This window comes from Lactuca sativa, chromosome 4, assembly GCF_002870075.4.
Source record: "Lactuca sativa cultivar Salinas chromosome 4, Lsat_Salinas_v11, whole genome shotgun sequence".
Lineage (NCBI taxonomy): Eukaryota > Viridiplantae > Streptophyta > Magnoliopsida > Asterales > Asteraceae > Lactuca > Lactuca sativa.
In genome coordinates, this window is record NC_056626.2 from 282,783,411 (window position 1) to 282,927,589 (window position 144,179).

Below are 144,179 nucleotides of genomic sequence, written 5' to 3' on the forward strand. Positions count from 1 at the left end.
CGTCTTAACCCAACCCCATACTAATCAAACAATCATGTGCACATAAATATCATACGCTAGCATGTATATAACATATAATCATACCGATCTAGCAGATCACTAACACAACAACCATCCTATAACCAGGATACCGACCTACCCGGTCACTAACATAATACCATCCTGTCTACCAGGATGTAGATATAACATATCACTAAACATATCAAACAAATACCCGGATACAAATCCGATAAAGGATCGTCCCTGGTGCCTTAGACCCTGTTGATATAGTGAGAATAACTCACCTTGCAATGTCGAACTGAACCAGGAAATCACGCTCCCGAAACACTGCCCCAAACTCCAAGACCTATAACCGTCAGTGATCCAATTGATAAATACCTGCTTACCAATTATCCTCAAAAGTCAAACTGGTCCACCCTTGGTCAAAGTCAAAGTTAACTGTCAAGGTCAACAGTCCATGTTGACCTCAACTCGTCGAGTACCCTTAGCTACTCGCTAAGTTCCTTGCATAACTCGCCAACTCGCCGAGTTACTAGAGTGACTCGTCGAGTTCCTAAGGTTTGTAGTCGTAAACTCCTTGGCCGACTCGTCTAGTCTCCCTTGCAACTCGCCTAGTTCATACATGTCCAAAGGTTGGGGAAAACCCTAGCCGACTCGCCAAGTCACTCATTTGACTCACCGAGTCCATAACCATCTTCATTGGACTCGCCGATTTCACCATGCAACTAGCCGAGTCCCTTTAGTCCTTCACCCATACAGAATCTTCTTCGTGAAACCAAGGCTCCAAACCATAGATCTAGGCTCCTAGGGTGTTGTTATCACGTAAAGTTGCTAACTTTACGTGCATGCAAGGCTCTATGGAACTAAAACACTCATAACTAGCATTAGGAGAAGGTTTTGGACATGAAGGTGGATCAAAGCTTCATAAAGCTTGAGGCTTTCTGTCCACAAAGCCTAAGGGAGTCAAGATCTGAAACTTTGCCCTTGTGACAAGCTCAAACTCGAAAATGACTCTATCTTGCCCTAGAAATGACCACTTTCTTCCACAAAGGGGAGATCTAAGCAATGAAATGTAAAGGTGGTAGCTTTATACCTTAATCTTAATGCCACAATACTGGAAAGGTTGGATCTACAAGCTTTTTCTTGTCCCGAGCTCTCAACTCTTCAAGAAATGCTCCAATACACTCTCTTTTGGTATCACACACTCAAGAATAGAGACTAGCTAGCTATTAGGGTTTCTCTGGACGTGAAGGTGACAAGGGAGGCTGGGAAGGAAATTCAAGGACCTTTAAATAGGGTGCAAAACCTCGGAATTAGGGTTTCATCCTCCAGCTCCTACTCGTCGAGTCCGTTCTTGGACTCGGTGAGTAGGTTACTTAAACATGTGGACCAACCCGCTGGTACTCGGCGAGTCAGGCAACCAACTCATCGAGTAGACCTTGAAATCATGAGAAATTATAAGCACAAATTGATACTCAAGAATCAGGGCGTTACATTACATCTTGGCAAACCTCGATGTTCAGCGGGCCATGTACACGGCAAGGCAAGGCAATTCAGTGAGAAGTTAACGAGGAGAGAGAAGGAATTAACATAAATTTCCATTTTTTTATTGTTTATGCCACTTTCTTATTTTCAGTAAATAACCCATTTTCAAAAAAAAACTTACTCACTTTTAAAAATACACCAGTTTTTTTTTTTTTAATTTTCAAAATTTAGACACTCTATGCTTCATTATAAATAGCAACATCAATCTTCTTTCTTCACTATATTCAAAAAAAATTTCTACTCTCCTAACCTTCTTATTCTGCATATTCTTCAAAGCATTCTTACTAAAAATTACTTGTGTTTGGTCACCTGAAAAAGAGATATTACTGAGTCGTTCATGGGTTGATGTAACAAAAGACCGGATCGACATTAACCTCCTAATGACTACTTTTGGAGGAGAGTCGCCGAAAATTACAACTGCCAAACCGCTATAGCTCGAAGTAAAGATAAAATATTATCCAAACGGAGACATGCAAATGCAGTTTCAATTCAGCTTAACAATGTATTTTGTAGAGTGATGCATGAAGCCGTGCATGGTGAAAATGAAAATAAATTACTACCTAATGCTCTTGAGGCTTATTGTGCAGAAACTGCAAAAATATTTCGGCTTGTTGAGTTTTAACAAATTTTGAGGATGTATGTAACGACCCATTTTCTATCTAGCTTTTACAAATTAAGGTTATAAAATAATTCGGATAATGATTTCATTCAAGGATAATTTATGAGGTGAGATAGCTGAGTTACTGAATAAAACACATTTATAGGCGAAGTGGACGAATTAGACTAATTAAAATGAGAGTTTTTAGTTAAATTATTGATAAGCTCATTGCAAAGGTTAATAATAATTATTATTATTGGAATGTGTTAGTCCAAGGTCCAAATAGTAATCATCGGAAATCAATTTTTCAGACATCATATTTAGGGTTTTAATTGTCAAGCTTGATGAACCACAGGGACTAAATCTATCAACTTCGAAAACATGTTTCACTCTTCCTGATTCGTCGATGGGCACTGAAGCTTGTCATTTTCCCTATTATGGTCCTGAAATTGTCGATGCCATTGAATGGAGTTGGTCCCCTTCCCTTACACATTCCATGTTGGCCATTTAACATAAGTGTTACTCTTCTTTATGACCCAAGCCCTCCCCTTTAATCTACAATTCTAAGAGAGAAAGAGAGAGAGAGAGAGATAGATAGAAATAGATAGAGGATCGTGTGGATCGTCGAGTGTGTATTTGTGTGAGCTCCGGTAATTTCTAGTGCTCCGGTGATGTTGGTGGTCCTTTACGGAGAGCGTAGATAGGTTCATCGGCAGAAGATAGGAGAAGTTGAGAAGTCGACAAATCAAAGAGGATAGAACCAGAAATAGGAGATGAATTAGGTAGCCCTAGTTTCTCTCTGAAGATGGCGATAGAGGTTGTTGAGTTCCTTCTGACAAGCAAATAATGTGTGCCAAAGATGGGAGCTTCGCCGAAGGTGATGATATCGATGGAGTGGAAGCATGAAATTCGCATAGGGATGAAGGTGTCTTCTTGGCATTGAAGCTGGAGACGCTGAAGGTAGCAGCTCCTTTAATTCTCATGTTTTGCATACTAGGTTTAATCAATAATGGGCTAACGAATCAATTTGGGTTGGTAAATCAAATTAGGATGAAAATGAGACCATCTGGTATTTGGACTTGGGAATTTGGGTTGTAATAGCAAAGCTTTATTTTGGGCTAATTTTATTTTGATCATGTGATTAATTAATATGTCAACTAGATGGACAATATTTATTTAGATATGGTTTGGTGTAATTATTTATATGAATATGGTTATCCAATGTCGATCGAATAATATTAGGTAACGACATTTAAATATGATTTATGTTGAGGAGATGGCCAATTATAAGTAATTGAGCTTATCTAAGACATATCCTATGACTAATAAGCGAGGGTGAAATAAGTCTACCAAGCAGTTGGGACATTGAATTGATCTAGGGTAGGGCACCATACTTTTCAACAAGATTTTTATAATATTTTATATTGGACATATAGGAACACCTCGTGATAGAGGATGAGTTTAGGAGTCATTCATTCGTGGCATGATAATAGCAAAGATATATTATTGTTGGCTCAATTTACTTTTAGGATGATCTAAGCATGGCTAATTTATGGGCTACATCTTGTAGAGATTTAAGTGTGCTTTTGATCAGGTGAGCCTTCCGTCGCAGTATCATTGGATCGAAGGAACCAATGTCGGCCCACTAGTTTGTGATGATTGTCTTTGTGCCAATTGTCAGTTATGCCTGCATTTTCTTGATGACTCTTTGATTCCTATTATGATATTATGTGGTAGTAGTACGGGGTGAAATAGACACGGTATCCGGTTGAAATAAATAAAAGAGGATTGAAGGAACCCATATATGCTTGACAATATCTGGTTGAAATAGACCAAAGGGGATTGCAAGTACCCAAATATGCTTGACAGTCCGGTTAAAATAGACCGAAAGGGATTGCAAGCACCCGGATATGCTTGATAGTATCTAGTAGAATTAGACCGTAGGGGGTATGCAAGCACCCATATATGCTTGATAGTATCCGGTTTAAATAAACCAAAGGGGGTTGCAAGCACCCATATATGCTTGACAGTATCCAGTTGAAATAGACCGAAGGGATTGCAAGCACCCAAGTATGCTTGATAGTATCCGGTTGAAATAGACCGAAGGGGGTAAGTAAGCACCCAAATATACTTGGCAGTGTGTTTGTTTAGTATGTGGTATTTTGGGGGAAACTAACTAAGCTTTGTGCTTATGATTTTCATTTTATGTTTCAGGTACTTCCAGCTCGAAAGGGAAGGGCGCGGCCTGATCGTACTGTGTCCACCTATGTTTTTCCGCATCACGTTATTTTGGGATTTTGTACTCTGATAATATTTTATTATGATATACTCTCGACTATGATCGAAGTGAATTTAAAAATGAATATCTTATCTGAATTTTGGGATGTTACAAGTTGATATCAGAGCCTAGTCTTTAGGGTTTCAGGCTTACTCTCGGGTGTGCCTGGACTCAAATCGAGAGTTTGGTAGATTTTCCATAAATAAAAATCTTAATCAAAGGATTTTAATAAAAGAACAAGGGGTGCGATGTGTGCAATTAGCCAAGCTCAAGTAAGTTTTCACAAAATACCTATACATGTTTTATGATATGATTTGGTTTGTGAATATGTAAATCGCATGCTAGTTAGGGATAAGGATTTGCTCAGGATTTGCATGATAGAAAGATGCCTTTATAATCCTACTATATGAGATTGTAAACTTTCATGCTAGTATTGATCAGTCAGTGATAATATGACCTGTTTAGGTTATGCTTGTTCCGATTACACGATGCTTGAATGTTGCCTTTGTGCTTCTAGGAGTTTCCATTAACCTCAACTAACTAGTAAGCAAGTAGATTACGTTACATATTGTTGAGACTAGATGATTTTAGAAGGTTAGGTTTTAACTCTATTGCGAAACAATTGTTTGAGTCCAACCGTTGTAATGTCAGACTTTTCACTAAAAGAATTATTTGGTGTCGACAGTATGTAATTGTATTCATGAGCTAGTTAGAGGATATTATGGTGTCACACCCCTGAACCAGATGACAAAAACGTCTGGGGGCTTGGGTGACTTCATTCTTGTAGTATCATCATAGTGTATATAATTGAAACAAAACATCATCATCATCACACATGCAATATTACAACTGGCATTGTTTACATCAAGTATTGTATTTCAAATTACATGCCAAAATATCTAAGGTATGGTGATAACAAAACACAACAAAATTCCAGGTATTCTTGCTGACCAACCTGCTCAACGATTTCCTGAGAATACAAGTTAATTTGAAAATGTCAACACATATAATGTTGGTGAGTTCATAAGTAAGTTTGAGTTAAACGTTTTGTATTACTTTGTAAATTCTAGAAAATCCGATATTTTTTGAAAAACAGTTTGAAATATTTGTGTCCGATCTTGTATTAATGCATGTGTGTTAATGTTTGTAAGTGCATGGAGTGAATGATCCCAGAAAACCCGATGTTGTCTGTTTATAAAACGTTGTGATCTTAACACCCTAAGGTTGAGTACCAGTGCATGTATGTTACCGTGTTAACAACAGAAATTGTATTCCGTAAATTTTATAATGGAGTTAATTCCTTTAAGTGAGTCATTATAACCATACTTGATAATGACTAATCCGCTTGCCATGACGTTTTCAGACGTTGACTTCTTTAAGGTAAGGTTTGTCACCATAGACTGGCCTAGTCTAACTGTAGCGAACAACTCAGGTGTGGGGTGTCACCCCCATATACATCTATACACAAACTCTCACTCTCCCTCCAGGAGACTCTGGTTATAACTACATGCTACGGTTGTACACTCGATAGGCGTCAAACGAAGTGTCTCACAAGATCCTTAACTGAATTTCCGCGAATATGAAATTGCACAGTGTATATTGTTTTCGGGTATGTTCTAAGTATACAAAGGCCCAAATGAGTATGTATGCGAATGCGTGAAGTCAACAAGTATGTAGATGAGCCACGAAGGCCCAATAATCATGGAAGGTATATTCCATGCCCAATAAACATGTAAGTGGACAACTAAGGTCAACTAAACATGTAAATTATTTTCCAGACCCAATAAGCATGTAAATGGACAACTAAGGCCCAATAAACATTTAAGGTTTATTCAAGGCCCAATAAACATGTAAGTGTACAACTAAGGCCCACTAAACATATAAATTATATTCCAAGCCCAATAAGAATGTAAATGGACGACGAAGGCCCAATAAACATGCACATGACGTAATTGATCTGTTTGTTATGACGTTGGTTGTTTAAACTTAGTTGTTTACCAAAATGATATAAAAGGCCCACTTTTTGTAAAAAGACATTTTTGGTCCTTGAAACCGAAAATTTACAATTTAGGCACCCTTTTGGTAAAAATGACACTTTAGGTCCTTTAAAACCAAAAGTTTACACTTAAGGGATTGATTCGAGTGAAATAACATTTATAACCTACTTTTGTCAAAAATATCATTTTCGGCCAAAAAGCATAGAATTTATTCCTTATTGTCCCAAGTTTGATGAAATTATCATTTTCAGCCCTTCTAACCGAAAACTAACATTTTTGGCTCAACTTTGTTTATAATGACACTTAAGCCCACAAAAGTCCAAAAACTTACAAATTTAGCCCAAAAACCGTGAAAGCCCAATATGAGGCCCATTTGCGAAAATTTACACTTTTAGCCCTTCTAAAATCATAAATACCATAAAGATCCATATTTATTGAAATAAATCTTTTCAAAACCGTGAGATATGTATAATAACTTCACTTTTTGGTTATTTTTTCATTGTTGGCCCTCTTATGCGATTTTTCTTAGTTTAAACAACCTTGAAATGTTTCAAACCTTTTCTTTGCATAATAAGTTGTATCAAGTTTTATGTTCTACAAAACTCATCATATTTTAGTGTATTTTTGAGTTTATGAGGGCTAGAGCACATAATCACAATGAAAAACACACATAATCATGCATATACACATAGATCTACACAAAACAACTTGTATTCTCTCCCAAACATAGTAAAAACCGAAAGGGTATGTACTCACATTAGGTTGATGGATCGGTTTTGATGAAGAGTTTGGAGGAGATTTTGGCTTAGATGCTTCCTTGAGATGAGTTTTCGAGATTAAGAAGTTCTAAGATCATAAATCACGACATGTAGTGTTAAGAGGAGTAAGTTTAACATAAACATGAAGTTAAACCTTTTAGATGGAAGTATCTTACCAAATGAGTAGATTTTTGGTGGAGTATCCTTGGATTTACACAAATACTCACAAAATTTTTAAAGGAATTAGTGGATATTTCTTGAGAGTGTATAGAGAATTTTGGTGTGTTTGAAGTTTGAATGGGGAATGAATGATGGTGAGTGGGCTGAGAATAGGATAAGAGGAAGAGAGGGATGTTTAGTTGGTTATTACATGAGGGATTAGTTCCAAATTTTCCTAGATATTTGGTGGTTATTGCATGGATTACCACCATGCAATAAAGAGGTGTCAAAGTTCAAATAAACTAATTTTTTTATATAAAATGGGCCGAGAATGAGAGGGAAGGAAAAAGAGGAAAGATTTGTTTGGGCAACTTTTTGTTATAATCGAAATTATGAGACCCAATATGGAAGTTTTCGGCCCACTGGGCCCATATGAGAGTTTACGGACCAACAATGATAAAGAAGTGGGTTTACGGCCCAAAAGGGTGAACATAATGGGTTTTCAACCCATTTAGGTTCAAGAAGATTATTCACGGCCCATTAAGGCCTATGAAAATGAAGTGAGACATTTTAGGCCCATCATGGCCCAAATACTATAGTTTAATGAATGTGGGTCCAATTATGGCCCAACTTAGGGTTCCTTGGCCCAAGATACCCAACTTGAAAGTTTATTGGCCTAATAGGCCCAATAAAAGGATCCTGGTCCATTCTAAGTTTGAACGGGGATATTAAGGTTTCAAAACCACAGTTGAGTATGTGAGATGTATTGAATTAGGTTTTGAACTTCACGAGTGAGTTTTGGTTCAAATAGTTGTTTTTGGAATGATCATTAGTACATAACATCAACTTAGATTACAAGTTACACAAAATTTGAGTACATAAGGACAAAATTTCCTAGCCAAAAATGCTAGTTGTGACATAGGGGGGGTTCCTTATGCAGCTGATGGTGGGGAGTAGTGTGGTGGTTGCCCCAAGTACATTGGTCCTTTTCAGGGTTTTAGCATGGGTAGGCCGGGTGGCTAATTGCATGGATCTTGCCGAGTTGTTTAGTTAGATCCATAGCGCGTTTCATGTCTCTCAGTTGTGGAAATGTTTGGTTGATGGGTTGGCCTAATATGCGATACCTTGTAGCCTAAGAGGAATTAGATGTTATGTTATATTTGAAATATTTCTTAGTAGGAAGTGAGATTGATATGTCCTCTGTTTGGCTGTGACTTGGAGTGTACTGCATGAATGTTGCTTCCTTTGTGCTTTGTGAGACCCTTGGTGATGTGAGTTAGCGATTAAGTGAATATGTTAAGTCAAATGTTGCATAGGATAAATAATATCAGAGTGACGAATTTGACCCTACTACACAACTATTGTTTGAGTCTAACCATTGTAAGGACGAGTCTTTTAATCGAAGGATTATCTAAGCTTTGTTGCATGTGATTGTATTCATGAAGTGGTTAGCTGACATTATTGGGAGTTCTTCAGCAACTGATGGTAGGGTGAGGACGGGAACCTAAGAGAGCCCAGGATGCATTGTAATGGGTTGGATTGTACTGTCTAGCGATGGGTATTCATTTGAAACGAGTGTATAATAACGGATAGGACGGATGTGGACATGGCTAGTTACTTAGAGGACCCGAGATGATTCTTGAGGAAAGTATGGTTAGGTATGGAGGTAGTATTGGGTCCGTACTACTAGAAGCACAAGATCCATACTCGACTCAAGGAAAGTTTAAGGGGCTTCTACAGAACTGGTTAAGGAAGATGGCATGGTTTGGCACCATGATTTGTTGCAGTGTATTTCCGTTTTTATCGGTTTATCGAGTAAGGTCATTCAGGCTGAGGATGGGTCTAGTGATTGTTTAGGGCTCAAAGGACATGTATATTGGGTTTCAATGGCACAGACCCATGAGAGGTAGTTGGTTTTTATGGTAAGGTTGCCTTGAGATGAGATTAGGTGTTTTCTTTCTTGAAATTAGCTAGGTGAGGTGTTAGTTGATTGTTTTAGGAACCAAGGGAAGTGGACCACTTAGAGCAATGTTTCTTGTCTCTGATGTATCTTGGCTAAGAGAATGATGTTTCTTAAATTTATGAGTAATACTCACGATGAATTGTTTGTAGGGGAATTAGGTGAGGTATGTGGTAGTTCATTTTTTCTAGATTGAGAATCGGTGTCATGAATGGACATAATTATTGTCAGTGCATTTGCATGGGATTCTGATGTTAGCGGTTATGATTGGGAGGTTTTCGATGTCTCCATTTGAGATACAGAATAACTTTAAGTTTGCTTGGTCCTTATCTGGAAGGCCAACTTATGTAGTGTGATATATTCTAAGATTCAGGGATGATATGCATTCGGTTGAACCTATTTGAGATGTGGTTTGTCTAGAACGTCATTTGGTCGTAATTTGAACCCTAAGTGGGGGGAGAGCTTGCTATTTTTCTTGAAGGATCATCGCTATGTTTAAGTTTATGATTTCGGAAGAATGGGTCTTAAGGATTTGCGGTTCAAGTATACGAAACTTTATTTCAGGATTTGGTCAGGACGAAGGTGCATAGCAAGTTATCATCAGATGTATGTGCTCAGGAATGAAAGAGTTGTCTTCATGGAAAGAATATGTTAGATAAGGAGCTTGTCTTAGCTAGTGTTTCCTGTCGGAATGTCGTTAAATAGATCAAGAGGCATTTGAGATGCTCGGGGTGAGAATCGAGTGCTGAGGGATTCCATAACTCGTCGTATATATTGTTATCTCTGTTCTAGGGTGGGCATTTTATTGATTGGTAAATCAGCTTCAGAGTTTGGTATGTCTAGTTTTACATGGGTTTTGTTTAGTAGCGTATTGGGTTATTGAGTTAGTTTTCAATGGATTCTTGATTTTTGGTCATTTTTTTCATCATCAAAAGTGGAAGTTATTTGAAAGTTTCAATTTGTGTCAGTTGAAGTTCACTATATGCGTCCACCTATCATCAACTTCTGTATCTTTTATATTTTCTTTGGTCTCTGGGTATGTTTACCCTCAATGGTGGCGTGTAATTTTGGTTCATAGCAGCCTCAATTTTGACAGTTGTCCTTGGTTTTTGGAAGATCAAATGTTAGGAAAACGTTGTTCAGTTTTCCAGGTGTGACTTTGATCTACGTAGAGTCTAATTATGTCATGTTGTGTTGATAGTATTTATAGTAGGAATGATCCGACTAAAGTTTTGACAACATTTATAGATCACCTTGGAAGTATTCTCGAGTTAGTTACGTATTGGTGCGATCTGGTTTCATTCGTTCACAAGGATGTTTCTAATAAAGGTTGAGGATTCTCATTCCATTAAATCTACTGACACTTCACCTTTAGGTAAGGTTGTGAGGAAGAAGGAATGCAGTATATCTAGAGATGGTTATGTGTTCCCGTTGGGGATGGATATTGAGGTAGCTCATCAAATATGGTCATGAGGAGGTGTATATGGACTAAGTAAGACAACATGGGAACACGTGGTCCAAATTTATTGGCGCGGTTCTTGATTGGTTTATAGCCTTTGAGTTGGAGCAACAATATAACCACCTATCCCATTCGTCTGTTGGGGTGCGACCATGTTTTCTTTTGATTTTGCATCGATAACAACCTATGTTGTGCAGGGAATTGTGCGTTATAAAAAGGTGTAGGCTCGTAATGTGTTTGGATAGTGATTAAGACTCTTAGGTCCTGAATCGTTAGTCTTAATAGCATGGTTGAGTGTTAACACATTTTTGAGGGTTAGGAGACTCAGTGGCCAGTTAGTTTGGATAATGTGGACCATAAGAGCTTGTTGGGAGTATTAGTGGCTGTATTATGAACCCCGTTTAGCGACGAGCTGTTTATTAGGAAATTTGGATATCAATGATGGGTATTGGTTCTGAACTTTGGGTCATAAAGTTCAAGGAAAAAGTTTTGAATGATTTAATAGGTGGATGTACACCCAAGCTGATGCGGAATTTGGATGTGACATGAGATTTTTGGATTAACCCTTATTATGCTCGTGGGAGAAATAGGTTAATGATGACTTGTCAGGAAGTCAAGTGCTTATTTGAGGACTCTAGGGCGGGATTTTTTCATATAAGAGACTGTTTATGTAATCAGGATTTTATGTTTCGAGTATTCGTATCTTCGTGAATGGTACTATTCCTATTTAAAGGGACTGGGGAATACGTATATCAGGAAAGGTGACCGTCGGTTTTAGAGTGTAGTTTCGGAAGAATTAGAGGAATGGATTCTCAAATTTGGAAATTTTCTAGGAGAGTGGGTTATATTGCTGGAGAGGGAGTCCATATATATGGTTACGAGTCGTTGAGCTAATCAGTTAATCAAGGATTGAATTTCAGGGACGAAATTCTTATAAGTGGGGGAGAGGTGTAACGTTCTGTTTTTTTATCTATTACAAATTAAGGTTATAAAATAATTCAGCTAATGATTTCATTCAAGGATAATTTATGAGGTGAGATAGCTGAGTTAGTAAATAAAACACATTTATAGGCGGATGAATTACACTAATTTAAATGAGAGTTTTAAGTTAAATAAATTATTGATAAGCTCATTGCGAAGGTTAATAATAATAATAATTATTGAAATGTGTTAGTCCAAGGTCCATATAGTAATTATCCGAAATCGATTTTTAAGACAATCACATTTAGGGTTTTAATTGTGAAACTTGATGAACCCTAAGGACCAAATCTATCAACTTCGAAAACATGTTTCACTTTTCCTGATTCGTCGATGGGCATTGCAACTTGTCGTTTTCGCTGTTATGGTCCTGCAATTGTTGATGCCATTGAAGGGAGCTGGTCCCCTTCCATTACACATTCCATCTTGGCCATTTAACACAAGTGTTACTCTCCTTTATGACCCGATCCTTCTCCTTCAATCTGTAATTCTGGGAGAGAGAGAGAGAGATAGAGAGAGAGAGATAGAGAAAAAGAGATAGAGAGAGAGAGAGAAAGAGAGAGAGAGAAAGAGAGTGAGAGAGAGAAAGAAAGAAAGAGAGAGAGAGAGAGAGAGAGAGAGAGAGAGAAAGAGAGACAGAGAGAGAGAGAGAGAGAGAGAGAGAAAATAGAGCATCGTGTGGATTGTCGAGTGTGTATATGTGTGAGCTCTGGCAATTTCTAGTCATCCGGTGATGTTCGTGGTCCCTTACGAAGAGCGTAGATAGGTTCATCAACAGAAGATGGGAGAAGTTGAGAAGTCGACAAATCGAAGAGGATAGAACCAGAAATAGGAGATGAATCAGGTAGCCCTTCTTTTTATCCGAAGACGGAGATGGAGGTTGCTGAGTTGCTTCCGAAAAGAGAATAATGTGTGCCGAAGATGGAAGCTTCGCCGCAGGTGATTATATCACTAGAGTGGAAGCATGAAATTCATGTAGGGATGAAGGTGCTTTCTTGGCATTCAAGATGGAGGCGCTAAAGGTACCGACTCCTTTAATTCTCATGTTTTAGATACTAGGTTTAATCACTAATAGGCTGGTAAATCAAATTGGGTTGAAAAAGAGACTATCTAGTATTTGGACTTGGAATTTAGGTTGTAATAGCAAAGCTTTATTTTGGGAAAATTATATTTTTATCATGTGACTAATTAATATGTCAATTAGAAGGACAATATTTATTTAGATATGGTTTAGTGCAATTATTTATATGAATATGGTTATTCAATGTCGATCGGGTAATATTAGGTAACGACATTTAAATATGATTTATGTTGAGGAGACAGCCAATTATAAGTAATTGAGATTATCTAAGACATATCCTATAACTAATGAGTGAGGGTGAAAAAAGTCTACCAAGTAGTTGGGACATTGAATTGATCTAGGGTAAGACACCATACTTACTTTTAAACAGGACATTTATAATATTTTATATTGGACGAATAGGAATACCTGGCGATCAAGGATAACTTTAGGAGTCATTCATTCATGACATGATAATAGCGAAGATATATTATTGTTGGCTCAATTTACTTTGAGGATGATCTGAGCGTAGTTAATTTATGGGCTACATCATGTAGAGGTTTAATTTTGCTTTTGATGAATTTAGTCTTCCTTAGCAGTATCCTTGGATCGAAGACACCAATATCGGCCCACTAGTTTGTGATGTAGTGTGATGATTGTCTTTGTGACAACTGTCAGTTATGCCTGTATTTGCTTGATGACTCTATGGTTCCTGTTATGATATTATATGGTAGTAGTAGTAGTAGGGTGAAATAGACACGATATCCGGTTGAAATAGACCAAAGGGGATTCCAAGAATCCATATATGCTTGACAATATTCAGTTGAAATAGACCGAAGGGGATTGCAAGTACCAAAATATGCTTGATAGTATCCAGTTGAAATAGACTGAAGGAGGTAGGCAAGCACCCCGATATGCTTGGTAGTATGTTTGTTTAGTATGCGATATTTTTGGGGAAACTCACTAAGCTTTGTGTTTACCGTTTTCAGTTTATGTTTCAGCTATTTCCACCTCGAAAAGGAAGGGCACAACCTGATCGCACTGCATCTAGTTATGTTTTCCGCAAGATGTGATTGTGGCATTTTTTACTTTGCTAATATTTTTTATGATATAATCTCGGTTGTTTTGATATGATCATCGTATGATCGGCTTGAATGTAAAATTGAAAATTTTATCTAGATTTTGGGATGTTACAATGTATGAAATGACATCCACTTTAATTTCTAGTTGCGTTGTATGCTTTAATTTCTAGTTGTCATGTGTGTTATTTAAATTTGAAATATGTTATGTTTTTTTAAGCTTATTGTCTACTATTTCAAGTTAACTAAATTTAAGTGTTTATTAATATATTATGTATATATTGTTTTTTTTATTTAAATGAATTTAAAAAAATTAAGAATGACAAACATGAAAACTCATGCCCTATAAATGACAAAATCCAATAGTATGACGAAGCTTACGTGACATCTATTCTCTCTAATTAATGAAAGTTTTTTTTTTTTTTTTTTTTTGCCAGTTGTCACGCTCTCATTCAATTTGTCAAATGTCTTTTTGTGGTTATTTTGAATTAATTCTTTTTTCCACATGTCATTTTATGAATTTTATTATTTTATTAAATTCAACATAATATTTTAATGCAATAATTGCAAAAAATATAGTAATACATGAATATTAATTTTACTAATAAACTTACTTTTTAATATCAAAATTTCAAAATTAAAGCTCATTAGTTTCATTTCTTTATTTAAATTATTGATTTAAATTTAAAACATAAAAAACATTTCCATTATAATAAATCATTATTTTTTTTATTTTCCTAAAAAATCAAAGTTTTCAAATATTTTAACCTATATTTTTAACCATTTTTTTAAATTAACCCATATAACATATGAGTCTCACAGCCGGTGGCGGACGCAGACTGTTTTAATAGGGGTGTCCCTCGTACTTCAAACGGGTGCACCTAATAGAAAAAACCAAAAAAAAAAAAAATTACATTGCGTGCCAGAAATTGAGTAGTGGCCCGGGACCCCAAATACCCTACATAGGTCCGCCACTACTCACAGCTAGTACAAACTAAGCATTTCCTCCCACTTTAACGGTTTACAAAAGGTCACGACTTTGTGATCATGCAATTAATGCACCGATTGAATTGTAGAGTTTGCATATGCCTCTACCAAACAATTTACAATTATGAACAAATGATATATATATATATATATATATATATATATATATATATATATATATATATATATATATATATATATATATATATATATATATATATATATATATATATATATATATATATATATATATAAAAGTTCAATAGAGAACCATAATTATTGATTCTTCAAGGAATCAAATCTTTTTTTTTTTTTTTTTAATTTCTAGAGCTTATTCTTTATCGAAAAATTTTTTTAAAAATATCTAAATTCATATATTAACATTGTGAATGTGAAAAATATTTTTCGGATTCACCGTGTGAATCCGGATTCACGTTGTGAATTTTCAAAGATTCATATTGTGAATTTGACGTAAAAAAAATCGAATTTTATATTATTGGAAAAAGAATAAAAATTTATGAATTTCTGTATTTTTAGTTTTTTTTTTTATAAAAAATAAGTTCTAAAAGTTGAAAAAAGATTGGTTCCTTGGTTTCTTGATTAATTATAGTTTTCTATTGAACCTGATATATTACTGCAAATCCATTAATGTTTCGACAAATATTTCCATTAAGTTTGAAAGAGCAACAATAATTGGAGGAACCGAACCATAGTTCATGTTTGTGAATGAGTAAACAGATGCCATGATTATTAATTCAAGGTCCACAAGATATTTAGTTTGAAAATGCGGTAAATTGATGCCGACATTGTTGTTTAATTGTTGAATCATTTATGGTTATATGATTAATGAAGATAGAGAAGTTTGGTGAGCTTGGAGACTAGTTCATGAGAGATGTTAATCATGTTATACCCCATATCAAGATTGTAGAAGAAAATGGGATTTACTCGATGAGTTGATTTGTTTATGTAATTTTTATGAAACAAAATTTTTAAATTATTATATTATAAAATCATTGAGTTATATATATATATATATATATATATATATATATATATATATATATATATATATATATATATATATATATATATATGGAAAAATTCAATAGAGAACCATAGTTATGAGTTATTCAAGGAACCAAATCTTTTTTTTTCAATTTGTAGAGCTTATTCTTTATTGAAAAAAAATCTAAAAATATCTAAATTCATATATTAACATTGTGAATGTGAAAAATATTTTTCGGATTCATAGTGTGAATCCGGATTCACGTTGTGAATTTTCGAATATTCACATTGTAAATTTGACGTAAAAAAAATCAAATACTATTGAACCTCACCCTATATATATATATATATATATATATATATATATATATATATATATATATATATATATATATATATATATATATATATACTATAGAAGAATGGTATCAGAGCCAAGAAAAGTTTTTGGGGTGGTTATGCATGGTATATTTATTTCAAATTTATTTAATTTTGGTTTAGTATCTTAAAAAAATTTATAAGTTTTAATAAGAATGATTCAGAGTCAAGACCAGCGATTTGTTGGATTAGCATAAAGCGCGCAGATAAGGACGTAAGTCGCGGTGCCAGACCACAATCATCGTTGGGACGATTCCCCTCTGTTTACCATTATTAAAACAAGTAAGTTTTCTTATAGAATTTTAAAGCAAAATTAATTAAATATGAGTAAATTTTCAGGCATACTATTCAAAAAATATATTCCTGGTAAAAATATCAACAACGAGCAAGATAATGATGATAATCAAATAAATTCTATTGAAGAAACCGTTAATAACATAGAACAAAGTTTGGATAATTGGACAATACCTAAAACTAATATTAATACAATATATAGAATATGAACTTTTGATTATTTTCAAGGTTATTCTATTAAAATGACAGATCAAACTTTGTTTATTGGTCAAAACCAACAAAATTTATATTTGTTATCATCACGATCTATTCTAGAGCATATAACGAAATATAAATTTTTACATGTCGGTTTAGTCCAAATTACTATCAAGCCTCTATTTAGAATTGGTATATATGCCCTTGTTCTCCTTATTTTAAGAGACAAGAGACATAAATATTTTCAAAATTCTATTTTAGCTATGGCAGAAACAAATATTGGTAACGGACCTATTTATTTCAATTGTTATCCAAATTTTTTTTGTAGGATTGTTTGATAAAAATATTTTAGATACTTTGGTGTTAACTATAGAAACAAAAAAATTAGAATTTAAAGATGATACAAAGCCTTTAGCAATAATTTATCATGTTTGTTACATAACTATGACAACTACACGTGAACCAAAAACGCATTTATCAAGTCCTAGAAATGAAACAATTATTTTTGAAGCAAATACTAACCATACCAAAGTTCACACACCAAAAAGATTAAAATGGTCTATTATAACTCAATCATGTAATTGGAACTTACAAAATGTTATCGATCCAAAACCACTAGACTCTTCAAAATAAATATAAAATATTATTGAATATAATGATGGTTCTGTAGATATAAATTTTCCTTCCTTAAATATTTAATCATCCAGATTATCAACTTCTTTTATCCCAGAAACAGGCTCTTCAAAATCTTCGTTATTAAAGTCGAGATCTTTAAAACTAAAAAACTGTTGACTATACTAATTTTATTCCCAAACCATTATATCAAGATGATCAAAATAGTGAAAATAGTCTTCCTAGTCCTACTAAATCAGATTTTATTGATGAACTTCAAAGTTTTAAACAACCATTATGAGTTCTAAAGTATAAATTAATTGTTCACAAAATAATAAGCTTTGGGATAATATGTTAAAAATGCATTGGAATATAAATTTTAATATATGCAAAACCATTCAACATTTAGAAGAAACTAGAACTCACGAAAATTATAATTTATACAAAATACCTCCATATACTAATAAATATAATAAACAAATAGAAAAAATTTCTAGGCTAAAGATAGGAATAATAAAATACGAAAAATCAAGAAGCCATAATTTAGAATCAATAAAACATATTTCTTCAATCCTAACAAAAACAACTTGTTAAAATGAATTTCTTGAATTTAAAATATCAAGTTGATTTTGATTACTTAAAAGATATTGAGTATTATAAAGATTATAACAATGAAAAAAGAGCTTAGCACGAAGAAAATTTTTCATACTACTTAAGATTTCTCCATTTAGGCATTTGGAAAGATTATGTTTTATCAAATAAAATTCATTCTCCTTTTTTTCAATGGTTTGAATTAATTTATGCCCCTAAACATACAATAAATTACTCATTCAAAAATGATTCTATCACTCCCATTTTAGAGAAAAAATATAAAGATATTATTTCTAACAAAGAAATTATTGCTAATTTCCCACCAAAAGGAGAAATTATTATTAACGATATGTTTATTGCAACTCCTTTAGTTCAAGCCCCAAATCAATTAACTACTGAAAATGGTCTTCAAAAAATTATTTACCAAAATAAATATGCAAATGAAACCTTATCTAGTATTACCGAGCATTTAGTTAAAATTGAAGAAAAAATTTTCAAAAATAAAAACGTTAATAAGCAAGATATGGCAAGCACTAGTAATTTAAGTTTTGTTCCTTGCCAAATCGATGGTAATTTTAATCTAGGAAATACATATTTAATTAACGAATCAAAAAAAAGATTTTCAAAACTTCATATCTCAAACACTAACAATATTAATACTCTTACAAATGACGAATCTGAAAATAGTGATATTAATAGTGAAACAAATTTTGAAATTCTTGCTCAACAATTTGTTAATATAAATGATGATATTAATCAACTCACTAATGACTTTTTAAATCTTAATAAAATTCATTAATCAAAGGAAAACACTTTTGGAAAAAATCCAAAACAAACCATAAGAAATTATTGGAATAGACCCTCTCTTCCAGATGTTCAACTTGAAGAACGAACTTTTCAATTTGATCGTTCTCAATATGATGGTAATTCTGTTTATGAATGGAATATCGATGGCCATTCTGAACATCAAATTATGAATATTGTACAAGAAATGACTATGGCTACTAATGCTTATAAAACTCATAATAATACTCAACTTCAAATTGTTAATATTATTACTTCTGGTTTTACTAGCAATCTTAAAGGCTGGTGAGATTTCTATATTTCACAAGAAGAAAAAGATTATATTTTATCTGCTAAGAAAACTATTATAAAACAAGAAAATAATCAACAAATACAAACGTTTGAAAATGATATGGTTAACACTTTAATTTTTGCTATTATCAAAAGCTTTGTAGGAGATCCTACTACTTTTCAAGAAAAAACTTCAGAAATTTTAATGAATTTACATTGCAGAAACTTACTGATTTTAGATGGTATAAAGATAATTATTTTGTTATAGTTTTTTCGAGACCTGATTGCAAAGAGTCTTATTGGAAAGAACGTTTTATTGCTGGCCTTCCAAAACTCTTTGTAGAAAGAGTTAGACAAAAATTAAGAGAAAATTTTAATAATACCATCCCTTATCAAAATTTAACTTATGGAGATTTAATAAACTATATTAATAAAGAGGGATTAGTAGTTTGTGCTGATCTTAGGTTTAAAGAAAAACTCAAAAAAGATAGAATTAACAGTAAAAATGAATTGAGAATTTTTTGCCAACAATATGATTATCAGCCCTTGAATGGTCCGTCTACTTCAAAATCTAAAACATATAAGAAAAGATCATCAAAATATTTTAGTAAAAAGAAATATAATCTTCCAGAAAATTATAAAAGGGCAAAGATTACGCTTCGAAATCTAAAAAACCTTATAAACCAAATTATAAAAAATCTATAAGAAAATCAAAAGATATTATTATTTGTCATAAATGTGGGCGTAATGGTCATACAGCTAATAATTGCTATGCTAAGACAAAAATAAATGAGTTAAATGTCTCTGAAGATTTGAAAGAACAAATAAGAAAAATTATTTTAAATACTGATTCAGATTCCGATGAAAGTATTTCTGATTTTCAAACAAATGATTTAAATATTCTCAAAAATACTACTTCAAGTTCAGAAGATTCTGATATTTGTGGGTGTATTGGTAAATCTCACTGTAATAATTTAATCAATGTAATTACTAGTAGTTCCATTAATGTTCTTTCACAAGATGATAAAGATCTTTTAAACTCTCTTGATTCTATAAAAGATAAAAATATCCAAAAATTATTAATAAAATAGATGCTTAATAAAACTAATAACATAACTCTTGCTAATACTGAAAATTTTAATTTAAAAAACATATATTAAAGATTTACTGAAGCAAAACCAATTTATGCAAGAACTTCAAGAAGAATTAAAAATAGTAAAACAAGAAATAAAAGAAATAAAAAATAAAATTTTAATTATAGAAAAAGAAAAACCTTCTACTTTTAAAAACAAAAATATAGAAATTAATAACGAAGAAGAAAATAAAATTGAAAATGTAACTATTGGTAAACTTATAAATAATCAAGTTTCTCAAAAATGGAACACTCAAATTACTTTAGTCAAGGATAATTTTAAAATCAACCTAACTATTTTAATTGATAGTGGTGTTGATATGAATTATATTCAAGAAGGAATTTTTCCTACACAATTTTATGAAAAAACTACATCTAGACTTACTGGTGCCGGAGGTACAAAATTAATTGTAAATTAAAAATTATCCGACGTTCATATTTGTAATGACCAAGATTACTACTATAAAACTCACCTAATTTTAGTAAAAGATATCTCTTCTCCTTTAATTCTAGGAACGCATTTCATTACAAAACTATATCATTTTATGGTTCAACGATTAATGTCCTTAATTATAAAAATGCAACAAGCCAAATATCTTATTAATGAAATAAATAATGTTCGAATAACTAACCAATTAAATGATAATAATATTCAAAATAAAATAATAGGTTAAAATTAAAATTCGAAATAAAAATGTTTGTTCTAATATTCCTAATGACTTTTGGAATAGAAAACAACGTATTGTAAAACTATCATATATAAATTTTTTTTAATGAAAAGGATATTCCTTCAAAATCTAGAGCCATTCACATGAAATATGAATTAGAAAGTCATTGTAAAAATGAAATTCAAGATTTAATAAATAAAATTCTCATAAGAACTTCTAAATCACTGTGGTCTTATTCAACATTTTATGTTATGAATGTTGCAGAATTAGAAAGAGGATCATCAAGATTAGTTATCAATTATAAACCTTTAAACAAATTTTTAGAATGGATTCGTTATCCTATTCCTAATAAACGAAATTTGCTAAAAAGGCATTATGATTCAAAAATATTTTCAAAGTTTGATATGAAATCAGGATTTTGGCAAATACAACTTCATGAGGAAGATAAATACAAAACTGGTTTTAATGTTCCCTTCGGGCATTTTGAATGGAATGTAATGCCTTTTGGATTAAAAGATGCTCTTTCTAAATTCCAAAATATTATGAATGATATCATAACTCCTATAAGTGGTTTTGCTATTGCTTATATTGACGATGTCCTAATTTTTCAAAATTAATTGATCAACATTTTAAACATTTAAATCAATTTCATGATTTAATTTATCAAAATGGTTTAGCTATCTCTGCAGCAAAAATGCATTTATTTAAAAATGAAATTCGTTTTTTAGGACATGATATTGTCAAAAACACTATTAGACCTATTACAAGAAGCTTGCAATTTTCTACTAAATTTCCTGATGAAATTAAAGATAAAAAACAACTTCAAAGATTTTTAGGATGCTTAAATTATATCCATGATTTTTTCAAAGATTTAGGGATTATATGTACACCGCTTTATAATAGATTAAAAGACAATCCTGAACCATGGACTCAAAAACATACAGATATAATTAAATATATAAAACAAAAGGTTCCTACTTTGTCATGTTTAAATTTACCTCATCCCGATGCCAAAATCATAGTTGAAACCGATGCTAGTCATATTGGATTCGGAGGAATTTTAAAACAAAAATTTGTTAACTTAACTGAAGAACAATTGGTTCAATATTACACTAGTGCATGGAATGATACACAGAAAAATTATTCAACTGTCAAAAAAGAAATTTTAAGCATTGTTTTATGTATTAAGAATTTTGAAGATGATTTATTTAGAAAAGTTTTTTATTAAGAATAGATTGTCAATCTGCAAAAACTATTTTAGAAAAAGATGTGAAAAATATTATTTCCAAGAAAATTTTTGCTCGTTGGCAAGCCGTCTTATGTAACTTTGATTTCGAAATAGAATTTATAAAGGGAGAAAATAATTCGCTTCCTGACTTTCTTTCTCGAGAATTTTTGTAGGGAAATTAAGTTCATCGTCCTCTTCCAAACATGTTTCCATTTCAAAATCAAAATTGTTTTTCTCCTTTAACTCCTACTTCTAAGAATTCACAACTTTATTCTAATATCCTTCAGTCAAAAATTGTTACTCCAAAAGTTACTTCAACCGACACAATAAGCCCTTTTGCAAAACATATCACCCCTCAAACTCAAAAATTTGTTACTCCTAGCATTTTTACAAAAACTCCTTATGTTCTTAATCCAAATTTCCTAAGAGTTCAAATTCTTGAAGATTTTCAAATCCATAAGTTACATCAAGGTTTTCATATTCTCACAAATCATCTATTTGGTCAAGGGAAAACCTTTTATGTTGATTCATATAAAACCCAAGAATATTATCAAGCTATTCTACAAGAATCTGGTTCAGTCAATTTTGTTCATCGTTCTAATTCAAAAGAAGGAAACATTGATTTTAGCAAAGCTCATATTATCAAAATCATTTTTCCAGAAAGTTGGGTTCCAAACCTTCACTCTGAAAAACCTCTTATAAGTTATCCTGCTTATCCCATATTTTCTTACTATGATTATCAAGATGCCTGGACTAAGGCATTCTTTATTCGGAATTATTCACACTCATGGTTTATCTTCTTTGATTTAAACTTCAATTGTGAATATCCAAGATGGTTTATCAATTGGTACAAATATATAGGAATTCTTCCAAATTGTTTACCAAAAGAAATTTACACTGAATATCTCAAATTTAAGGACTTGTTTATTCAACAAATTCTAGAATTTGAATATATGTTACAATTCACCATGATATTTAAAGTTTCATGGATAATTTCTTGGACTTTTCATTATCAAGAAGCAAATGATTCCTCTCTTCCCTGGCTTAATCGCCAATTTCGCTCAAAATGGTGGGATAAAATGAAGATTTCTCAAGCCAGTGAACAAGCAGTAATTAAACATTATCAAGAAATATATATTCAAAAACCAGAGGTTGAAGCCACTTTTATCAATAGTCTTACCAAAAATGATGTGGATCTAATTGCAAGAATTAAAGATGTTGCTACCTCTTCCCCTAAAGAACTTCAAAAATTACTTCAAGATATTCGCTAAACTCCATCGGTTTTTGATGATTCTCCAAAATCTATAAAGAATGATTTATTTGAAGACGCTCAAGACCCTTTTGATGATCCTTATAAAGAATAAGAAATCATTATCCTTAAATTTGATGTAATACCTTAAATGTAGGGAAAGTCGTTTCTTCTATTATCAAAATTTTGTTTTCAAATACGGATGCGTAAATACTGTGTATGTATTTATGTATTTATGATGTGTATAAACAATTATTATCAAATCTATCATCAATGATGATATGAAGACAAAAAAACTTTAGAAGATGCTCTATGATGGCTTGCTTTATCAAAAGAAGGTGGTCATTGATTACAAACGACAATTGCTTCAAAAGATGAATGACAACCACTTACAAGTAATTATTTCTATTGATTGGCCATGAGTTCTTACGGCAAATATCACTAGAAGATTTCAAGACTCCAAGATGATTATAAATAGAGACTATGTTTTAGTTGAAGAGGACACAAGAAAATATTCATTCTCTAAAAGATGTTCATCCCATGTCTAAAAAATCTCCAAGAGTCTCTCTTTCTACTAGTAGATGTTCAAAGTCTTTAGATTTTCAAATCATTCTTTCTCCAGAAGTATGTACTGATTGTAATTCAAGCTTAATCCAAGAAGGTACTATCTAAAATATTTTATCGTTGTATTGTTTTTATTTCTCCATGATAATTTCATTTCAAGTTATTCTAACTATTAATTCTACAAGATTTGAAATTTTTGTTAAAATAGTACTCGTTTTTAAGAATCAAATTAATCAAATTCATGCTTAAATCATTTAATTATGTCTAACAAAATCTTGATGAATTGTATTCCTAATAGAAATATTCTTTTAAAAATACAGCAAATCTAAGAATCTATAAATGACTCTGAGCAAAATCTTAAAGATTCTTATAAACCTACTAATCTAGGTACAATTTTAAACAATAATCATATTCATGATGCTAGATGGCTCATAAGAGCAAGTATTAAAATTCGTTACAAACAGATACGTTGTCTAAAAACAAAATTATTTGTTTTCTAAAAGTAATATTTTTAAAAATCATTGAAATGTTACACACACACACACTATAGAAGAATGGTATCAAGGCCAAGAAAAGTTTTTGGGGTGATTATGCATGATATATATATATATATATATATATATATATATATATATATATATATATATATATATATATATATATATATATATATATATAACAAATCATAAAATCGAGCATATATCTATGTCCGAGAGAAAAAAAAATTGGAAAAAAAAATTGCATCATTAAAATCGATCCATGATTCAATTTTAATGATCTAATTTTTTCTTTTGGATATAGATCTATACTCGATTTTATGATTTGTATTCTTTTAGATTTCTTTTCAATTTTTTTAAGGTATCCTCACGAGTTCTTCCTTTAAAATGAGTTATTACCCGATCTTATCTCTCTCTCTCTCTCTCCCCCCCCCCCTCTCTCTCTCTCTCTATATATATATATATATACACACACACACACACATACATACATACAACTTTTTGAGAACAAAAAAATTTGCGAGAACTTGAGAACAGAATTACAGTCGTTAGATTAGCTTCTCTTTAATTTTTCTCAATTAAGGTTAGGATTGCCTTTTTATCATTTTTATTTATAATAACATTTTGTTTATTTTTATTTCAATTATCCATTCTGAAAGATTTAGGTTATATTAATTTTTTTGTCAATATTCATCATACTTTCTGAAATTCATTCAGCGATTCAGCGATTCATTGATCCATTCGATGTTTCAATTTTCTTATTAAAATTTTTTTCTTTTCTTTTTCGAATTATCTACATTGTTTTTGAATCATTATCATTTGATTTCTTATTCAAGATTGTCGTTATTGATTTTGCGATTTAGTTCCGCGATTGTGTTCGAGGTTAGTGTTTTTTAATCGATACATTTGCTAAATGGATTTTCTTTCTTATAATCCTTTTCTTTTCCTTTTCAAATTATGTACATTGATACTTAACATTGAGGTTATTGATTTATTGATTTATTATGGCGATCTTGTTTTAGGTTAAGGTTTTTTTTAGGTTTATGGTTTAGGGTTCCATCGATCGTATTTATTGTTATTCTTTTCTAATCATTTGTTTTTTGTTTAAGTCCTTTATTTATTATTGTATTTTTCTTCCATTATTGTGTCGTCTTTTTATTTTTTTAAGGTTTATTGTTTATTTTATCATTGATTTGAATTGTTTTTGAATTTTTCAACAACTCATCAATGGAATCCATCTTTTCTATTTCTGGAAATCCTAATATTGAATGTATTATTGCATCTATAAATTTATTATCTATGTTATTGTTTGTTTTATTCACTATGTGTTCTATTACAAAAATTGATTATAGATGGTATTCCTTTCAATGATAATTAGCAGTTTTCCATAGTATAATGTTTTCAAAGGGTTGACCAATTCATAATTTTAAATTTATTGCGGATGGAAGGTTTGACTTGAAAATATTAAATAATTATACAAAATGCGGATATAAATAAATGATGGTATTTAATAATATTGATAACTGCTGATTGACCTTAATCAGTAAGCTGTAACGAATGCTATTTTGCACAATATAGAGTACTGCTTATAATTAAATAACAATCAACATTTGTGCATTTTAAAATGATTTCATAAAGTTGGATAAAGTCAGAAATTTTAACTGGAAGTTGGATACAGTTAGAAGTTTTAACTAATTGTGGATGTATTGTGTTAGTCTTTAAAATATTAAATAAGTATACAATCTTCATATAGAAAGAAATGATAACTTTTTGTAATATTTGATCATTATTGATTTGAACTTCTAGTAGTAGATGTATAATTTTTGCATAGATGAAGTTTTTGTTTTTATATAATTTTTGTTGATGTATAGTATTTAATCATTATGATTTGAACTTTCAGTAGTTGATGTTGGTGATTCTATATTTGTCCAAGATATGGGACAAGATGAGAATAGTTTAGCAAACAATTTAAGTCATTCTATAGAAGAAACTGACGTTGGTGGTCGTCTTATTTTTTCAACCTTCGGATTCTAATAAGAATATTGCAGCAACCACTGAATTGTAAGGTCATTAAAAAATTATTCCAATATTAATTAATTTTTTTATACTTTTATATTAATATATTTGTTATTTACTTTCTTCTGTCATCATTCTTGTATTGAAGTGACTTTCCTGGTGACATAACTACAATCTTTTGGATTCCCAAAGTTGATAATTTTTTTGAGCCTATTCTACTTTATGAATTTGATTCTTTGGATTTGGGAGTTTATATATATATATATATATATATATATATATATATATATATATATATATATATATATATATATATATATATATATATATATATATATCGAATATGCTGAAAAAGTAGGGTTTGATTGTAGACTACGAGGTGAGAAAGTTGAGAAATGAATTTTAACTTATAAGTATGTATATTCTAGTAGATCTGGTACTTCAAATAAACACAATGTTGACATATGGACAGGTGTTAAAGGCAAACATAAAACGCAAAAAAAGCGATCTAGCCAGAGGTTTAGTGTACCATATGCAAGTAGTTCATATTAATAACTTGTCAGGGACTACTCTCACACATTAATACGATTTTCTATAATTTATGATGATTTTTACAAAACTACATATAATTTCAGAACATTTCGAACCAGTCTGTAAAAATGTACATTTTCATCCTGGTTAGGATTCACATAAAGTCGGGGAAAAAATCATGGACACATTATACTCAATTTCTAAGCTTTAAGAGTTTACGGATCTTAATTCCGACTGACGATGATTATTCTAGATTTTTTCTAAAAACAGGGACATAATCGACATTTTTGATTAATCTTGTTGTTTAGTCTTTCAAATACATGTACAAAGACTTGTTGTAGATAAGAGAAACACACCTTATGAGATTTTTTAATTCACACACTTTTGGGTCATAAAGGTGTTAATTATAACAAGTTTTTCTAATATGATCATGTTGAAAGTCTTATGGTATAAATGATTTGAAATATGTTGGTTTTAGTCACCCACAGCCGGAGTGCTGTATAAACTTTGTAATAGTCACTTACAGCCGGAGTGTTGTCTAAACTTTGTTATGGTCACTTACAGCCGAAGTGTTGTCTAAACTTGTACATGGTCACTTACAGCCGACGTGTTGTTTAAACTCGTATAGGGACACATACAACCGTTGTCCTGTTTTCCTATTAAAACTTTGGCTGCTTTACATTATTAAAGCGTTACAACCAAAAGTTTTAGAACACAAACAATTGGGAATTATAACAAAATCCTGGATAGAAAAATATTAATACGAACTAGGATGATGTTGTATGTAGTATAAATATTGTTTGTAGATTGTTAAACCAATTGATAGTATTTATTTATATTACAAACTTTTAGCAATCTACGTTTTCTGCTGTAAGTGACCATAACAAAGTTAAGTGTTCAATATATGTGGTTGACTATGATCCAATTGTAAACGTCGCAACCCCAACGTTTTTTGCCGTCGGTCGGGGTGTGACACATGCCTACACAAAACACCATAAAGCTCAAATATCATGCAACTACATTTGAAATTTTCTTCATTTACATTCACATGAAAAAAAAAAGAATGAAATATATGTATAAAATTTAAAAAATTATTCAAATAAATGAAAAAAGTATAAATTAATGTTCGTATATTTCAAATTGTAATGAGAATCATGGAATTTAATTGGAGAACTTAGGTGTTAAAACTAGAGGTCTCAGGTGAATTGTAATTGATCTATAAGTATGTTCATTCAAGATTGTTTATTCTCAAAGTGTTGGTTGTGGGGGTAAATTTGTCATATTCACATCATAATCTTTTCTCAAGTTTCGTGAGTAACAATCTAAATTTTCTTTTTCGTTTTAGATTGACTACCTTCATTGGACTGGAAGATGTTCCCACTGATTTTACTAATAGGGAAGCTAATCGCAAGTGGGTCTTGGGGGTGGGGGGTGGGGGCAAACAAAAGGTCCCATGTTGGCTTTGATTAAGAGGAGGGAACCCGAGACCCGAATGCTATTCCCACTGATTTTACTTGTCGGGAAGCTAAGGTATGGGAGGCGAAATCTAAACCAACTGAAAGGAATTAGAAGAAATGAAAAGGAGAAGAAATAATTTGTAAAATATGTGGAGAATTCGGCCACTTTACTCAAGTATTCAAATCTCATGACTCTATCATCATCATCTTATAAAATGGTTGTTCTTAATTCTTTAAGAATTTTAAATACATATACAACAATCCATTGAGTTTTCTTCCCTGTGGAACTAAGGCGACATATACAGTGTGCACTGTGCACCAATCAAATAGATGAATAGGTCACCCATGTGGTTGCCATTTTTCTTGGGACTGATAAGGTAAGTACTCTCACAACTAGCATTTTAGCTAGGAAATTATATTATTGTGTAATCATTCAACTATTGTAAAACCTATACTCTAAGTAGATATCACTCAGTGCTCATTTAAATTCACCTTTTATGTTCAACAAAGAATCTGAAAACCCTAAGAATCCCGGATTGAGTCCATATTGGACTAGGATTTCCTTATTTGGCCTAATGGACCAATAAGCATCAAATTAAACCATTTTGGGCTTGGAAACCCTATTTGGATTCTAAATGGACCCAATTCACAAATCTATAACATTTTGGATCATTTGGGCCTAATGGGCCTTATTAGGCCATAACAACTCCAATTAACCTAAATGGACCTTAGAACCCATTCTTTTATACTATTGGGCCGTGAACTACCCTAAAGGACCAATGGGCCAAAAATTTTATGATTAGGTTCGAAAAATCCTAACTAAAGTTTAATGGGCTCAAACTATTCCATTGCTACCTTCTTGGCCCAAAATCTCGGCCCAACACCAATTAACAAAAAAAAAGAAATCAAATGGGGGGGGGGGGGGGTGACTTTGGAGATGCCACCTCCATATTGTTCACCATGTAACAATGCATGGTCTCCCATATCTCCATGTAAGTCACCTCATTCTTCTCTCCCCTTTCTTCTTCTACTCACGGCCGAGAGCTAAGAACACACACACGCACACACATTCTTCAAACACTTTGCAAACACTCTCAAAGAATCTCCTCCTTCTTCCAAGATCTCAAAATTGGCTAGAGTTCTAAGGATCTTCATCAATTCATTCCAATATTTGGTAAGTTATTGTCAAACACAAATATCTTCTTTCATCTTAACATGAAAACTCCTTCTTACATAGTTTTATTCCATGATCACACTTTATGTCACACCCCTGAACCAGACGGCGGAAACGTCCGAGGGCTATTGTGACTCAATTGAATACCATCACAATGAATATACATGAAACATAACATCATACATTACCAAGCATTGGAATATTACAACTGGTAGCGTTTACATTCAATACATTGATCCAAAATATTACATGCCCAAAAGTAAATTGTTTGATACTAATTAAAACAACAACAAGATGTTACTGAGTACATTTTCCTTTTTTGATTTACCTGTTACCTGAGAATACAAGTATTTTAAAAAAAACGTCAACATATGAAATGTTGGTGAGTTGATAAGTAATGTTTGAAATATAGTGGTTTGTATTGTTTTGAAAATCACCAGAAAACCCAATATTTTCTGAAAAGAGCGTAGTATAAAAAGGGTGAAGATCCGTAAGTATGCTTGTTTGTTTCTATAGATGTAAAAGTACAATTTGTAAAACTCGGTATGTAACTCGTAGGTGTATTAATTGAAAACCCTAGGAAAACCCGATGTTTTCCTAATACTTTGCATCAAATGGTTTATATTTTGTTATTTCGTTGCGACGGGTCTATTCGTTGAGTCCCGGTGACGTTGGATTAATTATGGATTGTGAATTGTTATAAACACACATTAATGAAAATGACTAGTTTACAACTATACAAACGATCCCTTAGGCGTCGCTCGCACTATTCACTTAATCCAATCACCCGGACTTCTCATAGCCCCACAACCGAGGAGGAAAAGAGGGTGCGAAGCCCCCGATATTTTCCATAAGTCGGTCAAGGCTATCGTGAATTCGAAGGGCCCTTAGCCCGACTCGCATTTGGTGAATTCTCGACTTTACTAGCAGCACCAGAGGGCCCTTGGGGTCCAACAGCACAAAGCCTGTAAAAGTTCTTTTACACAGAATTAGGTCATATAAGACCCAACTACATGTAAGCGAGTTTCCTTCGGGCCTAAAGATCATGTTATTGGGCTAGCTAGGCCCAACAAACACGATTTGAAACTTCGGGCCCAAAGACGGTGTATCGACGTCTGGTGTATTCCCACGTGTGTATTGACTTCCCGAAATTTCCACGTGTGTATTGAATTCCTGAGATTTCCGCGTGTGTATTGAAGTATCGTCGTGTTAGTAATTTCGGATTCATTATTGATTCGAGACCGAATCAATTCGTTTGATAACGATTTTTGGTGTTGAAGGTGTATTATATTTCGCTGATAGTCGTGGTACTAGTATTTCATCATGTCGGATTTATTGTTTAAAACATTAGAATTTTACATTTTTGCAGCCCCTTTCTTTTGGATAAATTTACACTTTTGACCCTTTGTATAAAAGAATTTCTATTTTAGTCCTTAAACCATTTTCTTGACACTTTAGTATCAAAACTTGTAGAAAAGGTATTTTTCAGCTCAAAGTTATCTGAAAAACAGTTTTAGTCCCTCAAATGAAATTTTTCTCGGCTAAAACCCTTATTTTCTCAATTTTTACACTTTTAGCCCAAAGTAGAAATTTTTTGCATCTTTGGTCCCTATTAAATATGAAAAGCAATTTTAACCCTTGAAATGGACTTGGAGCACTAGTAGTCCCCTGTTTTATAGAAAAATACAGTTTCAGCCCCTCTAATTTAAAAATCTCGCAATTTGGGCTTTATTGGGCCGAAAAGTTTATTTTTGGCCCATTATGCTTAAAAAATTTACATTTAATCCTTCAAAGAGAATATTTATAGAAAAATACATTGTTGAAACTGTTTTGACTCATATCATCCATCAAAATTTGTATTTTGTCATTTTGGGCCCTTTAACCTTATATTTTTAACATTTTGAGTCCAAAAATGGGATTTTTAGCCCAAGGAGTTCATATTAACCAACTTGGTTATTTTTCTAGAAATGATTTGTGTGTAATAATATGTTTTATACTTGTTTCATACATCCTATTGCAAATCTCGGTTTTAAGGACTTTTTGACTAGTTTCAACACCATAATCACATAAGAACATGTAAATAAACATAGAAATCATACAAAGCATACATATACTCATAGATCTACACATTTGCTTGTATTCCCCCCCCCCACAAAACTTATAAAAACCAAAAAATAGGGGGTATGAAGCTCACCTTTGGGTGTGGTTTCAGTTTTGGAGAAGAGATGGATAGAAATGAGGTGATTTTCGGCCTTAGCAACCTTTCCTTGGAAGATCTCGAGTTTAGGAGCTTCTTAGATGATGATTCTTGTGGAAAATCTCTTTGAAATGCCCTTAAGTCTCGAAATTTTGGTGAAGAGGGGTAAGAGTGTTCCTTGAGAGTGTTTGATAAACAAAAAGTGGGTGAAGTTTGTGTGTGTGGGAGCTCTCGGCCGAGAACCAAGAAGAAGAAGAAGAGAGAGAGAGTTGAGATGACAATCCTATATGTATGTTGGTCCATGCATGGAGGCTTGTGATGTATAAGTGAGGTGGCAAGGCCTAAGTCAACTCTTCACTTCCTTGGGTTTGGGCTTGGGCCGAGATTTGGAAACGAAGAAGAGATTTTTGGGCTTTATTGCCCCTAAGCCCATATAAGAGTTAGGTTGAATGATTGTTGGTCCTATAAAATATAAGTGTGATTTCTATGCTTTATTAGGCTAGATTAGGTTAATTATGGTCCATAATAGTTCATATAATTGATTTATTTCATTCTAGGCCCAATATGGCCCAAAAGGTTGAAATAAATGAAAGTGGGTTCAATTAGAGCCTATTTAAAGGTTCTAAGCCCAAGATAGTCAAATTGGAAGCTTATTGGCCCATTGGGCCCAATAAGGAAGTCCTAGTCCAAAGTGGACCTACACAAGAACTTCTAGGGTTTCCAATTACTTGTTGACTATTTGAAGTGCTTGTATGGTGTATTGGATTGAAATTTTTGTTGTCATAGAGTAAGCATCATACATGCTCTTAAGTTTTTGATTCTACATTTTACTTGAGTGTAGTGATTACAAGACATAAAATTTCTAGTTGTGACACTTTAGAAGCTTCATAAGCTCGAGATCGACTTTAAGGCGTTGCTAGGACCAAAATCCTTTCCACTCTTTCTTCAAAAACCGAAACATCAAGCAAAGGTGAGTTCATATCCCCTTGTTTTTGGTTTTTACATGATTTTTGCGGGAGAATACAAGTAAAATGTGTAGATCTATGTGTTATATGCATGTCTTGTGTGATTTCCTATTTTATGTTGTAAAAATATGTAAGTTCTTGGCAAATCATGACTTCTTAAGTAACATTGAGTTAAGATCCATGAACTAAGACACCTTATACATCAAACTATCAAGTTAAAAGTGTTATATTCTTAAGATACAAAAATTTAAGGCAAAAACTTTGTTAAGGGTAAAAATTGTTAAGAAAACAAAAGATAAGGGCAAAAAGTGACATTTATGATTTTATGTGACAACCCGAAATTTCTATCTTGTATAGTCAATCAATTCAATCAAAGTCAGACTTGTTTATGCTATCATTTAGCATTGTTTAGAGTCTGTTTGAGTGTTCTAAGCCTAGTATATTCAAGAATCGGGTGTGAGGAAGTATCTGCTTGAGTCCAGTGTGCCTTAATCATGCCTTAAACCCATTAAGAGGATTTTACGGCCAAACCTTCATGTTTGGGCTGTAAACTCATGAGTTTGGCCATGAAATCATGTTAGATACATGATTTTACATCATTTTCCTCATTTCTTATCCATTTCAAGGCTAGAAACCCCATTTATCTCTCAAGTATCATAAGATCTTCATCCCGATCTTCCAAAAATCTAAGAATTCTTTCTCTGGATTAGTTGTTACATCTCTTTATCTAGTGATTATACATGATTTTATCCATGAAATCTCTTCATTTTTATAGATCTTCAAGTGTTCTTCATTTCACCAAGAACACCAATAACACACACTAGTGTTCTTGGACCTTAAACACCCTTACAAGCTTCTTATAAGTAAGTACACTACTCTTAGATTGTTATATGCTTGAATCACTTGTTAAACACTTAGAAAACATCAATATAATCAAGAACATATGGTGTTTACTGCCAAGGCAATCACCTTGGGCCGTAAACACTAATAAGTGGTGCATTTGTGCCACCACTCCTTCCTAAGGCTTAGACTTGAACATAGAATACTTCCTAATGACTTGTAAGACCTTAAAACACAATTTGGTACAAAATACCATGAGTTTACAGCCGTAAACTCATGGGGGTTTACCCCTTGGCCGTAAACTCATGTGAGACTTCCATGTTGGCCGTAAACTCCTTTGTGAGGCCATACTTCCCTTAGATGCAACTCTTTGGTACTTCTAGCACTTGAATTAAAGTGTTTTCCATGCCCTAGGGTGTCTTTACTTGCTTAATTAGTTGTTAAATCACTAATTAGATACATATATATATATATATATATATATATATATATATATATATATCATTATATGATAAATAGGATCTGTGTGTGTGCTCAAGTCTTCACCTGACACTTAGCATCCTATACCACTCGTTCATCCAAACCACTCACTACAGGAGAGTTCATACCCCTTAATCTTCCTTTTAAATGATTTTATATACTTTTATGCGGGGGGGGGGGGGGGGGGGGGAATTCAAGTTGAAACATTATAGTTATTATATCAATCACATCTGATTAATAACTACCAAACAATGGATTTGCTATACTTTTAGATGTTTTGTCAATCAAACTACTTTTAAATGATTATCAAACTCTTTTACATGTTTAACTCTTTATCAAACTTGTTTTTACATGAAAAACCTTTTCCTTTAACTCTTTTACACTTATATATTGTCAAAACCATGTCTAATGCATATATAGTTATATAAGTAAGGTTTGAAGGACTTAGGACTGATAACACACTTTATTTCTTGTTCCTTGTTTGGTTGTGGACTTAGAGTAACCTGTTGTTTGTCCGAGTGTCGTTTGATCCTTTGTTATATATTATGTATATATGTATAGACATAAAGGCTTTTATCTCAGTTCATTATATTCAGTGTTACAAACAAATCTACTAGTAAACTATAATAGGTATAGTTTAGGAAGATACTACTCATTATTTCTAGTACAATGAAACATACAAAGAGTCAGTTAATACATGAGTCAATACTTACTATATGAGAAACAAAACATACTATATGAGAAACAGAATATACTATATGGGAAACAGAACATACTATATGAGAAACAAAGAGAACATAGTACACACTACACAGAGAGAACATACAATACTCTAGTACATACATTACATATACAAGTATACAATAACATAACTATGAACCATTGTTCGGGGCATGTCATCACTGCCATGGATCGATTTGTATCCAGAGTCTCCTGGAGGGAGAGCGTGAATTTGTGTATAGATCTATATTGGACTGACTATCCTACACCTTGTTGTTCCCTATAGTGGGACTTGCAAGTCTACGGGTGCCAAATCTCATTTCTTCCGACGTCTTTCATCGTTGTGTTATGAGTCGAAAGTATGGTGCAACCATTTCACATTATACCTTAAATAACAACTGGTTTGAGGTAGATAGTACAACAATAGTCACTATAATACAACACTACAGTACTATTATTATTTCCCTATTACATTAAAATTGTGATCTTATCACATAAACGGTAATGTAGAAACTATATTTTTGGTTAATGATAGTCACACTTGGGAAAATACACACTCATACAAGAAACAAACATATAGAACATTTGATGCCTTGGTAGAAGGCTACACTTAGTAGAAAATATAGGATTTTCTAGGAGATACAAACATTTACTACAACATTTACAAACTTATACATCAAACACTTACAAATATTTTCATACAAACAATGACACTAAAATTCTTATGAACTCACCAGTTTTAAAGTTGATAAACTCTTTCAAAATAACTTGTATTCTCAGGTCATCAGTAGACAGGTACCGATACCAGGTTTTGAGAAGATGGAGCTCGTTCAAGACTCATCTCTTATTTTGATTTACATTTTTGGTGTCTTATAAACTTCACAGAGCACACTTGTATTAAATTATATTATTAATGCAATGGATGATGTTGTTGCTTGTTTACTACTATGCTTTGTTGTGATACTGTACATGATATCCTCCATCCTCAAACGTTTCCGCAGTTCCGGTTTTGGGGCATGACATTTTATAGGGACCAAATAGGTCCTACATGTATAAAAAGGGATTTTTATGTTAAACATACTTGAAAAAGGACCAAAAATGCAAATTTGAGCTTACTGGGCCAAACATTTGGGCCTCACGGTTTTGGGCCCAAATTTGCGCAAAAATGAAGTTTTTGGGATTAAAAATGTTATTTGAGCAAAATTTGAGTCATAAATGTAAATAAACCAAATTTAGGGTTGAAAAAAACATTTGTTTTCAAATTGGACCAAAAATGTAACTTTTACCAAAATTGGGCCGAAAGTGTACATTTTTACAAACAAAGCGCTGAAAATGCACTTTTCTGCAAAACTAGATCTTAAATGTCAAAATATATATTTTTGGACTAAAACCATGAATTTCTAGACCATTGGGACAAAATTGCAAATTTTTACAAATTATGGACTAAAGTGTCATTTTTACAAAACTTTGGGCCTTAATTGAAAATTTGAGGCTTTTGACAAATAATGTTGTTTTATGAAAAAGGATACTTTTTATAAAAAATTTGGTAAACCACGAGCTAAAATAAACAACGAAACAATACGAATGGACATAATACATTGATAATAATTTTATTGGGCGTAATATTCATCTTATGTGGCCAATGGGCCTTAAAGGCCCATTCAAGTGTATATTGGGCCCAATATGTTTCCATGACATGTTTATTAGGCCTTGAGACCCATTCACATGTTATTTTGGGCCTGAGTTATGGGTCACATGTTTATTGGGCCTTTGTGGTCCATTTACATGCCTATTGGGCCCAAATTACCCACTTACATGTTAGTGGGCCTTTGTGATCCATTTACATGCTAATTGGGCTTGGACTGAAATTCACATGCTTAGTAAATCGTAACTCTACCTTTACATAACTATTGAAATTTGTATATTTATAAATGTACCTTTGGATGGATAACACATAACATACACGTAAACATTGAACATAGTGCGAAAGGTTGAGACTCTAATGAGACGTGTCGGCTGGCACTTTGAGTTTGCAGTCGTAACTTGTAGTTATTATCAGAGTCTCCTGGAGGGAGAGGGAGAGTTTGTGTATAGATCTTTACGGGGTGACCCCCCACGCCTTAGCTGTTCGCTATAGCTAGACTAGACCAGTCTAGGGCGAAACAAACTTGAGCAAATACCGATATTTTGAAAAATGTCAAGAGAGGCAACCTAGTCATCATCATGTTTGATTATAACGGTTCATATAGAGATTCAATACCAATTTAACATTTAGAAGATTAACCCTTCGATTGTGTCAATACAAAATAACTTATTTAACGATACAAGAACCTCGACATTATTATAAATTAGAAAATATCGGATTTTCTGAGAAAAATATTAATATACAATTATCACTTACTTACAATACAAAGAAATCTAAACTACATCCATGTATGTTACAACTATGAAATTTCACACATGCATTTATACTTGATTTTCATATCATTTTCATACATTTTCAGAAAATATCGGATTTTCTGGGTTTTTACGAAAGATACAAAGACTTTTACTCAAACATACTTATGAACTCACCAACATTATATATGTTGAACATTTTCAAAATAACTTGTATTCTCAGGTAATCGTTAAGTTGCAAGATTTTCAAGTGTGTATGGTTTTGTTTTATGTAACATCACTTATCGTACTTTTAATAATTTAAACATATGTATTTATAACAATTTACTTGATGTGAACAATATTGGTTGTAATATGAAATGTTGGTGATGAATGTGTTATGTTTCATGTGTATTCATTGTGATGATAATTCAATTATTAATCACACGAGCCCCCGGACGTTTCCGCCGTTTGGTTCAGGTGTGTGACAGGTTGGTATTAGAGCAATGTTTATAGTGAATTAACATATCTAACAATACATGATATGCAACTATAAACACAATAGGACTAAATAACTCTGAATAAAACAACAATTTCAGACTTATGTGCGTAAATTATAATAACAACCTAACAATATTCAATAAAAGTTTCTGGAGGAAATTAAACACTATGATTAAACCTAGGCAGTTATGTAGTCATATTAGGGATAAATATAGCCTGATCAACTATATTTATTCAAAATATGACCAACATGTGTTCGGGAGTAATCATAGCAGGAAATGAATCCAAAAGCCTACCTCATTCTCCAATAACTCTAGGGAACCCAAAACTCAAATAACTAAAAATGTATTATAGGGATAAGGAAAACGTGATTTATTTATGCACTCTCGTGCAGTCAGTATGGATGGTTTCCACCACCCCGGAGATCCCTTCTTTCACAATCCAGGAAATAATGGATGGCTAGAGGAATCCGAAGAGGAACCTAAAGAGGAACCTTAAGAGGACCCTAAGGAAGAAGAAATTGAAGAGGGACTTGCGGAACCCGTGGCAGACGATGGAGAAAAAGAGTCTGGTGACAACAGCGATGATGATTTGGACGCAGAGTCTATAGTCATCAACCCACAATACCCAGTGAGGGTGTCGGCCTATCGAATGGGCCCGAGTGGCCCTACACCTCCCTGGGGTATCAACATTTGGAAGTGGAGCAGACAACAGGTACATCGACCCCCGTTTGGCATGGCACGTGAGTTCTATGACTTGAGGCATGGAGGACCGGTTGATCGAGCACTTCCAGTTGTGGTGAGACGATTGAGGGATACTGGCGATCTGGCTCAAAGCACCGTCGACCAGATGCGAGCAAGAGTTGCACGGGCAGAGCAGGAAACATGAGAGGTTATCCGAGAATTCCATATGAGGCAAGTCAGGTGGGAGGCTCGACTTCGAGACGCGGAGCGACAGGTTGCTCGCCTTCAGGGAGCATCCACTTCCTCAGCACCACCCGCTGGCACATCCCACCATGACTAAGACCAGCCGTATCTATCGTTAGTATTATGTCTATGTGATCTATGCTATGTACTATCGACTTGATGTTTAAGTGATCACACTACTCATTGGGTCATCATGCTGCCGGATTTTATGTTACTCCATTGTACTGTATGCCTTCTGGAAAACTTTCATGTATCAAAACTATTAGTATTAATGAAAATGCTTTATGTTTTATCATGACGTTGTCATCTGCTATGTGTTTTATGTTCCTTGTTTTATGTTAATGCATGAAATTACTTAAATACACACGCTATACGCCTAGTCTATAGGATCCCAAACTTGCAAAACAATAGGCACTCAACATCTTTCCATTCCATGACAGAAAGATGCCTCAAAGACCTAACCGTGGAAACAACGCAACACCGACCCCACCTGAGATAAACTCGGTTGCATTCCAGGCAGCAGTGTCCACTGCAGTCACTGCAGCATTTGCGTAGATTCGCAACGGAAACAACGGAGAAGGCAACGGGCAGGGAAACCGGAAGCACAAATCAAGGGACAAACCACGGAGCCACACGAGCATGCACCTACAAGGACTTCACCAACGCCAAACCTCGGACGTTTAATGGTACAGGAGGCGTAATACCCTTGAAGCGATGGATCAAGAAAATAGAATCCATCATTGAAATCTACGGGTGTCCGGATGAGTGTAAGGTCAAGTTCATAGTCCGCACGTTCATTAATCAAGCCCTCTCCTAGTGGAATGGCCACGTAGAGGCCATGACACTCCCGGTGGCGAACGTGATGCCCTGGGAAGAGCTGAAGGAGATGATGTTGGCAAAATACTGTCCTAGAGGTAAGATTCAGAAGATGGAACAAGAGTTGTGGAACCTCACGATTCAAAAATCAAATATCGACGCGTACATATGCAGGTTTAGTGAGCTATCTCTTATGTGTCCCGAAATGATCACCTCAGAAGGGAAAAAGATTGAGAGGTTTATCTAGGGATTGTATGATCAAGAAACTGTATGATCATGGCAATAAGAAGGGTTCCAAAATAGTGGAAGCAGAGGTTAAGAAGGAAGAAGAGAGCAAGAAAGGGAAAAACAAAAAGAGAAAGGGAAAACAAAACTTGGAGTCATCCAAGAAGCAACAAACTGTGACTATCCATGTTGCAACTCAAGCTACCACCATACCACATGCTCCAACCTCATCCACGCCAAATACTCCAAAGCAGAATTCAGGAAATCTTCCCAAGTATGGCAAATGCAACTTCCACCATCACAGGGAGTGCAGAGAGATGAGTTGCACAAGGTGCAACCGGAAGGGCCACACAACAAAGTATTGTACGAATCAGCTTTAACAGAACCAGATGACAAACAACAACAACAATAATAACAAAAACAACAACAACACCAATGCTGGAGCCAACTATACCTGTTACGGATATGGAAAAACCGGGTATTTCAAGAGAAACTGCCCCAACGCGAACAATCAAGGGGCAGGAGGAGCAGGGAGAGTGCTGACAATGGGTCAGGGTGAAGCAGTGTAGGACACAGCCATTGTCACCGGTACGTTCCTACTTAACAACTCGTATGCATGCATCTTATTGTTGGATTAATGTCTAAGTCCATAACTATAATTGGTAAGACTTGACCCGACCCGACATGGTCCATTTGGGTTGCATGGCATCGAGATAATTGGATTGACAAGATGAGGAAAAAGGATACTAGTGATTTATATTAATATATTATAAGCTCCAATATATTAATATATAATCATCTTATTTAATTAGTATTGATCAAGAATTAATATGTAATTAATTAAGTGATCAAAAGGAACTAATTAAATATGGACTCTAAGATATATGTGTGTGATGGGCCAAGTTAGTTTAGGTTGGGCTAAGCTTTCATGGATAGTCCATGGAGTGTTTAACCCATGGATCATATGAAATGAAAGGTCATGGGTATTATGGTTTAACCCTAATCTCCACACTATATAAAGATGTCTGTGGTTGGTGAAATGGGCACTAGTGTGTGTACACAAAAGGGCAAGGCCAATTTCAATAGGGAGAACCAAAGTATCCTTATTCTCAAGGTTATTCCAACTGTTCATGGTGTTGTGTGAACCATTTCAGGTGTCACACTTGGGGCACTAGGCACTCAAGCTTCATGGAGTTAAGCAACAACAACAAGGTATGTATTCTATCTGTTTTATTACCCAAGTATCATAGATTGTATGCTAGATAGGGTAATACCTTGGAATATTCATATTTTCATGTATAATAGAGAAAACATAGATCCAAGGTATTTAGGGTTGCATGTACAATTAGGAGTGTTAGAATGCTTAAAACCCAACAGTGGTATCAGAGCCTAGGCTTGTTTTCTAGTTATATTTGCAAAATCTGCTTAAAAATTAAAGTTTTTTGCTGTCTGGACAACGGACTCGGCGAGTCCATCAGGTGACTCGACGAGTCCATGCCTTAAAAGTGTTCAAAACGATCCAACTCGCCGAGTTGGTTCATGCACTCGACGAGTTGGACTCCCAGACAGCATATCTTCGACTGTTTTGGCTGGAAATGGACTAGGAACATTACCCTAAGTTGTTTTTCAACTTATAAACCTGTTTTGATGTGGTAATGTTCATGCTAATCCAATTCCAAAGATAATTGTCAACAGATTCATGTATTGTATTAGTTTAAAGTTTAGACTAATTACATGAAAAAGTTTGATTTGAATTATCTTGTTGTTATAAGTTGCTTAGATTAATAGGAAAGTCATGTGAAATTGTAGTTTTCAATCCAAATTAATCTAAGAGTTGATTCTAAAATATTTTTTTTGTAACTTGTCCTCAAGTTATATGAAAAGTCACTTTTAAGTTTCATAAAACTCATAAGTTATGAATAAGGAAAAGTCACATTCTTTTAATAGTTTAAAGTCTTCCATAACTTGTCCTCAAGTTATGGAACTTGAAGAGTTTTTGGATTAAAACTACTTTAAACACATAAGTCATGGAAATTGAATAGTTTTGAATAGTTTCAAAACTTGCCCTCAAGTTTTGGAATTTGAAAAGTTTTCCCTTATGAATACTTTAATTCCAAATTAAGCCCTTACAATTTTAAAAGTTAAAATTCAACCTTTATACTTTATAATATTATAAGTTAATAATATTTATATATATGTATAAGAGCAAGTCATCTTACCATTATTAGGCCTCATTCACGAAGCTGGTCTATAGGGGGGTATAAGGTTACTGCCTATAAAATGGCAGTTTAATGAGTGTCTACTCTCACCCACCGCTTCCTTGACTGGTGGAGGGTCGTTAGCCGAACGGGTAGGACGAGGACTATAATTCTCCCTTCATTAAAAGTATTAATGATAAATATAAAGTAAATAAATGTTTTTATAATTCCCAATCTTAGTTACTTTAGGAAAATGTGAATAAGGTGCTAATCCATGAAACTACACTTTGCACTTTGTTTAAGTCGGTTAGTGGAGCATGTGTGGTTAACCGACACACTAACTCGTATTTAACAAGGTAGGAAAAGGGTAACTTAATGTTTATCATAGTATCAATGGAGCGTGTGTGGTTAACCGACACATCGATTAAGGGGTAAACACTTAAGAGTATCAAGTAATTTGCATGGTTACTTCTCACCTTGTTTTGTGATCCTCGGCATCCCAGTCACAAAACCTGAAGGGCACACTCGAGATTGAAACATGCCATTGAGCAGTTCAATGAATCTCAAAAGATTTAGGAGTTTCAAATAAAAACCTAATAATTTTATTACATGGTGGAAATTGGTGAATCGTCATTCACCTACCTTCAAATATTTTATAGCTTGGATTACGACATCTCTCTTCCAAGTTATAAAATATTGTGTTGGGTCCTAGCCTTAATATTTCATATCGGGTGTTATATTAAGGATTTTAAATCAACTATCTTCCTAAATCTCTTGGAACTTCGCTTCCTCCATCTCCTCCAATTATTCTCCCTAACCCACAAGTTCAATGTCACTCAAGCCCTATTGGCAAGCAAAGTCTATGTGTGCTCACATCTTGGAGATAAATTCACATATTGACAAGCCAGGAGAGTTGGGTGTCAAAGTCTTGAGAAAGTTGGATGTTCAATCACTTTCTATGTCACATAGTGAGTTCCTTTGGGACTACAATGGAACAGACTATGACATGACCCTTAATGATTTTATCTATTTGCTTGGTGCTTCTAAATCAGCAATGATTAGGAGGACTAGTAAAGCAAATTTGATTAGAAGATCAACTTCCTAAACTTCCATGGACATTGACAATGGTACATGGTAAGGGAGCATTGGTTACGAAGTTGCAAAATTTACCTGAAAGATCTTCAGGTAAAGTCCACTATCAAACTCTGTTAAGTTTCTATTCTGAGATTCTTATTACATGATGTGACTGGGTCACATATTGATGTTTTAAGAATCAAAGAAAAATTGAAGAAGGAAGTATATGCTGATTCTGATCGCGAAGATGGATTTTGATCGCATGGTTCGGTGATCAGAATTTTGAGCTATTACTTAGGAGTTATGTAATATTGCTTAGGAATAGATAACAACAAGTTTTTCATATGCTTTTGCGTTGTAAGGATAAGTTTTCCGCAAAGTTTTAAAATAAAATTTTTGGTTTTATTTATTCTAAGTATCCTTAGAATGGCATTTGTGAAAAATTGTTGTTTATATGATTCCATTGATAGCAATATTGGAAATTGGTTTTGATTCTTTCATTTATGGTAGTGTCTAAATTTACCAAATACGGAAATTTTCTCATCACCCAAGTTTAAATTCGATCGAAACTTGGAATCATGCAAGTTGTATAGTATGATGAATGAGAACATTCAAGCATTGGAAAATTAAGACTAATTACTTGTTCACATGGATATGCGAGTCAAGTGAAGGGCTAAGGGATCAAGTACACATTCTTGTGCACCGATCAAGTCCACTACAAAAGATCTATAAGACTATTTGTCATGATTTACTAAAGTTTAGTAAATATGGTTACACTTACAAGTTTATGTGTAATTCTGATACATTGGAAAATTTTCGATGTATGGCAGGACGAATGAGAAGAATCAAATTAGGTAGAAGGATAAAAGTTTCTCAAATCTGAAAAGATGGGAGAGTACTTTAGTATCATGATATATGATCATCTTAATGATCAAGAGACCTTATCACAATTCATCCTCCAAGTGCATTCTAATAGCTAAGAAGAGGAGTTATGAATTGTTGAAGTGGTTAAATCAAGAAGATGAGTCATACTTCATTCCAAAACAAGTCTTAGAGTCATACTCCAAGACAATAAGTTGAGTGACATATCTTAAAGAAAGGTTTTAAACACTTGTCAAATGTAAGAGTAAAAGTGTCCTACTCTTGTACATTTGGAATTGGTAAGTTGTGATGTTTTGGATAAAACAAAGATCGACTTAGGCCAATTGTGTGAAGTGTTTGTCTTGATAAAGAATCCGCACTATCTCTTGAATATTTGACAAGATAGTCTTATATGCCAAGAGGACAGTGGGAGTCTTAAAGACCCTGAAAAGTATTTCAAGATCTAATCAAGAATAAAAAAAACCTATAGTTTAACACTAGCACACGACATGAAGTTTATAACCTATCGTGTTGACATATTTTTATGTCTGTGCCCATTCCAGTTAAAGTTGGCTTTGCATATGAATTCTTAGAGTTCTGAATTGGTTGTATAACAACTTGGAAGTAGTGGCAGGCCCTTGTGCTGCTAGGTGGCAAGAAGTTAAGACTGCACAAGTTCAATCCATATGAGTTTGTGTTTGTGATTAATCGTGTCTTGTGATTATGGTTTTGAGAAATTCACATGGATAAGAACACATACACCATAAAATCTAAGTGTCATAAGGTTTCTCTCCGATTCATGAAAATGATGGTGAGGAAACACTTTCATTGAGTAGATTTTAACTAGATAGCAATTGTGATATTTGCATTCCCAAAGTCGTTAGTGAAGCATGTGTGGTTAACCAACACACTAACAAGGACTTGTGAGAAATGACAAAGGTCTAAACAATCGAAACTATGATTACGGCATCCCTTTTCATAGTTCTGAAATTGTTTAGACTCACATGTGGGCTATCTAAGGAAAGGTGTATAATTTTGATAAAGTTCTATCAAAGCATTTCGTATCAGAAGTCTGAACTTTGGTAAGAAGGTCAATAAAGTATTGATTTCTGGAAGTCCAACTGATTTTGAGTACATGTCAAAGTTAGTAGGAGCATGAGTGTATTGCTAATAATCATCATGTTAGTGGGAGCATGATAATTATGATAAAGTTTTCAAGTTAGCAATGTTAATTATAGAAAAACAAAAGTTTCAATTCGTGGAGTTGCGGGGGTTGAAAAGTTGTTTTGCTATAACTAAGGGAGAGGAAATTATACTTCACTTCAATTCTAAAAGCATAGATTGAGCTTTTAATCATATTTAGTCAAGGATATATATATATATATATATATATATATATATATATATATATATATATATATATATATATATATATATATATATATATATATAGATATATATATATATATATATATATATATATATATATATATATATATATATATATATAAGAATTTCATGTTGGAGTGGCTCAACATAAGGAAATTCTATATATAAGGGTCCATTATTTGCATTCTAAAATTCGATTATGATTACGGCATCCCTTTTTATAATCTAAATTATGAGGACTTGACAAATTGAAATGGAAATATTATAGCAAAGGACTGGTCTAGTATCATGCCTTTATGTGAGACATCATGAATCGTGTCCCATATGCTTCGGATATAGGATCGATTGCATATGCTATAATATTCGTCCTTTCTAAAATTTTCCAAATGCCTGGGGCATTAAGAAGGGAACACGTCTAGAATTAGCTATAAATAAAAGGATTAGGCAATTGTCGAGGACAATATAAGGTTTACCAAAGATTGGTTGCTCGAGGACAGTTGGAAGTCTAGTGTAAATTTTGGAAGGACCATATTGACATATTCTGAAAAGAGGCAATACTTGCTCAAGAGTAATAGTCAAAAGGGGAATATGGAAATGTTCCCATAGGTGGAAGTTATTCATCAAATTTGTGTAAGATTTAGGAAACTTAATGCATGAAGGATCTTCAAATCAATGTACTTTGAATTTGAGACTTCATTTCCATGGAATGATCTCCATTGGAATACTCTGTAATGTATGTTGACAAGTCTTTGTGACTTTGTGCATAATCATTACAAGAGGACCAATGCATATAAGTTTAGAATTTAACAGATTTAGGTAAATGGCAGGAATTTGGAATTCTTGCATTTGCGGTAATGATTTGGGAGTGTGAAAAGAGAATCATTGAAATTATGTTCAATCGATCTAGTTCACAAAGTAAGGATCATAGACAAACATAGAATGCATACTTGTTGTATAGCAAAACTATTGTTTAGAAGATCATAGTGTACATGCTTGGAACATGGGACAACTATTGTTTTAATTCAAGTATAAAGTTGTAGTTTGAAACAGTATGCAATGAATGATGGGTAATCAATATGGTGATAAATAAAAGATGTTTTTTTTATATTCATAAGTTCTGAGACCATATTGGATTCGATTATTCTTGTGATTCACTTTGCATGTTTTGACTTCCAGAATAATTAGGTCATTCTTCCTTATTGAATAAGTTATTCAAACCGTCCACAGTCGGTCATATGATGGAAGTAGATATGAATCAAGACTGTCATGGGTTGGCTTGTAGAGGTCTAAGATGTTGGACAAAGTGGTGCTACAACATTCATGAGTGCTCATAAGTTATTATTATTGGATTCAACCCATGCTCATTGGAATCACTTCATGTATTTTATCACGAGTGATCATGAGATGATAATATCTTATATTCTTCAAACCTAGAGATATGAGTTGTTACTATGAGTTGGTTATACATTGATTGCACGAAACCACATTGGTAACTCGATGTTATAAAACGTGCCTTTTTGTATGATTCAACAAGTAGTAGAACAAGCCATATGAGTCGAAGTTTATCCATTCCATTTACCTTCAGGATAAAAGCGATATCTATGGGCCCCTCGATTATATAATGATGATACATGTGAGTGCTTGGACAAGTAGGACTGATTTGATCTGTTCAATCAGTCAGTCATCATAAATCGGAAATCGGGAAAAAAATGGACAGAGAGAATGATTATAATCCATGTCTCAGTTCATATGATATCTAGAATGGAGGAATATACGATCCCTTATCTAATGGACAAGTCATTGACAAAGGTCAGAGTTCATCGGCAAGGTCAGAGTTCAACAGAAGCTTTTGATAGCTACGATTGCTATTCGGGTTATGAAGTCATACATGCAATAATAGTTTTAGACTTATCCAAGTGGGAGAATGTTGGATTAATGTCTAAGTCCATAACTATAATTGGTAAGACTTGACCCGACCCGACATGGTCAATTTGGGTTGCATGGCATCGGGACAATTGGATTGACAACATGAGGAAAAAGGATACTAGTGATTTATATTAATATATTATAATCTCTAATATATTAATATATAATCATATTATTTAATTAGTATTGATCAAAAATTAATTTGTAATTAATTAAGTGATCAAAATGAACTAATTAAATATGGGCTCTAAGATATATGTGTGTGATAGGCCAAGTTCATTTAGGTTGGGCTAAGCTTTCATGGATAGTCCATGGAGTGTTTAACCCATGGATCATATGAAATGAAAGGTCATGGGTATTATGGTTTAACCCTAATCTCCACACTATATAAAGATGTCATTGGTTGGTGAAATAGGCACTAGTGTGTGTACACAAAAGGGAAAGGCCAATTTCACTTGGGAGAACCAAAGTATCCTTATTCTAAAGGTTAGTCCAATTGTTCATGGTGTTGTGTGAACCATTTGAGGTGTCACTGTTGGGGCATTAGGCACTCAAGCTTCATGGAGTTAAGAAAAAACAACAAGGTATGTATTCTATCTGTTTTATTACCCAAGTATTGTAGATTGTATGCTAGATAGGGTAATACCTTGGAATATTCATACTTGCATGTATAATAGAGAAAACATAGATCCAAGGTATACGGGGTTGCATGTACACTTAGGAGTGTTAGAATGCTCAAAACCCAACACTTATTTCATAGTGGGGTGGAACTAAGTTTCGTTAGTAATAAATTCAAATACTTGCTAAATCAACAACCCCAGAAGCTCAACGAAGCCTTTACGGTGGAAATGACTAATGGGAAAACAGAAACAACCAAAGATATCTATGTAGGATGTACGTTAACACTAAACAACCACTCTTTCCAAATAAATTTGATGTTAGTAAATATTAGGAGTTTTAATGTGATCATCAGCATGGATTTGTTAAGCCCCCATCATGCCGATATTATGTGTCACGAGAAGGTCGTTCCCCTTCATCTTCCTAATCACGAAACCCTAATAATATACGGAGATAAACCTGACACAAACCTTTGCCTTATGTCGAGTATCTAGGCGCAAGAGTGTCTACAAAAGAAGAACCACACATTCCTTGCTCATGTGGTGGATAAAACCAAAGAGGAAGGGAGAATTCACAACATCCCAGTGGCGTGCGATTTCCCGGATGTGTTTCCAAAAGATCTTCTAGGAATACCCCCAGAACAACAAATCAAATTCCGAATCAACCTAGTGCCTGGAGCCACTCCAATCGTCAAATCACCATATATGTTGGCTCCTGCTGAAATGCAAGAATTATCAAGCCAACTAAGCGAACTCCATAACAAAGGATTCATCAGACCCAACTTCTCGCCATGGGGAGCTCCTGTTCTTTTCGTTAAAAAGAAAGATGGATCCTTCAGGATGTGGATTGACTATAGGTAATTAAATAAGCTCACCATCAAAAACCTATACCATATTACTCATAACATACATATCATATAACAACATACATCGCATTCTACTCGTAGCACATAAGACCATCCGGTCACACATAATTACCACTCTAGGTAAAGTATAGTGAGAAGACTGAACTCGTACAATGTCGGATAACCTCTCGTGCTCGATAACCCAACCTATCCTCCTCCTCTTAACATAATAACATATCTAATCTATACTTTCTCATGCCCTCGCTTCTAAAGGATGGGTAGAAGACCATTCTACCCCTCCGTGACCTCTCTTGAACCAGCTTGACCAAAACCCTAAGGTCAACTGAAGTCAACTCTAGTCAACGGTCAAACTTTGACCAGACTCGTCGAGTGCACTCGGGTGACTCGGCAAGTCCAAGCGTGTCCTCTGAATCCTTCTAAGGCCTCACTCGACTCATCGGGTGAACCTTCCACTCAATGGGTTACCACTGGCCATGAATCGCGAGGCAACCCCGACTCGACTCGTCGAGTTCTCTTATGGACTCGACGAGTTTCTTCCATAGCCACACTCAAATGACCTTTTGAGGCTAGATCTGTTTTTCTAACCTATAGATCTGACTTCCAAATGCTCAATAATCACGTAAAGGTCCAATCTTTGCACTCATGCAACGTCCATAATGCTTCTTTTGGTGAAATAGCTTCTAAAATGGCACCCTAGGTTCATACCTCTAATGGAACAACATAAAGCATAATGGTTGGGACTCTCTGGACCTCTTAAGGTCCAGATCTAAGAGTTATTCCACGTTGGGACCTCATAAGCTTCGAATCCAAGCTAAAGAAGGGATAAGAAAACCCTAGATTCAAGTAGATCACCATAAACACGAGATTTAGCATAGATCCATACCTCTAGTAGCCTCTTCTAATAAAATGGTAGCAGATCTAAGCTCCTTAATCCATCTAGCTTACCCTCCTTCCTTCTTCCTTGCAAAATCACACTAGAGATGATGAAAATGGCTTCCTTTCTCTCTCTCTCTCTCTATGCTTTCTGGTTCTCTGGTGCTCTCAAGGGTGAAGGTGGCCGAAAATGAGGGCCATAAGATCCCTTAAATAGGGCATAGGCCTGAGGATTTAGGGTTTCTACCCACAGCGCGGACTCGTCGAGTCCCTTCATTAAATCTAGTCAGCAAATCGTGATCCTACTCGATGAGTCTAGGTATCAACTCGTCGAGTCCCTCTTTTGACAAAAATAAATAATTAAAATATGATACCTGGAATTCCGGATGTTATGATTCTCCCCACTAGAATCAGACTTCGCCCTCGAAGTCTCGCTCTACAAACAACTCTAGAAGCTACTCCCGCATCTCAAACTCCGGCTCCCAAGTCAACTCGGACCCTCTCCGATGTGTCCACTGGACCTGAACCAGGGGCACCTTCTTGTTCCTCAGAACCTTGATCCTTCGATCCAGGATTGCAATTGGCCTCTCAAGATAATTCAGGCTCTGCATCCACCTGTATATCCTCTAGTGGCACTACCGCCAACTCGTCGGCTGTACACTTCCTCAACTGAAACACGTGGAAGGTATCATGTATCTGGCTCAACTTCGCTGGTAGCCCTAAACGATATGCTACCCTGCCCACCCTCGCGGTCACCCTGAAAGGACAAATGTACCGGGGCCCCAACATTCCCTTCTTTCTGAATCGAATCACTCCTTTCCAAGGAGATACCTTTAGGAATACGAAGTCACCAACGTGAAACTCGAGCTCGAATCGTCGCCTATCTGCATAGCTTTTCTGACGACTTTGAGTTGTCAGCAACCTTTGTATGACCTACTATATCTGCTCAGTTATTTGAGGCACTATCTCAGTGCTACCCATCACTCGATGCCCCACCTCTCCACAACAGATGGGAGTCCGGCACCTCCTCCCATACAACAACTTGAAGGGAGGCATACCATTACTCGAATGGTGGCTGTTTTTATGGGAAAACTCAACCAAAGGTAGGTACGTGTCCTAACTTCCTCTGAAGTCCAACACACATGCTTGAAGCATGTCCTCGAGCGTCTAAATCATCCGCTCACTTTGTCCGTCCGTCTGTGGGTGGTAAGCGGTGCTGAAATGCAACCTCGTACCCAACTCCTCATGGAATTTCTTCCAGAACCTGGAAGTGAAACGCACGTCTCAATCTGACACAATTGAGATTGGCACCCCGTGCCGCGACACCACCTCCCTCACGTATATCTCCGCTAACCTCTCCGCGGAAGAGCTCTCACTGATAGCAAGGAAGTGAGCGCTCTTTGTCAGCCGGTCAACGATCACCCAAATTGCATCGACACCCATCGCGGTCCTCGACAATTTGGTGATGAAATGCATGGAGATCTGTTCCCACTTCCACCGGGGAACCTCAAGTGGCTGCAACTTACCATGCGAACGTTGGTGCTCGGCCTTAACCCAGCGACAGGTCAAGCACCTCTCAACAAACCACGCCACATCCCTCTTCATATAGGGCCACCAATACTCTCTCTTCAGGTCCAAATACATCTTAGTGGCCCCGGGATGGATCGAGAACCTCGATCTGTGCACCTCCTCCATCAGGATGGTATGCGCCCCGCCCATAAACGGCACCCAAATCCGACCCTGAAAGGTCATAAGCCCTTGCCTATCGGTAACAAACTCAGATACTTGTCCAATCACCCTCTCTCTCCTGCAGTTCTCTGGTCTCATAGCCTCTTCCTGGGCCTCTTGGATGGTCTCCAACACCGGAGTCATCACCGTCATCCTCATATAAATATCTCGTATCGGGGCACTCTCCGCCCTACGACTCAGGGAATCGGCTACAACGTTAGCCTTGCCCGGGTGGTACAGGATCTCGTAGTCATAATCCTTTACCACATTCAACCATCTCCTTTGGCGCATGTTCAGGTTGGGCTGATCCATCACGTACTTCAAACTCTTGTGTTTCATTTATATGATACATCGAGCCCCATACAAATAATGACGCCATATCTTGAGGGCAGACACCACGACCCTCAACTCCAAATCGTGGGTGGGATACGTCACCTCGTGAGGCTTCAGCTGCCTCGAGGCGTACACTATCACATGTCCTCTCTGCATAAGCACCATACCCAACCCCAATATCAGTGCATCACAATACACCACAAAATCCTCCATTCCCTCTGGAAGGGTTAACACCGGGGCTTCGCACAGTCTCTGAGGAAGAGTCTTAAATGAGGGTTGCTGCTCTGGACTCCACGTAAAAGCAACGCCCTTCTGGGTCATCCTGGTGAGAGGCACGAAAATCTTGGAGAAATCCTTGATAAATCTCCGATAGTAGCCAGACAACCCTAGAAAACTCCTGATCTCGGTGAGGGATCTCGGCACCTCCCAGCTCAAAACCGCCTCAATCTTGGCCGGATCGACCAATATCCCATTCTGGTTGACGAGGTGTCCCAAGAATCGGACCTTTCGTAACCAGAAATCACACTTGGATAATTTGGCGTAAAGCCTCTCCGACCTCAATAATCTGAGAATCTCTCTCAGATGCTTATCATGCTGCTCTCTAGATCTCGAATACACCAGAATATCGTTGATGAACACAATCACTGATCTATCCAACATCGGTCTACATAATCTGTTCATGAGATCCATGAACGCTGCTGGTGCATTGGTGAGCCCGAAAGGCATCACCACGAACTCGCAGTGCCCATAACGAGTCATAAATGCCGTCTTTTGGATATCCTCATCACACACCCTCATGTGGTGATATCCAAACCTCAAGGCTATCTTGGAGAACCAAGATGCTCCTTGCAACTGATCGAACATATCATCGATCCTCGGTAATGGATAATGGTTCTTGACCGTCAACTTGTTCAACTCCCGGTAATCAATGCACATCCTGTGTGAACCATCCTTTTTGTTGACAAAAAGGATCGGCACACCCCACGGCGAGCTACTCGGTCGAATAAACCCCTTCCCCAGCAGCTCCTGTAGCTACGAGGATAACTCCTGCATCTCTGGCGGCGCAAGGCGATAAGGCGCCTTGGCGATAGGTGCTGCCCCAGAGCCAAATCGATGCGGAACTCCACCTACCTCTCGGGAGGCACACCCGACAACTCCTTGGGAAAAACATCTGGGAACTCACGCACTCTCGGAACATCATTAACTGAACTCGGCCTCTCAGCGGCCACTGGTGTATCCATCACATAAGCTACAAAACTGTAGCCCTGCTGTAAACTCTGTCTCACTCTGGCAGCCGAACAAAATGCTGACCCACATCGAGTACCCTCACCATATACAGTCAGCACTCCCCCACTAGGGTCTTGTATCGTCACCATCTGCTGCTCCCAGTCTATAATCGTCCCAAATCGGCTCAACCAATCCATGCCCACTATAACGCAAACGTCCCCCATCGCAATCGGGACCAGAACTATCGGGAACTCTACGCTGAAGATCTCGAGTACACATCCTCGAATCACGTCAGTAGCATACACCGCTCGCTCGTCAGCTATGGAAACTCGTAGAGGTCGAATCAACGCCTCTCGTCGAATACTGATGTGCTGACTAAACGCTAACGACACAAATGATCGACTCGCACCCGAGTCAAATAACACCAAACCAGGTACATAACTCACAAGAAAAGTACCTACGCATACCATAATATAAGCACAATATCTAAACTTAGCATAAATAAATGAAAGAATACATACCAGCCACGACATCGGGCGCTATGCGGACCTGCTTCGCTGTCAACTGGAAGGCTCTCCCGCGAGCCTTCGGTGCCTCGGCCTTCACTGGCCGACCCTCAGTAGCTCGTGCAGTAGCAGGGGCAGATCCCTGCATTGATCCCTGTAACAGGTGTGGGCACTCGACCCTCCGGTGACCCGTCTGGTTGCAATGAAAGCAAACCATAAATCCATTGGGGTAGTCCTTGGCTTTATGCCCCTCCTTGCCATATTTGAAGCAAGCACCCGCTCGGCACACTCCGTCATGTGCCTTGCCGCACTTCCCACAAGTGTGGCCCTTATGGCCTCCGGATCTTGTATCAGCGGAGTTAGCCCGCTTGGCTACCGGCTGAGACTGTACCGGCCGCCTATCCTTCCCCTGAGACTTGTCCTCCTCCCTGGCCCGAGTCTCTATCTCAATCTCCCTCTTCTGGGCATTTTCCTGGAGCTCAGCAAATGTCCGGTAAGTCGAGTTCGCCACGAACTCCCGAATGTCCCTCCTCAGAATGCTCAAATAACGGCTCATGCATGCCTGCTCAGACGACACGTGCTTAGGGGAAAAAAATACCCTCTCGTGAAACACCCGTGTAATCACAGTCACGGACTCCGTCTCCTGCTTGAGGGACAAGAACTCTTGTGTCAACCATTCCCTCTCCACCGAGGGAACATACTGGTCTCTGAACATGGTGGTGAACCTCTCCCAGCTCACCTCTAAGATCTCTTCAAGAATGAAGTTTGTGTCACATACTTCCACTAGTCCTTTGCTCCTAAGCGAAGCTGGTTCAGCGCAAACCGAACCCTCAGATGCTCCAAACACGAACAGGTGTAGAAGCATCCCTCGATATCAGAAATTCATCTCATCGCAGCAATCAGATCTTGTGTCCCATCATACTCTGGTGGCTTCGTGTGGCTGAACTCCTAGAACAACAACGAGTCACCCCCCCTGAGGTCTAGCAGCAGCCACTGCTGCAGTAGCCGCAGCCTCAGTAACCGCTGCGTATCTCTCGTCAAACGTCTCAATCAGGGTGGTCTTGAAAGAACCAAACATCTTCGGTATCTTTGCGCAGATAGCCACAGCCACCTCATCGTGGATCATCTGATGAAGCTCCTCTTCACTCACGCCACTGGTCTCTGGTCTATGGCGTGTCCCAACCATGATGTCTCTGAAATACAACATAAAAATATCAGAGACTTGCTCGAGTATACTCGCACTCGATAACTTAACCCTACTTGTTCCCTAGTACCCAAAGGATTCTTACTTGGACTGCGCACTGATCCGGTGTTTTCAATAGTACGGGCTCTATACTACCTTCCACACTGCATCAGCATTCATTCGAAGTCCTCCTCTTAGGATCCCAGATCACAAGTACTCTACATCTCGCTAAGCATAGGCTACCCTTCGGTAGACTTCTCATAAGCTCCTTACTGCTACCTACTCACTCTCGAAGCATCTCATAGCAGCAGTAATCTCCTAGGCTAAGGCATCACAAATCAGACCACTCTAGTCATAATATGAATACCTAGCCTACTCTAGCATGCATAACATATCATATCATATCTCATAACAAATAATGTAATGGTATTTTGGGAAATCACCGTTCGGGCGCTGGCTGATCGTACGCACTGCTTCTTTCTGCTTTCCTCAAATTCTTTTACTTTTTAGAAAAAAATGTTTCTTTTATGAAAAACTTTCTCAAATCCTCAGTTTGAGTACAAATACACCCGAAGGTGCATCCTAATCCCTCAAACCAATGCTCTGATACCAACTTGTAACAACGGGAATTTCCAAAACAATTTTTCATTTTTAAAACCTAATCTCATTCATAAGAAATGTTAAGATCCCATGTAACACATGTCATCCAAATAAAACAATCCCACGATCTCAAATACATAAAACTCCATCAATGTGTATAGATCATGCCAGCACCTTCCCGCGATTCTCGCTGGTACCTAAAACACATATCACACAAATGGTAAGGATAAATGCTTAGTGAGTTCCTCAAAATACCACATAAAACACATAAGCCACTCAAGGCCATAGCTCTATGGGACCTTCCGATCCATATGTCTAAGGGGACTTCCATCCCAACCATGGTAGACCTTCTGGCCCTACTCGTATGACCTTCTGGTCCTCATCACCTTGACCTTTCGGTCCATACACTGTTGACCTTCCGGTCCATATCATAATGACCTTCCGGTCCATACCATATTACTCATAACATACATATCATATAACAGCATACATCGCATTCTACTCATAGCACATAAGACCTTCCGGTCAAACATAATTACCACTCTAGGTAAAGTATAGTGAGAAGACTCACCTCGTACGATGTCGGATAACCTCTCATGCTCGATAACCCGACCTAGCCTCCTCTTATTAACATAATAACATCTCTAATCAATACTTTCTCATGCCCTCACTTCTAAAGGATGGGTAGAAGACCATTCTACCCCTCCCTAACTCTCTTGAACCAACTTGACCAAAACCCTAAGGTCAACTGAAGTCAACTCTAGTCAACGGTCAAACTTTGACCAGACTCGTCGAGTGCACTCGGGTGACTCAGCAAGTCCAAGCGTGTCCTCCGAATCCTTCTAAGGCCTCACTCGACTCATCGAGTGAACCTTCCACTCGACGGGTTACCACTGGTCATGAATCGCGAGGCAACCCCGAATCGACTCATCGAGTTCTCTTATGCACTCGACGAGTTTCTTCCATCGCCACACTCAAATGACCTTCTGAGGCTAGATCTATTTCTCTAACCTATAGATCTGACTTCCCAATGCTCAATAATCATGTAAAGGTCCAATCATTGCACTCATGCAACGTCCATAATGCTTCTTTTGGTGAAATAACTTCTAAAATGGCACCCTAGGTTCATACCTCTAATGGAACAACATAAAGCATAATGGTTGGGACTCTTTGGACCTCTTAAGGTCCAGATCTAAGAGTTATTCCACGTTGGGACCTCATAAGCTTCAAATCCAAGCTAAAGAAGGGATAAGAAAACCCTAGATTCAAATAGATCACCATAAATACGAGATTGAGCATAGATCCATATCTCTAGTAGCCTCTTCTAATAAAATGGTAGCAGATCTAAGCTCCTTAAGCCATCTAGCTTACCCTCCTTCCTTCTTCCTTTCAAAATCACACTAAAGATGATGAAAATGGCTTCCTCTCTCTCTCTTTCTCTCTCTCTCTCTCTCTCTCTCTCTCTCTCTCTCTCTCTCTCTTTCTCTCTACGCTCTCTTGTTCTTTGGTGCCCTCAAGGGTGAAGGTGGCTACAAATGAGGGCCATAAGATCCCTTAAATAGGGCACATGCCTGAGGATTTAGGGTTTCTGCCCACAGCGCGGACTCGTCGAGTCCCTTCATTAAATCTAGTCAACAAATTGCGATCCTACTCGACGAGTCTAGGCGTCAACTCGTCGAGTCCCTCATTTGAAAAAAATAAATAATTAAAATATGATACCTGGAATTTCGGATGTTACAAACGAATGCCTCCTCTGTATTTATGGACCTCATGAATCGAGTCTGTTGCCCATTCCTTGATAAATTTGTAATCGTTTTCATCGATGATATTCTCAGGTAATCTCGAAGTGAAGAAGATCAAAGACAACACCTCCGACAGATTTTAGAAACCCTGCGGGCCGAAAAGTTGTATGCGAAACTCTCCAAGTGCAAATTTTGGCTCTACGGCAAAAAATTTCTAGGCCATGTAATTAGTCAGGAAGGAATACATGTGGACCCTTCCAAGATCAAAGCAATCGAAAACTGGGCAATTCCAGCAATGCCAACATAAATTCGCTAATTCTTGGATCTCGCAGGCTACTACCGAAGATTCATTAAGAGCTTTTCTAAGATAGCCAAACCCCTTACCACATTGAAACAAAAAGGCGTACCTTTCAACTGGACCCAGAAGCAAGAAATTGCCTTCCAATCCTTGACGCAAGCCCTCTGTAGTGCTTCGGTGCTATCTTTACCGGAGGGAACCAAAGACTTTATAGTTTACTATGATGCTTCAAATAAGGGTTTAGGTTGTGTCCTTATACAACGTGGGAAGGTAATTGCTTATGCATCCAGACAACTGAAACCTCATGAAGTAAATTGTCACACCCCCAAACCTGAACGGCGTAAATGTTCGGGGGCGGATGACTTCATGTGGTAACGTAACAAATGAATACACAATAAAGAAAGCAATACAACCATCATATATATAATTGAAAGTTTACTTTTGTCAAAAGTTACATGTTCAAAACCAATTACAATATGATGTCAAAATATGAGATTAAACTGGCGCCGCAGCATCCCTTCTTCAAAAGCATATTGATACCTGAAATTACTGAACCCCTGGGACATACAAGTAATTTTGAAAGAGTAGATAAAAATTTAAGCTGGTGAGTTTCATAAGTATTAAATGAAAATGTTTGTATGAAATGAAATGTTTTGTCCTTGATTGTTTGTTTCTAGAAAATCCTATATTTTCTACTAGTATAAAAGTAAGACCAATGTTTGTTTCTAAAAATGTATGTAAGTGTAAAATAACCAACGTGTTTGAAAACCTCATAAATCAATGTATTTTTAATACCCATGTGAGTTTTATAACCATACTATTGACTCAGAATGCCTGTACACAACGTTCTTCAGGCGTTGGAATGTTATGACGTTTGTCACCCCAAATGGTGGACTGTAGCTAACATTCAAGGCGCGGGTTGTCAAGCCCGTATAGATCTATAAACAAACACCATGCTCCCCCTCCAAGGGATTTTGGTATATAATACAGGACTTGAAATGTGTACTCAAAGGTACATGAAGTTAATGTCTCACAAACCGTGGTCTAAAAACAGATTTACGTGTTAAAATCTTCGTTTGTTCTTGTATATGAAAGTGACTTCTTGAAAATCGTGTTTCTAGTATGTAAAAGTTAGCAATATCCTCATAAAACTATCCCTATTATAGTTTTCTAAAAGTGTGTCTCGTTTGTTTAGAAATACCTAGAAAAGGAATCACTTGTTTATGAAAGTATAGATTTTTGTAGAGCTTAAGATAGACAAATATACATATAATCTAAGAAAATGTTTAGTTTCTACATGCATTACAACAATTTATATTCCAAAAGATAGAATGCTATTGTAACATATTTTATATACGAGAGTTCCCTATAAAGTTTACAAATCACATATGATTTGGTTAAATAAAAGCATATAATAATTCTTTGTGTAACACACGATGATACTCGTGTGTTTTACTTGTATCCCCCCTTGAAAGCATATAAAAGCATTTATAGAACATTTAAAAGGTTAATTAAGGGGTATGAACTCACTTGAAAGTTTGAAGAAAGCGAGATGGAAACTGAGCAAAATTTCGTCTCGGGAAACGGATTTTTCTCGGGATTCTTCGAATCTCGGGAGTAAAAACGACCTTCGGGACTTGAGCAAAATGACTGGGGCTTCGGGTTAGAACGGGTACAAAAAATGAGGCAAGAATGCAAAAGAAAAGAGAGAAATGGAGCCCTTTCTTCGGAACCCTCGCATCCCTTTTATAGGGGCTGGAACCGCCTCGGTACGCGGGGCGTACGAGGGTACGCGGGGCGTACGCGTACGTCATGCATGACCGAGTCCTCGACTGCCTCGGACTTTGGATGGGACAAGGCTAGTTTCGCATAGACCGGGACGTGGACGATCCGAGGCCTTGGCTTTGAGTACGCGGGGAGTACGAGGGTACGCAGGGCGTACTTCGGCCCTATCTACTGACTCCTCTTCGGATATTACCAAGAGTTTATAATTAAATTTATATTTAATTTAATTAATAAACTTCTAAAATTCATATCTTCTTCATACGAATTCCATTTTCGATGGTCTTTATATCCTCGCGTAGGTGAGACTACGCTCTACAACTTTCGTTTAGACTCCGTCGGCAAATTTCGAAATGATTTTTATTATTTATTTTTAAAAAGTCGTGTTTAAGGAATTTCTTTAGAAATTCATAACTTCTTTATCTGACATCGGTTTTTGCCAGACTTTTTACCGCTGAATTACCATTGTCGAGACCTTCGATTCTCGTTTAGGTCATTCCGGCCAAAAGTCGCTCGATCTCCGATTCGAGTTTTTAGCTGTCTGTCGCTATGCCGAACTTGGAAAATCATAACTTCAATATACGAAGTCGGATTTGGGCATTCTTTTTACGTATGATCACGGTTTAATGACATTAAACACAGTAGGAATTTAAATAGAAACTTTTTGGACATTTTATTATCAAAGTTAATTTCATTAACTCAAAGGTGGTTACAATACTTGACTTTTTAGGTCATTACAAAGAGTTGAAATATCGGGTTGTCACATCATCTCCCCGTTAGAGGGAATTTCGTCCCGAAATTTAAAGTAGTAAAGATACTAGTGGATCAGAGAAAAAGATGAGGGTACTTTTGTTTCATCTGATCTTCGCGTTCCCATGTGAATTCCGGTCCCCGCTTGGCCTTCCAGCGAACCTTCATGATGGGTATGCGACTTTGTTTTTTGTTTGACCTCTCGGTCCATGATTTCTACCGGTTCTTCCACAAAGTTGAGGGTCTCGTTGATCTCAATCTCGTCGAGTGGAATAACAAGAGTCTCATCGGACAGATACTTTTTCAAGTTTGAGACATGGAAGGTTGGATGTATGTTACTAAGTTCACGCGGTAGGTTAAGTTTGTAAGCCATAGGGCCGATTCTAGCAAGAATCTCGAAAGGCCCTATGTATCTTGGATTTAGTTTCCCACGCTTCCCAAAGCGTATTAAACCTTTCCACGGTGAGACTTTCAATAAAACGTGGTCTCCTACCTGGAATTCCAAAGGGTTCCTCCTTTGGTCAGCGTAGCTTTTCTGTCGGTCTCTGGAGGCTTTCAACCGTTCACGAATTTGAACGATCTTCTCTGTCGTTTCTCGTATGATTGCCGGACCGGTGAGAGTGCTTTCAGGAACTCGTCCTCTAGCTAACTGGGTATCACCAACTTCAGTCCAGCATATAGGGGATTTGCACTTTCGACCATAGAGGGCTTCAAACGGAGCAACCTTTATGCTTGTATGATAACTATTGTTGTATGAAAATTAGACAAGGGGTAAATGGATATACCATGGCTTTCCGAATTCAATCACACTGGCTCTCAACATATCTTCCAAAGTTTGTATCGTTCTCTCACTTTGCCCGTCTGTTTGTGGGTGGTAGGCTGTACTCATATCTAGCCTAGTCCCCAGGGAATTTTGTAGTGACTGCCAGAATCTTGAAGTGAATCTACTATCTCTATCGGAGATAATGGATATCGGAACACCGTGCAGTCGCACTACTTCCCTTATGTAAGTTCTTGTAAGCTTTTCCATTTTGTCAGTCTCCTTGATTGGTAGGAAATGCGCGGATTTGGTCAATCTGTCGACGATGACCCATATGGTATCAAGTCCACTCGTCTTCTTGGGCAGCTTGTTTATGAAGTCCATAGTAATCCATTCCCATTTCCATTCTGGTATCTCCGGTTGTTGTAGTAATCCTGACGGTTTTTGATACTCGACTTTAACCTTTGCGCAAGTAAGGCATTTACTTACAAAGGTAGCAATTTCTGCTTTCATGTTTGGCCACCAGTACAGTTTCTTAAGATCCAGATACATTTTATCTGAACCTGGGTGAACGGAATATCTTGTGCTGTGTGCTTCGGTCATGACTACGTCTCATAAACCACCATGTTTCGGTGTCCAGATTCGGTCCATGAGATAATATTCTCCGCCACCCTTGACTTCTAGATTCTTTTCCATTCCTCATAGGGATTCACCCGCCACATTTTCAGGTTGCAAAGCTTCCATTTGTGCCTCCTTAAGTTGTGTGGATAAGTGGGAAGGGATAGTCATAGTCAGAGATTTGACCCTCCGACCAGTGTATTCCTTTCGACTGAGGGCGTCAGCCACCACGTTGGCCTTGCCAGGATGATAACGAATTTCACATTCGTAGTCATTGAGTAACTCAACCCATCGTCGTTGTCGCATGTTAAGTTCCTTCTGATTAAAAATGTGTTGAAGGCTCTTGTGATCGGTGAAAATAGTACTCTTTATTCCGTATAAGTAGTGTCTCCAGATCTTCAGAGCAAATACTACTGCTCCTAACTCAAGATCGTGGGTCGTATAGTTCACTTCGTGTGTCTTAAGCTGTCGGGAGGTATAAGCAATAACCTTCCCTCTCTGCATAAGAACACAACCAAGTCCTTGGTTTGATGCATCGCAATACACTACAAATCCTTCTATCCCTTCGGGGAGGGATAGTATCGGTGCGATGCACAAGGCCTGTTTCAGCGTTTGGAACGCCTTCTCTTGTTTTGCTTCCCAGTCAAAGGACACGCCTTTCTGGGTTAATGTAGTAAGAGGTTTCGCAATGCTAGAGAAGTTCATTATGAATTTGCGATAGTAGCCAGCGAGACCTAGAAATTGACGAATCTCTGTAGGTGTCTTTGGTGCCGACAATTTCTCAATGGCCTTAATTTTGGAGGGGTCCACATGTATCCCTTTCTCGCTAACAACGTGGCCCAAATCGACTCTTCGAATCCAAAATTCGCATTTAGAGAACTTCGCATAGATTTTCTCCGATTGCAGTGTTTCTAGGACTTTTCGTAGGTGCTGACTATGCTCTTCCTTACTTCGGGAGTAGATAAGTATATCATCGATAAAGACGATGACGAACTGATCCAAGTAAGGACGGCATACCCTATTCACTTGGTCCATAAATACTGCTGGTGTGTTGGTTAATCCGAACGGCATCACTACAAATTCGTAGTGTCCATAACGAGTTCGGAAAGCTGTCTTGGGAATATCCCCCTCTAGTACTCGTAATTGGTGACATTCGGATCGTAGATCTATCTTTGAGAAGTAGCTTGCTCCTTGAAGTTGATCAAATAGATCGTCAATACGGGGTAGAGGATAACGGTTTTTGACAGTAAGTTTGTTCAGTTCTCTGTAGTCAATGTACATACGAAACGATCCGTCTTTCTTCTTTACGAACAAGACCAGTGCTCCCCAAGGTGAGAAACTTGGTCTTATGAATCCTTTTTGAAGGAGTTCATTAAGTTGACTGGAAAGTTCTTGCATCTCTGCTGGTGCTAGATGATAAGGCGATTTTGCTACTGGGGTAGCCCCTGGAACTAAGTCGATTCTAAACTCGACTTGGCGTTGTGGTGGTAATCCTGGTAGTTCTTCTGGAAAGATATCGGAAAAGTCACGTACTTTTGAAATGTTCTTGATGTCCTTCAGCTCCTGACTCGTATCGACGATGTGTGCTAGGAATGCTTGACAATCCTTTCGTAAACACTTTCGAGCTTGGATGCACGAAATGATACGAAGGTTTTTACTTGATTTGTCGCCGTAAATCACTAATGTTTCGTCGTTAGGAACGCTAAGACGAACTGCTTTTTCAAAGCACATGATGTTGGCGCGTAAAAGACATAACCAATCCATGCCGACTATGACGTCGAAACTTTTAATTTGGATTGGCATGAGGTTGATTGGGAAAGAATGACCGTCTAAAGTTAACGTACAGTCTGTGTATATGCAGTTAGTGTTTTCCGTTTTTCCATTGGCCATCTCTACAGTGAATGATTTTTCTAACTTGCTAGGTTGATGTTTAAGTAAGTGAATAAAGTTTTGACTCACGAAGCTTCTCTCCGCTCCACTATCGAATAATATGCATGCATAAGAATTATCGAGAAGGAACGTACCAGCAACTACAGTCGGATCAGCTACGGCTTCATCGTGGCCTATAGCCAACACTCGTCCTACCCCGCCGGTATTTGCTGCCTTTGGGCAGTTCCTCTTGTAGTGGCCCACCTCGCCACAACCGTAGCAAGTTTGGCCTATACCCGTGCTGGGAACTTGAGTGATCGGCTTTGAGGGATCCTTGTAGAAATGGACATTGTGTCCCTTTCTGTTGCAGTTGGAGCACTGCATTTCCCGACAAGGTCCATGATGGTGGTAAGTGCATTTGGTGCACTTTGGAAGATTACCCCATAAGTCTTTGTTGGGTAGAGATTTGTAGGGACTGTAGTAGGTACAGTGGCAACATTTACTGAAACCAATTGTTTCTTTGCGGATTCTTGGGAAGACCCACCCTTCCCTTTATTCCGTACCCTCTTTTTGTTATTGTTGTTGTTGTTGTTGTTGTTTCCCTTTCGTGGTTCTGGTGTAGCAACCGTTGAGTTCTGATGACCTCCATAATCAACAAGAGATTGTGCCAGTTCCTTGGCACTTTCAAAAGTGTCCGGTTTTGAAGCTAACACGCTTGACCTAATTTGTGGTGACAGTCCCCAAATGTATCTCTCTATTTTCTTGCTCTCAGGAGTAGTCATATCTGGGCAAAGGATTGCCAGATCGCAGAACCTGTTGGTATGAGTCGTGATGTCGTTGCCAACCATTCCAAGAGTCCAGAGTTCGTGCTCGAGTTTTTGAATCTCTCCTCGTGGACAGTATTCTCTCATCAGCATGACTTTTAAGCTTTCCCAGATTATGGAGTTTGCCACTATCAGGGTAAGTACCTTAACGTGGCCATTCCACCAAGTTAAAGCTCTATCGATAAGGGTGAAAGTTGCAAATTTGACTTTGCTGGGCTCGGGATAGGAGCATATTTCAAAGACTGATTCTGTCCTTTCAATCCACTGCCTCAGAGCTATCACACCACCAGTTCCATAAAACATACGGGGTTTGGCATTAGTAAAGTCCTTATAGGTTCATTCTCGGGGTTGCCCATGACTCTCGCCATGGTTGGATAGGTGTGTGCCAGTTCCCGAGCCAGTAGTACTCGAATTATTGATCTGTGACATGGCAGCTACTACCGCTGCGGTGACTGCTGCTTGGAACATGAAAGCATCAAATTGAGGTGATGGAGGTGGTGGTGGTGGTATAGGTGCTTCCCCACCGTTGTTTCGCCTTGGGTTCCTACGCGGAGGCATCCTTCAACTAAAGGTTGAAAAGATAACGATAAGAATTACTTAGTATAGAAAATGAATGTGTCTTATGAACCAAATTGCTATAGTTTGACAACAGATGATAGTATGAGTCTTAAAATAGTAGAATGAAAGTTATTTGTAAGACTGAAAATATGAATCAAGCATTTGGTTTCTCGATGACTTTTCAAGGATTTAATGAGATACTCAACGTAGTAATAATAGTGCCACTTATATTAATATAATAGTTGATACAATGATTACGAAAATTCGACCCCTATAAGGGTCTCCGGTTACAAAGTTTGAGAAATGTAAAGACTTTTAGCCGAGGTCCTAACTTATAACAAAATTTGAGATTTTTGCAAGCACTACTTGCGACGTAGGTTGCGCTTGGAGCTTGGTGCCTCATCCGATTGCTTTGACTCCATTAGACGCCTATCAAAAGCGGCTTGTTGTTCCTTCAATTCGGCGAGGGCTGCAATCATTTGCGCTTGGAATGCCTCGGTTTGGAGTTGAGCATTGTCTTGCATTCTGTCCAGCCTACGGATATCGGAAGTGTGAACCTGTACTTCCACGTTGACATCCCGAAGCTGGCTAGCTTGAAATCCGGATTGATAGGATTGATCGGCTAGCTTGCCCACCATTACTAGGAGTGCCCGATCAGCTGAACCTCCACCGCGGACATCGTAGAAGTCCCGACACATGCCGTAGGGAGGGCGTAGGTTTTGTTGTTGGCTCCAATGGTGGAGGTGACTTCCCCAGACGGGAGTTGGTCCTTGAAAGTTCCTTACGAAGACGGGAGGTTGTACGGGTGGTGGGTTGATCACTTCCGGCTCTGAGTCGGTATCGGAGTCATCATCCACTTCTATGGGTTCCTCGTCCTCTTCGGGATCATCTTCGACCCATCCTCCGTTGCCTTGGTTGGGAAAGTAGGGGTCGCTTGGGTGGTGAAATCCAGCCATTTGACTGTATGAGAAATAGGGTTATAAGAATTGAATAAAGTTGAAACATGCAAAACATGTAAGTTAAACTAGTTTATGTAGCAAATACTCCTATAGTATTTAAATTCTTGTGTTTGATTCTTGTGCCGGTTTGGTAAGTTTTGACTTGTTGCTTACTACGAGCATTCCTCGATATATATTGGTCCGATCTCGGGCAAATATAGTTGATCACGCTATATTTGTCCCAAATCTGATTATATATATCGAGTTTTAATAGTAGTGTCAACTTGTCTAAATACTTCTTGTATAGTTAAAAACATGAAAATAATTTGTTGTATGCATGTATTTGTACTTAAATGAACTAACAATTTAAGTTAAACGTAACGCTGCTTAAGCGCAAAAACAAAAGAAAAATGTTTTGTCAGAGATTATTAGTCCCTTAAGCATTTATAGTTTGTATATCTTATGTGGTTCGATATACTTTGTTCACTATAAACATTGCTCTGATACCAATCTGTCACACCCCCAAACCTGAACGGCGGAAATGTTAGGGGGCGGATGACTTCATGTGGTAACGTAACAAATGAATACATAGTAAAGAAAGCAATACAACCAACATATATATAATTGAAAGTTTACATTTGTCAAAAGTTACATGTTCAAAACCAATTACAATATGATGTCAAAATATGAGATTAAACTGGCGCCGCAGCATCCCTTCTTCAAAAGCATATCGATACTTGAAATTACTGAATTCCTGGGACATACAAGTAATTTTGAATGAGTAGATCATCATTTAAGCTGGTGAGTTTCATAAGTATTAAATGACAATGTTTGTATGAAATGAAATGTTTTGTCCTTGATTGTTTGTTTCTAGAAAATCCTATATTTTCTACTAGTATAAACGTAGCCTTCTCTCAAGACCAATGTTTTGTATCTAAAAATGTATGTAAGTGTAAAATAACCAACGTGTTTGAAAACCTCGTAAATCAATGTATTTTTAATACCCCATGTGAGTTTTATAACCATACTATTGACTCGGAATGCCTATACACAACGTTCTTCAGGCGTTGGAATGTTATGACGTTTGTCACCCCAAATGGTGGACTGTAGCTAACAGTCAAGGCGCGGGTTGTCAAGCCCGTATAGATCTATACACAAACACCATGCTCCCCCTCCAAGGGATTCTGGTATATAATACAGGACTTGAAATGTGTACTCGATCGTGCGTGAAGTTAATGGCTCACAAACTGTGGTATAAAAACAGATTTACATGTTAAAATCTTCGTTTGTTCTTGTATATGAAAGTGACTTCCTGAAAATCGTGTTTCTAGTATGTAAAAGTTAGCAATATCCTCATAAAACTATACCTATTATAGTTTTCTAAAAGTGTGTCTCATTTGTTTAGAAATACCTAGAAAAGGAATCACTTGTTTATGAAAGTATGGATTTTTGTAGAGCCTAAGATAGACAAGTACACATATAATCTAAGAAAATGTTTAGTTTATACATGCATTACAACAATTTATATTCCAAAAGATAGAATGCTATTGTAACATATTTTATATACGAGAGTTCCCTATAAAGTTTACAAATCACATATGATTTGGTAAAATAAAAGCATATAATAATTCTTTATGTAACACACGATGATACTCGTGTGTTTTACTTGTATCCCCCCCCCCCCCCCTTGAAAGCATATAAAAGAATTTATAGAACATTTAAAAGGTTAATTAAGGGGTATGAACTCACTTGAAAGTTTGAAGAAAGCGAGATGGAAACTGAGCAGAATTTCGTCTCGGGAAACGGATTTTTCTCGGGATTCTCGGGAATCTCGGGAGTAAAAACGACCTTCGGGACTTGAGCAAAATGACTGGGGCTTCGGGTTAGAACGGGTACAAAAAACGAGGCAAGAACGCAAAAGAAAAGAGAGAAATGTAGCCCTTTCTTCGGAACCCTCGCATCCCTTTTATAGGGGCTGGAACCGCCTCGGTACGCGGGGCGTACGCGTACGTCATGCATGACCGAGTCCTCGACTGCCTCGGACTTCGGATGGGACAAGGCTAGTTTCGCATAGACCGGGACGTGGACGATCCGAGTCCTTGGCTTTGAGTACGCGGGGCGTACGAGGGTATGCAGGGCGTACTTCGGCCCTATCTGCTGATTCCTCTTCGGATATTACCAAGAGTTTATAATTAAATTTATATTTAATTTAATTAATAAACTTGTGAAATTAATATTTTTTTCATACGAATTCTGTTTTCGATGTTCTTTATATCCACGCGTAGGTGAGACTACGCTCTACAACTTTCGTTTAGACTCTGTCGGCAAATTTCGAAATTATTTTTATTATTTATTTTTAAAAGGTCGTGTTTAAGGAATTTCTTTAGAAATTCATAACTTCTTTATCTGACGTCGGTTTTTGCCAGACTTTTTACCGCTGAATTACTATTGTCGAGACCTTCGATTCTCGTTTAGGTCATTCCGGCCAAAAGTCGCTCGATCTCCGATTCGAGTTTTTTGCTGTCTGTCGCTATGCCGAACTTGGAAAATCATAACTTCAATATACGAAGTCGGATTTGGGTGTTCTTTTTATGTACGATCACAGTTTAATGACATTAAACATAGTAGGAATTTAAATAGAAACTTTTTGGACATTTTATTATCAAAGTTAATTTCATTAGGTCATTACAAAGAGTTGAAATATCGGGTTGTCACATAAATTATACCACGCATGATCTCGAACTGGGGACGGTGGTCTTCGCCTTGAAAATTTAGAGGCACTACCTATATGGTACCAAGTGCACCATCTTTACAGACCACAAAAGCCTCCAACACATTATAAATTAAAAGGAACTAAACATGAGCTGTTAAATGATTATGAGTGTGAGATCAAATTCCATCCAAGCAAGGCTAACTTAGTAGCCGATGCCCTGAGTCGAAAGGAGTATTCAAGTCATCGTGTGAAGATCCTATCAATCACCATTCAATCTCATCTAGCTTCACAAATCAAGGAAGCTTAATTGGACGCATTGAAGTCGGGGAATGTCGCTAGTGAATCACTATGTGGAATGGAGAAGGAGCTCGAAGTTAAAGACGACGGAACTCACTACTACATGAATAGAATCTAGGTTCCCAAAGTTAGGGGATTCAGAGAAGTAATCATACATGAAGCCCACAAGACGCAATACTCTATTTATCCGGGGTCAGATAAGATGTATTTGGATATTAAGCAACAATATTGGTGGCCTAATATGAATGCAATGATAGCCACTTTAGTGGGCAAGTGTCTTACTTGCGCCAAGGTGAAAGTGGAATACCAAAAGCCCTCGAGACTACTGCAACAACCAATGATACCCGAGTGGAAATAGGAAAGGATTACAATGGACTTCATGACCAAATTGCCAAAGACAACAGACGGATTGGATGCTATCTGGGTAATCGTCGATAGATTAACAAAATCCGCTCATTTCCTGCCAATAGAAGAATCCTACAAGATGGAAAAGCTTACCCGAATCTACCTCAAGGAGGTTGTGAGACTCCATGAAGTGCCAATATCTATTTTCTCGGATCGAGATAGCAGATTCACTTCAAGATTCTGACAATCTCTTCAGAAGGCAATAGGAACACAGCTAGATATGAGCACTGCCTACCACCCACAGACGGATGGTCAAAGTGAGCGTACCATCCAGACACTCAAGGATATGCTCCGAGCTTACGTGATTGACTTCGGAAATTCATGGGTTACCCACTTATCGAATTCTCCTATAATAACGGTTATCACACGAGCATCAAGGTTGCTCCCTTGAACCACTCTATGGTCACATATGAAAATCGCCCTATGCTGGGCCGAGGTAGGTGACACTCAACTAGAAAAAGGACAATCGCTAGCCAGTGCTCTTACAGGACCCGAAATCATCCGTGAGATGACCGAACAGATAGTCCAAATCAATGCTCGAATCCATTGGAATTTCAAGTCGGGGATCGCATGTTGTTAAAAGTCTCTCCTTGGAAAGGAATGATTCGCTTTGGGAAATGAGGAAAATTAAACCCGCGATACATTGGACCGTTCATGGTTCTTTCGTGGATTGGTCCAGTGGCTTACAAGCTGCAGCTACCCGCCGAGCTCAGCAACGTTTCACCCGGTGTTCCACGTCTCGAATCTGAAAAAATTTCTATCATATGAAACCCTTATCGTTCCTTTGGAAGATATCAAGATAAACGAGAATCTCCTGTTCATTGAAGAACCAGTTAAGATTATGGACAGGGAAGTGAAGCGTACAAAGCAAAGTCGCATTCCGATTGTGAAGGTACGATGGAGCGCTAAACGTGCACCGGAATTCACGTGGGAATGTGAAGACCAAATGAAACAAAAGTACCCTCACTTATTCTTTCCTTCACAAACCTAGTTTTCAAAAGAATTTCGGGACGAAATTCCCTCTAACGGGGGGATGAAGTCAGAACTAGCATTTTAGCTAGGAAATTCTATTCTTGTGTAATCATTTAACTATTGTAAAACCTATACTCTAAGTAGATATCACTCAGTGCTCATTTAAATTCACCTTTTTATGTTCAACAAAGAATCCTAAAACCCTAAGAATCCCGGTTTGAGTCCATATTGGACTAGGATTTCCTTATTGGGCCTAATGGACCAATAAGCATCCAATTCAACCATTTTGGGCTTGGAAAACCTATTTGGATTCTAAATGGACCCAATCTACAAATTTGTAACGTTTTGGACCATTTGGGCCAAGAATGATTCATTCTAACCCCAATGGGCCTCATTGGGCCATAACAACTCCAATTTACCTTAATGGACCTTAGAACCCATTCTTTTATACTATTGGGCTGTGAACTACCCTAAAGGCCCAATGAGCCAAAAATTTTATGATTAGGCTCTAAAATCCTAACTAAAGTTTAATGGGCTCAAACTATTCCATTCCTACCTTCTTCCCCCAAAATCTCGGCCCAACACCAATTAACAAAAAAAAATGAAATGGGGGGGGGGGGGTGACTTTGGTGATGCCACCTCCATATTGTTCACCATGTAACAATGCATGGTATCCCATATCTCCATGCAAGTCACCTCATCCTTCTCTCCCCTCCCTTCTTCTACTCACGTCTGAGAGCTAAGCACACACACATTCTTCCAAACACTCTCCAAACACTCTCAAAGAATCTCCTCCTTCCTCCAAGATCTCGAAAATTGGCTAGAGTTCTAAGGATCTTCATCAATTCATTCCAATCTTTGGTAAGTTATTGTCAAACACAAATATTTTCTTTCATCTTAACATGAAAAACTCCTTCTTACATAGTTTTATTCCATGATCACACCTTAGAAGTTTCATAAGCTCGAGATCCACTTCAAGGTGTTGCTAGGACCAAAATCCTTTCCATTCTTTCTTCAAAACCAAAACATCAAGCAAAGGTGAGTTCATACCCCTCTTGTTTTTGGTTTTTACATGATTTTTGGGGGAGAATACAAGTAAAATGTGTAGATCTATGTGTTATATGCATGTCTTGTGTGATTTCTTAGTTTATGTTGTAAAAATATGTTAGATCTTGGGAAATCACGACATATTAAGTAACATTGAGTTAAGATCCATGAAGTAAGACACCTTATACATCAAACTATCAAGTTAAAAGTGTTATATGTTTAAGATACAAAAATTTAAGCCAAAAACTTTGTTAAGGGTCAAAATTGTCAAGAAAACAAAAGATAAGGGCAAAAAGTGACATTTCTAATTTTATAGGGTCCAAACAGGTCCTACATGTATAAAAAGGGATTTTTATGTTAAACATACTTTAAAAAGGGCCAAAAATGCAAAATTGAGCTTAATGGGCCAAACATTTGGGCCTCAGGGTTTTGGGCCCAAATTTGCGAAAAAATGAAGTTTTTTGGGATTAAAAATGTTATTTGAGCAAAATTTGAGTCATAAATGTACATAAACCAAATTTAGGGTTGAAAATAACATTTATTTTCAAATTGGACCAAAAATGTAACTTTTACCAAAATTTGGCTGAAAGTGTAAATTTTTACAAACAAAGGGCTGAAAATGCACTTTTCTGCAAAACTAGGTCTTAAATGACCAAATATATATTTTTGGACTAAAACCTTGAATTTCTAGACATTTGGGACAAAATTGCAAATTTTTACAAATTATGGACTAAAGTGTCATTTTTACAAAACTTTGGGCCTTAATTGAAAATTTAAGGTTTTTGACCAAAGATGTTGTTTTATGAAAAATGAGACTTTTTATAATAAAATTTGGTAAACCACGAGCTAAAATAAACAACGAAACAATACGAATGGACGGAATACATCGATAATAGTTTATTGGGCCTAATATTCATCTTACGTGGCCAATGGGCCTTAAAGGCCCATTCAAGTGTATATTGAGCCCAATATCTTTCCATGACATGTTTATTCGGCCTTGCGACCCATTCACATGTTAATTTTGGGCCAGAGTTATGGGTCACATGTTTATTAGGCCTTTATGGTGCATTTACATGCCTATTGGGCCCAAATTAACCACTTACATGTTATTGGGCCTTTGTGATCCATTTACATGCTAATTGGGCTTGGACTGAAATTCACATGCTTAGTAAATCGTAACTATACCTTTACATAACTATTGAACTTTGTATATTTATAAATGTACCTTTGGATGGATAACGCATAACATACACGTAAACATTAAACATAGTGCGAAAGGTTGAGAATCTAGAGAGACATGTCGGTTGGCACCTTTAGTGTACAGTCGTTTCTTGTAGTTATATTTAGAGTATCCTGGAGGGAGAGCGAGAGTTTGTGTATAAATCTATACGGGGTGACCCCCCATGCCTTATCTGTTCGCTACAGCTAGACTAGGCCAGTCTAGGGCGACAAAACCTTGAGCAAATACCGGCATTTGAAAAAATGTTAAGACATGCAAGCTAATCATCATCATGTATGATTATAACGGCTCATATAGAGATTCAATACCAATTTAACATTTCGAAGATTAACCCTTCGATTGTTTCAATAGAAAATAACTTATTTAACGATACAAGAACCTCGACATTATTATAAATCAGAAAATATCGGATTTTCTTTGGAAATATTAATATACAATTATCACTTACTAACAATACAAAGAAATCTATACAACATTCATGTATGTTACAACTATGAAATTTCACAAATGCATTTATACTTGATTTTCACATCATTTTCAGACATTTTCAAAAAAATATCGGATTTTCTGGGTTTTTACGAAAGATACAAAGACATTTACTCAAACATACTTATGAACTCACCAACATTATATGTGTTGACCATTTTCAAAATAACTTGTATTCTCAGGTAATCGTTAAGCTGGAAGATTTTCAAGTGTGGATGGTTTTGTTTTATGTAACATCACTTATCGTACTTTTAATAATTTGAACTTATGTATTTATAACAATGTACTTGATGTGAACAATGTTGGTTGTAATATGAAATGTTGGTGATGAATGTGTTATGTTTCATGTGTATTCATTGTGATGACAATTCAATTGTTAGTCACACGCGCCCCCGGACATTTCTGCCATCTGGTTCGGGGGTGTGATAGGTACCAAGTAGAATGTGTTTTTCTCCAGCTTCTTCAATGAGCAACCCCTAAATGTGGTGGTGCCCTTGTACCATTCGAATCTCCTCTATTATTGTTCCCATGTATTCTAACTATCAAAACCAAATAATCAAATTTAGAATCAAATCAATTGCCTCTTAGAGATTCACTTCATTACAAAACACACCTACCATTATCGCTAAATTCTTACCTCAAACTACTGTGATACTAGGACAGTGTGCTCAAAGAATCAGAAATAACCTATCTCACACACTCAAATAAATATGCATGATGTAATCAATTAACTCGCAAAACCAAAAAAAATTAAAAGTTTTCTTTCTACTTACAGGGATCTGCAGAGATTCCATGGAAGCAACACTTCCAAGTGTGAAGGTAGCAGCACCCCTTCCGGAACCATCTTTAGCTGGATGTGGTTGTTGTCCATTGGAGCTTCTTATTTCGTTAAAACCAGGTATCCGTGAAAGCCTCTCAGAGATATGTTGTTGTTGGGGTTGCACAAAATAATATTATTCATTAATATTAAATTTCAAAAAGCACTTTTACTATTACATTATAAAATTACTAATGGTGACTAACTAGAGGATTAAAAATTAGAAAGGTGGGTGGCCATTTTTTCACACCCCTGAACCGAAGAAACGGCGGAAACATCTAGGGGTTGGGTGACTTCATCTTGTAATATCGTCACATTGTATATAATTGAATCAAGACAACATCATCATCACACATACAATAATACAACCGTCATTGTTTACATCAGTGTGTTGGATTACAAATTACATTCCCAAAATAATAAGTGTATGATGATAACAAAAATACAGCAAAATCCATGAGTTCTTGAAGACCAACGTGCTTAACGATTTCCTAAGAATACAAGTTATTTTGAAAATGGTCAACATATATAATGTTGGTGAGTTAATAAGCATATTTGTATGAAAAGTTTGTATCACTTTGTAAACACCAGAAAATCCGATATTTTCTGTTGATAAATGGTTTGAATGCTTTGTATCAAATCTTGAATTAAAGCAAGTGTGTTTCTATTTTGAAAATGTATAAAGAGTGTATTCTAGAAATCCTATGTTTTCTGTTGTAAGTAGAAGGTAATGTATAATGTAAGTTTTCCTAGAAAATCCGATATTTTCTAGTGGTAAAAGTGTTGTGGTCTTAAACCCAAAGACCGTAAAATGGTGTTTGTATAGTATCATAACTGCAGAAATGTATATGTATTCCATAAATTTTACAATGGAGTTAATTTATATGTGAGTCATTATCACCATGCTTGATATAACTGATCTGCCTGTCATGTCATTTTTTAGGCGTCGCTTGTTTTAGGTAAGACGTTTGTCACCCTAGACTGGCCTAGTCTAGCTGTAGCGAACAACTCAGGTGCGGGGCTGTCAACCCCGTATAGATCTATACACAAACTCTCGCTCTCCTTCTAGGAGACTCTGGTTATAACTAAAGGACTGAAGGTTGTATGCTAAGTAGGTACGAATGAAAGAACGTCTCACAAGAGCCTTAATTATGTTTACGCGAATATTGTAATACACTATTTAATGATTTAAATAACGTTTTCGTGTATGTATTTAGGTTACAAGGCACAATGAACATGAAATGAGTATACAAGGTCCGTTGAGCATGTAGATGGGTTAACAAGGCCCAATAAACATGTAAGGAGTATACAGGACCTATCAAGCATGTAAATGGGTCACTAAGGCCCATTAACATGTAATGAAAGTATCAGAGTCAATAAGCATGTAAATGGGTTACTAACGCCCAATAAACATGTAATGGATGTAATAGGCCCTATAAGCATGTAAATGGACAACAAAGGCCCAATAACATGAAAATGGGTAAGCAAGGCCCGATAAAAATGAGAATGACGTAATTAGCCCGTTTGTTATTTTATTGCATTGTTTTAGCTCAAATATTTACCAAAATGACGTAAAAGGCCCACTTTTTGTAAAATATGACATTCTTGGCCCTTTAAGTCGAAAATTTATAATTAAGGCACATTTTTGGTAAAAATGACACTTTAAGCCCATTAAGTTCAAAAGTTTACTTCTAAGGACTTATTTGGTATAAAATGACATTTTTGACCCACTTTTTAATAGGAATGACATTTTTGGCCCAAATTTTATGGAAATGACTTATTCAGGCCATTTAGCCGAAAAATTACATTTTTGACCCATGTTTGTTTAAAATCACAATTTAGTCCATAAAAAGTCAATAATTAGCTTTTTAGGCCCAAGAAACCGTAAGTTGCTAAATAAGACCCATTTTTGTGAAACTTAACATATTTAGCCCATTAAAACCTTGAATGCCCAAATAGAAGCCCATTAGTGAAAATTTACACTTTTGGCCCCTTTAAAACCATGAATATCATAAATATCCATTTTTATTTAAAAATGACTCTTCTGGTCCTCATAAAATGTGAGTTAACATAAGAACCTCACTTTTTGTTTATTTTGTCAAATATGGCCCTTTATAAGATTTTCTTTGGTTTTCAAACATTTTTAGCATGTTTAATCCTTTCCACTTCGTAGTGGCTCACATAAGATGGTTTAGTTTACAAATATCACCAAGTATGGTAGACATTTCGAGTTTAGTAGAGATCTAGCATGTTTTCATAACTTAATCACAACATATTACATGAAAACACACACATACATGCATAAATACATAGATCTAACACAGAGCCACCTGTATCCTCTCCTAAAACATAGTAAAAACCAAAAACAAGGGGGTATGAACTCGCCTTGGTTGATGGATCCAGTTTTTGAAGAAGTTTTCGGCCTAACTTACTTCTTGAGAGGAGTTTTCAAACTTAAGGTGTTCAAAATGATGAAAAACTTAGAGAGCATTCCTTGAAAATGCACCACTCACAAAAATTTGCAAGGGGAAGTGAGGGAATATTTTCTTGAGTTAGGGAGAGAATGAAGATGTGGGTGAAGATTGAATTAAGAAAATGGGAGGGGTGGATGATGGTTTGGCCGAAGGTAAGAATGAGAGGGGAGAGAGAGTGGTTCTTGAAGTATGTTGGACAAATTATTAATTTCCTTGATACATGTTAGATAATGTATGAAAGTATTGTAAATAATAATGAGGTGGCACTCATAATATCCACCATCATTTTTTTTTAATTAAGGCCGAGAATGGGAGAAAGGGGAAAGAAATTAGTTTAAGTGTTGGGCTTGAATAGAATAGCACCTCAAATGTATGACCCAATAAGAAATCTTCAGCCCATTGGGCCCATATATGAGTTTTCGGCCCAAAAGTGGTATAAACAATGGGTTCTCGGCGCAATGATGTTCACAATAATGTTTACAGCCCATTAAGGCCCATGAAGAGTTTTTTTGGCCCAAAATCAGTTACTTAGTGAATGTGAGTCCAAATAGGGCCCAAATGAGGTATCTTATCCCAAAATAATCAAGTTGTGGTTTTTATTGGCCCATTAGGCCCAATAAATGGTTCCTGGCCCAATAAAGGTTTGAGCCGGGAAATTAGGGTTACAACCCCAAAGTAGAGCATATGAAACGTATCAAATTAGGTTTTGGGCTTCAAAAGTGAGTTTTGATTTGAAAATTTGTTTTTGAAATGAATAACATGTATAGCATCAATCTTACAGTCACAAGATACATCAAGAGTTGATCATACAAAGACAGAATTTCCTAGCCCAAAAATTCTAGTTGTGACACACTTACTTGAAAATCTACTGCTTCACCACCACTTCTGGCATTGGCTAATCCAAAGGAACAAAGAACAGCAAAAACTGTGACACCCCCGAACCGTCAACCGAACGGCGGAAACGTTCAGAGGTGGATGACGTCATATGTAGTATCACAAAAATTGCATCATAGTAATCAAAATAAACACAACCATTACATTATAATATGAATATTTACATTGTTGTTTGGTACAAGTTTGTATATATATATAAAAGTAGCAAAGATAAAGACGAGATTCCAAAATGCTCCGTCTTCTCTAAAAGCTGGCAAAAGTACCTGTCTAGTGTTGTCGTGAGAATACAAGCGACTTTGAAAACGTATCAGCATAAAGCTGGTGAGTTTATAAGCATGTTTTTGTAATGAAAACTAGTCACTGAATTTGTGTAAATGATTGATTTTCATTATATGTAAAGTATGATGTGTAACGAAACCTTGGCTAACACCAGTATATAAAGTATGTTCCGTTTGAAAACCCTGGCAACCAACAATATGTAAAATATGAGGTTTAGTCTGGGAAAATCCCTTATTTTCCCTAGTATACATGTGTTTGTTGCTTTAATAGTTCTAAAAATGAAAGGCATAAGTATCACACTTATGTTATTAAAGCAATTGTTCATGAGTATATTATTACGTAAATATGTCGTACGAGTGGCAAGTTTTATGACCATACTTAAACTTGATACGACTTGAAACGGACGCCGACATCCTTTATGACATTTGTCACCCATAGACCTACCGGTCTGACTGTAGCTAGCAACAAGGTGCAACATAGTCAGTCCCGTATAGATCTATACACAAAAGCCATGCTTTCCCTCTAGGAAATTATGGTTCATAAGGGTAGTCCTCCACTTAGTTAATGTTGTAAGCGCCCAAGGACGTGTCTCCCAATTAAGTTGACGACTTTGCGTGTAATAATATATATAAGTGTATTGTCCTTTCGTATGAAAATCCAATGTATGTTTTATAGAGTAAAAATAATTATACTAAAATAATTATTTGTTGTTGTACTCTCGTAGTAATGTATGATATAAACTAAATCTGTCATAGTTTATGCATTCAACCGTGTATGTAGTTTGTATCTGTAAATCTGGTAATGAAATCCCCAAACTATACCCCTTATAGTTTGACTGTAATGTTAAGTTCGTGAAATGTTTGGAAAATTATGCAATTTTATCTAGAAAACATCCCATATGTTCCACATACTACAAAAGGGATTAAGTATCTAAATGCTTTATGAAAATCATTGTTTTGTATGAATTGCATAAATTTGACTCGTTGAAAACTTTGTGTTTGGCTTGTATTCCCCCTGAAAACGTTTAAAAGTCATAAAAGTGTAGGGGTATGAACTCACCGTTTGACGTAGAATTCGAATGTAAGATCGGTATGGATGTTGAGTGTTAACTGATCTTTCGTACGCAAATGGATCCTATTTAACATATAATAGCACATATACGTATTAGATTAGGGTATTTCATGACTAATCATGATAGGAATCCACTCTAAGGGCCTGGAAACACTTGAACTAAACGTCGAAACCATATGTGGTCAATTGAGGGAGGTGTACGACCACCCTAAGGCTGTGTACGACCATGGGTGTACGGCCCATGAGTATACGGCCATACAATCATGAAGGGATGTATTTTTGAGGTGCTTCCAAGGTCCTACTATCATCCAAGAAGTGTTCTAGGTCCCGTTCTTAGTGGTATTGCAAGTTTGAGACCAAAAATGATCAACAAAATGGGTGTATGGCCCTAAGGGTGTGTGTGCGGCCTTACAGAGGGGTGTGTGGTTGTACATAGTGGTGTGCGGACGTACACTCTCCATGTTTATGACCAAGATGTTGATTTTGAGGTGCATTGAGGCTAATACCAAGTTCAACTAGAAGATGGGGCCAAACTCTCACTTTGGAGAGCCTTTAAGGTGTGCGTGGCCAACCTTATGAAGGTGTGCGGCCGTACACCTTCAAGGAGGTGATGAACATGGCTGAAATATGATGAATCATGGGATATTTTAGGTATAACGTACTTGGGGATGAATCACTTATGTTTTTTAGGCCTTTGGATGGTTCTTGGATGAAGATTCTAGAGAGAGAAAGTAGTTGTGTGCAGCCAAAAGAAGAAAAGAATGAAGGAAGGGGGTCTCCTCATACATATAGGTGTGAGTGACCCACCACCCCGAGTGTGCGGTCATGGGGTGGGTGTGCGGCCGCACACCCGTGTGTACGACCGTACACTCCTCACGAGAGGGTGTATGGCTCAGTTTGACTACTTTACAACTTGATAGTTCATCCCTAAACTCAACCTTGGTAGTACACAAGCCTAGAACACTTAAACGATCCTCAAACGGTGTAAAAAGGTGACAAAATCGAGTTTAACATTGATAGAATTGATTAATTGTAGAAGACAGAAGTTTCGGGTTGTCACAAAAACAATCTACCAGGAAAGATTTACTTTAGCAGCTAAGCCTAATCCATTGTCTATTATACTGATTAGAACTTTGTTATCTTACCTTACTAAAATCTGGAATTCCATCATCACCTTGATCGGATATGCTAAATGTTCCAACCATTACACTAGGCCCATGACCATGTTGATGCTGATGCTGGTTGCCCATTAACTGCATGTTGTGTGATGTTGGATCACTAGCTGCAAATGCAGAATTCACTAGGATCAAGATCATATCTAGAAGGCAATCTTAGGAGCAATTAATTTTTTTACCCATGGTCATGTCAGACACCTAATTGACAATGGCTATGCATCTATTGGCATAAAAATTTTTATGCCTCTGCTTACACTTTCTATTGGTAACTATGTAAAGCATGTAGTGGTCATCGTATCCTCACATATCAATTCCATAGGTAAGTTTACTATAATACCCCTCTCTTTTATATTTTCTTAATTGTCAATAAACCAAAACCGCTTAAACTTAAAATGTTCAGTTTTTTTATATTTATTTGAAATCATATCTTCGTACTCACACTCTTAAAAAGCAAAGAAATAACTCTCTAGGTTGGAGAGAGGGGTATTTTTACATGTTTACCCCTCGTAATCATTTGTATAAATGTTTATATTTCAACTCCAAATAGTATCTAGTATCTAACTTTTTGTTGACTATATTCTTTATGAAAGTTGCTAAGCCAAACAATTTTGAAGATTTCTATTACTTCTCTTTTCGTTACTCCTTAATAGGTAATCTTTATGTTTTTTTTAACTCCAAATAGCATCTCAAATACCATTTTATTTTTTTTGAATTTCTATTTACTTTGTTGATTTGTAGTATCTTGTTTAGTAAAAAGTCAGTAAATCTATCAAGGGCAGTTTGGTCTTTTTACAGCAGAGTCATCTAGATGTTGGTATAAATAGTAGGTCAAGGCAACCCTGTTTTAGCATTTACCCTATACAAATGCCTTCTCCATTGGAAATATTTTGAAGAAGAAAAAACAAGCTTAGTAGATCAAATTGTTCAAATTATTATTTCAGCAACTGAGGTAATTCCTTAGACAATAGTGAACCAAGCACTATCTAAGACTGCGGTTGATCCTGCTACATGGCCAATAATGATCTCTAGGGTTTGCTATAAGGCTTGGAGATTGCAGTTAAGCGTTTATCTAAGACTTCACGCCAAGGACTTGATGAATTTAAGCTAGCAATGTTTTACTTGATTTGAACATGAACCTTAAGATATCATACTTTGGCATGACTAGAAGCTTTGGAGGAAACGAGACTCAAGCAAAAGCAAACACATAGAGAGTTGTTGGCACATAGTAAGCTAGATAATGCAACTTTATATAAATTCTGCTTCTCTTAAGTTCATTTTTTTTTATCACATTTACTCACTAATGGAATAATTATTTGTATTTGACATATTAGTGAAATGAATTATCTTTGTTATTTATGGTATTTTATTTTATATTATGAGATTTTTAATGTGTTATTTAATTTGAAAATTACTGAATCTATTATAGTATATCATTTTTAAAACATTTAACTTTATGACACGCAAAAATATGTGTCGTCTTTCTTTATGACAGGGGTTTTAATGATACGCAATGCGAGTCCTAAATGTGCGTCGTAAGGCTACGACATGCGAATGTGTGTAGTCTTCTTTATGATAGAGCCTTCCTTGACACGCATTGCGTGTCGTAAGGGCGCGTCGTAAATGTGTGTCGTAAATAGATGACGTGCATTTGCATGTCGTCTTTCGTTATGACGGGGCCTTCCTTAACACACATTTGCGAGTCATCAAAGCATTTTATGACACGCATTGTGTTTAGTAAAAGGCTGCTTTTCTTGTAGTGCTTTGACTATCGGTCTATGGGTCGTAAGATGTACTCATATCCAAGTGGGTTCCTAGGATTTGTGAAGTGATTGCCAGAACCTTAATGTGAACCTACTATCCCTACCAGAGATAATAGAAGTTCGCACTCCTTGAATCTTGACAATTTCCGTGAGATACGTTCTCGTCAGCTTTACCATTCTATCGGTTTCCTTGATTGGTAGGAAATGGGCAGACTAAGTTAATCAGTCAACGACTACCCAGATAATGTCATAAGCACTAGGAGTCTTAGGTAGCTTTGTGATAAAGTTCATTGCAATTTGCTCCTATTTCCACTTGGGAATCTCAGGCTACTGTAGTAATCGTGAGGGCTTTTGATGCTCTGCCTTGACTTTAGAGCAAGCCAGGCATTTACCTACGTAAGTCGCAATCTCAACTTTCATATTAGGCCACCAATATAATTTCTTCAGATCTAGATACATCTTGTCAGAGCCATGATGTATGAGTTAGTTGTATGGGCCGATTATAGATGGGTAGGTCAGTGGCACATGTGAGTTAGGATTAGATGTATGAGTTAGATGTATGGGTCAGATCTAGGTAGGTCAGTGGAACATATGAGTTAGGGTTTGGATGTATGAGTTAGCTGTATGGGCCGGCTATAGCTGGATAAGTCAGTGGCACATGTGAGTTAGGGTTGGATGTATGATTTAGGTGTATGGGTTAGAGCTGGGTAGTTTAGTGGCATAGGCGAGTTAGGGTTTTGTAACGCTCGCAAATTTGGGCTAGTCAATTTAGAGACAATAAGCGTTAAAAATGAATTTTTGATAGAAGATAATTTAGAATAAATAATTTTAACCAAGTTATAGTATATGTCACAAAGATTTCGTACATATAAAGAACGCTAAAATTCGACTTATAACGAAGAAGTTATGACTCGTCGAAGTTTTACGACTAAACCGACATGGCACCGCGTAACGTAAAAAGTGAATTTTTGATAAATTACTTTTTAGCCTTTGCGGTCTAAGCGAAAGCCATAGTAGACGTTAAACCGAAATCGTGCATATAGAGAATGTTCAAATCTAACTGCGTTAAAGGAAGTTATGATTTTTCTAAGATTTGGTATAATAGTACACAACCCGTAAATCAAATTTTGGACCGATCAATTTTTAACCGACACAACCTAAATGAGAATTGAATATCTCTTTAATACGAGCTCAACGATATAAGGACAGCCGTAAACGGACGTCGGATGACAAAGTTGTGAATTCTTAACAGAGTTTATTTGTCTAAGACTGTTAAAATATAACTTTAAAAATAAAGTCAAAATTAGCCAACGAAGTCTAATCGAAAGTTGTAGATCATGTTTCTACCTATGTGTGGATATCAATAACATCGAAAACGAAGATTGTATGCGAAAGTTACAAAATTTAGAAGTTTATTAAATTATGGTTGATGCAAGGCTGACACTTGGCTAGATCCGAACCCTCGCTTTCTCTCCACGGCTTCGCATAGGATACTGAAACCTAGCCCTTGTACATGCAAAATAAGGCCTCGTATGTGCAGCATAATGAGTATGCACAACATACTCCTAAGTTACACCCTGCACACTCGCATCTTCCAACCTATAAATAGATGCGAAGTTCTTCCATATTTCGCACACATTTCCCATTATTTCTTTCTCAAATACTCTTCTTATCCCCAACCATTCCCTAGCACCTCCGAAGTGTTAGAGGCGAGTCCCAAAGTGCCAGAAGGCTTTGAGAAGATGATCTTTTGTCTCATAAGTTTTGCCCGTGCAGAGCCCAGTTCTTCGCTAAACCCCCATGTAATTAAGTTATGCTTACCCTACTTTAAGTATCACTTATGTTTAAGTTCCTTATCATTATTATGAACCTATAAGCAATATATGAGCAAAGAATAATATAATTTAAATTATACAAAGTGTTATTATAATACCTTTTAACTGCTTGCCGTACGAGTAATCTGGTTTGAAGGGCCGCATAGGGTTGTTGAATTTCAGAACAACTTTAAAGCCAAAATGGTCATGCCATTCGGTGTTCATGTGTGGCTCCTATCTGTACATAGTAGTTGAAAAGTATTATTTAACACTTATATGATACAAGAAAAACAATATTGCTCGTAGACCTTGAGTTAATAATAAATCTAGGCACAATAAATATTAGACTAAAATCTAGTGATAATGATACTAGGTTTCGTCAAAGGAAAATAAATTTGTTAGAAGCAAAGCAGGGTCCAAGTTTGGAAGCATCACTTTAACAAGTGAGTGCATAGTTACTTTCATCTTACACATAGATATGAATTAATTAATATAAATTATGTGCTATATGTGCCAATTATTTGTTTTCTTGATATCTATGTTGTATAAACGATTTATACACATTTTACTTGATTTAAACTATATATGTATTTTTATACCTATAAATATGTTGGGTAAAGATGGGTAGACGAAAGATGAGATGAATGATGAAAGATGAAAGTCGATATAGACGATGAGAGGTGAAAGATGATGAGAAGCCTTGACCCAAACGATGATCCAGTTATCAAGCAGAGATAGATGATGACCACAGATTATTCTAGACAGTCCAATGGAACGCTTGCAGGCTCACAACCTGTAGGTGTTTTTGAACTACGTGTTTACCATATGTACTGTAAAAACCCTAGCAGCTATGAAATTAGTGCCTTATAAATGAACGTTAGCAACTTTAGATTTAGTGCCCTATAGATGAACATTGGCAGCTATGAACTTAGTGCCTAATAGATAACATCAACAACTTTGGACTTAGTGCATGTTGGATAAACCCTGACAATGATGGACTTCATGCCTATTCATTAGGACAATCCTTGGAATGAATGAATGAAGAATAGATGATTCTTAGGGTAGATCCTTAAGAATAAAGAAGATAATGGGGATGGGAAGTTGGTTAATTGTTTGATGATTAAAAATAATAATTGCATTCGTGTAGGATGAAAATCCTATGTACTCACAACATTTCCCAACCTGACCCACTCAGTTTATTTGTATCACATGTGTCGATACAAAGATACATTACACTGAGAGATTAACGGAGATGTAAATCATTAGTGTAAATGAATGTAAGGTCTGTTTATGCTTATGTTTCTATATTGACGATGACATCACAACGTTTTAATATAAAAAAAATACATTTCTTCAGAAATGCTTTGATAATATCTTTATCATGTTTTTTGGGAACAAAATCTACAATATTATTCTTTAAAATGGATACTTTGATTTTTAAATAAGCATAAATAAATTTTTTAAAAAGACCGCGAATTTGTGGATGTCACAGTTGGTATCAGAGCATTAGTTTAAGCGAACTAGGAATTTGTAGAAAATTTCTAGACTTAAACATGAAATTCTAATCGATGATTGTGAGATAAGTGGCTGCTATATTTAGGAAGTATGCCTAAATAGACACAAGCACTAGCTTTTTTAAGGAAGATGCCTAAAATACTTTTATGTGCTAAATGATTTGTGATGCTTTATGATGCCATTGTTTGATCCGAACTATGGTCAGTTGCTGACTGGATTTGGAAACTTTATGTGTTCGGATTTCTAAACGTTTAATTATGGTATTAGAAATGACATGTAACTTTTTGAAATGATAATGAGATTTATACGTCTATCATAAATGAAGCTTGCCCCATCTAAATTCTCGTCACTACACACCAAATGTCTGATTTGGTGTATATATCGACATGGTGATAACTCGAAGTGAATTCGGAAATTCTTATGGTGTTGGATTAGGTGTCTAAGCCCACAACTATAATTGGTATGTACTTGACCCGATAGTACCATGGTCCTTTTGTGTTGCCTTCACCATTGCAACTTGACTGGATGAATTATAAGAAAGAGGTTGATAAATGATTTATTAATATATTATAAGAATAATATATTAATTGAGAAATCATATTATTCAATTATTATTGGTCAAAAATTAATTTGGTGATTAAAGGAGACTGATTAAATGTATGAGGATTGATATTGCAATTAACTGTTAGTTGCAAGTTGGGCTGTGGAATTCTAATGGAAGGGGAGGACGAATTCTATGGGAAGCCCATAAAAGAATTCGTCTAATGGGATTTCTAGAATGGTTCATGGATTGCTTAAGGCCTAAGCAAAAAATTAGGGTTCCAGTCTAAAACCCTAGCAACAGAACTATATAAGGACCCCCTTGCATGAGGATTTCGGCAACGAAAATCCTAGAAGAAACCTAGCCGAAAATCCTAGCCTTTCTCCCTTTCTCTTGTGTTCATCCAATTGCTAGTGGTGTATTTGACTCCATTAGAGGTGCAACAATTGAGGCACTAAGTTCTTGAAGGTCAAGATCAACAAGCTACAAGAAAAGGTATTCTTCTAACTATGTTTAAGTTATCAATTTCGAAAATTGTATGCTAGATTAGGGTTTAATGCTTTGGATAATAATTTGCATGTATAACTTGAGAAAACCTAGATCCAAAGCATTAGGGTTGCATGTACACCATAGGAATGTTTTAGTGCTCAAAACTCATCAGTGGTATCAGAGCGTAGGGTTGTTTTCTGTTATATGATGCAATTGTATTGTTTTCAACGCTTCAATTTTTTTTGGTTTTAGTATATAACTGGTGTACTCGACGATTCCTATGAAGGAACTCGATGAGTAGGACCAACTCGACGAGTCCATGCCCTGAATCGACGAGTTGGTTTGTTAGATGGCAGATTTTTCGGATTTTTGGCTTAAATTAGATTTGGATAATTACCATAAACTGTTTTAACTGTTAAAATTCGAATTTTCTATTATGGTAATGATTATCCTCATCTAATTGAAAGATAATTGTCAATTTTTAAGATAATTATTAGATTATGTGATAAATTAATAATTTGGAAAATTTGATTTGAATTTTCTTACCACATAAATGAATTGGGTCAAATTTCATGATAAGGATAAAATTCTTTGATTAACTTGATTATTTTAAAATTTGATCTAAAAGTCTTGAATAGTTTCAAAGTTTGCCCTCAAGTTTTGGAATTTAAAATTTAATTAAAATTTTTAATTTTGAAATATTAAATTCTAAAACCCTAGTGTTTTAAAACTTTAAAATACAACCATTATACTATTATAATATTAAAAGCTTAATACACACACACACATATATATATATATATATATATATATATATATATATATATATATATATATATATATATATATATGTGTGTGTGTGTGTGTGTGTGTGTGTGTGTATAAGATGAGTCAGTCTTACCGTTAGTAGGCCTCATTCATGAAGTTGGTCTATAAGGAGTGTTTAAGGAAGTGGCCCGTAAAATGACCGCCATTAGGTATCCACTCTTACCCACCGCACTCTTGACTAGTGGAGGGTCGTTAGCTGAACGGGTAGGATAAGACATTAATTCCTCATTAATAAGTATAATGAATATTAAAAAATAAAGTAAATGTTTTTATAAATTCACAATCTTAGTTACTTTAGGAAATTTTGAAAATGATGTTATTCCATGAAATTGCACATTGCATCTTTCCAACTCGTTAGTGGAGCGTGTGTGGTTAACCGGCACACTAACTTGGACTAACAAGGGTGGTGAAGGGTAGCTCGAAAATTATCATAGATCAATGGAGCGTTTGTAGTTAACCGGCACGTGGATTAGGTGGTAAATGACTCGAGAGTACCAAGCTAATTTGCATGGTTATTCACACCTTGTTTGTGATCCTCAGTATCCCAATCACAAACTTGAAGGGCATAATCGAGATTAAACATGCCATTAAAAAGTTCCATGAATCTCAAATGAATCTAGGAATTTCATTTCATTTTCGTGGTGGAATTGGTAAATCGTTATTTATCAACATTCATATAATTTGCAATTGGATTACGATATCCCTCTTCCGAATTGTGAATTATAGTTTTGGGTCCTAGCCTTAATATTTCATTTGGGTGTGATATTAAGGATTGCTTATCTAATCTAAACTTTTTTCCCTTTCTTTTTTAGATGTATGGCTCAAACAACGCTTCTAGCTCGAATCCCCTCAAGCTCCTTTTATCTTATGAACATTTGTGGGAGGGTCACCTTCGATGGGTCCAATTTTAATGATTGGATCCGCAACATCCGCATGTATCACACCCCCAAACCAGAATGGCGGAAACATTCGGGGGCGGAGGACATCATGTTCAGTATCATAACAATGCACAATAGTAAAACAAGCAACAACATCATTCATTGCATTAGTAATATAGTTAATACAAGTGTGTTCTGAATGTATTTGTAAGACGCCAAAAATATATATATCAAAATAAAAGACGAGTCTTGAATGTGCTACGTCTTCTCAAAACATTGTCCAGTGTACCTGTATACTGGTGACCTGAGCTAGTTGCGTGTCGCCTACTTTAATCCAGTGCAGAGAGGATTTGTACTTGCGAACAAAGTGAGTTTCGAATAGAGCAACTTTAAGTGCTAGTGTAACATCCCAAATTTCAAGTCTAGAAATTTCGTTTGTAATTAAGTAATTTATAAACTCGTTTACTGAAAACACTATCAATATCATATCAGTCCATAAACCATCATGAACATGTCTCCAAAATCAAAACATCGAACAGTAGTATATATCAGAGTACAATCCCAAAAACTCATTGCGGAAATCATGTGTGTGTGTGATGCGCTGCTATGCCGCTGTGACATCCCCAATTTCACGGCCCGAAAAGACCGATTTGTTTATGCTTTGTTTTATAAATCAGAGTGATTGTTTAAAGAAAACGGTTGCGGAATTTGTTCCCAAAATAAAATATGATAACCATTTTATCAAAACATTTCTCGAAAAGAATGTATTTTCATTAAATAATAAAACCTCGGGATGTCATGTTCGTTACATACCAAAAGCATAAACAATATAAAATAGACCTTACAATAGTTATTCAACTACTGATCTATAATCCAAAATCTCTCGTCAAGTCCGCCGACTTATACTCTTGTGTCATTACCTGTAATGAAAAGAAAACTGAGTGGGTCAGGCTTGGGAGCCTGGTGAGCATATAGGGTTTTCAACCCACAATAATACATTTATTATATTCACTTATCAAACAATCAACCCAAATACCCATCCCCATTATCTTCTTAAGGTTTTACCCTAAGAATCCACTATCCTTCATTCATTCATTCCTAAGGATTTACCTAAGGAATTGGCACGAAGTCCATTGCTGCCAAAGTTTATAGATCAGGTACTAAATCCATAGTTATCAGACGCTAACTCCATAGTCGTCGGGGTTTACTCAAGCGACGCTAACTCCATAGTCACCAAGGTTCACTTAACAGGCACGAAGTCACATCGTCACCAAGGTTTACTCAATAGGTGCTAACTCCATAGTCACCAAGGTTCACTTAACAAGCGCTAACTCCATAGTCGCCAAGGTTTACTCAACAATAGGCGCTAACTCCATAGTCACCAAGGTTTACTCTACAATAGGCGCTAACTCCATAGTCACCAAGGTTTACTCTACAATAGGCGCTAACTCCATAGTCACCAAGGTTTACTCTACAATAGGCGCTAACTCCATAGTCACCAAGGTTTACTCTACAATAGGCGCTAACTCCATAGTCACCAAGGTTTACTCTACAATAGGCGCTAACTCCATAGTCACCAAGGTTTACTCTACAAGCGCTAACTCCATAGTCGCCAAGGTTTATCAAATAGGCACGAAGTCACATCGTTGCCAAGGTTTATACAATAGGCGCTAACTCCATAGTCACCAAGGTTTATCTAATAATAGTCGCTAACTCCATAGTCACCAAGGTTTATCTAACAGCAGGCGCTAACTCCATAGTCACCAAGGTTTATCTAACAGCAGGCGCTAACTCCATAGTCACCAACTATCCCATCTACCCATGTTCTACCCAACAACTTTTGTAGATATAAACAGTTACACAGTTTAAATCATTTAACACCTGTATAAAACTCCAAATTCCATGCCCATCTCAAATAGACAAATAACATACACATAGCACGTATTTCATAGCAAATACTTCATATTTATGTGTTAGAAGAAAGTAACTACACACTCGCGCATATAAACAACAATATACTTAATACACTCAAACCATACTTGTATTATTATCATGTTTATGAAAGGTAGTATACACTCACTTGATCAGAAGATGATCGGACAGCACTACGACTTGCAGAAGTAGAAATCCTCAGCAGATCTGGAAGATCTCTACAAAAATCGAACTTCTCACGGGCAGAGCTTCGACTCGGGAACCGCACTTCTCGGGATCTTCAGGATCTCGGGACTTGCCTCGGGGCTAGAGAATAATACCGGGGCTTCGGGGTATTTTTGGCACGCAAAACGATGCAAAACGGGAGAGAGAAGAGAGAAAATAGCAACCCTAAACGGCTGGCCCTTCGAATCTATTTATAGGGCAAATTTGGCCCTTGCCACGTCGTGGCAACCTTGTTCCACGTCGTGGGCTTGGTCGTCACTGCATGCGTCATCCCAAATTGCATCTGGGGGCCTTCCGGAGGTGTCAGGACACTTGCCACGTCGTGGCAACCTTGTTCCACGTCGTGGGCTCTGACAGTTTTGGGGTTTCGCGCCCCGAACTTCAGAAATTCATAACTTTCGCATACGAACTCCGTTTTCGACGTTCTTTATATCGCCGCGAAGGTGAGATTATGCTCTACGACTCTCGTTTAGACTCCATTGGCTAATTTTGAATTGATTTTTAATATATTATAAGTATATTACTTATATAGCATTTTTAGTAGGCCGGGACAGGAAAACTCCGTTATAAACTCATAACTCCTTCATCTGAACTCCGATTCCGTCCGTCTTTCCTTCGTTGCACTACTATCGATGAGATCTTCAATTCTCATTTATATCACTAAGGATAGATATCTATCTACCTTAAATTCACTATCTGGGTCGCGCTGGGTCGTGTCGGTTCTGTCGTGAAACTTCGACAGGTCATAACTTCTTCGTTATAACTCGGATTTCGGCATTCCTTATATGCACGGAAACCTTGTGACATATACTACAACTTGGTTAAGATTAATCCTTCCAAATAATCTTCCATCAAAAAGTCATTTTTGATGCTTATCGTCTCTAAATTGACTAGCCCTGATCTACGGGTGTTACAATTATCTCCCCCTTAGGATGATTACGTCCCGGAATCATCAACGAAACAGGATTCGTATAATGACTCCATACGTTATCTCTCCATCCTAAGTAATAACCTTGATGCTCAATCATGCATCTGCTCTTCGTACTATCTTGGACTTTCAATCATAACCTTCGAGTTACAAAATAAGTCCTTATTGCGATCTCTTTCTTCTTCTTAGGATAAATATATTCCTTTATCCATTGTAACAAACCGATGGGTCGTGCTCTATCGACCTCTCGTCGCATGATGCGACGCTTAGACTCGGTCTTTAATAAAGTTAAATTCCAGAATGGAATATACCTTCCTTCATATTCTAATGTGATATAATCACATTTCAGCATGTAGCATTTCTACCTACAAACTTCTTTTAACAACGAGAGCGACACTATCAATCGCATTAACTTCAACCATCTGACTTAAGTCAGATGTTACATCTAACTCAGTCCTCTAGACCACGTACATACTCCTCGCCGTCGAACTCAAATTTAAATATGACCACTAGGGTCGGAACAAGAACCATATTACTAGTCATTACCGAAACAAGGGTAATGACACACTTGAACAAAACGGAATCAATTACTAGTTTCTTGGTAACCTTGTGACTTTCCCTGATCCAAGTGCGAGTCCTGTGCTTCCGGTAGTATATGCATCTACTACCTTTCACACCTACTCATACTCGTCCCAAGTATTGTCCCGTAGTCGACCAAGTCACCATACAAGAAGATCACAAAACAATTTAACACATACGAATGTGTCCAAGTAATCATAAACAATTTCCCTAGACTCTACTAGGACTTCTTCATTGCTCAATCTTCAATCATCAACTCTACTTCAACTCGATTGGTGATGAAAATATCAGACGATGAGACAACTTCAAGAATTTCATCAATCGTTCCATCATCCTGCCAATCGAAGGTGTACTTCAGACGTACCATACTCCTCTAAACATACTGTTATTTCATAAGACATACTCTAAAGGCAAGATACCACTCTTACGATATCTTCTGATAGGTGTCATCCACTATCATAAGCCTTCTTCATTTCCTCCATTTACTCAATTTCTCTACGAGTCTTCACCATGACCTCTTCTATATCCAAGCAGACGTTCGGTGTACCAGGCAAGAATTTTAAGATAAGAAAGCTTTATTTACGATAGACGTATAAATCTCCTTATCGCTCCGAAACGTTTACATGCTAGTTCTAATACCGTAGTCGTACGCTTAGAATCCTAAACACATAAGGTTTCCAGATCTGGTCGGCAACAGACCATAAATCCGAACAAATAACATCATATATGGCAAACATATAACATTTAGCACATAAAAGCATTTTAGGCAGCTTCCTAAAATATACTAGTGCTCGTGTCAATTTAGGTGTACTACCTAACATATTTTGGACACACTCCTCACAATCGTTACTTAGCATTCTAAGTTTATGTCTAGAAATCCTACAAATTCCTAGTTCGCTTAAACTAATGCTCTGATACCAACTGTGACATCCCCAATTTCACGGCCCGAAAAGACCGATTTGTTTATGCTTTGTTTTATAAATCAGAGTGATTGTTTAAAGAAAACGGTTGCGGAATTTGTTCCCAAAATAAAATATGATAACCATTTTATCAAAACATTTCTCGAAAAGAATGTATTTTCATTAAATAATAAAACCTCGGGATGTCATGTTCGTTACATACCAAAAGCATAAACAATATAAAATAGACCTTACAATAGTTATTCAACTACTGATCTATAATCCAAAATCTCTCGTCAAGTCCGCCGACTTATACTCTTGTGTCATTACCTGTAATGAAAAGAAAACTGAGTGGGTCAGGCTTGGGAGCCTGGTGAGCATATAGGGTTTTCAACCCACAATAATACATTTATTATATTCACTTATCAAACAATCAACCCAAATACCCATCCCCATTATCTTCTTAAGGTTTTACCCTAAGAATCCACTATCCTTCATTCATTCATTCCTAAGGATTTACCTAAGGAATTGGCACGAAGTCCATTGCTGCCAAAGTTTATAGATCAGGTACTAAATCCATAGTTATCAGACGCTAACTCCATAGTCGTCGGGGTTTACTCAAGCGACGCTAACTCCATAGTCACCAAGGTTCACTTAACAGGCACGAAGTCACATCGTCACCAAGGTTTACTCAATAGGTGATAACTCCATAGTCACCAAGGTTCACTTAACAAGCGCTAACTCCATAGTCGCCAAGGTTTACTCAACAATAGGCGCTAACTCCATAGTCACCAAGGTTTACTCTACAATAGGCGCTAACTCCATAGTCACCAAGGTTTACTCTACAATAGGCGCTAACTCCATAGTCACCAAGGTTTACTCTACAATAGGCGCTAACTCCATAGTCACCAAGGTTTACTCTACAATAGGCGCTAACTCCATAGTCACCAAGGTTTACTCTACAAGCGCTAACTCCATAGTCGCCAAGGTTCATCAAATAGGCACGAAGTCACAACGTTGCCAAGGTTTATACAATAGGCGCTAACTCCATAGTCACCAAGGTTTATCTAATAATAGGCGCTAAATCCATAGTCACCAAGGTTTATCTAACAGCAGGCGCTAACTCCATAGTCATCAAGGTTTATCTAACAGCAGGCGCTAACTCCATAGTCACCAACTATCCCATCTACCCATGTTCTACCCAACAATTTTTGTAGATATAAACAGTTACACAGTTTAAATCATTTAACACCATTATAAAACTCCAAATTCCATGCCCATCTCAAATAGACAAATAACATATAAACACATAGCACGTATTTCATAGCAAATACTTCATATTTATGTGTTAGAAGAAAGTAACTACACACTCGCGCATATAAACAACAATATACTTAATACACTCAAACCATACTTGTATTATTATCGTGTTTATGAAAGGTAGTATACACTCACTTGATCAGAAGATGATTGGACAGCACTACGACTTGCAGAAGTAGAAATCCTCAACAGATCTGGAAGATCTCTACAAAAATCGAACTTCTCACGGGCAGAGCTTCGACTCGGGAACCGCACTTCTCGGGATCTTCGGGATCTCGGGACTTGCCTCGGGGCTAGAAAATAATACCAGGGCTTCGGGGTATTTCTGGCACGCAAAACGATGCAAAACGGGAGAGAGAAGAGAGAAAATAGCAACCCTAAACGGCTGGCCCTTCAAATCTATTTATAGGGCAAATTTGGCCCTTGCCACGTCGTGGCAACCTTGTTCCACGTCGTGGGCTTGGTCGTCACTGCATGCGTCATCCCAAGTTGCATCTGGGGGCCTTCCGGAGGTGTCAGGACACTTGCCACGTCGTGGCAACCTTGTTCCACGTCGTGGGCTCTGACAGTTTTGGGGTTTCGCGCCCCGAACTTCAGAAATTCATAACTTTCGCATACGAACTCCGTTTTCGACGTTCTTTATATCGCCGCGAAGGTGAGATTATGCTCTACAACTCTCGTTTAGACTCCATTGGCTAATTTTGAATTGATTTTTAATATATTATAAGTATATTACTTATATAGCATTTTTAGTAGGCCGGGACAGGAAAACTCCGTTATAAACTCATAACTCCTTCATTTGAACTCCGATTCCGTCCGTCTTTCCTTCGTTGCACTACTATCGATGAGATCTTCAATTCTCATTTATATCACTAAGGATAGATATCTATCTACCTTAAATTCACTATCTGGATCGCGCTGGGTCGTGCCGGTTCTGTCGTGAAGCTTCGACAGGTCATAACTTCTTCGTTATAACTCGGATTTCGGCATTCCTTATATGCACGGAAACCTTGTGACATATACTACAACTTGGTTAAGATTAATCCTTCTAAATAATCTTCCATCAAAAAGTCATTTTTGATGCTTATCGTCTCTAAATTGACTAGCCCTGATCTACGGGTGTTACAGCCGCCAACTCCTTCCCCTTGGATGAAGAGGTACCTGAAACCAAAACTGAAACTGTAAGAACAAATCTTAATGAGCCCCCCCCCCATCATACCACATACCATAGAATCATACATGCTGCCAGACAATTCTGGAGTGCCCGACCTACCCATGTCAAGCCATTCTGGGGTGCTGACTACCCGTGTCAAGCCATTCTGGGGTGCTGACTACCCTTGTGATGCGATTCTGGGTTTCCTACCTACCCTCCGGTCTATCTCACTCGGTCATGGGGACTATTTCACCCCTATTACTATCACATAATAACATCTCATAAACGTGTTGTCAGACATAACTAGGGTGTCCGACCTACCCTTCGGTCCTAACAACCGATCGGAGGACTATTCCCCTCCTACTACCACTATCACATAAAATATAGCATACTGGCACATAGAACATATCAAGTAATAGCAAACTAGACAATTATCACAAAGACAATCATCTCAGTTGTAATCAACTACTAGTGGGTCGGCCTTGGTACCATAGATCCGCTTCTATTGGAAGGTAACTCACCTCAATGTCGCGTAGTGTCTGAACTGTCCTCGGCATGAAAATTGACTCTCCTCGACTCTTTAATCACTACAAGACAACCCTTTTAAGTTTTCAATTTGTACTAGTAACCCTTAACCACGGTCGACTCAAATCCGGTCAAAGTCAACTTTGGTCAACATCCAGTTGACTTAACTCGCCGAGTTGGTCTACTAACACGTCGAGTCCACACTCCTCCAACTCAATATAACTCCCGAATCTAATCGTTGAGTCTAGCAAGAACTTGATGGTTTCTCCTTCAATCATACCATAGGGACCATCTTCAACCAACTCGCCGAGTTCCCATTGAACTTGTCGAGTTCATCTCCCACATAAGAATGTGTTCAGTCCATGACTCGCCGAGTTGTATGAACAACTCGTTGAGTCCATCTTCATGGTTTCGGAGATTGCGTTGGACTCGTCGAGTTTGTTCATACACTCGTCGGGTCCTATGATTTCCAGGTCTAAAATCTCGTCCGACTTTGTTGAGTCCATCTCTAGACCCAACTAGACCCCCAAAACAGCAAAGGTTGGGGAACCACTACCCGACTCGCTGACTCCCAAGAAAAACTAGCCGAGTCCGCTAAGGTCCATGTCCATAAACTCAAATTCTGCTAAGCTCATCTCATCCAAAGGGTAGATCTGACCTCTTAGGGTTGATATAACACATAAAGTCACGAACTTTACGTCCATGCATGGGTCTTTAAGCTCAAAAGGACCAAAAATGAGACCTACAAGATGCATGGGGCTCTCATGGCCATAGAGTTGGCATCTTTATGCTAAGAGACCGCTCCAAAGACCAAGATCAAAAGCCATAACTCCATATTACACTCCACAACCCGAAAATGGATTAGAATGCCCTAAATATACCAAAATCCAAGCCCTAAAGATGATTAAACACATGGAAGATCAAGATAGAAGCTTTTTACCTTAAATGAGCTGGAAATGGAACACGATCTCTGGATCTTCTAGCTTCTTCATGAACTGCTCGGCCTAATGAATCCTTTGTCTAACAGCTCCTGTAGCTGTGTAGACAACTCCTACATCTCAGGAGGAGCCAAACGATACGGTGCCTTGGCTATCGGAGCTGCACCGGGGACTAGGTTGAACCTGAACTCTACCTACCTCTCTGGAGGTATCCCAGGCAGCTCCTCAGGGAATACATCTGCGAACTCTCATACCATTGGCACATCGTCCAATGTTGCCTTACCCGCCTCCCGGGTATCAATAACATAGGCAGCTTATCCTTTGTCTAACAGCTCCTGTAGCTGTGTAGACAACTCCTACATCTCAGGAGGAGCCAAACGATACGGTGCCTTGGCTATCGGAGCCGCACCGGGGACTAGGTTGAACCTGAACTCTACCTACCTCTCTGGAGGTATCCCAGGCAGCTCCTCAGGGAATACATCCGCGAACTCTCATACCACTGGCACATTGTTCACTGTTGCCTTACCCGCCTCTCGGGTATCCATAACGTAGGCAGCTTATCTAGCACAACCCTGCTGGAGGTAGCACTTAGCGATCGCTGCTGAACATAAGGCTGGTCCTCGTTGTGGCTTCTGCCCTGAATCACCAGCTCTCCCCCACTTCGGGTCCCGATCCATACCATCTGTTGCGCACAGTCGATCACTGCCCCGTTGGGGCTTAGCCAATCCATGCCTATAATAACCCTGTTCCCCCGCAACGGTATAGAAACCAAGTCTACCAGGTAGTGCTCCTCGAACAATCTCAAAACACAATCTCTGAAAACCTCCGATGCTCGCACTTACCAGTCGTCCGCAATCTTGACCTCTAGAGGGCAATCCAATGTGCCCGAGGACTCAGGAAACCTCTTGCTGAGCGCAAGAGAGACAAAAGATCCTAAATAGATCACATATATATAACATATCAAAATCACAGCGACATAATATAAAAGTTTAGGGAGAAGAAATCATACCTGTCACTACATCGGGTGTGGCGCGTGCCTTTTCGGCTGTCAACTAAACTGCTCGACTTCGCACCACTGGAGCCTCTGCCTTGATCTTCCGGCCATCCGTGACTCGTGCAGACGCTGGAGTGGGCGCTATCACTGGCGCTACTGCTATTGCTGCTACTGTCAATCTAGGGCAGTTGGCCTTTTTATGGCCCATCTGATTGCAATGAAAGCAAATCAGATCTGAAGTCTGAACAGTGGGGGCAGTACAATCCCTGCCAAAATGCCCTGTTTTGCCGCACTTGTAGCAGCCTGATGATTCCGCCCTACAAGCTCCCTCATGCGGTCTGCCGCATTTCCTGCAACGGCTCTGGCCTGACTGGCCCTTCAACCTAGCGTCGGATCCCTTGGGTATCATTCCCAAAACCCCAATACTCTGCTTTGTCTCTGCTTCCCTCTTCCTGAGGTGCTCTAAATCAGTCTCTCTCTCTCCTTCGCCCTGACAATCATGGATTCCGGGGTCGGGCAGGCTGAATAGCTAACATGCTCCCGAATATCAGCCCTCAACATATCATGATAGCGGGTGTTCCGCATCTCCTCATCCCCTGCATACTGAGGTACCAACAAGGCCCTCTCCCGGAACTTGGCGGTGATCTCCGCCACTGACTCCATAGTCTGTCTCAAATCCAGAAACTCCCTGGACAGCTGCTAAAGCTCCACAACTGGCGCAAACTCACCCTTGAACCTGGTCACAAAGTCTGACCAAGTCATAGCCTCAAAGCGGACCTTCGACCCCTCCGAGCAGAAGCTCATCAATTGCGCAGACTCGATGTCCGCGATCCATCTTCTGGCTGCAACAGGGTCCTTCGCCCCATGAAATTATGGCGCACCACTCCTACGGAAGTCCTTAAAGTACAATGTGCGCGTACCCGACTGGCTGGACGCCAAGTCACTCCTGAATGCTCGGAGGCAATCCTCCATCAACTCAACAATCCCCACCTTGATCGGCCCGAAATAACCGGGGTCGCCTCAATGATACCTCTTGTGATCTTTGACGCGATGAACTCACATAGCCCGTCATCAACCTGGTTGAATCCCGCACCCGAGTCTGATCCATAACCGGATCCTGACCCTGAACCTCCCGCTCCATGACGCGTAACCACCATTCTGAAATAAAACATGTAAACGTCAGGGTCATACATACTCTCGAGAGGTCTCACAGGCTCTCCAGGTCCTTGGTTCCATCTCAACCTCCCTTGACTCGAGTACGAATCCACTGCTTCCAGTAGTACGGGCACATACTACCTTCCACATCTATCTGTACTTTCCTCAAGGAATGCCTTGACTTCACCAAATTCCTTCTACCAATTCTTCTCTCCAAGCTAATCTCTTCCTAGGCTTGACCTAGGGCCCTTCTCGGACCTACTCTCCGCCATCAGCTGCACAAGGAGTCCCTACCCTCCTTCCCTAACTAGGTTGCGAATACTATTACATATCCACTTATTAGTTAGCTAAGGCTAGCCATAACCCCTATAAGCACAAAGCAAGCAACATTCATGCATTGAGTAACCAAATCAAATGTAACCTAATCAGGCTATCCTACTACTGACTAGACAGCCCTAGCACACGGCTCAATAAGCTCATACATCACGCATATAAGGCATCCATCCTAGATCCTTAGTTCTATTCTAGCATGTAGTTCTCATAACCATATCATGTAACATAACATTACAAGTATGGGTATCTTGGGGAAAACTTACTCGAGCCTGGACGGTCGCACGCATCACACACCGCGTTCTTTCTCAAAATTATTTAACTTAGATTTTAGAAACCAATTTTCTTATAAAAATTCTTCAAGCCCTCGATTTGAGTCCAGACACCCCCGAAGGTGTGTCCGAATCCCTCAAACCAAGGCTCTGATACCAACTTGTAAAAACCCAAATTTCAAGTCCAAAAATTTCGTTTGTAATTAAGTAATTTATAAATTCGTTTACTGAAAACATTGTCAATATCATATCAATCCATAAACCATCATGAACATGTCTCCAAAATCAAAACATCGAACATTAGTATAAATCAGAGTACAATCCCAGAAAATCATTGCGGAAATCATGTGTGTGTGTGATGGGCTTTTACGTTGTCGGCTCCTTCCCATAGGATGAAGAGGTACCTGAAACCAAAACTGAAACTATAAGCACAAAGCTTAGTGAGTCCCCCCATCATACCACATACCATACAATCATACATGCTGCCAGGCAATTCTGGGGTGCCCGACCTACCCATGTCAAGCCATTCTAGGGTGCTGACTACCCGTGTCAAGCCATTCTGGGGTGCTGACTACCCATGTCAGGTCATTCTGAGGTGTCTGCCTACCCTCCTGTCTATCTCACCCGGTCAAGGGGACTATTTCATGCCCTACTACTATCACATAATTGTTGGAATAGTGTCTAAGGCTGCAACTGTATTGGGCAAGTATTTGACCCGATTGTGCATGGTCCTTTTTGGGTTGCCTTCACCATAGCAACTTGACAGGATGATTTATAATGAGAGAAGAAATATTATTAATATATGATGAATATAATATAAGGAATAATAATATTGTTGTTGGATTAATATAAGTCATAAATTAATTAGGAATTAATTTGGTGACTTAAAGAGATTAATTAAATAAAAGGGCATAAACTGTCAATTGTATGATAGTTGTACTTTGGGCTGTAATCCCTGAAGGATAAGGGGTGGACAGTTTTAGGGGCTTTGGATAGACCTAGAAATCGTCCAAGGCTTATCATAAGGAGATTGGATTGCTTAGGGCCTAAGTTATTCAATTAGGGTTTAAGGGTGAAACCCTAGGAGCCTCACAAGTATAAATAGACCCATGGGGTCAAGGAAATCGACACTCTTGCCTTTGGAAGAACCCTGGCCAACTTCTTGCCCTCTCCCCTCTCTCTCTAATCATCCTTTTGCTAAGTTGGTGTTTGTAAGCCATTAGAGGAGTGACAATTGTGACTCTAAGCTCCAAGGACAAGAAGATTCAAGCAAGCAACTTAAGGTAATCTTCTAGATCTGTTTTTCTTATGTAATTACCTAGATCTATTGTTCAAAAAGTCTTGGATACAATGCATGTACAATTAGAGAAACCTAGATCCAAGCATTAGGGTTTGTATGTGCACATAGGAATATTCTTATGGCTCAAACTCATCAGTGGTATCAGAGCCTTGATTGGTTTCTATTGAATTGATGCATTGGTTGCTTGATTGTTGATTGCAAAATTCGATTTTTGTCTTCTGCCTGATGAACTCGGCGAGTTCCATAGTGGACTCGGCGAGTAGGCCTCAACTCAGCGAGTCCATTGTGGTACTCGGCGAGTTCGAGCGTCAGAAAGAGCTAGTTTCAGGATTTCTTGCTGTTTATTTTATGGAAACTTGCCTTTATCTTAATGGGTCAATATAAATCCGATTTTAATATATTTTTGAGTATATTGTTGACCGAATTAAAGATATTTATCAATTAATTAAATAATAATTTCCTTATGTGATAATTGATTGATTATTTTAATTAAATTGGTAATTTATTTTGCAAGAAAAATTTAAATAAATCAAATAAATATAATTATGAGATTAAATGGTTAATTTGAATTATTTATTACTTGATCCCTTATGTTTTGAAAAGTTTAAAACTTGTCCTCAAGTTTTGAAATTTATGTTTTGTGATTAAATGTTTAATTTAGACAATTTAAATTTCAAACCCTAGAATTTTACAAGTTTAAAATTCAACCCTATACTAATATAATATTACAAGATTAATATATATATATATATATATATATATATATATATATATATATATATATATATATATATATATATATATATATATATATATATATATATATGTATAATTAAAATGCTAGTCTTACCGTTAGTAGGCCTCATTCACGAAGTCGGTCTATAAGGTGGGTATAAGGTTGCGGCCTGTAAAATGGCGCTTAATGGGTGTACACTCACACCCACCGCTTGCTTGATCGGTGGAGGGTCGTTAGCCGAACGGGTAGGATAGGGCAACCTCATCTCCTCATTAAAAGTATAATATGAAATACAAAGTAACTACATGTTTTTCAAAAATTCCCAATCCAAGTTACTTTAGGAAAAGTGAATTGATGCAATCCCATGAAATTACACTTTGCACCCGTGCTAAGAAGTTAATGGAGCGTGTGTGGTTTACCGGCACACTAATTGGTTCTAAGCAAAGGTGGCAAAGGGTGATTCATTGTTTATCATAGTTCAATTGAGCGTGTGTGGTTTACCGACACATCGAATAGGTGATTGTTACAATGAAGGCACCGTGTAGATTTGCATGGTTACTCACACCCACTTTGTGATCCTCGGTATCCCAGTCACAAACGAGAGGGGCATATAGAGATTTAAAAATGCCATTAAAAAGTTCAATGAATCTCATCCAAACCTAGGAATTCTCAATACATATAGAACTTAAAGTTATGTTTTCATGGTGGAGAATTAGTGAATCGTCATTCACTTACCTTCGAATTATTTGCATGTTGGATTACGGTATCCCTTTTCTAATATGTAAATATTATTGTTGGATCCTAGCCCTAATTTTTCTTATTGGGTGATAATTAGGGATTCAAATTCTAATATATCTTTGTCCTTTCTATTTGTAGATGTCGAACGCAAACAACGCTGCTGCTAGTTCATTCACATTGATGATCCTTTGCCAAAAGGTGACTTTCGATGGAACGAACTTTAGCGAATAGATAAGATACATTCGCATGATTGCTCGCTACAAGGACAAGGAGTATATCCTCAATGAAAATCTCGAGAAGATCAATCCAGAAATCGCTACTCCGGCTGAAATGACTGCTTTTGAGACTCATGAATGTGATGCAACAAAGGTTCATTGCATCATGATAGCCACAATGAACGCCGAATTCCAAAAGTCCTACAAGGACTTGTATCCGTATGAAATGCACCAAGAATTATTGGAGAGATACCATCAAAACGCGAGGCAGGAACGTTACGAGATCTTCACTAACATGATCTCCGCTAAAATGGGTCATGGAGAATCTCTAACCGTGCACCTGCAAAAGATGCAAAGGTATGTCACTTGGCTATCGACATGGTGCTTCACTCCTTGCCTCCGTGTTACAATCACTTTAGGATGACCTACCACATGAACAAGGAGGAGGTCACCCTGAGTAAGCTCCAAGGTCTCCTTAGGGTTGCTGAGAGCAACCTCAAGGACAAGTCTGTTGCACCAACTCCCAATCCATCAGCTGCTTCTGTTTTGGCAATTGGGCAAGGTAGGGGTAAGAAGAGGAAGGCTCCGTCTAAGAGCTACCGCAAGGGAAAGTCCCGAGATGGTTCCTCTTCTAGTGTGACCAAATTTGATCCTACTAAGCCTAACCCTAACCCAAAGGAGGCAGAGTGCCACCATTGCCACAAAATAGGGCATTGGAAGAGAAGCTACCCAGAATACCAGCAAGCAATCAGGGAAGGAAAGATCAAGTCATCTTTCACAGGTATATACATAATTAAATCTAATGATTCATCTCATGTTATTTCTTGGGTCCTAGATACCGGGTGTGGTTACCACATTTGTTCTGAATTGCAGGGGCTAAGAAGAAATAAGGATGTGGAGCATGGAAGAATAAATCTAATCATGGGGAACAGAAGATCGTCGCCTGTGACCAAGATTGGAGTGTATTCTTTAGTTCTTAGTAATGGTTTATGTTTAGATTTGAATAATTGTTGCTACTCGCTAGAAATAGCAAGAAACATCATTTCGTTTCATGGTTTGTTTAGACAAGGATTTAGATTTTATTTTAATAATGAGAATGGTTCAATTTATGCTTATCTAAATGGCGTCTTATATTTTGAAGCAATGCCATGTAATGGAATTTATGAAACTGTTATGATTATAGATAACCTAGGAAATGATGTTTTGTGCATGCATTCTTCCAAAAGTATGGATAAAGCATCCTTGTGGCATTGTCGTCTTGGACATGTCAACAAGAAGCGCATAGACCAACTCCAAAAGGATGGAGTGTTTGAGTCATTCGACCTTAGGGAAGATGACACATGCGAGTCTTGTTTACTTGGAAAGATGACTAAGTCACCCTTCACTAGCACATGTGAAAGGGGTGAGGGTTTATTGGACCTTATACATACCGATGTATGTGGACCCTTTAGATCAACCACGAAGGATGGTAACCGCTTCTACGTGACTTTTACCGATGACTATAGTAGATATGGGTATATCTACTTAATCAAGCAAAAGTCAGAAACGTTTGAAAAGTTCAAAGAGTTCAAGAATGAAGTGGAGAATCAATTGGGCAGGAAAATCAAGATGCTTCGATCCTATCGAGGAGGAGAGTACCTAAGTCTTGAGTTCCCCGACTATCTCAAAGAGTGTGGAATAGTTTCACAATTGACGCCACCTAGGACACCACAGTTGAATAGTGTGGCAGAAAGGCGTAATGGAACCTTGTTAGACATGGTCCGCTCTATGATGAGTCGTGCTTCACTACCTATCTCATTCTGGGGGTATGCCTTAGAGACTGCTGCCCATATCCTAAACCGAGTCCCTACTAAGAAGGTTGCCAAAACACCTCACAAGATGTGGACAAGGAAAGTTCCCTCGTTAGCACATATCAAGGTTTGGGGTTGTGAGGATTTCGTAAGACGAGATACTCACGACAAGCTCAAACCTCGTAGTGAGCGATGTATTTTCATTAGCTACCCGCAGAAATCCTTTGGATATCTCTTCTATAAACCGACGGACAATGTTGTCTTTGTTGAGAGGAGAGGAGTTTTCCGAGAGCGAGAACTCATAAGCCAAGGAGATAGTGGGAGGCAAATCGAGCTTGAAGAGATTCAAGAGTCGATTGATGAAGGAACCTCTACCGCTAGCGCTCAACCCAAGGAGGAAACTCCGGTTGAACCAATTGACAAGTCATTACCTCTTTGACGTTCCGAAAGAGTTAGAGTTCAACCCCAGTTTTATGGTTTTCATATTGCTACCGAAGGGGACACGTATATTAGTGATGGTACACTAATAAATCTAGATGAACCTAATAGCTATAAGGAAGCCATGGCAGGCCCAGAGTCTGTAAAATGGAAAGAGGCAACGGACATCGAGATCCAATCCATGTATGACAACCAAGTTTGGAATTTGGTTGATAATGTGCCCGGACGTAAGACCGTTGGGTGCAAATGGATCTTCAAGAAGAAGACCGACGTGGATGGAAATGTACACACATATAAGGCGCGATTGGTTGCGAAGGGCTTTACTCAAACTCCCAGAGTTGACTATGATGAGTCCTTCTCACCAGTTGCGAAAATAAAGTCTATTAGAGTGATGCTAGCTATTGCCGCATTTCATGATTATGAGATTTGGCAAATGGATGTCAAGACCGCTTTCCTTAATGGGAAGTTGGCTGAGGATGTTTACATGGCTCAGCCAGAGGGTTTTGTTGATCCGAAGCATCCAAATAGAGTGTGTAAGCTTGAGAAGTCCATTTATGGACTTAAGCAAGCGTCTCGCAGATGGAATCTTTGCTTCGATGAGAAAGTCAAAGAGTTTGGATTTGTACGAAGCAAAGATGAATCATGTGTATATGTCAAAGCCAGTGAGAGTATAGTAAGCTTCCTCGTTTTGTATGTCGACGACATACTACTCATAGGAAACGACGTCCTGACACTGCAGGAGGTTAAGTCCTGGCTCGGGAAGTGCTTCGCTATGAAGGACCTCGGAGAGGTTTCCTATATTTTGGGAATAAGGATAGTGAGAGAACGAAGTAAGAGACTAATAGGACTTAGTCTATACACTTACTTAGATAAAGTACTAAAACGTTTTAGTATGGAAAATTCGAAGAAGGGAGAATTATCGATATAAAGTAATGCCAAGTTGAGTAAGACTCAAAGTCTGAGTACCGAAGCTGAAATAGCATAAATGAGCCGAGTCCCATACGCTTCTGCAGTTGGCTCAATCATCTATGCTATGACTTGTACTCGCCCTGATGTAGCCTTTGCTTTGAGCATGGTTAGTAGATATCAAGGGAACCCTGGCAGAGCCCTTGGATTGCGGTCAAGAATATCCTTAAGTACCTTCGGAGGATGAAGGAATGGTTTTTATTCCTCGGAGGGAGTGATGACTTGAAGGTGCGAGGGTATAGTGATGCCAGTTTTCAGACCGACATAGACAACTACCATTCGCAGTCGGGCTGGGTCTTTACCCTGAATGGAGGAGCAGTAACTTGGAAAAGTTCCAAGTAAGAAACCGTAGATGATTCAACGTGTGAATCAGAGTACATTGCAGTGAGCGAAGCGTCGAAGGAGGCAATATGGTTGAAGAACTTCATCGGTGATCTTGGAGTTGTACCTACCATAAAGGAGCCTATGGAAATTTTCTGTGAAAATGAACGAGCGGTTGCCTTGACCAAGGAACCGATGGATCATGGTAGATCTCGACATATCAATAGAAAGTATCACTTTATTAGACATCGAGTAGAAGAAGGACAACTCATGGTTAAGAGGATATCATCAGAAGATAACCCAACAGATCCGCTTACGAAGGGATTGAGCAGGGTTAAGCACTTGCAGCATGCTAGGAGTATTGGGCTGAAAGATGGTATTAGTATAGATTAGATAGTATTAGAAACGTGTAATAGATAAATGTAATTAACATTTGATGATTAAATAAAGGAGTATTATTTATGAGTAATGTTACTATCTTATGTTAATTGTTTAGCTATTGTTTCACTTTGCATGTTTTGACTTCTAGAATAATTGAGTTTATTGAGAATAATTGAATTATTCAAATAGTACACAATCGTTCATATGTTGGAAGTAGGTATGAATGAATATTGTCATGAATTGGTATGTAGATTCTCTAAATGGTATTAGACATAGAAAAAGTTTGCTGCAACATTTAGGAGTGCTTATGAACAAGTTTTGAGCATTGGAACAAACCCGCGCTTACTGGAATCACCTTATGGAATGTGATAAAAAGGGTGATCGCAAGACGATAATATCATATGGTCTTAAAACCTAGATATATGGTTTGTTATTTGTTAATTGGTTGTACATTGATAATGCGAAACCGCATCAGTAACTTGATGTATAAAATGCATTGTTGTGTATAGTTGATTAATGAATAAGTAAATGTATATAAGTCGAAGTTTATCTATTACTTTTATCCTAAGAGGGTAAAAGAGATATCTCGGCCGCTCGATGATTTGATTTGACTTATGTGCCGGGCCCGGTCAGAACTGAATTGATGTGTTTGATTAAGTTCTATGTCGAATAAATCTGAGATCGAGAAACCAACTGCTGGACAATAGATTCCATAGAATTGTCCGCATGATATTTAAACAGAGGATTGTACAATCCCTTATCTAAAGGACAGATTGATAAGATCAAAGTTTGACAGCGTATTTGAGAGCTACGATTGCTAATTGGATTATACTTGTGTATATAGTTACTAGACTTATCCAAGTGGGAGACTGTTGGAATAGTGTCTAAGGCTGCAACTATATTGGGCAAGTATTTGACCCGATTGTGCATGGTCCTTTTTGGGTTGCCTTCACCATAGCAACTTGACAGGATGATTTATAATGAGAGGAAATATTATTAATATATTATGAGTATAATATAAGGAATAATAATATTTTTGTTTGATTAATATAAGTCATAAATAAATTAGGAATTAATTTGGTGACTTAAAGAGATTAATTAAATAAAAGGGCATAAACTGTCAATTGTATGATAGTTGTACTTTGGGCTGTAATCCCCTAAGGATAAGGGGTGGACAGTTTTAGGGGCTTTGGATAGACCTAGAAATCGTCCAAGGCTTATCATAAGGAGATTGGATTGCTTAGGGCCTAATTTATCCAATTAGGGTTTAAGGGTGAAACCCTAGGAGCCTCACAAGTATAAATAGACCCATGGGGTCAAGGAAATCGGCACTCTTGCCTTTGGAAGAACCCTGGCCGACTTCTTGCCCTCTCCCCTCTCTCTCTAATCATACTCTTGCTAGGTTGGTGTTTGTAAGCCATTAGAGGAGTGACAATTGTGATCTAAGCTCCATGTACAAGAAGATTCAAGCAAGCAACTTAAGGTAATCTTCTAGATCTGTTTTTCTTATGTAATTACCTAGATCTATTGTTCAAAAAGTCTTGGATACAATGCATGTTCAATTAGAGAAACCTAGATCCAAGCATTAGGGTTTGTATGTGCACATAGGAATGTTCTTATGGCTCAAACTCATCAATAATAACATATCATAAATGTGCTGTCAGACATATCTGGGGTGTCCGACCTACCCTTCGGTCCTAACAACCGATCGATGGACTATTCCTCTCCTACTACCGCTATCACATAGAACATAGCATACTAGCACGTAGAACATATCAAGTAATAGCAAACCATACAATTATCACAAAGACAAGCATCTCAACTGTAATCAACTACTAGTGGGTCGGCCTTGGTGCCTTAGACCCGCTTCTACTGGAAGGTAACTCACCATAATGTCGCGTAGTGTCTGAACTGTCCACGACATGAAAATCGACTCTCCTTGACTCCTTAATCCCTACACGACAACCCTTCCAAGTTATCATTTTGTACTTGTAACCCTTATCCAGGGTCAACACAAATCTGGTCAAAGTCAACTTTAGTTAACATCCAGTTGACTTGACTCGCCGAGTTGGTCTACCAACTCGTCGAGTCCACACTCCTCCAACTAAATACAACTCCCGACTCTACTCGTCGAGTCTAGCAAGAAATCGAAGGGTTCTCCTTCAATCATACCATAGGGACCATCTTCAACTGACTCGCCGAATTCCCATTGAACTCGTCGAGTTCATCTCCCTCATAAGAATGTGTTCAGTCTATGAATCGCCGAGTTGTATGAACAACTCATCTAGTCCATCTTCATGGTTTGGGAGATTGCCTTAGAGTTGCTGAGTTTGTTCATACACTCGTCGAGTCCTATGATTTCCAGGTCTAAAATCTCATCCAACTTTGTTGAGTCCTTCTTTAGACTCAACCAGACCCCCAAAACAGCAAAGGTTGGGGAACCGCTACCCGACTTGCTGAGTCCCAAGAGCAATTCACCGAGTACACTAAGGCCCATGTCCATAAAATCAATTTCTGGTAAGCTCATCTCATCCAGAGGGTAGATCTGACTTTTAGGGTCGATATAACAGGTAAATCACAAACTTTACGTCCATGCGTGAGTCTTTAAGCTCAAAAGGACCAAAAATGAGACCTACAAGATGCATGGGGCTCTCATGGCCATAGAGTTGGCACCTTTATGCCAGGAGACCCCTCCAAAGTCCAAGATCTAAAGCCATAACTCAATATTACACTCCATAACCCGAAAATGGCTTAGAATGCCCTAAATATACCAAAATCCTAGCCCTAAAGATGATTAAACACATGGAAGATCAAGATAGAAGCTTTTAACCTTAAATGAGCTAGAAATGGAATACAATCTCTGGATATTCTAGCTTCAAATTGAACTCCCAAGCTCCTTTCCTCTTCTCAAGCTTTACAATCCACCAAAATGCACAAAAAATGGCCTTAGAACACTCAAACAAGGCTAGGGTTTCAGGCTTATGTCTTTTGGAAGTATAAGGGAAGATGGAGGCTGAGATGGGGAGAAATAAGTTGTTTAAATAGGGTGCAAACCCTCAAATTTAGGGTTTCACTGAAACTATGCCTACTCGCCGAGTCGGTCTCCCGACTCGTCGAGTAGATCACTTAATCTTCCCGCGGAACACGAGTCTACTTGACGAGTTGGGTCCCCAACTCGTCGAGTTCCACAGAAAAATGTAAGAATTACTTGAATTAAATGCATACTAGGAATCATGTGTTACAGTTAGTGTGGGTAAGGTCTCGACTAGTTGATAATTGGGTATTCTTGTTCTTCTAAAGTCTATCACATATGTTCTCCGCACAACTTCTAATGATTGAACCGTTCTCTCATTCTGTCTATTGGTTTTAAAGATGGTAGGCTATGTATCATGACTGGCCTAGTTTCCAAAAAATTATGAAGTGACTGCCTGAACTGGGAGATGATTATACTATCTCAAACTGAGATAACAGATATTGGAGCACCGTGCAGTCTAACTAATTTCCTGGACTCATGTCCTAGTTAAATTCCCTACTTTGCCTGATTCTTTAAGATTGTAGGAAGGGTGCGTATTTGGCTGATTTGTCGACGATCACCCAAAATGGCAATCAAGTCCACCTGTTGCCTTGGTAAACTTGATTATGAAACTCCTTGTAATCCGCCATAATTTCCTCTCAGGTATCTCCGGTGGTTTGTAGTGAGCCTGCGGGCTTTTGTTCTAAATTTCATGATAAGGCTCATACTTATGTCATCCACCATCACCTCGTGTATACAAGTCATATATAATTGGGACTGACAAAATGTTGGAATGGGTAGCTCTGCCCCAAGTCCACAACCAGACAAGGAACAGGAGATAGGGCGGAATCACACATCCTAAGTCTTGTTAAGTTTAAATTATATACCACTCTTACATATACACTTAGCAGCGATTGATTAACATAATGAGTTCTTAGTCTCTATTCTTAAACTTGGCATGCGGTATGTGTGCTCTTTCTCGGAGATTTACTAGGTATACTTCAGGTGGTTCCTGAATTTTGAGACTTCTTTTGTGTTTTTCGCTCAGAGGTTATTAGCTACCTGGTAGGCTAGAAAGGCGTGGTACCCCTTGCATGGGTACTTGTGAGGTTCTGAAGTGAGAGGTGATATAAGGGTTTTGCATTATGGGTCGGAAGAATTTCATCTGGCGATTGATTAAGGGAAGATTTCCTTTTACACTGAATAGAAATTTCGTATGGTTAGGACCAAACCAAACCATGTTAGATGGTGATGTCGGGACTTCTTGAGGAATCAAATATTATGTTAATTGCAAGCAGAAATGATGACTAGGAGGATGTACTAACCTTGGTAAGAAATGATCTCTACTAGGTCTCTCTATAACCGTTCGGTGTACACCAGTCAAATATATTTAAAAAAGGGGTTTGGAAACGTACCAACATTATAGCAGGGTTCTTTGATGCTTCCCCACATTCTGGGGTCAAACTCCTCCTTACCCCCCACTATTTTTCTCAGTTGGACAGTCCCTTTTGAAATGTCCTATTTCACCATAAAGGTGGCATATTGGATTGATTCCAACACTAGTGGTCGAAGTAATGTGCCGGATCGGGACTCTGCAGAAACGGGTAGTGTGCCCGTTCCTGTTGCAGTTCTTGCAATGAATCTCTTGACAGGTTCCCAGGTGATGGAAACTGCACTGATTACATTTGGGTAGATTCGCAGCATACTTCCTTGATGGCGTAGGGGTAACCGGGATACTAGTAGAAACGACAGTAAGAGTAACAGATGTTGTGGCCGCAGAGGCTACCACTGATTGTTGTCTCTTGGCTAACTTTTGGGGTGTGACATTTCATGACTCACCTTAACGCTAACAATGCAATTGGTAAACGTTCTGGGGCGGAGGACGTTATGTATAATATCAACAACAATGTAAAGTAGTAAACAAGCAACAACATCATCCATTGCATTAATAACATAATTATTATACAAATGTGTTCTGTCAAATTTTGATAAACACTAAAGCATAAATCAAAATGAAAGATCAGTCTTGAACAAGCTCCATCTTCCTTTCTCCTTGCATCGGTACCTGTCTATGATGACCTGAGGATACAAGTAATTTTGAAAGCGAGTATCAGCTTTGAAGCTGGTGAGATCATAATTATTTAGTGTCTTAATTTGTATGTAAGAATTTGTAAGTATATGTATTGTAAGTATTGAAAGTGTATATGAACTGTAAGTGTTTGAAAAACCCTAGAATCCCTATGATTCCTACTAGTATATGAAGGTGTCTTCTACCAAGACCTAACTGTTCTGAATGTAGTCTTCTACCAAGACCTAACTGTTTTGTATGCTCGTTTGTTATAAAAGTGTGTAATTTCCCAAGTGTAACTATCATTTAACAAATATAGTTTGTACATTTATGTTTAAGAGAGGTTATCACTAAAAATATGTAATGGGTAAATCATTGTAGTGCTGTAGTTTTGTATTATAGGAACTACTGTTGTACTAACTACCATAAACCGAATTTATATTAAGGCATAATGTTAATTGCACCATACTATCGACTGTAACAACGACATACGAATGGTCGTAATAACGGAATGACGTTTGGCACCCGCAGACCTGCAGGTCCGGTTGTAGGTAGCAGCAAGGTGTAGGATAGTCAATCCAGTATAGATCTATATGCAAACTCACGCTCTCCCTCTAAGAGAATTCTGGCTACAACTCGGGACATGACATTTAAGGCATGCTCCGATCCAGTGGATCACAATAATTCTCGTATTCTCGTATATGTACTGTAATGAACTGTTCTAACTATAATGTACGTGCTCTCTACCTAGCAAGTATAGTAATGTAATCATTCTAGTATAGTTGTATATGTTCTCTTCCTAGTATAGTTGTATATGTTCTCTTCCTAGTATAGTTGTATATGTTCTCTTCCTAGTATAGTTGTATATGTAATGTACTGTAATGTTCTAGAAAGTATTGACTCATGAATAACTGACTCATTGTATGATATCATGTTCTAGTAATTGTTCTAGTATCTTCCTAAACTACCCATATGGTAGTTTACTAGTAATCTAGCTGGTACGTATGGACAAGGATGTATACCCTTGCTACCCAAGGGCATGGGATGAACTGGGAGGACCTTTTATGACTATACATGTACACATGATATATAACTAATATTTAAACGACGTTCGGACGAGTACCCGATATCCCACCAGACCACATCTCAAGCGCGAAAAGGAAATAGGGTGGATAGCCTTCCTAAGTCTTTTAAATATTTCTTATATAACTATACATATAGAGGCATGCAATTTATAATTTAAAAGCATAAATAAGTTTTGTAAAACATTTGAACATAAATATTATTTTAAGAAAAGATCGACTTGATCTCAATCTATAAAACAATTTGAAGGCATAAGTTTTGATAAAACAGTTTAAGTATAAGGAAACATTTGTTTGAAACACAGTTGTAAATAAGTTTGAAAGGTGATGTACATAGTAAGATGTATAGTGTAATAAGGAGTTTAAAACATATAAAATGTTTATAAAAATCATTTGAAGGAAACTGTTTGGTAAAACGGCTAATGAGTAGCCAAATCATTTGAATGCTGTATATTAATCACATGTGATTGATGTATAAGTAGCGTAATTCCACTTACTAATCACATGTGATTGACATAATAAGTAGAATGATTCTAGTTGTATCCCCCCCCCAATAAAACATTTAAAAATAGTTTAAAACATTAGTTAAGGGGTATGAACTCACCTGCAGTAAGTGACTGGAATTGAACGGACTGTTATCGTACGGAAGGATCGGACAAGTGCTTGGTGTCAAGTGAAGACTTAGACACACACAATGATCCTAATTACATATGAAAACATATGTATATAAATAATTAGTGATTAAAACACTAATTATACAAGTAATAACATTTAAGCGCGAGGAAAACACTTTTGGTCAAGTGCTAGGAGGCTAATGGGTTGCAACAAAGGAGTGCAATGCCCCTAATGGAAGTTTATGGTCAAATGACCATATGTTTTGGAGTTTACGGCCCAGGGGAGTAAACTCCTGGCCGTAAACTCTCCTTAGGGTCCCTAATTGAAGCTTAGAATTACTACAACTCTAGTGGGGAATTGTTTCAAGGCTATACAAGTGTTTGGGTACCATATGAACTCCTTTTGGGAGTTTATGGCCCATAGACCATATTCCCTTGGAGTTTACGGCCGTAAACTCCCTTCGGAGGGTTTATATGTTACTTTCAAGTCTCTAAATTAACTAGGAACAAATATAGGCTTTGGTACTTGGATTTAGAAGAGTTTATGGCACATTTGGCACCATTTTATGGAGTTTACGGCCATAGAACCTTTTGGGCCGTAAACTCCCTCACTCTTGGTGTTCTAAGTGTTTTAACTAGTCCAAAACTCATATAGGTACATGCCCAAATTGGTCTCTTGGCTTAAGGAAGGATTTAGGGTGTCATTTGACCCCTTCATAGGAGTTGACGGCCCAAGAACTACTCTTGGCTGTAAACTCTTCAACACTTGTGATTTCTTATGGAGTTTACGGCCTAAGAAGCTCCTTGGCCATAAACTCCCTTCTAGTCATGATTCCTAATTGTTTTGTGGTATAAGGCATGAATTGGAGGCTCCTAGTTCGAGTTCTAAATCCTTGAGGGTCATTGGAACCCTTTAGGACCTTAAAATGGAGTTTACTCCCCAAGAACGTTCTTGGTTGGTAAACTCCCGGATCTCACATATTTGGCATGTAATCTATGTTAATAAGCTTATAAAAAGTATTATAAACAACTAGAGAAGTATACTCACGATTTGGGATGAAAACCCGAAGATCCGTGAGAGCGAATATTGACTTTTCTCTAATTGGAATTCAACTAATGAACCAATTTGGTTCAGAATTCTATTTATAGTCCTGAGATTTTTGGCAGAAAATATTTCTATTCCCGGAATGAACTCTAATGCCCTAGAGCATTGGAATTACAGTGTTGCACAAAACCTTAGTGCATCCACTCTCCTAATATTTCCTTAGGTGTAAAATCCTGAAAACTGCCAAACTTATACTCGAAATCCGAGTTTTCACTATAACTGTTCTACATCTATTGGCTTGATATGGTTTGTTCAGAATGGAAATTCCGGGTTGTCACATGAAAGCTGTAACGGCAGCTGTGACTATAGCTTGAAATGTAGCCGTATCTATCTGAAGGATTGGTGTTTTGCCAGCGGAATGGTTACGTTTCTTCTGAGGCATGATTCTGTTACATGATAAGGAAATGAGTTCGTGAGTGTTTATGGTTGGCTCTAGATGTATTCTAATCATTTACGTGAATGTAACTTTCTGTTTTGTTATACTGTTCTTGATGATTCGACCTACATCCCTATGATTCAGTCCTGGTAATGCATAGAAGGAAGTGAGTACTAGAGTCTATACATAGACCTTATTATATCCAAAAGATAACATAGAGTAGACTCTACTCGCGAGGGGAGTGGTTCTGGTTGGTTCTGACTAAGATCCCTTGATTCAGAACGACATACATTCAACTCCACCTGTAGGGCGTCAGTGTGAGACATTTCAAAGTCCTACTCATCGGTCAGATGACGAAGATGAACTGTGTTGACTCCATAGTTAGCACGGGTCTTCATGACTTGGTCGAAGTTCGCTCTTCCCTGCTCAGCATTGCGAATAATTAGCACCAAGATAGGAAGGAATTTGTCTGCTGATCCTCCCTCATTTAAGTTATAGTAACTTTGGTCTCCGTTGTAGGGTAAGGGTTGTCCCTGCTTGTGGCTCCACCTGCCCAAGTTCACCGCCCATAGAGGCGTCGGGCCTTGAAAAGCTAGACGAGGCTTAGAATTTTTAGCAACTTGGGGTGGATTGTAGACCTCCGGTTCTGAGTCTGACTCTTCCTGGACTTCCTCCTCGTTCTCATCATCAGAACTCTCTTTGGGGTCTTCTTCTACTGGGACCACCAGGTTCTCATCCTCGGGTTCAACTTCGAGCCATCCTCCGACTCCTTGTTCGGGAAAGTATGGGTCGCAGGGGATATGGAATCTAGCCACGTTATCTATGTGAGAATAGGGGTAAAAGAGATAGTGAATAGACGTACTACTTAAGATAATTACAGGATGATCCTTATCAGTTACTTCAATACTTGCGTAGTGCATACCAGTCATATGTAACCAAAAAAAATAGACGTTTAAATAAGTGACCCTAATTCTAAATCCACAACCAAACAAGGAACAAGGAGTAAATCAAAGATCACAGAATCTAAGTCTATGACACCTTAGCCACATATAACCTTAGTGTATCCACTTAGTATTTTAAGTTTATGTTATGTTCTAAAGTTTTCATTGTAGTAGTGTTGGTAAGTTTTTAGACTTGCTGCAACACTACATCCATTCCTAGGCACATGCTAATCAATTCTCAGAAAGATATAGTTGATTAGGCTATATCAGTCCCAGATCTGATTATATGTCCTCAAGCCTACTTGTGCTGTCCAACAACCACAATACTTTTGTTCTGTTCTAGTATGACACTAATCCTAGTATGAATGCTTGTATGTATACTTTAGTTAAATATTTTATTATTTAATAAGTATAAACTCTTGGTCAGAGTATTTTAATCCTGTTGTGCTTATAGTTGAATATCTTTTATGCGTTGATATACTCAATTCACTATAAACAAAGCTCTGATATCAATCTGTCACACCGCCAAACCAAAACAGTGGAAACGTTCGGGGGCGGAAGACGTCATGTTTAGTATCATAACAATGCACAATAGTAAAACAAGCAATAACATCATCCATTGCATTAGTAATATAGTTTATACAAGTGTGTTCTAAATGTATTTGTAAGACACAATATATATATATATATATATATATATATATATATATATATATATATATATATATATATATCAAAATAAAAGACAAGTCTCGAATGTGCTATGTCTTCTCAAAACCTGGTCCAGTGTACCTGTCTACTAGTGACCTGAGAATACAAGTTATTTTGAAAGAGTAGATCAGCATTTAAGTTGGTGAGTTCATAAATATTTTAGTGTCAAATGTTTGTACAAGTTTTATGAAAGTGTTTGATGTAAATGTTTGTATCTCCTAGAAAATCCTACATTTTCTACTTATAATGAAATGTAGTCTTCTACCAAGACCCGAATCTTCTGTATGTTTGTTCTTTTGTAAAAGTGAGTGTTTTCCCCAAATATATGACTATTATTCTAGAAAATAGTTTACATTACCTTTTATGTGAGAAAATCACTATACAAATGTTATAGGAAAATTACATTGTATAGTAATGTTGTAATAAGTAACTACTGAAACACTAATTATCTTAAAACCAATTTGTTTAATTACGGTTAAAATGTGATGTGGATATAATCATACTGGTTGACAAGTGTTTAACACGACGACCTGCTGGTGTCGAAATTGATGTGAAATTTGTCACCCCTTGGCCTTGCCAGCCAAACTATAGCGAATAGTTGGAATGCAGGCTTGTCAGTCTCGTATAGATCTATACATACAATGTCCACTCTCCCTCCAGGACACTCTGGTTACAAAACGCGACCTAACAAGTATATTGCTAAGCCGTGAAGTAGTTTCACATTAATGTTATCTTGTTCTTGTAAAAGGATGTATGTTCCTTTCTGTTTCTTGTTATTGTATGTTCCTTTCTGTTCTTGTTATTGTATGCTCATTTCTATTCTTGTTATTGTATCTTCGAATTGACTCATGTATGAAATGACTCTTGTAAGTTTCATTGTTCTAGAAATAGTAAGTATTATTCTCCTAAACTATACCTCTTATAGTTTACTAGTAAGCTCTGTAATTGAATGACTGTTCATGTTTGTACACCTTTGCTACTCAAAGGTATGAACTGATTGTAAGTATTTTTATATCTACATACATATACATAATATATAATTAAGATTTAAACAACACTCAGGACAAATAAGCGATAGGTGAAGTCCACAACCAAAAGATGAACAGGAAATAAGGTGAGTTATTAGTCCTAAGTCCTCTCAACCTTACTTATATAACTATATCTAAGTAGACATGATTTTGACAATATATTAATTTAGTAAAATGATAAGTAGTTTTATTATATAAAATAGTTTTAGACATTTGAATGGTTATTGATGAATTGATGTCAATTTATAAAATAATTTGAAATAGTTTATTTGATAACACATTTTGAAGTATAAGAAATCTCTCGTTTTGATAGTTATAAGTCACATGTGATTGATTTTACAACTATATGGTTTTCTACTTGTATCCCCCCCCCCCCCCATAAAAGCATTAAAATCATTTAAAAGATAAGTTAGGGGTATGAACTCACCTGTAGTAAGTGATTCGGATGAAAGATAGGTATAGGATGCTAAGTGTCAAGTGAAGCCTCGAGCACAATTGGATGCTAGTAAGCATATAATGACACATATATGTATATAATTAGTGTATATAAAAGCTAATCATGATAGAGAACCACCTTAGGAGACTAGGAAACACTTGAATTGAAGTGTTACAATCACATATGATTGTATTAAGGGGGTCACGGCCACTCAAGGGTGTTCACGGCCATGGGAGTTTATGGCCAACGCTAGAAAAGGCTTGTGTTTACGGCCAAAGATGTTTACGGTCAATGAAGATCATGAGGAGGCTTTACGGTCCATGATGTTCTTCATAAGGGTTTACGGCCAAGGGAGATGCTATGGCCGTAAACTCTTGATGTTCTTGATGAAGTGGTTTTTTTCAAGGGTGTATGTTAAGAGCTATGGCCGTAAACTCTTGATGTTCTAACGGATAACTTGCATATGGAAGAATACTTACATTTTGAAGCTTGAAGGGGGGTGTTAACGGCCCAAAGGACAAGTAGGTGTTCTAGGTGTTCTTGGTGAAAGTGATGAACATTTGAAGATCTCTTCAAAAGAGATAATTTCATGGATGAAATCATAGAGTTTTATTAGATTAAGAAGGATATCAACTTAAAAAAGGAAGGATCACTTACACTTTTAAAGATCAAGGTGACAATTCTTGATGATACTTGAGAGAGAATCGAGTTTCTTTACTTGGAAGTGTGAGAAGTGAAGAAAAATGAAGGAATATTATGTATATGGGAGAAGTTTACGGCCAGCCAAGAGATTACGGCCGTAAACTCCAAGACTTGGAGTTTCCCGACTTGAATGTTGCACAATGAACTCTAGCAGATACATCCTAACACCCAATACTTGAATGTACTAGGCTTAGAATACTCAAATAGACCCTTAACAATGCTAAAAGATAGCAGAACCAAGTCTGACTTTTGATTGAATTGAATGGTTTTATAAGATAGAAATTTCGGGTTGTCACAGCATGAACCTTTAATACGAGGAAAAAGAATACGTCCTTGATGAAAATCTCAAAGAGATAGATGAAACTAAAGCTTCCACTAAAGAAATAGCTGAGTATAGGGCTCACGAAAAGGACACGACAAAGGTGTCGTGTATAATGGTAGTCACTATGACTCCTGAGCTGCAGCGGTTCTACGAGGACTATTCACCTTACGAAATGTGCCAAGATTTGATGGAAAAGTACCATCAAAGTGCGCATCAAGAAAGGTACAAGATTGTTGCATCGTTGATAATGACCAAGATGAAATATGGAGAGTCCATCATGAGCCGCTTGTAAAGAATGCAAAGGTATGTGGATCGTCTGCTCAAGTTGAATGTAAACTCTAACGAAGAGTTGGCAATTGATATCATTCTCCACTCTTTACCTCCTTGTTATGATCCGTTCAACATGACTTATCATATGAAAAAGTAGGAAGTCACCTTGAACAAACTTGAAGGTCTGTTAAGAACTGTTAAAAGTGGGTTGAAAGGCAAAGCTGTCGCAACAACTCATACTGTTGCTGCCCCAGTCCTAGCTGTTGGACAAGGGAAGGGGGAAAAGAGGAAAGATCCCTCTAAGAATCACAAGGGAAAGTCTCATGATGGAACTTCTTCAAATGGATCCAAAGGAAAAGGTGGTACTGCTGCTCCCTCATCCGATCCAAAAGAAGTAGAGTGCTTCTACTGCCACGACAAAAGGCATTGAAAGCGAAGCTGCCCGAAGTACTTGCAAGACATCAAGGATGGGAAGATAAAGTCCTCATTCACAGGTATTTATACTATTCATTCTAATAACTCATCACATTCTAGTTCTTAGGTCCTTGATACAGGATGTGGTTTTCACATTTGTTCTGACTTGCAGGGGCTAAAAATAAGTAGGGATGTGGAGCATGGGACGAAGAACCTGATAATGAGGAATAGGAAATCGTCACCTATCATCAAGATCGGGAATTTGTCTTTAGTGCTTAGTAGTGGGTTAGGTTTAGAATTGAATGATTGTTGCTACTCGTCAGAAATGACGAGGAATATTATTTCTTTTCATGGTTTGTAAAAACAAGGTTTTAGATTTTCAGTCAATAATGAAATTGGTTCTATTAATGCTGTATATAATGGTACTTTATATTTTGAAGCATTGCCTTGTAATGGTGTATATGAAACTATCATGGTTGTAGACAACTTAGTGAATAATGTGTTGGGTTTTGATCACTATAATACTTCCTAAGTGCACATGCAACCCTAAATGCTTTGGATCTATGTTTTCTCTAATTATACATGCATTTTCATTTTTCGAAAGCATTTTCCCTAACTAGCATATGATTAAAAAATTGAACAATACAACTAGTTAGATAGCTTACCTCTTAGAAATGACTTGTAGTTCTTGACCCTTGAAAGCTTGAGCACCTCAAGTGTGATGCCTCTAATGGTTCAAAAACACCAATATGCAAGAGGATGGTTTAACAAAATAATCTATTTAACTCAAAGAGAAGAGGCAACTAATTTTGGTCTATGGAGGGTTCTATTTATAGTGTTGTACATCCTAAGGTTACACTTGGTAAACCCTAATAATCCATGACTTTCCACATTCTCATGCTCCATGGGTTTAACCCCCATGGACTATCCATGGATTAGTTTAGCTCATAATTATGGATCATTAGCCCAAACTACAAGAATAATTGACTTACATACTCAATCCCCATATATTTAATTACTCTCTTTTGATCACAAAATTAATAAATCAATCCTTGATCAATACTAATTAAATAATTATGTATTAATATATTATACTTGTAATATATTAATAAACCATTAATAACCTTATTCTCAAAACTCATTCTATCAAATAAGGGATCATATAACCCCCTGTTCTCAAGATATCAGCTGGACAAATACATGGAGCAATGTCATACTTATTGTCCAGCAGTTTGTTTCCTGATTTTCGATTCGTTTGACATAGAACACAACATAACACATCAATTTAGTTCTGACCGGGCCCGACGCATAAGTCAAAACATAATCATCGAGGGGTCCAAGATATCGCTTTTAATACTCTTAGGATAAAAGGGAACAGATAAACTTCGACATTATATGCTTGTACTAACTGCTCGTTAAATCATGCACAACGATATGTTTTATAACATCCAGTTACTGATGCGTTTTCGTATCATCAATGCACAACTAATTCATAGTCAATAACTCATATATCTAGGTTTGAACACTTATATGATATTATCGTCTCACGATCACTCGTGATAAATTCCATAAAATGATTCAAGTGAGCACGGGTTGATCCAATACTTAAATCTTATTTCAGAAGTACTCATGAATGGTGTAGCAAACTTGTTGCTATACCTAACTCCTTAGACAATCTTACATGCTGACTCGTGATAGTCTTCTTTCATACCCACTTCCAAAGTATGATCGACTATGGATGGTTTGATTATTATTCGGGAAGTCAAAACATGAAAGTGAAACACAAGAATAATATTAATCCTATATGGCCCCAAAACTTGTGAGTGTGAATAAAACACCTTTTATTTAATCACCATATTGATTACTCATTATTCATTGTATAATATTTCGATTGATGAACTAAATACTTGAATTAAAACAATAGCTATCCCATGCTCCAAGCATGCACATTATGTTTACCTATGGTCCTTACTTTGTGAAATACATCAATTATAAGCATTTCCAATGATACTCATTTCACAATTCCAAATTTTTAAGTGTAAGAATACCAAATTCTTTCCACTATTATAATGTGTGAGTTCTAAACTATTATGCAAAGATTCCTTTGGAGATTGTTACAAGACAATTCCATGGAGATGAAAATCTCAAATTCAAAGTACATTCCTTTGAACATCCTTCTTTGCATAATAGTTTCTAACTTACTCATATATTCTTGATATCCAACTCCCATTATGGAAACTGTTCCATAATTCCCATATGGCTATCCATTCTTAACATAATCCTATCTATTCAGAATTGTATCAATATGGTCCATTCATTGCTATACTTCCAACTATCTATAAGCAACCAATCCTTAGCGAACCTTAGATTGTACCTGACAGTTGTTTAACCAGTCATATATTCTTGATATCCAACTCCCATTATGGAAACTTTTCCATAATTGCCATATGGCTATCCATTCTTAACATAATCCTATCTATTCATAATTATATCAATCTGGTCCATTAATTGCTATACTTCCAACTATCCATAAGCAACCAATCCTTAGCAAACCTTACAAGTTGCATGATTCCAATTTTCTCTCCAACTAAAACATTGTTAATGAGAATCTTTCCTTATTTGGTAAATTTAGATACTACCACAAACGAAAGAAACAAATCCATATTGCTAAAAATAGAAACATATAAACATCACTTTTCACAAATGCCAATGCAAGAAGATATAAAATAAGATAAAAAAAAAAAAGAGATTTTATTTATTTATAAAAGGTGCGGAAAACTTTTCCATACAATGCAATTACATATGAAAACTATGCTATTACAAATTTCTAAGCAATCTATCATAATTCCTAATCAGTAGCTCAAAAATCCGATCATCGAACCATGTGATCGAAATCTATCTCTTCGCGATCAACCTCTGCATGCTTTACCTTTAAGCTTCCTTTGATCCTACAAAACATCAAAATGTAATCTTATCACATCATGTATTAAGAATATACCAATAGGAAGCAGAGTCAAACTTTTTGACCTCGCCATTCTTATGATCCTTCAGGTAGACACGGCAGCTTCACAACCAATGCCCCTTCTCTTGGCAATAGAAACATATGGAATCTTTGGGAATGATACACGGGACAATCTCAGGCTTAGCCTTTCCCCTTCCTTTCAAAAGAAAAATCTTTTCTGGACATCCAATGTTTCCATTGTCAATGTCCCTGGAAGTTTGGGAAGCAGATCTTCCAATCAAATTTGCAATACTAGTGCGCCAATTCATTGATGATTCAGCAACAAGTAGAAAATATGTATGATTGACAAAGGACATGTCGTGGTCTGTCATATAATAGTCTTTAACAAACTGACTATACGACATAGGAAGTGACTGAAGAACCAAGTCAATAGCCAACTTCCTCGGGAACACGACACCCAACATTCCTAGGCTGTCAATATGCAACTTCATGTCCAAGACATGAGCACATATAGACTTTCCATCTTGATGTTTCATTGCTAGTAGGCTTGAGTGACCTCGAACTTTTCAAGACTTTGAACTTGTGGGTCAGGGAAAATAATTGGACAAGGTGGAGGAAGTGAAGTATGATATTGTGGAATATCAGCTTCATGTGGAAAGCTTTTTCCAACAGATTCGGGAAGACCATAGTTATCCGAACTAGACATCTATAAACGGAGAAATTCAAGTTAGTTGATTTAAGTCCTTAATATAACACCCAAAACGAAATATTAAGGCTAGGAACCAACACAATATTTTACAATTACGAAAAGGGATGCCGTAATCCAATTGTAAAATATTTGAAGGTAGGTAAATGACAATTTACCAATTTCCACCAAAAAATGAAATAGATTATTAGGTTTTAACTGGTTTGAAATTCCCAGATATTTGAGATTCATTGAACTTTTTGGTGGCATTTTTAAATCTCGGTGTGCCCTTCAAGTTTGTGACTGGGATGTCGAGGATCACAAACAAGGTGTGAATAACCATGCAAATTACCTTGGTACACCCAATGTTATAAATCACCTAATCGATGTGTCGGTTAACCACACACACTCCATTGATCTATGATTAACACCAATTTACCATTTGCCACACATTGTCAGTCCCAGATTAGTGTGGCGGTTAACCATACACGCTCCACTAACGACTTAAGAAGGTGCAAACTGTAATTTCATGGAGTAGCACCATTTCACATTTTTCCTAAAGTTACTAAGATTGGGAATTTAATAAAAGTTTAGTTACTTTATATTTTTATCATTATACTTTTAATGAGGGAGAATTAATGTCCTATCCTACCCGTTCGGCTAATGACCCTCCACCAGTCAAGGAAGCAGTGGGTGAGAATGGACACCAATTAAACTACCATTTTATAGGAAGTAACCTTATACCCCCATTATAGACCGGCTTTGTGAATGAGGCCTACAAACGGTAAGACCGAATTTGTCTTATACATATATATTATTAAACTTATAATATTATAAAGTATAAGGGTTGAATTTTAACTTTTAAAATTCTAGGGTTTAGAATTAAAGTTTCATTTAATGAGACTTTGCAAATTCCAAAACTTGAGGGCAAGTTTTGAAACTTGTCAAAACTCTACACATTCATAACCTATGAGTTTAATGTGTTTTTTATGAAAAGACTCTTAATAATCCATAACTTGAGAACAAGTTATTAATGAGACTTTGCAAATTCCAAAACTTGAGGGCAAGTTTTGAAACTTGTCAAAAGTCTTCACATTCATAATAACCTATGAGTTTAATGTGTGTTTTATGAAAAGACTCTGGATAATCCACAACTTGAGAACAAGTTATTAATGAGACTATGCAAATTCCAAAACTTGAGGGCAAGTTTTAAAACTTGTCAAAACTCTTCACATTCATAACCTATGTGTTTAATGTGTGTTTTATGAAAAAACTCTTGATAATCCATAACTTGAGAACAAGTTATGGAGTTCATTAAAACATTTATGAAAAGACTTTTCATGTTCCATAACTTGAGGACAAGTTATGGAACTCATTAAAGAATATTTAGATCAATTATAACAAGGAAAAATTATCATACAATATTCTATTGATCTAATCCAACTCATGTAGCAAGGCAATTTATATCAAATAATACAAATAATTTACCTATTATCTTAATATTTGATAATTTTCCTTTCACTTCCATAACATATTAGTTTAATGACATTTTAATTTATGAGACCTTTCATTTTCCATAACTTGAGGACAAGTTATGGAGGTCATTAAAATTCATTAAATCATTTTTTTAACAACTAAAATTATCACATAATTTATGATCTAACTAAACTCATAATCAAGACAAATTCAATTCAAAATTTTAAAAGCAATTTTGTTAAGCACATAAAACAACAATTAGTTTAAAACTTTGACAATGATCATTTGGTTGGATGAGTGTAAGCATTACCATATCATAAAAAACATTTCCTATGATCCAAAACAGTTTCTGGTAGTGTTCCTAATCCAAACCAGACAAAGAAACTTGAAATTTTGCACACAGGGCCACCAACTCGTCGAGTACATGAAATGGACTCGCCGAGTTGGGTTGTTTCAGAGTGGACTTGGCGAGTTAGCCGATGCACTCGTTGAGTCCAGCAGTCAGATGCAAAAAATTCGACTTTTTCAACTTTGAAAAACTAGTAAGCATCAAATATAATATAAAACAATCCTAGGCTCTGATACCACTGTTGGGTTTTGAGCAGTATAACACTTCCTAAGTGCACATGCAACCCTAAATGTTTTGGATCCATGTTTTCTCTAATTATACATGCATTTTCATTTTTCCAAATCATTGTCCCTAACTAGCATACAATTGAACAATTGAGCAATACAACTGGTTAGATAACTTACCTCTTAGAAGGACTTGTAGTTCTTGACCCTTGAAAGCTTCAGCACCTCAAGTGTGATTAATCTAATGGTTCATAAACACCAATATGATAGAGGATGATTTAATAGAATAATCTATTTATCTCAAAGAGAAGAGGAAACCGATTTTGGCTTATGAAGGGTTCAATTTATAGTTTTGGACATGCTAGGGTTACACTTGGTAAACCCTAATAATCCATGACTTTCCACATTCTCATGCTCCATGGGTTTAACCTCCATGGTCTATCCATGTATTAGTTTAGCCCATAATAATGGATCATTAGCCCATACTACAAGAATGATCGATTTACATAATCAAACCCCATATATTTAATTAGTCTCTTTTGATCACAAAATTAATAAATGAATTCTTGATCAATACTAATTAAATAATTTCCTATTAATATATTATACTTGTAGTATATTAATAAACCATAAATAACCTTATTCTCAAAATTCATCCTATCAAATTGCACTGGTGAAGGCAACCCAAAAGGACCATGCTACAATCGGGTCAAGTGCATACCAGTTATAGGTATGGACCATGCTACAATCGGGTCAAGTACATACCAGTGCACTTGTGAAAGAGGTGAGGGATTGTTGGATCTCATACACATTGTGTGGGCCCTTCATATCCACCACAATGGATGCTAACTGCTTCTATGTTACGTTCACCAATGATTATAATAGATATCCAACCTAATGTGTTGCATATCGATTCGTCTAATGGTTTAGACAAGGCATGCTTGTTGTATTGTCGTCTTGGATATGTCAACAAGAAGCGCATAGCCCAACTCCAAAAGGATGGAATGTTGATGCCGTTTGACCTAAAGTCGGATGACACGTGCGAATCTTGTTTGCTTAGGAAGATGACTAAATCACCTTTCACTGGCACTTGTGAAAGAGGTGAGGGATTATTGGATCTCATACACACCAATGTATGTGGGCCCTTCAGATCCACCACAATGGATGCTAACTGCTTCTATGTTACGTTCACCAATGATTATAACAGATATCCAACCTAATGTGTTGCATATCGATTCGTCTAATGGTTTAGACAAGGCATGCTTGTTGCATTGTCGTCTTGGATATGTCAACAAGAAGCGCATAGCCCAACTCCAAAAGGATGGAATGTTGATGCCGTTTGACCTAAAGTCGGATGACACGTTCGAATCTTGTTTGCTTGGGAAGATGACTAAATCACCTTTCACTGCCACTTGTGAAAGAGGTGAGGGATTGTTGGATCTCATACACACCAATGTGTGTGGGCCCTTCAGATCCACCACAATGGATGCTAACTGCTTCTATGTTACGTTCACCAACGATTATAACAGATATCCAACCTAATGTGTTGCATATCGATTCGTCTAATGGTTTAGACAAGGCATGCTTGTTGCATTGTCGTCTTGGACATGTCAACAAGAAGCGCATAGCCCAACTCCAAAAGGATGGATTGTTGATGCCGTTTGACCTAAAGTCGAATGACACGTGCGAATCTTGTTTTCTTGGGAAGATGACTAAATCACCTTTCACTGGCACTTGTGAAAGAGGTGAGGGATTGTTGGATCTCATACACACCAATGTATGTGGGCCCTTCAGATCCACCACAATGGATGCTAACTGCTTCTATGTTACGTTCACCAATGATTATAACAGATATCCAACCTAATGTGTTGCATATCGATTCGTCTAATGGTTTAGACAAGGCATGCTTGTTGCATTGTAGTCTTGGATATGTCAACAAGAAGCGCATAGCCCAACTCCAAAAGGATGGAATGTTGATGCCGTTTGACCTAAAGTCGGATGACACGTTCGAATCTTGTTTGCTTGGGAAGATGACTAAATCACCTTTCACTGCCACTTGTGAAAGAGGTGAGGGATTGTTGGATCTCATACACACCAATGTGTGTGGGCCCTTCATATCCACCACAATGGATGCTAACTGCTTCTATGTTACGTTCACCAATGATTATAATAGATATCCAACCTAATGTGTTGCATATCGATTCGTCTAATGGTTTAGACAAGGCATGCTTGTTGTATTGTCGTCTTGGATATGTCAACAAGAAGCGCATAGCCCAACTCCAAAAGGATGGAATGTTGATGCCGTTTGACCTAAAGTCGGATGACACGTGCGAATCTTGTTTGCTTAGGAAGATGACTAAATCACCTTTCACTGGCACTTGTGAAAGAGGTGAGGGATTATTGGATCTCATACACACCAATGTATGTGGGCCCTTCAGATCCACCACAATGGATGCTAACTGCTTCTATGTTACGTTCACCAATGATTATAACAGATATCCAACCTAATGTGTTGCATATCGATTCGTCTAATGGTTTAGACAAGGCATGCTTGTTGCATTGTCGTCTTGGATATGTCAACAAGAAGCGCATAGCCCAACTCCAAAAGGATGGAATGTTGATGCCGTTTGACCTAAAGTCGGATGACACGTTCGAATCTTGTTTGCTTGGGAAGATGACTAAATCACCTTTCACTGCCACTTGTGAAAGAGGTGAGGGATTGTTGGATCTCATACACACCAATGTGTGTGGGCCCTTCAGATCCACCACAATGGATGCTAACTGCTTCTATGTTACGTTCACCAATGATTATAACAGATATCCAACCTAATGTGTTGCATATCGATTCGTCTAATGGTTTAGACAAGGCATGCTTGTTGCATTGTCGTCTTGGACATGTCAACAAGAAGCGCATAGCCCAACTCCAAAAGGATGGATTGTTGATGCCGTTTGACCTAAAGTCGAATGACACGTGCGAATCTTGTTTTCTTGGGAAGATAACTAAATCACCTTTCACTGGCACTTGTGAAAGAGGTGAGGGATTGTTGGATCTCATACACACCAATGTATGTGGGCCCTTCAGATCCACCACAATGGATGCTAACTGCTTCTATGTTACGTTCACCAATGATTATAACAGATATCCAACCTAATGTGTTGCATATCGATTCGTCTAATGGTTTAGACAAGGCATGCTTGTTGCATTGTAGTCTTGGATATGTCAACAAGAAGCGCATAGCCCAACTCCAAAAGGATGGAATGTTGATGCCGTTTGACCTAAAGTCGGATGACACGTTCGAATCTTGTTTGCTTGGGAAGATGACTAAATCACCTTTCACTGCCACTTGTGAAAGAGGTGAGGGATTGTTGGATCTCATACACACCAATGTGTGTGGGCCCTTTATATCCACCACAATGGATGCTAACTGCTTCTATGTTACGTTCACCAATGATTATAATAGATATCCAACCTAATGTGTTGCATATCGATTCGTCTAATGGTTTAGACAAGGCATGCTTGTTGTATTGTCGTCTTGGATATGTCAACAAGAAGCGCATAGCCCAACTCCAAAAGGATGGAATGTTGATGCCGTTTGACCTAAAGTCGGATGACACGTGCGAATCTTGTTTGCTTAGGAAGATGACTAAATCACCTTTCACTGGCACTTGTGAAAGAGGTGAGGGATTATTGGATCTCATACACACCAATGTATGTGGGCCCTTCAGATCCACCACAATGGATGCTAACTGCTTCTATGTTACGTTCACCAATGATTATAACAGATATCCAACCTAATGTGTTGCATATCGATTCGTCTAATGGTTTAGACAAGGCATGCTTGTTGCATTGTCGTCTTGGATATGTCAACAAGAAGCGCATAGCCCAACTCCAAAAGGATGGAATGTTGATGCCGTTTGACCTAAAGTCGGATGACACGTTCGAATCTTGTTTGCTTGGGAAGATGACTAAATCACCTTTCACTGCCACTTGTGAAAGAGGTGAGGGATTGTTGGATCTCATACACACCAATGTGTGTGGGCCCTTTATATCCACCACAATGGATGCTAACTGCTTCTATGTTACGTTCACCAATGATTATAATAGATATCCAACCTAATGTGTTGCATATCGATTCGTCTAATGGTTTAGACAAGGCATGCTTGTTGCATTGTCGTCTTGGACATGTCAACAAGAAGCGCATAGCCCAACTCCAAAAGGATGGATTGTTGATGCCGTTTGACCTAAAGTCGAATGACACGTGCGAATCTTGTTTTCTTGGGAAGATGACTAAATCACCTTTCACTGGCACTTGTGAAAGAGGTGAGGGATTGTTGGATCTCATACACACCAATGTATGTGGGCCCTTCAGATCCACCACAATGGATGCTAACTGCTTCTATGTTACGTTCACCAATGATTATAACAGATATCCAACCTAATGTGTTGCATATCGATTCGTCTAATGGTTTAGACAAGGCATGCTTGTTGCATTGTAGTCTTGGATATGTCAACAAGAAGCGCATAGCCCAACTCCAAAAGGATGGAATGTTGATGCCGTTTGACCTAAAGTCGGATGACACGTTCGAATCTTGTTTGCTTGGGAAGATGACTAAATCACCTTTCACTGCCACTTGTGAAAGAGGTGAGGGATTGTTGGATCTCATACACACCAATGTGTGTGGGCCCTTCATATCCACCACAATGGATGCTAACTGCTTCTATGTTACGTTCACCAATGATTATAATAGATATCCAACCTAATGTGTTGCATATCGATTCATCTAATGGTTTAGACAAGGCATGCTTGTTGTATTGTCGTCTTGGATATGTCAACAAGAAGCGCATAGCCCAACTCCAAAAGGATGGAATGTTGATGCCGTTTGACCTAAAGTCGGATGACACGTGCGAATCTTGTTTGGTTAGGAAGATGACTAAATCACCTTTCACTGGCACTTGTGAAAGAGGTGAGGGATTATTGGATCTCATACACACCAATGTATGTGGGCCCTTCAGATCCACCACAATGGATGCTAACTGCTTCTATGTTACGTTCACCAATGATTATAACAGATATCCAACCTAATGTGTTGCATATCGATTCGTCTAATGGTTTAGACAAGGCATGCTTGTTGCATTGTCGTCTTGGATATGTCAACAAGAAGCGCATAGCCCAACTCCAAAAGGATGGAATGTTGATGCCGTTTGACCTAAAGTCGGATGACACGTTCGAATCTTGTTTGCTTGGGAAGATGACTAAATCACCTTTCACTGCCACTTGTGAAAGAGGTGAGGGATTGTTGGATCTCATACACACCAATGTGTGTGGGCCCTTCAGATCCACCACAATGGATGCTAACTGCTTCTATGTTACGTTCACCAATGATTATAACAGATATCCAACCTAATGTGTTGCATATCGATTCGTCTAATGGTTTAGACAAGGCATGCTTGTTGCATTGTCGTCTTGGACATGTCAACAAGAAGCGCATAGCCCAACTCCAAAAGGATGGATTGTTGATGCCGTTTGACCTAAAGTCGAATGACACGTGCGAATCTTGTTTTCTTGGGAAGATAACTAAATCACCTTTCACTGGCACTTGTGAAAGAGGTGAGGGATTGTTGGATCTCATACACACCAATGTATGTGGGCCCTTCAGATCCACCACAATGGATGCTAACTGCTTCTATGTTACGTTCACCAATGATTATAACAGATATCCAACCTAATGTGTTGCATATCGATTCGTCTAATGGTTTAGACAAGGCATGCTTGTTGCATTGTAGTCTTGGATATGTCAACAAGAAGCGCATAGCCCAACTCCAAAAGGATGGAATGTTGATGCCGTTTGACCTAAAGTCGGATGACACGTTCGAATCTTGTTTGCTTGGGAAGATGACTAAATCACCTTTCACTGCCACTTGTGAAAGAGGTGAGGGATTGTTGGATCTCATACACACCAATGTGTGTGGGCCCTTTATATCCACCACAATGGATGCTAACTGCTTCTATGTTACGTTCACCAATGATTATAATAGATATCCAACCTAATGTGTTGCATATCGATTCGTCTAATGGTTTAGACAAGGCATGCTTGTTGTATTGTGGTCTTGGATATGTCAACAAGAAGCGCATAGCCCAACTCCAAAAGGATGGAATGTTGATGCCGTTTGACCTAAAGTCGGATGACACGTGCGAATCTTGTTTGCTTAGGAAGATGACTAAATCACCTTTCACTGGCACTTGTGAAAGAGGTGAGGGATTATTGGATCTCATACACACCAATGTATGTGGGCCCTTCAGATCCACCACAATGGATGCTAACTGCTTCTATGTTACGTTCACCAATGATTATAATAGATATCCAACCTAATGTGTTGCATATCGATTCGTCTAATGGTTTAGACAAGGCATGCTTGTTGCATTGTCGTCTTGGATATGTCAACAAGAAGCGCATAGCCCAACTCCAAAAGGATGGAATGTTGATGCCGTTTGACCTAAAGTCGGATGACACGTTCGAATCTTGTTTGCTTGGGAAGATGACTAAATCACCTTTCACTGCCACTTGTGAAAGAGGTGAGGGATTGTTGGATCTCATACACACCAATGTGTGTGGGCCCTTCAGATCCACCACAATGGATGCTAACTGCTTCTATGTTACGTTCACCAATGATTATAACAGATATCCAACCTAATGTGTTGCATATCGATTCGTCTAATGGTTTAGACAAGGCATGCTTGTTGCATTGTCGTCTTGGACATGTCAACAAGAAGCGCATAGCCCAACTCCAAAAGGATGGATTGTTGATGCCGTTTGACCTAAAGTCGAATGACACGTGCGAATCTTGTTTTCTTGGGAAGATGACTAAATCACCTTTCACTGGCACTTGTGAAAGAGGTGAGGGATTGTTGGATCTCATACACACCAATGTATGTGGGCCCTTCAGATCCACCACAATGGATGCTAACTGCTTCTATGTTACGTTCACCAATGATTATAACAGATATCCAACCTAATGTGTTGCATATCGATTCGTCTAATGGTTTAGACAAGGCATGCTTGTTGCATTGTAGTCTTGGATATGTCAACAAGAAGCGCATAGCCCAACTCCAAAAGGATGGAATGTTGATGCCGTTTGACCTAAAGTCGGATGACACGTTCGAATCTTGTTTGCTTGGGAAGATGACTAAATCACCTTTCACTGCCACTTGTGAAAGAGGTGAGGGATTGTTGGATCTCATACACACCAATGTGTGTGGGCCCTTCATATCCACCACAATGGATGCTAACTGCTTCTATGTTACGTTCACCAATGATTATAATAGATATCCAACCTAATGTGTTGCATATCGATTCGTCTAATGGTTTAGACAAGGCATGCTTGTTGTATTGTTGTCTTGGATATGTCAACAAGAAGCGCATAGCCCAACTCCAAAAGGATGGAATGTTGATGCCGTTTGACCTAAAGTCGGATGACACGTGCGAATCTTGTTTGCTTAGGAAGATGACTAAATCACCTTTCACTGGCACTTGTGAAAGAGGTGAGGGATTATTGGATCTCATACACACCAATGTATGTGGGCCCTTCAGATCCACCACAATGGATGCTAACTGCTTCTATGTTACGTTCACCAATGATTATAACAGATATCCAACCTAATGTGTTGCATATCGATTCGTCTAATGGTTTAGACAAGGCATGCTTGTTGCATTGTCGTCTTGGATATGTCAACAAGAAGCGCATAGCCCAACTCCAAAAGGATGGAATGTTGATGCCGTTTGACCTAAAGTCGGATGACACGTTCGAATCTTGTTTGCTTGGGAAGATGACTAAATCACCTTTCACTGCCACTTGTGAAAGAGGTGAGGGATTGTTGGATCTCATACACACCAATGTGTGTGGGCCCTTCAGATCCACCACAATGGATGCTAACTGCTTCTACGTTACGTTCACCAATGATTATAACAGATATCCAACCTAATGTGTTGCATATCGATTCGTCTAATGGTTTAGACAAGGCATGCTTGTTGCATTGTCGTCTTGGACATGTCAACAAGAAGCGCATAGCCCAACTCCAAAAGGATGGATTGTTGATGCCGTTTGACCTAAAGTCGAATGACACGTGCGAATCTTGTTTTCTTGGGAAGATGACTAAATCACCTTTCACTGGCACTTATGAAAGAGGTGAGGGATTGTTGGATCTCATACACACCAATGTATGTGGGCCCTTCAGATCCACCACAATGGATGCTAACTGCTTCTATGTTACGTTCACCAATGATTATAACAGATATCCAACCTAATGTGTTGCATATCGATTCCTCTAATGGTTTAGACAAGGCATGCTTGTTGCATTGTCGTCTTGGATATGTCAACAAGAAGCGCATAGCCCAACTCCAAAAGGATGGAATGTTGATGCCGTTTGACCTAAAGTCGGATGACACGTTCGAATCTTGTTTGCTTGGGAAGATGACTAAATCACCTTTCACTGCCACTTGTGAAAGAGGTGAGGGATTGTTGGATCTCATACACACCAATGTGTGTGGGCCCTTCAGATCCACCACAATGGATGCTAACTGCTTCTATGTTACGTTCACCAATGATTATAACAGATATCCAACCTAATGTGTTGCATATCGATTCGTCTAATGGTTTAGACAAGACATGCTAGTTGCATTGTCGTCATGGACATGTAAACAAGAAGTGCATAGCCCAACTCCAAAAGAATGGAATGTTGATGCCATTTGACCTAAAGTCGGATGACACGTGCGAATCTTGTTTGATTTGGAAGATGACTAAATCACCTTTCACTGGCACTTGTGAAAGAGGTGAGGGATTGTTAGATCTCATACACACCAATGTGTGTGGGCCCTTCAGATCCACCACAATGGATGCTAACTGCTTCTATGTTACTTTCACCAATTATTATAACAAATATCCAACCTAATGTGTTGCATATCGATTTGTCTAATGGTTTAGACAAGGCATGCTTGGTGCATTGTCATCTTGGACATGTCAACAAGAAGCGCATAGCCCAAATCCAAAAGGATGGATTGTTGATGCCGTTTGACCTAAAGTTGGATGACACGTGTGAATCTTGTTTGCTTGGGAAGATGACTAAATCACCTTTCACTGGCACTTGTGAAAGAGGTGAGGGATTGTTGGATCTCATACACACCAATGTATGTGGGCCCTTCAGATCCACCATAATGGATGCTAACTGCTTCTATGTTACGTTCACCAATGATTATAATAGATATCCAACCTAATGTGTTGCATATCGATTTGTCTAATGGTTTAGACAAGGCATGTTTGTTGCATTGTCGTCTTGGACATGTCAACAAGAAGCACATAGCCCAACTCCAAAAGGATGGAATATTGATGCTATTTGACCTAAAGTCGGATGACAAGTGCGAATCTTGTTTGCTTGGGAAGATGACTAAATCACCTTTCACTGGCACTTGTGAAAGAGGTGAGGGATTGTTGGATCTCATACACACCAATGTGTGTGGGCCCTTCAGATCCACCACAATGGATGCTAACTGCTTCTATGTTACGTTCACCAATGATTATAATAGATATCCAACCTAATGTGTTTCATATCGATTCGTCTAATGGTTTAGACAAGGCATGCTTGTTGCATTGTCGTCTTGGACATGTCAACAAGAAGTGCATATCCCAACTCCAAAAGGATGGAATGTTGATGTCGTTTGACCTAATTTCGGATGACACGTGTGAATCTTGTTTGCTTGGGAAGATGACTAAATCACCTTTCACTGGCACTTGTGAAAGAGGTGAGGAATTGTTGGATCTCATACACACCAATGTGTGTGGGCCCTTCAGATCCACCACAATGGATGCTAACTGCTTCTATGTTACGTTCACCAATGATTATAATAGATATGGGTATATCTACTTAATCAAGTACAAGGCGTAAACTTTTAAAAAGTTCAAAGAGTTTAAATAAGAAGTGGAGAATCAATTGGGCCAGAAGATAAAGATAATCAGGATCCGCTAGGGGTGGTGAGTATCTTAGTATCGAGTTCCACAACTATCATAAGGAATGTGGAATTGTTTCACAATTGACACCGTCTAGGACACCGCATCTCAGTGGCGTGGTTGAGAGGTGTAATTGAACCTTGTTGGACATGGTTCGTTTGACGATGAGTTGAGCTTCGTTACTTATCTCATTCTGGGGTTATGCCTTAGAGACTTCCGCACATATCTTTAATCTAGTCCCAACTAAGAAGGTTTCCAAAACACCTCACGAGATGTGGACATGGAAAGTTCCCTCATTAGCATATATCAAGGTTTGGGGTTACGAGGCTTTCGTAAGATGAGAGACTCACGACAAGCTTGAACCTCGTAGTGAGCGGTTTATTTTCATCGGCTACCCATAGAATTTTTTTGGATATCTCTTCTACAGATCGAGTGACAATGTTGTCTTCGTCGCATGGAGAGGGGTTTTAGAGAGAGAGAGAGAGAGAGAGAGAGAACTCATTTGCCAAGAGGATAGTGGGAGGCAAATTGATCTTTAAGAGCGTAAAAAAGTCAAGCGATAAAGTCTCACACCCCAAAACCAGGAACGGCGGAAACGTTCTGGGGCGGAGGACGTCATGTACAGTATCACAACAATGAATAGTAGTAAACAAGCAACAACATCATCCATTGCATTAATAATGTAATTTTAATACAAGTGTTCTGATATGTCTAGTAGACACTAAAGTATAAATAAAAATGAAAGATGAGTCTTGAACGAGCTCCATCTTCTCTAAACCTTGCATCGGTACATGTCTACTGTTGACCTGAGGATACAAGTTATTTTGAAAGAGAGTATCAGCTATAAAGCTGGTGAGATCATTAGTATTTTAGTGTCTGAATTTGTAAGAAAGTATTTGTAAGTATGTGAAGTGTAAGTATGTAAAAGTTTTGAACCTCCTAGAAACCCTATGTTTCCTAGTAAATGTAGCCTTCTACCAAGGCATCTAGTATTTGTGTGTGTCTCTTGTAAGAGTGTGTATTTTCCCAAATCCGACTATCGTTAATCAAACACATAGCTTTTACATTACCGTGCATCGTGTGAATGTTCACGAAGTGAATGTAATGGGAAAAATATTATAGTACTGTAGTATTGAAATAAGTAACTACTGTTGTACTAACTACCTTAAACTTATCATAATTAAAAGTACCATGTGATCGGCCTATATCTTGCTACTGACAATAGAACGTGACAATGTACGATGTTGGAGAAAAATGACATTTGGCACCCGTTGACTTGCAAGTCCCACTGTAGTGAGCAACAAGGTGTAGGATAGTCAATCCAGTATAGATCTATACGCAAACTCATACGCTCCCCAATTAAGGAGATTCTGGATACAAAAACGGTCATGGAAGAAAGTGCCATGCCCCGTTTACTGGCTCACATAACTGCATGAATGTATATGTAATGAATGTGCTAGCTGTATTGTATGTTCTCCCTCTGTCTAGCCTGTACATATTGTAATGTTTTGTGTGTACTAGCTGTAATGTGTGTTATGTCTCTATCTAGCAAGTATTGAAATGTACAGTGTGTACAAGCTGTAATGTGTGTTCTCTCTCTATCTAGCAAGTATTGACTCATGTATGAACTGACTCATTGTATGATTCATTGCTCTAGCAATAGTATTAGTAACTTCCTAAAGTACGCCTATTGTAGTTTACTAGTAATATGACTTGTACTTATGAACATGAACGTATACCCTTGCTACCCAAGGGTGAATTGATTAATAGAACTTTTATGTCTATATATGTATACATAATATATAACTAATATTTAGACGACCTTCGTACGGATAACCGATGCCCTAAAGCCACATCCCAACGAGGAAAAGGAGATAAAGCGAACTAGCCTTCCTAAGTCCTTTAAACATTACTTATATAACTATACATATATAGGCATGCAATTGACAATATAAAAGTATAAAATAAGTTTTGTAAAACCATTGAAACGTTTAGTAACTAAGAAAGGATGACTTGATGTCAGTTTGTAAAACGATTTGAAAGCAGTTTGTTTGATAAGAAACAGTTTAAAGTATAAGGAAAACCTTTTTTTTGAAAAACAATTGTAACAGGGTTTGAAAAGAAACATTGAGTATGTAAGACATTTTAACAAAGAGTTTTAAACGAGTAAAAATGTTTTGGAAAGCCATTTGAAGTAATCTGTTTGATAAAACAGCTAAAAGTGTAGTAAATCCATTTGTGTGTTAGTTATTAATCACATGTGATTGATATAATAACTAGCATGATTCACCTTGTATCCCCCCATAAAAGCATTTAAAAACATTTAAAATATTGATTAAGGGGGTATGAACTCACCTGTAGCAAGTGGTTGGGATGAACGGACTGAATAGGATGCTAAGTGTCAAGTGAAGACTTGAGCACACACAAGGATCCTAATTAACATATCTTAACACATATATGTATCCAATTAGTCTTTAAACAACTAATTAACCAATATTAGACATCCTAATACATGTAAAACACTTGATCTAAGTGCTATAAGTCATAAGGATTGTATCTAAGGGTTGCAGGACTTGGCTATTGAGTTTAGGGTTCAAGAGGACCCTCTACATGAGTTTACGGTTTTATGACCATAACTCATTGAGTTTACGGTCGTAAACCCATGCGTTTACGGCCGTAAACTCATGCTTCTTTGACCACTTTGAGTTTTCAAGCCTTACAAGTCCTTAGAAGCAATTCTACTTGAAGCATAAGTCTATGGAAGTGTTTGTGGCATCAAATCACTTATATATGTAGTTTACGGCCAATGGACCACTATTCCATGTGTTTACGGTCGTAAACACATATGATCTAAAGTCTTTTGACGTTTTCAAGTCTTAAACACATCAAGGAAAGGATCTAAAGTAGTTTCCAAAGCTTGAGAAGTGACTAGGGCCACTTTGGCACATTTTTAGGGTTTACGGTCCAAGAACATCTTGGATCGTAAACACCTTTGATCTTCACTTTCTTGGGTGCTTTCTTGATATATGGAAGTATAAGAAGCCTTAAGATACTCTAGGATAGAAGTACTTACAGGATAACGGCTTGAAATGGTACGAAAAGGCCAAGAACACTAGTGTGTGTTCTTGGTGAAACTTGAAGATCTAACCTTTTGGAACATTTTTACGGATGGAAGTGTGTTAAAACACTATATTAATTGATATACCAACTTAAAAGGGTTAGAAACATTTACTAGTTGAAGATGTACGAGTAAAAGTCGGATGCTACTTGAGAGATTTGAGTTCTAACTTTGAAATGGTGAAAAAGTGATTTAAATGGCTAAGTGCCATATATATACCACTAGGGTTTACAGTCCAATTACCATTTTTTTCATAAACTCCAAACTCCTGAAGTTTTTGGAACTTTATTGTTGCACAATAAACCCTAGGGCATCCTCTCGCCTGATATACCTCCTAAACGGTAAATCCTAACATACTCAAACTTATTCCAAAAAGCTTGAAAGTTTGCAGAAACTGTTCTGACTTCTATTGAAGTGAAGGGTTGTACAGAATAGAAATTTAGGGTTGTCACATAAAGGAACCTCTAAAACAAACAATCAACCTGAGGATGTGACTCCTGTTGAACCTGTTTACGAGTTCATACCTCTGAGATGTTCCAGTAGAGTTAGTGTTCCACCTATGTTGTATGGTTTCCGTATAACAAGTGAAGGTGATACATTAATCAGTGATAGAACACTGATAAATTTGGATGAACCTAGCAATTACAAGGAAGTCATGGCGGGCCAAGAGTCTGCAAATTGGAAAGTGGTAATGGACAACGAGATTTAGTCCATGTACGACAATCAAGTTTGGAACTAGGTTGAAAATGTACCAGGTCGTAAGACGGTCGGGTGCAACTGGATCTTTAAGAAGACCGACATGGATGGGAAAGTACACACGTATAAGGCGCGATCGGTTACGAAGGTCTTTACTCAAACTCTTGTAGCTAACTATTATGAGACCTTCTCACCAGTGGCCAAGATAAAGTCTATTAGGGTTATGTTGGCCATCGTTGAGTTTTATGATTATGAAATTTGGCAGATGGATGTCAAAATCACTTTCCTTAATAGAAACTGGCTGAAGATGTTTACATGTGTCAGCCAGAAGGTTTTGTGGATGACAACTACCGTAATAGAGTGTGGAAGCTTGAGAAATCCATTTATGGATTGAAATAATCATCTCGCAAATGGAATCTTTGTTTCAATGAGAAATTCAAAGAGTTTGGATTTTCATGAAGCGAGGATGAGTCATGTGTGTATGTCAAGGCTAGTGGGACTATAGTTAACATTCTAGTTTTGTATGTTGATGATATACTGCTCATAGGAAACGACATCTCGACCTTGAAGGAGGATCAGTCCTGGCTTGGGAAGTGTTTCGCTATGAAGGATCCAGGAGAAGCTGCTTATATTCTAGGGATAAGGATATCGAGAATCAAAAGTGGAAGACTAATAGGACTTAGTCAAAGTAGTTACTTGGACTAGGTGCTAAACCACTTTAGCATGGAGAATTCCAAGAAAGGGGAACTACCAATCCAAAGCAATACCAATCTCACATAGATGTCGAATGTCATATGCTTCCGCCATTGGCTCGATCATGTACGCTATGACATGTACTCGCCCTGATGTGGCTTTTGTGTTGATCATGTTTGGCCGATATCAAGAGAACACGGGTAAAGCTCATTGGACTGCAGTAAAGAACATTCTTAAGTACACGTGAAGGACTAAGGACTGGGTCCTTACCCTTGGTGGGAGTGATAACTTGAGACTGACAGGGTGTTGGATTAGGTGTCAAAGCCCATAACTATAATTGGTATGTACTTGACCCGATAGTAGCATGGCCCTTCTGGGTTGCCTTCACCGGAGCAATTTGATAGGATGGATATTTGAGAAAGAGGTTATTTGTGATTTATTAATATATTATAAGAATAATATATTAATTGAGAAATTATACAATTTAAATGGTATTGATCAAGAATTATTTGGAATTAAATTGGTGATCAAAAGAGACTAATTAAATTTAGAGGGACTGATTAGGTAAACCAGTAATACTTATAGGCTAATAATCCATGTTGATTAGGTATGGACTAAATCTATGTGAGAGTCCATGAAGAGTAATTCAAAAGGGCCTATCATATAGATTATTGGAATACTTAAAGGCTTAAGTAAATCAGGGTTTTGTGATCCATGTTGATTATAGGGACTGATTAGGTAAATTAGTAATACTTATAGTTTGGGCAAATGATACATTTTGATTAGGGATGGGCTAAATCTATGTGAGATTCCATGAAGAGTTAATCCAAAGGGCCTATCATATGGATTATTGGAATACTTAAATGCATAAGTAAATTAGGGTTTTATGTAGAAAACCTAAGGATTCCACACTATAAATTCAACCCCTAGCCTTCCCAAAATCGGCCAATCATTTCCAAGGTGAAACCCTAGTCGATTTCGGTGCTTCCTAACCTCTCTCTCATTAGCCTCCTCTTGCTTTTGGTGTTTGTTACTTATTTGAGGTATCACATTTGAGGTACTAAGCTCTTGAAAGGCCAAGTTCTACAAGCTACAACAAAGAGGTATTCATCTAACTTGTTTTATGTTGTAAATCTCAAAATCGTATGCTAGTTAGGGTTCATGATTTGGATAAATGAAAATTGCATGTATAACTTGAGAAAACGTAGATCCAAAGCATTAGGGTTGTATGTGCACCATAGGATTGTTATAGTTCTCAAAATCCATTAGTGGTATCAAAGCCTAGGGTGTTTTCTGTTATATTGATGCAATTTTATTGTTTCAAAGCTGAAAAAATTTCATTTTTGGCCTCTGACTGTTGGACTCGACGAGTCCTATGAAGGAAATCGACAAGTGGAGCCAACTCAACGAGTCCATTGCCTAAATCGACAAGTTGGATCATCTATTGGCAGAATTTTTGAGTTTTTGGCCATATTAGGAATAGGATCATTACCACAAATTGTTTTGACTGATAAAATTAATTTTTTTTGGTAAGGTAATGATTATCCTCATCCAGTTGAATGATGATTGTTAAATTTTAATATAATTATTTGATTTTGTGGAAAAATTAATTATTTGTAGAATTTGATTTGAATCATCTTGCTATATGAAATTAGATTAGGTCAATTTTGTGATATAATTAATTATATGATTAATTTAATTGTTTTCAAATTGATCCAAGAGAGTTTTGAAAAGTTTCAAAATTTTCCATCAAGTTTTGGAATTTAAAACTTGATTAAAAGGTTTTAATTTTGAAATTATTTAAATTCCAAACCCTAGAGTTTTAAAATTGTAAAATTCAACTCTTATACTATTATAATATTAAAAGCTTAATACTTATATATATATATATATATATATATATATATATATGTGTGTGTGTGTAAGACAGTCAATCTTACCGATAGTAGGCCTTATTCACAAAGCTGGTCTATAAGGGGATATAAGGAAATTACCTATAAAATGGCTATTGAATGGTTGTCCACTCTCACCCACCACTCCCTTGACTAGCGGAGGGTAATTAGCCGAACGGGTAGGATAAGACATTAATTCTCATTAAAAAGTATAATGATAATTATAAAAGTAACTAAATGTTTTTCATAAATTCCCAATATTAGTTACTTTAGGAAAATGTGAAAACGGTGCTATTCCATGAAATTGAACTTTGCACTTTGCCAAGTCGTTAGTGGAGCGTGTGTGGTTAACCGGCACACTAATATGGACTAACAAGGGTGGCAAAGGGTAGCTCGAGAATTGTCATAGATCAATGGAGCATGTGCGGTTAACCGGCACATTGATTAGGTGGTGAATGACTCGAGAGTGCCAAGCAAATTAGCATGATTATTCACACCTTGTTTGTGATCCTCGGTATCCCAGTCACAAACTTAAAGGGCATAATTGAGATTTAAGCATGTCATTGAAAAGTTCAATGAATCTCAAAGAACTAGGAATTTCATAAAACTTAATCTTTAAAATTTTAGTTTTGGTTGGTGAAATTGGTAAATCTTCATTTTTACCTACCTTCAAATATTTTGCAATTGGATTATGACATCCCTCTTCCGAAATGTGAAATATTGGGTTGGGTAATAGCCTTAATATTTCATTTGGGTACTATATTAAGGAATTTCTATCTAATGAAAGTTGTCCTTTCTTTTCAGGTGTCTACTTCAAACAACGCTTCAAACTCAAATGCTTCTGGCTCTTTCTCCCTCGTGAACTTATGTGGGAGGGTCATTTTTGATGGGTCGAATTTCAATGAATGGATTCGAAACATTCGCATGGCCATTTGCTATGAGGAAAAGAAATATGTCCTCGACAAAGATCTAAAGGAGATTGATGAAGAAATTGCTACTCCCGAGCAACTGGCTGAGTATAGGGCTCATGAGAAGGATGCGACAAAGGTGTCGTGCATCATGCTAGCCACTATGACTTCTGAGCTTCAGAAGTCCTACGAGGACTTCTGGCCTTTCGAGATGCACAAAGACATGATGGAAAGTACCATTAGAATGCTCGACAAGAAAGGTATGAAATCACTTCCTCCATGATAACAACAAAAATGAAGGATGGAGAGTCCATCACAGCCCGCTTGCAAAAGCTACAAAGATATGTGGATCGCTTGCTAAAGTTGAATGTCAATTTCGAAAAAGAGTTGGCTATTGACATTATCGTACACTCCTTGCCTCCTTGTTATGATCAATTGAAAATGACTTATCATATGAACAAGGAGGAAGTCACTCTAAGCAAGCTTCAAGACCTACTAAGAACTGCTAAAAGTAGTTTAAAAGGCAAGTCTGTTGTACCCACTCCTATTGCTGCTTCCCCAATCCTGAAAATTGGAGATGCAAAGGGAAAGAAGAGGAAATCTTCCTCAAAGAATCAAAAAGGAAAGTTTCATGATGGATCCTCTTCTAGTGGGTCCAAAGGTGGTTCTGCTGCTCCCTCATTCAATCTAAAGGAAGCAGAGTGCTTCTATTGTCATGAAAAAGGGCATTGGAAACGAAGCTGACCTAAATACCTGTAGGACATTAAGGATAGGAAGATAAAGCCCACCTTCGTAGGTATTTACACTATTCAATCTAATAACTCATCACATACTAGTTCTTGGGTCCTTGATACATGATGTGGTTTTCACATTTGTTTTGACTTACAGGGTCTAAGAAGAAGTAAGGATGTGGAGCACGGGAAGATAAATTTAATCATGGGGAATAAGAAAGTGTCGTCTGTCACCAAGATTGGAGTTTATTCTTTATTGCTTAGTAATGAGTTAGAGTTAGATTTGCACGACTGTTGCTACTCACCATATATGGCAAGAAACACTATTTCTTTTCATGGTTTGTATAAAAAAGGTTTTAGATTTTCATTTAACAATGAAATTGGTTCTATTAATGTTTTTTATTATAGTAGTAAGTGTTGGGTTTTGAGCAATCTAACACTTCCTAAGTGTGCATGCAACCCTAATAAACCTTGGATCTATGTTTGTCTAAATACATGCAAAATAATAATTTTCCAAGGTTTATAACCTATCTAACATGGCATGGGGAACATTTCAACATAAAAGAGTTAGAAGAGATTACATACCTTTGTTGTGTTGGGTTCTTAGGAGTTTGAGGGCCAAGCACCAATAGTGTGAATGCCTCAAATGGAATCACAAACACCACAAACTCTTGGAAAACTTTTAGAGAGTATATACACCTTGTATAAATCGGCCACACACATGCACACACACACTAGAACACTAGCTTTTTCTTAGGCTATCTTAGGCTCTCTTTCATGCTCCATAAGCATGCTTATATAGTATGCATGGTTAGGGTGAAACCCTAATAACCCATGTCTTTTCCTATTCCAAGGATCCATGGGTTAAAAGCTCCATGGATCATCCATGGACTTCCACATAAGCCTAGCCCATTAACAAATGAGTATTAGCCCACACTATATAAAACAAATAGCCCATAATTTAATTAGTATTCCTTTTAATCTCTAAATTAATCCATAATTAATTTAAGACTAAAACTAATTAAATAACGTAACTTCATATTAATATATTATAACTCATAATATATTAATAAACATATGTGTATAACTCTCATAAAATTATCCATAATAGTTTGGATGAGATGCAACCCAAATGGACCATGCCGGTCGGGTCAAGTATATACCAAATAAGTTATGGACTTAGACACCTTATCCAACAGACTCCCACTTGGATAAGTCTAATAACTATATTTGCCTATAACTTCAGGAACCAACCAACAATCGTAGCTCTCGAAAACTCCCTCGAACAATGAAGACTCTGTCGAACTATGAAGCGCCATTTTAGATAACTGATCACATAATCCTCTGTTCTCATGATATCAGCCGGACAAACACATGGAACTATGTCTTGCTTATTGTCTAGCAGTTGTTTCTCGATTATCCGATTTGTTTGACGAAGAACTTCACTGAACACATCGGTTTAGTTCTGACCAGGCCTGGTATATGGGTCAACACAAAATCATCGAGGGGCCCGGATATCGCTTCTATTTCTAGAAGGAACAGATAAACTTCGACTGATATGCTTGTTCTACTACTTATTGAATTGTACACAAAGGCACGTTTTATAACATCAAGTTACTGATGCGTTTACGTGCAATCAATGCACAACCAACTCATAGGTAACAACTCATATCTCTAGGTTTAAAGATTTATATGATGTTATCGTCTCACGATCACTCGAGATAAATTCCATGAAGTGATACAAGTGAGCGTGGGTTTATACCAATACTCATGACTTATGAGTACTCATGAATGTTGCAGCAACCATTGCCATGCCTAAACACCTTTAAGGCATCTACAAACCCAATTCATGACAATCTTGATTCATACCTACTTCCGACGTATGATCGATTGTGGAGGTTTGAACAAATTAATTATTCTGGAAGTCAAAACATGCAAAACTGAAACAATAGTAAATAACTGACAATGATAGTAACACTTTACTCATAAATAAATCACAAATTTTATTCATCATCAAACGTCGATTACATTTTACAAGTTTCAGGAAAACTATCTAATCTGTAAAACTAATATCGTCCCTCAGCCCGATGCGTCTCGCATGCTGAAAATGCTTAACCCTCGTCAGTCCCTTCGTAAGGGGATCTGCAGGATTCTCATCTGACGATATCCTCCTTGTCACAAGGAGTCCTTCTTCAATCTTGTGCCTTATGAAGTGATATTTTCTGTCAATGTGTCGGGATCTGCCATGATCTCTTGGTTCCTTGGCTAAGATAACCGCAGCATTGTTGTCACAGAAAATCTCTATAGGTTCCTTAATAGCTGGTACAACTCCAAGGTCTCCGATGAAGTTCTTTAGCCATATTGCCTCCTTCGCTGCTTCACTCGCTGCTATATACTCTGATTCACAAGTCGAATCAGCCACCGTCTCCTGCTTGGAACTCTTC